The sequence below is a fragment of the Lepisosteus oculatus genome, chromosome 14 (assembly GCF_040954835.1).
Source record: "Lepisosteus oculatus isolate fLepOcu1 chromosome 14, fLepOcu1.hap2, whole genome shotgun sequence".
Lineage (NCBI taxonomy): Eukaryota > Metazoa > Chordata > Actinopteri > Semionotiformes > Lepisosteidae > Lepisosteus > Lepisosteus oculatus.
The window spans coordinates 24,153,101-24,281,323 of NC_090709.1; the positions used below are offsets into that span (position 1 = coordinate 24,153,101).

Sequence of the window (128,223 nt, forward strand, 5' to 3'; positions counted from 1 at the left end):
TTGGTCCACCTGAGCAAATAAGGTCGTAATAATGTTGACACCCCAAAACATAGACACTATGTAACGTGCTGTTCCTGGACAGACAGCCCTCCTGCACATCAAACAGTCTGATGTAGTAACTGTGAATTCAGGGTTAGTGTAGTTATCTGACCATTGACAAAGTACAACTATTTTTTACGGCTCAAGTTAAGTAAGTGAAAGTGTTCAAAAACTTTTTATCCAAAACTGAGGGGGGTGGGACTGTTCATTTGAGGGGGCGATTTTGGCATGCCAGTAACATTTTGACAAAACGTCCAAGAGTTACGAAAACACTTACTTTGTGTATAAAGTACATTGTGTACACACTGTAAGTTCAGAACGCGAGAAATACTGCTCAATATGGGATCCTGTCCAGGAATATCAGGGCTGTAAGGGGGTCAGATCTATTGATGTAGTAAACACATTAGTGGAGACAGTGTGTCTGCTCTCTGTGTGAGAGCCGGACAGGAAAAATAATCTGTGGTCTGGGAAGAAGAGACCCTCGTTGGAAGAGCGGCTCTTCTCACAGGAGAGAATGAAAAAAAAATATTTTTCTCCTTGGGGGAATTAAAAGCACTTATGGGGAGTGGTGTGATGGTAGTGCATCTGATACCACATCAAAAGGTTGTGTGTTCAAATCATGTTGAGATCGGATGATGTATGTTCAGGTTCAGCTGGTGCCGAACCCAGGAATTAGACCATGCAGTTTGGTTTTATCTGTACACCACATAGATAATCTAAATGAAATAACAGAGCAGTACAGGACACGCATTCAGGAAATTACACAGCAAGTCATTTTGAACATGACAAGAGAAAAGGCACACCGCACATCCGTGAAACGTCACGTCCGACTTTAGAGACAGTTACATCACAGAATGGAAGTTTCAGGCCCCTTTTTCATTACAGGTTCAAACTAACCTGAAAGTTACAGAGTTTTAGGTCACTTTTGTATTAAAATGTGTCTGAAGCCTATAAATATAATTTGCCCTTTTTTAAATTGTGGATGAAATCCAATCCCATGTACCAAGACCTTACAGTATATTCATGTTAATTAAAATGACTAATGCTAATTGGACATTAGCTGGTGCTTTTGTAACGATTTGCTATTTCATGCTGGAAAGAAGGAAACCCGACCAACGTTTGCTTTCAGGTGCGGTTCATTCACATAATGGACATCTATTTCTGAGGAGCCTGATTTAAAAACACACGAACCCGGTAGAAGTAGAAGTCGAACCTCCAATCTCATGATGCAAAATCAGACGCGTTATCCATGAAACCACTGGCCAATCATGTAACTGAATTGCACCATGGTGAGTTCAGCACTGCAACTAGTAATTACTAGTAATACTAATAATCCCATCCTAAATTTCTAAGTGAGAAACGTGTTTTCTACATTTTTATCAGTTTTAAAATATCATCTCTTTAATACAGACAAAGGGTTTGTTTTTCACTTTGAAATTCTGATTGATTTAGAATTCAAAGAAAAAGATGTTTTCTTCAACAACGCAGTGCAATTATGACATCTTTCACTCTACTTCTCTCTTGTAGTAAAGCAGACCTTGCAGTGTGAGCATTTACTCTAGTAAATTAGGTCATGTATCATGTTAAATCACTTCTTCAAAACAAAACATTCCTGGTGCACGTTTTCTCCATGAAAAAAATACATTTTTCCCTTACATGATTTCTCTTTTTTTTTCCATCAGAGTACAGAAAGAAGAAAAAAGGGAAAAGCAGTGTCGCAAAAAAACTCCATCGCCCTTGGGAGATGTCAAGCTCATCGGATATGAAAAGTGCCCAATAAAAGCAATTTCTTTTCATTTATCTTAGCGTCAGGGCTGCTATTTAGTGTAGAGGAGGCAACTTGCTCAGCCAGCAGACTCACCGCTTACTGAATACAGGTATGTTTTGAGTGTCATGCTGATCGTCTTATAAATGCAAAAGAAACTTTTAAAGCTGATAAAGTTTTCCATTGTAATTTGCATGTAGCTACAACGTCCCTGGAAGAGAGATTTTATCAGTTGCACGTAATCAGTATTTTTTACTTTTTGTTTAGTACTGGAAATATATATTTTTTTAATTTTTCTAAAGAAGATCTCAAGAAGTATTGCCAGGACCTACCTTTAGCATTCAATAGCGATATTAATGGATCAGAAATGTAAGGTAAATTGATGATCTGAGCCAAAATAGTCCTTACACGCCTCCTGGAACAGTGTTCATATTCATAGCAAGTTATATTCTTTTTCAACCCCAAACGTTGCTATTGCATTAAGCTTTGTGTGACCATTAGAGGTTTCGGTAGCTTCTGGAGAGCGCACTTTTCCAAACTGAAACCTATAAGAACATTATTCAAGACGCACCATGTCCCAGAATCATTCATCAGGACTAGGATTAATATCAATGGAAAGTACTTCAAAATAAAAGATTTTACTGAAATATTAAAAGAGTAGGAAAGCATTTAAAGTAGAAAAAAATCAGTTCAGATGATATTTAATTTTTTGAGAAATGGGCACATACATCAGCTCAGTGAGCAGTGCGAGGTGCTCTTCTGGAGATGATGTTAAATTAGTTAAAATCATGTGATAGTTAAAAAAGCTTAATACTTAGTTAAACAGCCAGCACAAATGGTTGCGTTTGTGATTATGTCACTTCTCTACTACAGCAGCGTCGGTAAAAAACCCTCTGAAAGCAGTAAGGCTCTGCACAACTGAATTCGTTGCTATTTGGAGAAATCCACAAACTCGTGTTTTTCATGTGCTTTAAAAGACAGCCATACTCACCGACAAAATAAAGACACTGCTGCTGATTTTTTCCGAAGCACAGTTGACCTTTCTGAGCCAATTGATGAAGCTCACCCAATGAATACTATAGCAGAAGGTGGAGGAAAGTGCAACTTTGTAACTATCACAACCACAGGAACAACTGCAAGAAGTAGAATCAATTTCCCATCGAATGGTGGTGTTGTCTGAGGTACGCGATGTGAGCGTGTGCAGAGAATCCCACAATCTCTTCAAAACTTGGACAAAGTATTTCTGATGGAGCGCTGTGCGCAAAGATTGAATAAGCTTTGCTCCTGCCGATGATTCTGCGTGAAAAAGCACAGCATTCAAGTTTCACAGACAAATGCACCATGCCTACTGTAGCGGCGAGGCTTATTAATAAGAAAGAATTAAGTGTTCTGAGCCTTCCCAAATGAGGCCCCATTTCTCTGTTCATCTCTGTGGTGCAGCCACAGAGAAACTATTCATGCAGGCTGATTTAAGGTTCCTGATAAGGACAGCTCCCAAAGGGGGATGCACTTAGCTAAGCCTGGCTATCATGATCAATGGTCATCCATTGGTGCCTATCTGTCTAGGGAGTGCCAGTTGGACATCTGGACTGCATTCCTAAGTGTCAGGAGTAAGTGACTCATATCTCACCTTGATCAACCAATCAGGGGCTGGTAGGGCCGAGTAACCCACGTGGGACTCTGATGCCCATGGAACTTTCAGCCAATCAACGAGCTGAAGTTCCTCCAGGTAAAAACAGGCAACACAGAGAGCCTGAGAGATTCAGTAAGATTCAGGGAGATTCAGTAAGATTCTGGAGAGGATTCTGTGGACTGTTCTAAAGGGAATTCAAAGGAGAATTCCAGGGCAGGACGGCCCAGGAGCAGAAGGCTCCCAAGGGCAGGACATTCTCGCAGCGTGCCTCCTGACCATCCTGAGACTCAGCTCGGACAACCACGGAACGGCCAGTGTGTCCGAGTGCCAGAACTTTCCTTTGTTCTAAGAGTCTAGAGTGGAGGTTGCCAGAGAGTAACCAGCAGCAGGCCTCGTGAACAGGTCGGAACTGTGGACAGCTGAATCACTGTTCAGAACTAGCTCTTCATCAGGAACGAACCGGTCCTCTTCCTGACTTTCTGGGACCCACAGTCATCTTTTCTCCTGTGCACAAACTTTGCTAGTTAAAGCCAACAGTGAGGATCAGCAGTGCACCGTCACAAGCCGCACAGCACAGCCTGGCACCGAGCCAGAGAGCGCGGATTGGACAGCAACAGCCTGCAACTGTTTGTTTGTGCCCGCAGGAGATCTGAATCCCCAGAAATTGGATGAGTATTCAACTTCACTGCATTACAGCTCGAGAATTCCATTGTTATCCAAACCAGTTGATATCAATTTAATTCCTAAGAGTTATGTACTTGTTTTGAGTATCTAATGTAGAAGTTGTAACCAAGTTCACTTTACGAAACGGTCTTAATGAATGATATACTGAACGTATGTCCTCTTGATATGTGTAACACTTTGTAACTGATTGAATATATATCTTTTGTATTCTGATAACCCTCTCGATAAGATCTGTTAGGTTTACATGCATATTCTATGTATTAATAAATGTATCCTCGTGTATTAGCACCTGTGTGTGTGCGTTGTTTGAGTTATGTCGCATGGTTGGACTCTAAAGCCATCAAAAGAATCAACTTTGTGATTTACTGCTACAATAAATAATTGTCTCAGTAAATGCCCAAACCCTACAGAACTGGTGCCTTCAGAGAGCCACTACAGTTACATATTTGGCGTCCCTGAACGGCCGGTTTTTCTTACACTACAGAACCAATTTTAAAAACAATTGCGGCACACTACGATTCACACTGACTCAAAAGTGATCACGGCAGATGTTGTTCCCTGCATAATGCTGAAGGGACCAAAGAGCATTGCTGTTGGGAACACAAAATGAGGCTTTTTTATGCTTTGATGTTAAGCTGACAAAGACTATCTTGAAACACCTAGTTCAGTCTCTCGACAGACTGCCAAGCAAAGCTTTTACCCATTGACGTCGCAATAGAAGGAAGGTCTTAACCCACCAACACTTAGCAGTGGCAAGATTCAAACCTAACCCAGCGAAGAAAATGGAGCACAAACCCAGCACTTAGACCACCCAGCCACACTCCTCACACCTTACTCTCTTGAGAACGTCGGGTGGGTTCAGCTCTTGTTGTGCGACGCGTGGAAATGACTGCATCTTCATTTTCCGAGATGTTTCCTATCACATCTTTGTCAGCTCTGAATAAAGTGCTTCTTTGGAGCAGGCTTCAGACCTTTTATTTTATTTATAAAGGAGGGCCATTCAGAAACATGTAATTCCTGTTTTAGAAATGCTTTGGGCGGTGTGTTTTATATAATGCACAAACAGTATTCTGATTGTATACTGTAGACCTGTGTAGCAATCATACTGGACGTGACTGGGATTCTGAAATGTTTCTTGAAAAGGTATTCAGGGCTGCTTGAATCTATAATAAAAAAGTGACCCGAAACTTCCAACCTTCCAATCACTGATGTCGCTCTCCCTAAACCTGTACGGGATGTTTTGCTGATGTGCAGTGTGCCTTTACTCCTGTATTAAAAATGACCTCTGTTGTTGGGCGGAGTTGAAGGAGAACTTACTGCACAGAAAAAGTACGTAACGATAAAATATTTCTGCGCGTGAAACACATCAATCGTTCAGCATTTCTAAAATGTTTAATTGAATTGACAAAGAAATCCTCTCCTTAAACTTCGAAAAGGATTATCTGTTGAGCCAGCAGGCGTAACACTGCAGTTGCCCGTTTCTCACAGGTGGTTGAAGTTGTGGATAACATTTAGCAGGTTTGGCACCATGGCTTAGCTGGTTAAGACGCCTCACTAAAAACCAGGAGACCCTGGGTGTGAATCCCAGCGGTATCTATTCGTAGACAACAGGCCACTCATTGTCAATATTTATGGAGCTTAATTTAAAGACAACGGGAGAAGCATGAGTTACAGCTTTCTGTAGCTGTTTTATATAGCAATGTATCGGTTGGCTCTGTGGCGCAATGGAGAGCGCATTGGACTTCTAGGCTTTGATAGAATGAAGTCATTCAAAGGTTGTGGGTTCGAGTCCTACCAGAGTCATGTATCACTTTGATTCAACCTTTCAAAATCCTCTAGGGATTAGTGTTGATCAAGTCAAATAAAGGACTTCTTAAGAGTCCACAGTTGAAAATGAACCAGCAGCCACAAGAAAGAAATTAGCACTGGACTGTGATCACATTACTCCTGTCCTGGACTCCTTGCACTGGCTTCCTGTCAACTTCAAAATCCTCATGCTCACCTATAAGGCTCTCCATGGCTTGACACCACAGTACCTGTCTGGGTTATCGCCCTACTCCCCACCTCACAACCTTTGCTCTTCTAATTCTGGTCTCCTATCTGTCCCCCAGTCCATCTACACTCTATGGGTGACAGGGCCTTCTCCTGTTTTGTACCAAAGCTCTGGATCTTTATTCCCAAGGATATCAGAGAGTCACCTTCTCTAAACTCCTTCAAATCCAGACTCAAAACCCTCTTCTTTAGAAGAGCCTTTAATGAACTATTCTTTACCCCTCTGTTCCTACTGTATTTAATACCACCATCTATTGTCTCCTCTAACTGTGTATTCTCATCCTGCTTATCTTGTGTATTTTTTAACTTTATTGGTTTCATTCTGTAAAGCACTTTGAAAAGCCACCTTTAAAGGCACTATATAATGTATAGATTATTATTATTAATAATAATAATGAACAGCGCATTTAACACTGAGCACATGCGGTCCTTCTTTGCAAAGGATTGCAAAGGCTGGGAATTAGCCTTTCACTCGTGTTGTTGAAGACCGTATCCTGGCTTTGTTGCAGGAAATGTCTGGATGCCATCACCGGATCAAGGAGAGGATCAGGGTTTTGGGAAGTCTTTTTGATGCCTGACACTGTGTGTTTCCTGGTTGTAACGGGTGTCATTCTGGACCTAAACAACAGAGAACACCGTTGAAATAGCTGAACTGCCTAGCGGACACTTTGTCGCCTTCTTCTGACCTGTATTTAATGCGATTCTCTGAAAACTTGGCACGTTATATCTGTGCTACCTTTATGGAGGGCACACTCATAAGAATCATAGATTCGATCACAAGCATCTAAAAATGAGCCTGAGAAAATGACATCACGCTATGAGGCTGAATGGCACAAATTCTCCTGTTACTTCTGCAGCAAATGTGTGTTTTTTGCTTCTTAACACTGAGATAGTTGGAGATATTTGGCAGCAGTGGGATTCCAACTCACACCCCCAAAGAGACTAGAGCTTTAATCTAGCTCTAAATTAAAAACTAGGTGACTTGTAATGGCTGGTAGGAGAGGAAAGGTATAAATGCTTCTTTTTTGGACAAAGTCTTTATCTTTTTTTTCACCAGTTGTTTTGATCAAATTATTGTAACGCAGTGCCATATTAAGGTATAATATGTACATGAACGTCATGTCTGAGTCGATGATGGCAGCTGAGTATCGCTGGAGGACAGTTCATCATGAGTGGGTAAGCCTGCATAATGAGGGAGAAGAGATCGGCCTCTCTGCTGCAGTGTCCAGTGACACTAACCTTCTGTCCTACTGTTCTCTGCTAATGTAGATGGTGAATGTTTATTTTGGTGAATATAAGGTTTCATTCTTGTAAAATATTTCCGAGCACTTTTTTTGTTGCTGAAAATTAATCCTGAGCATTTGAATGAATTCCGATATTGTCACCTAATTCCATACATTGTTTCATCAAACTAGAACATTTAGAGGAGGTCAATTGCATTTATGAATTGCATAGTGATAGTATTTCTTTCCATTTAAATACTTCAGTCAAAAATGTAGAGAAGGTGCTCCTGTTTTCACCATTATAAGAACTGTGATGCACCAGTAATATTTACTCTCATAAAAGTATTGTAATTGTATTGTTCTGTTCTGTAACAATCTTGAGTGACACAAACCTTCTGTTTTACTGCACTACACTTCTCCAGAGGCCAGTTCAGCACACAAGGATCCTCAGTCAAACAAACACTGCAATCGCTTGATAAACGCTATTTCTCATCCTTTCTCTTAGTGTCGGTGCTACTATTGTATGCAAAGGAGGCGACTTGACAATGAAGAGAGTCTTCATGAAGGTGTGTGTCGGCAAGCTCTCCACTGTCAATTGACTGGGCTTGTGAAGAAATCAATCTCATTCAACAACCACACAAATTGCACAGCTTAAGGCACATGAAGCGAAATCTGTGAGCTGATTGACACAAAACAATGTCACTTCACATTATCTGCAAAGTTGTTTTGCTTGTCTGACCACCTCTTCCTACTTTACAGTGAGCACATATATTTCAGTTCCTTTCTCCCATGTGGAGATGTATCCACTGCCAAAACTGCTGTCTGATTATTTAAATTATCTGTAAAACTGTTACATGACTTCATCTAATTGTAAATTTATAAGACGGTCTGTGAGACATTTGTGAGAGTAGCTGAATCCCAGGGCTGGTATGGAATCACACACAGGCGGGTCTTCTGTGTGATCTGAGTCCCACTGCTCAGAGCTACAGACTGGTCAAATGGTCACTATTGTAGACACGACCATCGGACCATAGGCTACAAATAATCAATATACCGATCATAGTGTCACTACTGGTGTTTATTACATAAATACTGTATATAAATAATAAGATAATTCCACACTCATAAAACATTTATAAACATTTTGGGAGGCTGACATACAGTAAAGAAAGTAATACTGAAGGGTTTGGAAGTCCTGGAAAGCGTTAATAGATCCTTCTTGCTTTCGACCTGGAACAGAGCCCACAACTGCCAGATCAGTGACCCCTGAGCCCAGTTCACAGAGAGGAGAACCAGGAGCTCTTCTATGTCTCTAAGAGGGCTGGGAGGAAAGATAAAAGGGGGAAATGTGACATGAGTCCAGGCTGTTCTGTCTGATATTGTTCATGTAGCAGCACTGATTGTCTGAATATCTTCTGGTTCTGGATTGTGAGGATAGAGAGCAGTACGGAGTTGAGATCCTGTCTGAGTGTGAGTCTGAGCTGTGAATCTGACTGAGAAGAGAATAATGATTTTTTATTCTGCCTGAGAATTTTCCTGAGAATTTTTTTCTTTTCCAAGTGGTGTTACATCCCCTTCAGATACTCTACACAGACTGCCAGAGAGAAGAGGATAGAGAGATGGACAGATAAGAGCACACACAGCAAGAGACACCGACGTCTTGATTTACTTTGAAGCAAGTGTTAATTTCTTTTCTGGAACAAGTTGTTTCTGAACTTCAAGAAATTCATACAACTTCTGAAAGATAAAATACAAATCTTGCTTCTCAGGACAGAAGAAATGCTTCCAAAAAATGCCAGTGATTTTTTCTCCTTTTAACGAAAAGTGGAGAAAAACAACAGCAGTGCAACTCTGTCGGCTTGATTTAGCTTAATACAAGTATTCACTTCCTTTTCTGTAGATTACAGTCTGCGAAAGATGAAATGAACTTCTTGGTTACTCTTGGTCAGTGCAGAAGAAATACTGCCAGCTGGCAGGAAAATGACAGTATTTTATTTTCTTTAACTACAAACATGTGAGTTGTGAAAAGCAACGGGAATGTGTCCCTGTGCAGCTGTTAAACAAAGGGCTGGTGGGTCAAACGTACTCAGGGACGTGCTTCAGATTGTGATGATGTAAACAAAATCTCCGCTAAAAATTGAAGGGATTTCTTCGCAAACCCTCTTGAATGTGGCAGGAAATCTTTGTGTTTTACTCGTGTGCAACTACAACAAGTAAACAAATAAGTACATAAGTCAATGTCCAAGAAAACCATCTTCACGTGTGGAATTTTTCTTTAACTGGCTGTTGGGAGAATTCATTTATACACCCGTTGTATCCTTAGCAAAAATATTTTAAAATTAGAACACAGATTTGTTGGAGAACTTGACAATCCTTGACAATCATTATTAAATGAGCATTATACAAATGTGCGTTGATATTTTTAATATGTACCTTAATTGTAATATATATACATAATTGCTTTGATATGGATGTTCATTTGAAGGAATTGAGGAAACTATGAAGGATCGCAGAACAACCAAAGATACATTTGGGCATCTGCTATTGGTAAAGATGAAAGAGTACCTTAAGTGTGAAGCTTTCATACACACGAGAGAAAAAAACAGTTTTAATGCACTTCATTAAACTGATGGTATGCTTATCAATCGTGCATAAAGTGTACATAGCAGAGGATGGTTTCGATCCATCGACCTCTGGGTTATGGGCCCAGCACGCTTCCGCTGCGCCACTCTGCTGACAGCTGTTATAATGTGATTCAACACAACTGCTCTATCTTTGCTTTCTAAAAGTGCGCCCGAGATGAAAAGTCTAAACGGTAAACGCAGACGTCACTTTGAGCACTTGGTCTTTTATAGCACAAATCATCACCCGCTGCTCTACATGGGCGTGTCTTCAATATCGTTGAGAACCAAACCTTCTGCTTTCCGAGGCAACTGATTCTTTCGTCGTTAATTCCCAAATCTTCAATGAGAATCAGTGAAACGAAAATCAAACACATGTACACACTCGCGTCCTAACCTGAAAGAAAAATCTACACCCACTTTATAATACTGAAAATGATTCAGGAAGTACAGCAAAGTTCTAAAACCAGCGAATGCATCTGCATACAGTACATAAAATGTCAATTTTTCAAAAGTAAAATCTTCAGCTTTGAAAGATTACCATCCATATATTTTCGTTTTTCTCTTTTTTTACATAACACGCTTTCGAGAAACAAACTCTTTTAATTAAGGTTTCATTAGAAAATGTGTATCTTGGTTTGCCAAGTTAAAATCGGCACATCCCAGTGGGCAAAAGATGTAGAATATACGACTATTGAATGCATACCAGACGTGTAACTGTGCTCCGTAACTGGTCTAGAATGAAATTGATTATATGTTTATTATACATAAATGGTTGTAGTTCTATTATACGGATACATTTAGAAGACTACTATACATATATAGTTAAAGGTCTATTATACATCAAAGAAAGATTTTTATAGGTGTAGAAACTAGTAAATAAAGCCAATGATTTATTTTAGAAATTTATTCTTAAAATATACAACTATTCACACCTGAAAAATATGTAGTTCAAATTATACATTATATACAATATTGTAATCAACAAATGTCTAACCATCATAAAAAACACAACTAGTAAACTTCAGTTACAAATTCTAGTAACATGGCAATATATATATATAGTAATGACAAACACAAACTAATTACATGAACACGCTAATATTTAACTCAAAACCACATTTCGAAACTTCTTTATTTCCACGAAAATATTATGAATGTAGCACAAACACTACTTTCTAATAAAGACAGAAAGAAACTATTTGTTTTGTGTCTCATGGTGATCCTCCTCTCGATACTAATGAAATGTTTAATATGATCCCTCGAGAAAAAAAAGGAGTCAATTTCCGCCTGGAATGATTGATGCCCCATCAAACATTTTGTAATATCCCTGGAAGTTTATACAGTAGAATCCTGGTTCGTGGCTTAAATTCAAGGTAAACAAGACTAAGGAAACGAGTTGGAAACTTGATGTCGAAGTGGGATTTAAATCACCCGGAACATTTCACTACATTGGGCAGTATGTGCTAGGGAGCATTGCTTGACATCCCTTCGATAGCTCAGTTGGTAGAGCGGAGGACTGTAGTGGAGTCAGTAGGGAATCCTTAGGTCGCTGGTTCGATTCCGGCTCGAAGGAAGGTGCTTTTTGTGTACTTTAATCAAAGAGTTAAAAAAGCGAATCTGTTTCATTCAGACATTTATCAAAAGTTCAATAAACGACGAAGTAGAGGTTCCTGTTCCGAATTCAGCCCACGTCTGATTGTCTTGTTTTGGCCAAGATCCGATCTTTGAATTAAGGGACTACTCTGTCTGCTTTGTAATTCAAAAATACATACAAATGTCAAGTTTTTTGTAGATATAAAGGTGTTCTCTGTTTTCAAAGGATAGGTACTTAATTGGCATAATGATTTGGTATTGATTTTGTATCGTTGTATTATGAAGTTTGTGCTTTCTGTGTTTTTATCGTATTGTGAACTTATTTTTTAAACAAATGCTTACAAAGGCAAACAGGGCACACATCTGTTTATACCAGTGGTGAATTGTACATTTGTACAAGCTACTGTGCACTTCTGGGAGTATAACAGGTTCGATATAAAGTGGCAAAAATATAAAAGGGGAATATACCCCAGACTGCGTATAAGCTCTCGTTGTGACTGTTGTTTTATTTTTAGATAAAAATGGCGTACTGTGCACGAAATGTTGCAGAAACACAATTTGATATTTTAATAATTATTATTTTAATAATTTGATCAAATTGAGGCCCAGGATCCAAATCTTCAGTTCTGATTTTTTTAAGTGATATCTTTCCTTCCTGTCGTGGAAGTCACACGATGTGAGCAATTGTTTTTTTTTACGTTGCGATCCAAAGATCCTCAGGCGCACTGTAACCAAACCAGGATGGATTCTGCTCGGAGCCGGACTGAGCTCATTCTCACTCCCTGTGCTAAAAACAGAATTAGCTCTTCCCCGAACATCGTCTACAGCTGCTGGATGGTGCTCTGCGTCTTACTGCTCCGGCAATTACTTTGACGAAAGACAGATCACTTGTGCGCTTTTAACCTTCTCGCAGCTACAGCTATAGCCCTGAAAAAAGCATTAGCTTTATCAGTTTTTACATTAATCTATTTTGAATCAAAGTTTGATATTTTTTTATTTTTTATTGCATTTTACATTACAATTATAATAATAATAATAATCATTATTATTATTACGCACACTTATATAGCGCTGTTCTGGATACTCCACTCAATGCGCTTTACAGGTAATGGGGACTCCCCTCCACCACCACCATTCTCCTGAATGATCACAGAGAGTCAGGACCTCGGTTTTACGTCTCAGCCGAAGGACGGCACCTGTTTACAGTTTAGTGTCCCCTTCATTGTACTGGGATATTAGGACCCGCATGGACCGCAGGGTGTGCGTCAAGCGACAGAAACCAGACGTGTGTCGGGCTCGGCTGCGAGCAGGACAATGACATCACAGGGACAAAGTAGAGGAAATCAAAAGGGTTCTATAAAAGACCTGTGTAAGCTGTTGGTTTGCAGTCTGGACTCTAAATCCTCCTATCCGATTTTAAATCTCTCTAATACCTGAGCTGCGGCTTCTTCCGAGTATTTATTCGTATACTTATTATTTGTAAGTGTATAGATGAAACCTTTCATATATTGTTCAGTTTAAATCAAAATGCTTTACTAATACAAGAGAGAAATATAGTATGAAGGATGTGACAAATCTATGATTTCTTGGAACAAAACGGTTTTTATTTGCATTCGAAATGAAGCGGAATTTTAGCGGGACACACAAACCCTTTGTCCTTTTTAGAGTTTTTAGAGTGAACAGACATAAATGTAGAAAACGTGTTTTTTAGCACTACAATAGCAGGGTCAGTGGCATAATGAATAACGCGTCAGGCCTCGCGTCAGAAAATTATAAGTTGGACTGCCGTCTGGCTTGTTGCGTTTATACCACTTACGTTGTTTTATATAAATGAACTCCACCTGAAAGCTATAGAAAACACTTTGGGTAAGTTGTCTGCAGCCTCATGCGAATTTCGACAACTAACCCAAAACACTGTACTGTCTGGAGATCAGCTCCAGCTCTGAACTCAATTGCAATGAAAAACCATGCGTAACAAAACTGGAGAACAGCTGAACTTGTGTTCAGTTCGGTGATGAGGGATCAGAACTGTCCTTGTTGTAATTAGCACGAACTGCACAGGCTCTGAATCAGACCATGTCAATTAGTCTGATCAATGTAGGACACGTTAATGTAGAATTATTAAAAGGTTTATTAGTTAGTTAGTTCAGGTTTACCCACCTGAACTAATGTAGAATTATTACTTGGTCTGTCTCTTGTTTGTATATAAATGAATGTCTCTGACAACTTAATGTTAGTTTTACGATGTAGGTCAGGCGTTGACATATGCACGAGTATACTAAATGTCTCACTCCTGATTCAACTCATGTTCTATAGGAGATTGGCGATTCCTCCTGTTTCTCATACAACCATATCAGAACAGAAGCCCATTTCACCCAGCTCTGATTCAAGATCGACTTGCATCTTTATTCCTTTTTTGTTCGTGATCATTATTTTCTTTAGTTATGATCAATATTGAACTTTTTCTAAATGAAATGACAATAATCAAACATGCAGGCAGATTTTTGAAAAGTATTCGGAATTGACAGGGTGCCCCTTTGGAACAATCGTCAGAAATTGTGAGAAAATGAAAGTTATGTAAGCTCTCACACAAAGCATTGAAGATTGGAATCTGAGTGTAAAAAAGTTACCCGTCTCCCAATGATAGGCAGGGATACACACCATGACTCGAATAGACTCAGCGAACTTTAACACCTATGATATTACGAGTGCTTTGCACGTGTCGAATTTCAAGAAGGAACTACTACAACAGTTGTGGACATAATTCAATACCACCGGCAAAGTCCAATGCCGGCAACTTCTGAGAAAATAATGTTCACTCATGGAATTTGGTCTTTGAATGGCTGGCGGGAAAATTCATTTATACTCCTGTTGCACCCTCAGCTGAAACATGTTAAAATAACAACGCAGATTTTTTGGAGAACCTGACAAGAATTATTGGGTTAGCACTGTATGTATTCTTGTATATTTACTTTAATTTTAATATAAATGTAAACATGCATGCTGTATAATCTATTGTAATTTTAAAATATGTTAGCTGAGGATGCGAGGAGGGCTATTATACCTTGTGAAACATGCAAGGAACTGTAAAAAAGGCTGGTATTTGAATAAAATTGGCGATCACAAGAAAACCACAATTTATGTGGTATTATCATCAATATCCTTCAAAATCGACGTTCAAATGAAGGATTTGAAGAAACTATGAAAAAAGCAATAGTAGTAGCAGAGGATTTTGATTTTTGCTCTTCAAGTCAGTAGATCACCGTAGAGTTGTGCCCCTACAAACAGCACAAAGGATGAAACCCACCTCCTTCGCTATTGCTATGTTTGTGCCGGTGAAAGTAGCGTTTGTGCTATTGAAAGCATCTCGGAAGATGAAGGTGCAGTCACTTCCACATGTCATGATATCATTAGATCCGACGACAAGAGCTGAAGCCCCCCAGTCCAAGCCAGCAATGTGAGGAAGATGGACATGGAGGAAGGTAGCGTGGCCGAGCGGTCTAAGGCACTGGATTTAGGCTCCAGTCTCTCTGGGGGCGTGGGTTCGAATCCCACCACTGCCAAATGTTAATATTTTAAGACCTGTAATACGATCAGTAAAAGTGCTTTTTGTTAGGCTGCAGGAGGTGTTTAGAGATAGACTTTCTAAAAGACAGGCTTAACATCAAGGCAGAAAAAATATTTTGTTTTCTCAACAGAAATTCTCTTTGGCAAGTTCAGCTTTATGTAGGGAACAACATCTGCCAAGATCACTTTTGAGGCAGTGCACATGATAGTGTACCGGCAAGTACAGTACATTTAATATTGGCTGTGGTGGTGAGCTGCTTTTGTCTGTGAAACTTTTAATTCTTCACGCCGAATCGTTGGCAGGGGTAAAGCTTATTAAATCTTTGAACATAGCTCTCCATCAGAAGTACTTTGTTCATGATCAAAAGAGATCAGAGGATTAACTTCATGAATTCACATAGCATACCTTACAGGAAAGATTTAAAAGGGGAATTGATTGTGCTTCCTGATGTTGTTCCTGTGGTTTCTTTGGGTACAAAGGTGAATGTTCTTTGACGTTCTGCTAGAGTATCCACTGGGTGGGCTTTATCAATTAGCTCGGATAGGTCATCAGTGCTCCGTCTCCGGAAAATAATCAGCACTGTCGATCACGAGTTTACAGATTTCTCCAAATAACAACTATACATTTAAACCCAGTGGTTAGCATTCCTTCAATCCAATAGTTTTACTCTGGGTAAAAAGCAGCGCAATCTACAGATAGATGATATTCAAATATTTCAACGTTCTTATTGGATTACCTGTATGGAGATATCGCTCAGAATTCCTAATATGATTTTGAGTTCAGTTTTGCTTTACTACTTTCAGAGTCTTTTATTGACCTTGCTGAAGCAGAGAAGTGACATAATCACAAATGCGACCTACCTGTGCTGCTGTTTCTGGTTAATAATGATTATTGCGAGGAAAAAAAAACAGCTCCTTGCATGAAGAGCAAGAGCAACCAACGCACTCGCTTGTTGAGTTGGGTTTTTTCCGTGGTGCTCTTCCTCAGATGCAAAGTTATTTGGCGAGCAAGGACCTCTGAGAAGGAGCCTGAATCCGTCAAGAACTCAGAAATCACAGATCATCTTGAAAAGATTTGGGGATGCACTGGCTCAGTTATTTGAAGGAACCTATACCACCAACGCACATCTGAGAACCACCTGCACATTTTCGCAATCCTCTCTCTCACCTACAAAGTTATGAAGACACAGACGACCAACAAAAACTAATTTGATTCACTCAAGGCTTCACTCTTCTGTTACGATGTTGTTTTAATTAATGTTAGCTGTGATGAGGTGTTGTTTCTGTCTCTTAAAGTTTAAGAGTCTGCTCCTTTCTTCCTGGTATAGAAATAACATGTTCCATCTTTGTTTACAAACACCACTGTTAATAATTGGTCCATCTCTAAAGCCTGTGGGTATTGACAAGGCAATTCAAAAGCACATATTAAATAAAAACACGATCCTTCTTGTTACCATTCCCATGGTTGGAGCGTTGTTTCGCCCTTTAATGTTCTTCTACAATATTTACAGACAGGGCTTTATTACTGGAGTTGTGTGCATCGGTCCATGAACATCAACTGTACTGCTGTTTTTCTATTCGTAATTTAATCGCAAGCACTTAAAAGATGCAAAAAGGTTTCAAAGAAAACATAATTGAAAGACAGTCGAGTAAGGAGGTAGGAAAACGCACTCCCCCGTTGAAGAATCAACCACCGTCGCCCATGTGACTGGATATAAAAATAAATTATTCATTTCAATTATTCATGAAGGGTGGATTGTGGTCAGTAAACATATGCACATCTTTAAGTCAGTTCCACCATCTGTGCCATAGGGGATGTAGCTCAGTGGTAGAGTGCATGCTTTTCATGTATGAAGTCCTGAGTTCAATCTCTGGTGTCTCCAGATGTCTTATATTATTGTGCTCACATCGCAGTCTTCTGTTGAGTGAGAACTCTTTGCTCGTGTTCATAGAGAGCCAGGTTTACACAATTAAATTCAGTCACACACGAAGTGCTACAGTGTTGCTCTGCTGTTTTAAATGTACCTCCAAAGCATTTTGTTCTGTTAACTACCAAATGATTTGAACTAATTTTACGTCATATTCAGGAAATCCAGAGAAGGTCATCAGACTTTTAGTGGCTGTTGAAGAAAACACCTCTTGAATCTCACCAGAGATCATTCAGCAAGCGAGTTAACAGGGGTTAACATAGAGAGTGGCGGGGGTGGGATGTCAGGGCTTGACGTCACTGCTTTATGCAGAGAGTGGAGGGGAGGGTTTCAGGGCCATAAGACACTGCTTTATGCAGAGAGTGGAGGGATTGATGTCAGGGCCATATGACACTGCTTTACACAGAGAGTGGCGGGGGTGGGATGTCAGGGCCTGACAACACAGCTTAATGCAGAGAGTGGAGGGGTGGGGGTCAGGGCCATACGACAGTGCTTTACACAGAGAGTGGCGGGGGAGGGATGTCAGGGCTTGACAACACTGCTTTATGCAGAGAGTGGAGGGGAGGGTTTCAGGGCCATAAGACACTGCTTTATGCAGAGAGTGGAGGGATTGGTGTCAGGCCATATGACACTGCTTTACACAGAGAGTGGCGGGGGTGGGATGTCAGGGCCTGACAACACAGCTTAACGCAGAGAGTGGAGGGGTGGGTGTCAGGGCCATACGACACTTCTTTATGCAGAGAGTGGCGGGGGTGGGATGTCAGGGCCTGACGATACTGCTTTACGCAGAGAGTGGAGGGGTGGGTGTCAGGGCCATACGACATTTCTTTACGTAGAGAGCGGTGGAGGTGGGATGTCATGGTTAAATGACAGTGCTTTCCATTGAGAGTGGTGGGGGTGGGATGTCATGGCCATAAGACACTGCTTTATGCAGAGAGTTGAGGGATTGATGTCAGGGCCATACGACAGTGCTCCACTCAGGCCTCTGCTTGAATTTGTACTCCTCCTCTCTCTCCCTACCTCTACCTCTCCCTCTCTATACCTCTCTCCCTACCTCTCCCTTTTCCCCTCCCTACCTCTCTCCCTACCTCTACCTCTCCCTCTCTGTGGGGCCAGTAGGGGGCGCTCACCCTGCGGTCTGCGTGGGTCCTAATGCACCAGTATAGTGACGGGGGACACGATCTGGCCCACCAGCGACGAGCAGGTTACCAGATCTAGACACAGGGGGCAACTCTTAGTCGTATGAGCTTAGTCACACATCGCAGCGATTAAAAAACAAAACAAACATATTATGTCTGTTACTAACGACTTTTTTTTCTTACATTGAAAGTCTCTTTCCCGGGTGATTTTCTAGCGCAACTGGGGCTCTTCATTTCTCCTCTGTGTCTCATCGCGGGCGGATTTGAAACAGACCACAGAACCTGCCGCTGCAGTGCTCTCGGTTAGGGGCTCTCATCCTGCATCACCAATCTTCCACAGGAGGGACGGAGCTGGATTTCTGTCTGGAAAATAAACTCCAGAGTGAGAGAGAGAGAGCAGAGAAGGGTAGGGAGAGTTAGAGAGAGGTAGTGCTGTAGAGAGGTAGAGAGAGGGAGAGAGGTGGAGGGCGAGGGAGAGGGAGAGAGGTGGAAAGAGAGGGGGTTAGGGAGAGAGGGAGAGGTAGAGAGAGGGAGAGGTAGAGATAGGGAGGGGAAAAGGGAGAGGTAGAGAGAGGGAAAGGTAGAGGTAGGGAGAGAGAGGGAGGAGGAGTACAAATTCAAGAAGGAGAAAATCCACAACACAACACAGGCGTCGGCATGCGTGGGCTACAAAAGGAACAAGTAAAATGTTTCTTCCGGGCTGAAAAGAGAAGGAAGGAAAACACACCGTTGCGGCGCTACGACACGAAGACGCCGAGCCAGTTGAGCACAGCAAACCCAACCTGTTCTCACAAGTTGCCTGCGCTTCAGGCGAAATAAAAGCTGCTGAGCTAAATCAGGAAAACAGTAACTATCAGGACTGCTCACTGTTCCTCAGGCTGGGACAGGAGGTCACACACTGTATTATTATTATTGAGAGACAGGCTCACTGTCTGTTCCTCAGGCTGGGACAGGAGGTCACACACTGTATTATTATTATTGAGAGACAGGCTCACTGTCTGTTCCTCAGGCTGGGACAGTGGATCACACACTATATTATTATTACTGAGAGACAGGCTCACTTTCTGTTCCCCAGACTGGAACAGGAGATCACACACTGTATTATTATTATTGAGAGACAGGCTCACTGTGTGTTCGTTTGGGCTGGGACAGTAGATCACAATGTATTATTATTATTGAGAGTCTGGCTCACTGTTCCCGAGGCTGGGACAGGAGATCCCACACTGTATCATTAGTATTTATAGACAGACTCACTGTCTTTTCCTCAGTCTGGGACAGGACGTCACACACTGTATTATACTTATTGAGAGACAGACTCACTGTCTTTTCCTCAGTCTGGGACAGGTGGTCACACACTATATTATTATTGAGAGACAGGCTCACTGTCTGTACCTCAGGCTGGGACAGTAGATCACACTGTATTATTATTATTAATATTATTGAGAGTCTGGCTCACTGTTCCCCAGGCTGGGACAGGAGATCCCACATTGTATTATTATTATTTCGAGACAGGCTCACTGTTTGTTCCTCAGACTGGGACAGGAGATCCCACACTGAATTATTATTATTGAGAGACAGGCTTACTCTCTGTTCCTCAAGCTGAGACAGGACATCACATACTGTATTATTATTGATTGACAGGCTCACTGTTCCTCAGGCTGGGTCAGGAGCTCACACAGTATTATTATTATTTAGAGACAGGCTCACTGTCTGTTCCTCAGGCTGGGACAGGAGATCACACACTGTATTTTTATTATTGAGAGACAGGCTCACTGTTCCTCAGGCTGGGACAGGAGTTCAAACTGTATTATTATTATCATTGAGAGACAACCTCACTGTTCCTCAGGCTGGGACAGGAGATGACACACTGTATTATTATTATTGAGAGACAAGCTCACTGTTCCTCAGGCTGGGACAGTAGATCACACTGTATTATTATTATTGAGAGTTTGGCTCACTGTTCCCCAGGCTGGGACAGGAGGACACACTCTGTATTATTATTATTGAGAGACAGGCTCACTGTCTGTTCCTCAGGCTGGGACAGGAGATCACAAACTGTATTATTATTATAGAGAGACCTGCTCTTTCCTGACTGTTCCTTAGGCTGGGACAGCAGATCATAATCTGCTTTATTATTATTGAGAGCCTGGCTCACTCCTGTCTGTTCCTCATGTTGGGAAAGGAGATCACACACTGTATTATTATTATTGAGAGACAGGCTCAATGTCTGTTCCTCTGACTGGGGCAGGAAATGACACACTGTATTATTAGTATTGAAAGTGTAGCGACGAGGCTTATTAATAAGGCAGAATTAAGTGTTTCTGAGCTTTCCCAAATTAGGCCTCATTTCTCTGTTCATCTCTGTGGTGCAGCCACAGAGAAACTATTCATGCAGGATGATTTAAGATGTTTTCTTTTGATAAGGGACAGCTCCCAAATGGGGATGCACTTAGCTAAGCCTGGCTATCATGATCAATGGTCATCCATTGGTGCCTATCTGTCTAGGGAGTGCCAGTTGGACATCTGGACTGCATTCCTAAGTGTCAGGAGTAAGTGACTCATATCTCACCTTGATCAACCAATCAGGGACTGGTAGGGCCGAGTAACCCACGTGGGACTCTGATGCCCATGGAACTTTCAGCCAATCAATGAGCTGAAGTTACTCCAGGTAAAAACAGGCAACACAGAGATTCAGTAAGATTCAGAAGGGATTCAGGAGAATTCTGTGGACTTTTCTAAAGGGAATTCAAAGGAGAATTCCAGGCCAGGACGGCCCAGGAGCAGAAGGCTCCCAAGGGCAGGACATTCTCGCAGCGCGCCTCCTGACCATCCTGAGACTCAGCCCGGACAACCACGGAACGGCCAGTGTGTCCGAGTGCCAGAACTTTCCTTTGTTCTAAGAGTCTAGACTCTAGAGGTTGCCAGAGAGTAAGCAGAGGATCCACCCGACGTTAGCACCAGCAGCAGGCCTCGTGAACAGGTCGGAACTGTGGACAGCTGAATCACTATTCAGAACTAACGCTTCATCAGGAACGAACCGGTCCTCTTCCTGACTTGCTGGGACCCACAGTCATCTTTTCTCCTGTGCACAAACTTTGCTAGTTAAAGCCAACACTAACTAGCCGGTCAGTGAGCATCAGCAGCGCACCGTCGCAAGCCGCACAGCACAGCCTGGCACCGAGCCAGAGAGCGCGGCTTGGACAGCAACAGCCTGCAACTGTTTCTTTGTGCCCGCAGGAGATCTGAATCCCCAGAGATTGGATGAGTATTTAATTTCAATGCATTACAGCGTGAGGATTTAATTGTTATCCCAACCAGTTGATATCAATTTAATTCCTAAGAGTTATGTACTTGTTTTGAGTATCTAATGTAGAAGTTATAACCAAGTTAATTTATGAAACGGTCTTAATGAATGATATACTGAACGTATGTCCTCTTGATATGTGTAACACTTCGTAACTGACTGAATATATATCTTTTGTATTCTGATAACCCTCTCGATAAGATCTGTTAGGTTTACATGCATATTCTATGTATTAATAAATGTATCCTCGTGTATTAGTACCTGTGTGTGTGCGTTGTTTGAGTTATGTCGCATGGTTGGATTCTAAAGCCATCAAAAGAATCAACTTTGTGATTTACTGCTACAATTAATAATTATTCCAGTAAATGCCCAAACCCTACAGAACTGGTGCCTTCAGAGAGCCACTACATTTACATTTTGGCTATGGCAACATTACAAGCTCCTTCAGGAACTTGTAGAAAAACTTTTTGGTTGGGTAGCTGCACTTCGGTAGCTGTATCATGTCTGTCATAGGTTATTGTAACAGGTAACTGTGGTGTGCTGACCAGCCAAATCTTTCCCACCTGCTCAACCTGGAGTTCCTTAACCTCACTTTTGCTCGTCACTGTGGCTTTACACTTTTCAGTGGCAGCCCCCTTTCTGATACCACATAACCTCTGAGTTGTGTCCCTAAGGAATGGCTTACTTGGGCATACCCAGTGGATATCCTTGGTTGATATACACAGTTCAAGTTTTGGAACAAGGTACAAATTCGGATCATCCTCCTGGTAAGCTATGAGCGGTGGGGTGGTCAACTTCACATGCATGTCCCCCCCTCCAGAAGCCAACGTTCAATATAGACTTGAGTCTATAGATATCCTTGCTACTCACGATGGGAAGGTTCAACAAGAAACCTATTTCCTTGGCTTCGGGGTTGACATGTATGGGAATGGCACTGCCTAGACTGTATGCAAGATGTACTTGCACTGGCTGCACCATCTCGGAAGTGTTTGTCCTCAGTACTTCTTCTACTAAGGACAGTGGAACCAAGTAGGTTGGAATCTGTCCCATGGCTAGGCTAGTTACCGTGGCACTAAGCTCCCTAAGCAGATCCTGCATCAGCATTCTGACCTGTTGCACATAAGCATAGTCCCACTGTAACACGTCGACAATCCTGCCCACGGTGTGGAGGGTGTTATTTAACACTGCTGCATGAAGGTTTACTGCTAAAATTGTGCCCTGTAAGGTTTTCCCTAGGCTTTTCAGCCGCTGCTGCTGTTGATACAGCCTGTCATAAATTTCTGGCATTTCCTTACGTAACCCAGACACCTGCCTACTCAGGGTGGTCAGGGTGACAGTGTTAGCAGCAAACAGACCAGCTAAAAATAGTGAACCCACGGCGGAGGCCGCAGCAATCAGACCCCCCAAAGAACCTTTTGGGGAGGCTGAGGCCTGTCATCTCCTCCTGGGTGACTGTTGCCTTCCTCAGCTGGCGGAGCATGTGTATAGTGTCTAGCTGGGCATGCCATATAGTATCCCCACCCCACTACCTACCATGATAGGACACCCTACTGTTCATGTTGATGTGCTTCCGAAACACATCATGTGGGTCCAGCCGTACATACACTCGCTGAGTATATGTTCTGCAATTTGTTAACAACAATCCGGGAGCGTCCTGCAGGACTATGCCGGTAGGAGGACCGGGTTCCACAACTTCAAGGGGCTGTGTCGAGGCAATCCACAGTACTGTCAGGACCAGCCATGGCAGTTTTAGGATTCCCATTCTGGAACACAGATGAGGCACATGGTACAGTTCCACTATAATTTTGAATATATTTTCCTAGCAGGACCTACACTACAGTACCCAACTACCTGCAGCTACAAAGGGGCACCCCCCTCTTTGATCGGGTTTGGACTTTTAACCCTATTCTGTGTCCTCCGGCACCATTTGAGGTGGGCGATACAACCGGAGGTGGTTGCGATGCACCCACTTGTAGACCAGAGATTGCCTTCCCTTTTCAATCCGAATTCGATAAGCTACCGGTGATACCTTATCGACAATCTCCTGGGGTCCTGTCCAACTGGGTAAGAACTTCCGGGCCACCCCTGTGAGTTTGGCAAATTGGAAGTACAGGACCTTGTCTCCTACTTGGAGTTCCTGGTTAACTGCCTTTCGGTCATAGTATGCTTTCCTACCCTCTGCACTCCTTCCCAGATTGTTCTGGGCAAAAGCAAAGGTTGCCTGCAGATGTGCTCGCAGGTCTGACACATACTGATGGGCCGTAGCAGTCCCCGTCGTGCTCAGGTCCTCCACCCCATAAAGACAGTGTAGGGGAAGAGTCATCTTCCGACCTGTCATCATCTCAAAAGGTGGGACCCCCGTAGAGCAATGGGGCGTGGCTCGGATGGCCATCAGAACCAGGGGCAGCTTAATGTCCCAGTCCCTACTGCTGGTGGAGACAAACTTTTTGAGCATACTAACCACCGTTCGGTTTGCCCTTTCTGCCTGGCCCGAGGATTGAGGGTGGTAGGAGATATGCAACTGGGCCTTGACCCCAAGCATATTCCACAGGGTTGCCATTACTGTAGCTGTGAAATGGGTTCCCCGATCCGAGTCCACGGTCAGGGGGAGTCCCCATCTACTGAACACATGGTTCACCAACAGCACTGCAGTTGTCTCTGCCGTGTCGTTGGGTGCTGGGAGGTACTCAATCCATTTTGTGAATGCACACGTAAAAGTGAGGAAATATTTGTTCCCTCTGGATGACCTCACCAGCGGCCCCACCCAATCCATTTGTAGATTGGACCAGGGGAATGTCATGCCCTTTTTCTGGAGTGGTGCCCGGTGCAAGGGCCGTGATGGTTGGAACTGGCTACACGTCAGACACCCCTTTACATACGCGGCGATGTCTTGGCCCATGTGAGGCCAGAATGCCACCTGCTGGATAGTGTCGTATGTGGCCTTGATTCCCCGGTGACCCCCACAGGGCTCGTCATGAGCGTGTTGGATCATGACCCCCCGATGGCAGCGGGGAACTACCCACTTTGGGACACCTTGTGCAACTGGTATACAAACCAACAACCCCTTTATAATTTTTAGATTGTCTTTCACCTCTGCCAGCTCCTTCAGCTCCGGAGACTGGCTCAGCACCTGCTCGGAAAGAGGTTGACTCACTGGGTCAGCGATATGCTGATACATTTGCCCAATTGCTGGGGGGTCCTGTTTCTGCATTTCCGCAAGATCGGTGTTAAAACCCTGTGACCCAAGCACTACAGATTGAGGGTCAGCTCTGACATCCTGTCTAGCCCTGCTTCGGGTGACCGCCTTGACCTCAGCCATGGTTTCTGGGGGTAGCCATTCCTGCTGGAACTGCCAGGGTTCACCCTCTAAGGCGCCATATTTGGCCAGCCGGTCGGCCTCATCATTCCCGTCTTTGTCGGGTCCCTTCACCTGGGAGTGTCCCTTCACCTTCCTCCAGTAAACCATCATTCCAGCCTCGGTCGTGAGCTTGTCACTGGCCAGGAACAACTCTTTGTTCTTTACTTCCTTGCCCCGGGCATTTTTCATGCCGTTACCCTTCCAATACGGAAGATGGGACACGAAGCTATGTCGGGCGTAGTTCGAGTCACTGCAGATGACAAACTGTTTAAGGCCATTTGTCAGGGCCTGCTGGAGGGTGATCAGCACCCCAGCTACTTCCGCATACTGACTAGTCTTTGGTCCTAGCTTATAGCGGGTCGGCCCACAGGGAGTATTGTCTTGCCAGACTACTCCTACCCCTGGTAGCACCTGCTGTTCGTGGCGAAAAGAGCAACCGTCAACATAGGCCATGGGTAAGCCCTGGCCTACGTTCTCATCGTAGTACTGATGATTGTTCGGTAGCTCAGCAGCGGGAATCATTTCTGGAGCTTCCATGTCAGTGTCACAGCCGTGACACACTTGGCCCAAAGCCAGGCCCTGTCCCAGGTACATTTTCTTGCTCTGTGCATAACGTACCTCTATCTCATAGCCTTGTAGGGCCATCATCCATGCCACAATCCTGCTATTTGACACCCTGCCCGCTTTCAGTCTCTGGCTATGCAGGAATGTCACAGGTTGGTGGCAGGTTTCGATGATGATCTTTTGTCCCCCAACATAACTACGGAAGTGTTCTACCGACCAGACCGTAGACAACAGGGCCTTCTCGCAGTCCAAGAACTTTTGCTCCACTGGGCTCAGGGCTCGACTGGCATACGCCACCACCCTTCGCTCTTGGTCATATTCCTGACTCAGAGCAGCCCCAAGGCAGTGCTCTGAGAATCCTGCTTCAAGGGAGAAGACCTTATTTTCTTATCGATTCCAGGTGAACTGCCTGTTTCCAAAGGAAAAGGCCAGTTTGTACTGGTCTGTCGGTTCTATCTTAAGGGTCCAGAACCCATTGGCCACATCCACTGTGGTGAAATATTTCGCTGTTGTCACCTTGGCTAACTCCTGATCTAGGTAGATCATTGGCCATCGTGACAAAGGAACCTGTTTATTCAGCTGCTGGTAGTCAATGGTCAGACGCCACTTACCATTGGGTTTCGGCACCGGCCACAGTGGGGAGTTATAAGTGGAGTTACACTCCCTTATGATCTGACGCTCTAGTAGAGCATCCAACGTCTGCTTTATGGACTCGTATGCCGTGAGGGGAAAGCGATACTGCCTGACATAGGTTGGGCGGGCGCCAGGGGCCGTGGGAATGCGCACTGTGTGCAAATCCGTCACCCCGCAGTCATAGGCGTCCCGTGCAAACACTTCCTGGAAATCCTGGAAGATCTGACGCAGCTGCTGACGCTGGCTTTCCGTTTCCAGGGCATTTGCCTTACCAACCTGTTCCTGTACCTGCTCTAGCAACCCCGCTTTTGACGGCATGGCGGTATCCCGGGTCGCACTCTCGGCTGAGTGGTCCGTCGGAACACTTGCGCGTACTGTGTACACAACCATCTCATCCTTATCGCTAAGGTGCACCCTGCACACCTCCTGGTTGCAGAATCCCTCTATTGGCATAATTGCAATCATCCGCCAGGGGTAGGTGTAGTACACCTGCTCGGTTCCCCCCTCCCTGGCCAAGGGACCAGGGAGCTGCCCCAGTACTGGGATGGCCAGTTTGAAATCATAGAAACCATTGTAAATTACCAGTCCCATGTCAGTGCGAGCAGGGATTTTGACATCTTGTTTTGCTATGTTCTGCACCAACAGGCAGGTGGCTCGGCCATTCCGTTCCAGTCTGGGGGTACCACAGACTGCTAGGTTCAGTCTGATAAACTGAGCTGATGGTTGAAAGAAAACCATCTCAGCGTCCATTCTCTGTCCCCTCTTTAGGACAAGGCGTACCGGAAACCCTACTGATGATGCAGGAACGATCAGGTCCAATTCGTTTACTACCTGGCAGGCCTGAGGAATCGTCTGACCTGACCGAATGTTCTCGGGGTCGCCGCTTAGAGAGTGGGCATCTGGGTTCACCCGTGTCCACAGCACACTGTTTACTGTGTCCAGCTGGGCGCCCAGTCGAACCAACAGGTCTGCTAAATACAGACCGAATGGGTCAGCTGAGGTGCTACCTGGAAGTAGTGAGCAAACTTCCTTTTTCCGATGGAGATGGAAGCTACACAGCTTCCTTTGCTCCAAATGGACCTATGAGGTGGGGGTGCCCCTGAAGCTTTTGAAACTTTGTCAGCTCAGACAAAGACAGTTCCAGCTGTTTGGCTAGATTTAAGGCGAAACTCGATAGGACCTGAACTGCGTTCACAGACCCTCCTGTGTTAAGCTGGTTCGCTACCTTAGCTACTAAATCTACTTGCAGCTTCCCAATATCATCAAAGTTCAACTTTTCGATACCGCTCCAGTAACCAGGATTGTCGTTGCTAGAAATAGTACTTATAAGCGACTCCACTTCAGACATTTTAGCAACCATTGTCATTGCGTCAGAGAAACTTTAAGAGTATTACTTTTTTTTTCCTTTCACCAAAATACAGTATGGAATCTAAACACCCGAGCAGATGGATTTCCAATCAGCACACGTTACACTAAACGCTAGAAAACAGGGGGATTTCTTTACGCAGTTATCAGCACACCTGATATTCGCGTATAGAAGCCGTGGTGCTGTGCTGAACTTGAACTCACAGCAATATCAGTTATTCTGTGCGATTGATTCTCATTTCATTCTAAACTCAGCCCGCACAGGGACGCCATTAAATGTAGTGGTTTGATGGGTTTACTGAGACAATTATTAATTGTAGCAGTAATCACGAGGTTGTTCGTTGGGGCTTTTAGGAAATCAATCGTCAGAACAACTAACAATGCACACACACTGGTTCAATACATGAGATACATTTATTAATATAAACTGTGCACCAAACATATACTAGTCTGCCTGGATACAAGCGGCAGACCTTACTGTGAGGGTTATCAATATACAAGGTATATAATCTTGAAGAGATGCAAACACAAAGAGATACACAACAGAGAATATATGTCAATATATATCGTTCGGTTACCAAATCGCTAATCAGTGTTATTACCCACTATTACTCTAAACTCGGAAGTAAATGCATTACTCATGAATTAAATTGATAACAACTTGTGTTGAGGTACAACTGAATTCTCGAGATGCAATGTAGAACATGGGGTTTACTTATCCACTGTGTATGTATTTGGAATTTCCCGGCATGAACACCAAACCAGCTGACAGGCTCTGTTGCAGCCTCGGTTCCAGCGGTTGTCCAATGGGCGTTGTCCCGGTGTCCTCTAGCTACCGGCCAACCAGTCGAGGTGCAGCTCGGAGTAGGAGAGGCGGAGGAATCTGACTGCGGTGTGCAGGGCAGTCATTGCTCCGAGGGGATCTACCAGCAGTCCGGCTGGCTAGTAGAAAGTCTCTATGCACAGAGTGTGACCGCTAGTCCTCACAAGTCACTCTTTTGCCCAGGAAGAAGCTGGTTTGTTCCCAGTCCAGCGCTGCTTCTGAATAAGCTATTCAGGTTGTCGACGAGGGTCCAACTGTGGGCTGCCGTTGATCAAGCGGAGCGTTCACGTTGGTAGAATTCTGAGTACGTACGGGATCCTCGGCCCCGCGCTTAGAACAAAGTCCAAGTCCCTTTGCAGACAACAGCCTTTGTCACGTGATTGTCTCTGAGGATGCGCGAAAATGGCCAAGGAGAGCCCCGACCTGAGCTTGCCCTCCCTTTTTGACCAAGACACAGACGTGTTCTGATTGGTTGAGAGTTTGGTGGGCATTGGAGACCCACGTGGTGTTACCACGCCCTGCCAGTCTCTGATTGGTTGATCAAGGTGAGATACGAGTCACTTACTCCTGACACTTAGGAATGCAGTCCAGATGTCCATTTGGCACTCATTTGACAGATAGGCGCCAATGGATGACCATTGATCATGATAGCCAGGCTTAGCTAAGTGCATCCCCGTTTGGGAGCTGTCCCTTATCAAAAGAAAACATCTTAAATCAGCCTGCATGAATACTTTCTCTGTGGCTGCACCACAGAGATGGAGAATGAGATGGGGCCTCATTAAGGAAAGCACAGCAACGCTTAATTCTGTCTTATTACCAAGCATTGCTGCTACAACTGCTTAAATTCAAACTAAACAGGACTATGGGAATGAGATTTGATTTCGAACTGGGTTTTAAATAAATAGGACCGCTGCACTACATTGTGCTTTATGTAAGACAAAAGGTGGGCTTCCTGTGTTTTCGATAACTCAGTTGTAAGAGCGGAGGAATATAGTGGAAACAGCTGGGAACTCTTTGTTCTCTGGTTTGAATTTGGCTGGAAGAAAGGTGTTTTTTATGTTCTTTAATCAAAAAGTGAAAATTTGTCGTTCACTTAGTTGTCTTATTTTCTAGGCTTGTAGACTCCTCACTCTTCCTAAAAGAAAGTGCTGCAGATAAAGATACAGTAGTTGTCGGAAGTTTAGTTCAGTGGTAGAGCACATACAGGCTGTATGTGGTTGTTTTCAATCGCCGGGGTCTCCACTCTGGATTTCTCCCTAAGCGTGATATCTTTCCTTACTTGTGTGTGAATTTCAGCGCGACACATAAACCCTTTGTCTGTTTTATAAAGATTATATTTTAAATCAGTTAAAACAAAAAAAGTACCAATTACATACATGTAGAAAACACATGTATCTGATTTGAAAATTTGGGCAATGTATTACTAGTAGTGGAGCTGAGCTCACAGAAGAGCAGTTGATATTGTTAAACCACGTATTAGTTTTAAATGACGCTACTAAGCACTGGCACGGTGTTTGTGCAGTCCTACCCAAGCTTTCTATCGACTGGATGAGTCTCCTGTTCCATCTCCAATTCTTTCCGCACATTTCGCCTGTTTCACCACCGTTATCATTAGACTATAGCCACTAATACGAGAATACTGTTCTGAAAGACTGTCTTAAATAATAATGTTGAAAAGGGTAATGATAAGAGTTTTTTTCATTATGGTAACCATACATTTGCCTGTATAGTACAACTTATTATCTGTATCCGCAAATCCCCAATATTAATGCTGTCTCCTGAGAAACACAAGTGTAGAGTCAAATAATATTACAACAAATCTATTCAATTAACACCCCTATGTGACAGAACACATTTAAGACTTACACCCCTTTTAAATATGTATTTCCTTCATTTCAGCTCTCTCCCCGGGATACCTGAAAATTCATTATAGTATAATAAAGTCTGTGCATGCATTACCTGTAATACAGCTACTAATATAGATAACATTATTAAGATATTACACTTTTATTAATAAAATATGTATTGATAAAATTCCTTGTGAATAATTGTAGTGTCTGGAAAGCAATTGTTCATTACTTAATGACGATATTATTTCCACTACATTCAGGACAGTTCCAATGTAATCTATTGTTCCACTTCGTCTGCTTAGTCTCCTACTTTAGTAACATCTAATGGGGAGCAGCTGTTATTTTAGGTTTGTTGCAATTGAGAACAGGTTTGCTACAGAGCTGCTGACAAATTTCAGCAGCCAGTTTGTTGCAACTGACCTGTTGTAGCTACCAATCAGAAGCAAGGAGAAACAAACATCAGGTTTGCCTTTTTTTTAAAAAAAAAGGAAAACAGAGTAGTAGTTTATGTGGTAATTTCAGGTACAATGTATGAACTAAAGTTAACTAGTCCCACAGTAATGCGTGGGGTCCTATCAATAGAAAAAAAAATTGTTGTAACCCGAAAACACAACAAACACAAAACGAGAAGTCTTACGGGAACCTAGGTAAATCCCTGTAGTTGTCTAGCAACTATAAAAAAACAACCAAATGCAACAACTTCAAAAGAAAAAGAACATTAAAAACAAATCTGGGGAACAACATAAACACAGAATCTAATGCGAGAGCTTTATCAAGTCTTCAGTGCTCCTCTCGTCTCAGTAGACCTCTCTCATATATTTGTGTACAGGTCAACTGGAGGTACACGGCTGATAGTAATTTAAGTAGGGAGCTGCATCACAGCATGCGTGGGCTGCAAATGGAAAAGTTTAGGTTTATTCCATGCTGAAAATAGAAGTAAATACAAAGTTTCAGCTGTGGAGCCTTCTTTGATTGTGACTCGAAATAAATCTTTACTTGTTCATTTGATGTTAATTTATCTCCATCAAATACCTAAGAGTATCTAAACTCGACAGTTGCTCTCAGTAGCTAAAGACACTGCTCCAGGTGAGGCTTGAACTCACAACCTCGGCATTAATTAATAATAATTAATTTATTATATTTACTATATTTATTATACACGTGTAAATTAATTACTGCCAAAATAATTTACTTCATGCACTGTGCAGAGTGCCGTATACTCCTAGTTGCGGCACACACGATACATACAGTAAAAAGCCTCAGGCACTGTGTTAGATGTGTTTTCGACGTTATATATGCGTTCATTCATGTCGTCGATTTTACGGTTGCAATTCGATGTTGATTATACGTCGAGGCGACGTATATATACGTATAGATGTAATTTCGCCGTAAATATACGTATATTCGACGAATCAATGCCCACAGCTTGGCATACAAGGGTTTTGCTGAGGGGGTCTTGCCACCTGCCTGAAAAAAAACAGTAAAATGTTTGAGTGCCTATAGAGTTTCTATTTTTATTTTCTTGACAAAAGTTGATACCATTTCCTGGACACCCCGTCCCCCATCAGTGCGCGGTGCCCGGGGAAAAAGCTGTAGGGGGACGTCTGAAATTCTGAGGGGGGAGTGATATTTCGGTTGAAATGGAGCTGTATGGTGCAGCTACCCAAATGAAATCTCGCAGCTATGCCATTGATTAGTGCTTCATGATAGAAGATAACGACTAGCAATCTGGTATTTGCGATGAAGTTCAGTTTCACATTTTTCGTCACTCTCACGGTTTGTATTGCCTGGAGCGAAAAGTACCAGCATTCATTTTTGCAGCTACATGGATGTTCTGAATCGTTAAGAAAAAAATGTTGTAAAACCAACAGAAAGCACAGACTGCTATAACTAGTCCTAGTTATATAACGATTTTAAGTATAATGATAAACTACTGCAAGGAATCGGTCCACCTGAGCAAACAGGATCGTATTGTTGACACTCAATAACGACACTGATATGTGCAGTTCCTGGACGGATAGCCCTCCTGCCCATCAAACAGACTGAGTGACTGTTCGTGTCATTTAGTGTTGTCCGACCATTGACAAAGTACAACTATTTTTTTAGGGCGCAAATTAAGTTAGGTAAATCTTTTTGCCCAAAACTGAAGGGGCGACATTCCCCCCTCCCCCCGTGTTGCCAGGCCTGTCCCCATCCTATTCCATAATGTCATTATATATAATACCATACAACATTGACCGATCCTTACTAACTGCATGCGTTAAAATTGCACATCAGCTCATAGCAGGGGGCACATAGCCGCGATGTATTATCAATGTTAAATTTCAACCATAATATCGACAACATTAATAAACGCATACGTTGAGAAAATATCGAACCCAGCATTTTTTCCGGTTATATACCACAATGCATTGCTAGTATTCGTTGGTCACCATTTTGGACACGTTTTTCAAACGTAGAAGTATATCTGCAAATATCTCAGCAATCCTCTTTTGACGAGTAAGTATGAACAATAATAATACTATCTGAATACATACAGATCTTTCTTAATATTATTTTGATTAAAATAGTAAGTGAATAAGCAAAAAAATGGCACATAAAATAGTGTGAATGGGGAAGATGACACAAAATCGACACAAGTCACTCTTTTGCCCAGGAAGAAGCTGGTTTGTTCCCAGTCCAGCGCTGCTTCTGAATAAGCTATTCAGGTTGTCGACGAGGGTCCAACTGTGGGCTGCCGTTGATCAAGCGGAGCGTTCACGTTGGTAGAATTCTGAGTACGTACGGGATCCTCGGCCCCGCGCTTAGAACAAAGTCCAAGTCCCTTTGCAGACAACAGCCTTTGTCACGTGATTGTCTCTGAGGATGCGCGAAAATGGCCAAGGAGAGCCCCGACCTGAGCTTGCCCTCCCTTTTTGACCAAGACACAGACGTGTTCTGATTGGTTGAGAGTTTGGTGGGCATTGGAGACCCACGTGGTGTTACCACGCCCTGCCAGTCTCTGATTGGTTGATCAAGGTGAGATACGAGTCACTTACTCCTGACACTTAGGAATGCAGTCCAGATGTCCATTTGGCACTCATTTGACAGATAGGCGCCAATGGATGACCATTGATCATGATAGCCAGGCTTAGCTAAGTGCATCCCCGTTTGGGAGCTGTCCCTTATCAAAAGAAAACATCTTAAATCAGCCTGCATGAATACTTTCTCTGTGGCTGCACCACAGAGATGGAGAATGAGATGGGGCCTCATTAAGGAAAGCACAGCAACGCTTAATTCTGTCTTATTACCAAGCATTGCTGCTACAACTGCTTAAATTCAAACTAAACAGGACTATGGGAATGAGATTTGATTTCGAACTGGGTTTTAAATAAATAGGACCGCTGCACTACATTGTGCTTTATGTAAGACAAAAGGTGGGCTTCCTGTGTTTTCGATAACTCAGTTGTAAGAGCGGAGGAATATAGTGGAAACAGCTGGGAACTCTTTGTTCTCTGGTTTGAATTTGGCTGGAAGAAAGGTGTTTTTTATGTTCTTTAATCAAAAAGTGAAAATTTGTCGTTCACTTAGTTGTCTTATTTTCTAGGCTTGTAGACTCCTCACTCTTCCTAAAAGAAAGTGCTGCAGATAAAGATACAGTAGTTGTCGGAAGTTTAGTTCAGTGGTAGAGCACATACAGGCTGTATGTGGTTGTTTTCAATCGCCGGGGTCTCCACTCTGGATTTCTCCCTAAGCGTGATATCTTTCCTTACTTGTGTGTGAATTTCAGCGCGACACATAAACCCTTTGTCTGTTTTATAAAGATTATATTTTAAATCAGTTAAAACAAAAAAAGTACCAATTACATACATGTAGAAAACACATGTATCTGATTTGAAAATTTGGGCAATGTATTACTAGTAGTGGAGCTGAGCTCACAGAAGAGCAGTTGATATTGTTAAACCACGTATTAGTTTTAAATGACGCTACTAAGCACTGGCACGGTGTTTGTGCAGTCCTACCCAAGCTTTCTATCGACTGGATGAGTCTCCTGTTCCATCTCCAATTCTTTCCGCACATTTCGCCTGTTTCACCACCGTTATCATTAGACTATAGCCACTAATACGAGAATACTGTTCTGAAAGACTGTCTTAAATAATAATGTTGAAAAGGGTAATGATAAGAGTTTTTTTCATTATGGTAACCATACATTTGCCTGTATAGTACAACTTATTATCTGTATCCGCAAATCCCCAATATTAATGCTGTCTCCTGAGAAACACAAGTGTAGAGTCAAATAATATTACAACAAATCTATTCAATTAACACCCCTATGTGACAGAACACATTTAAGACTTACACCCCTTTTAAATATGTATTTCCTTCATTTCAGCTCTCTCCCCGGGATACCTGAAAATTCATTATAGTATAATAAAGTCTGTGCATGCATTACCTGTAATACAGCTACTAATATAGATAACATTATTAAGATATTACACTTTTATTAATAAAATATGTATTGATAAAATTCCTTGTGAATAATTGTAGTGTCTGGAAAGCAATTGTTCATTACTTAATGACGATATTATTTCCACTACATTCAGGACAGTTCCAATGTAATCTATTGTTCCACTTCGTCTGCTTAGTCTCCTACTTTAGTAACATCTAATGGGGAGCAGCTGTTATTTTAGGTTTGTTGCAATTGAGAACAGGTTTGCTACAGAGCTGCTGACAAATTTCAGCAGCCAGTTTGTTGCAACTGACCTGTTGTAGCTACCAATCAGAAGCAAGGAGAAACAAACATCAGGTTTGCCTTTTTTTTAAAAAAAAAGGAAAACAGAGTAGTAGTTTATGTGGTAATTTCAGGTACAATGTATGAACTAAAGTTAACTAGTCCCACAGTAATGCGTGGGGTCCTATCAATAGAAAAAAAAATTGTTGTAACCCGAAAACACAACAAACACAAAACGAGAAGTCTTACGGGAACCTAGGTAAATCCCTGTAGTTGTCTAGCAACTATAAAAAAACAACCAAATGCAACAACTTCAAAAGAAAAAGAACATTAAAAACAAATCTGGGGAACAACATAAACACAGAATCTAATGCGAGAGCTTTATCAAGTCTTCAGTGCTCCTCTCGTCTCAGTAGACCTCTCTCATATATTTGTGTACAGGTCAACTGGAGGTACACGGCTGATAGTAATTTAAGTAGGGAGCTGCATCACAGCATGCGTGGGCTGCAAATGGAAAAGTTTAGGTTTATTCCATGCTGAAAATAGAAGTAAATACAAAGTTTCAGCTGTGGAGCCTTCTTTGATTGTGACTCGAAATAAATCTTTACTTGTTCATTTGATGTTAATTTATCTCCATCAAATACCTAAGAGTATCTAAACTCGACAGTTGCTCTCAGTAGCTAAAGACACTGCTCCAGGTGAGGCTTGAACTCACAACCTCGGCATTAATTAATAATAATTAATTTATTATATTTACTATATTTATTATACACGTGTAAATTAATTACTGCCAAAATAATTTACTTCATGCACTGTGCAGAGTGCCGTATACTCCTAGTTGCGGCACACACGATACATACAGTAAAAAGCCTCAGGCACTGTGTTAGATGTGTTTTCGACGTTATATATGCGTTCATTCATGTCGTCGATTTTACGGTTGCAATTCGATGTTGATTATACGTCGAGGCGACGTATATATACGTATAGATGTAATTTCGCCGTAAATATACGTATATTCGACGAATCAATGCCCACAGCTTGGCATACAAGGGTTTTGCTGAGGGGGTCTTGCCACCTGCCTGAAAAAAAACAGTAAAATGTTTGAGTGCCTATAGAGTTTCTATTTTTATTTTCTTGACAAAAGTTGATACCATTTCCTGGACACCCCGTCCCCCATCAGTGCGCGGTGCCCGGGGAAAAAGCTGTAGGGGGACGTCTGAAATTCTGAGGGGGGAGTGATATTTCGGTTGAAATGGAGCTGTATGGTGCAGCTACCCAAATGAAATCTCGCAGCTATGCCATTGATTAGTGCTTCATGATAGAAGATAACGACTAGCAATCTGGTATTTGCGATGAAGTTCAGTTTCACATTTTTCGTCACTCTCACGGTTTGTATTGCCTGGAGCGAAAAGTACCAGCATTCATTTTTGCAGCTACATGGATGTTCTGAATCGTTAAGAAAAAAATGTTGTAAAACCAACAGAAAGCACAGACTGCTATAACTAGTCCTAGTTATATAACGATTTTAAGTATAATGATAAACTACTGCAAGGAATCGGTCCACCTGAGCAAACAGGATCGTATTGTTGACACTCAATAACGACACTGATATGTGCAGTTCCTGGACGGATAGCCCTCCTGCCCATCAAACAGACTGAGTGACTGTTCGTGTCATTTAGTGTTGTCCGACCATTGACAAAGTACAACTATTTTTTTAGGGCGCAAATTAAGTTAGGTAAATCTTTTTGCCCAAAACTGAAGGGGCGACATTCCCCCCTCCCCCCGTGTTGCCAGGCCTGTCCCCATCCTATTCCATAATGTCATTATATATAATACCATACAACAGTGACCGATCCTTACTAACTGCATGCGTTAAAATTGCACATCAGCTCATAGCAGGGGGCACATAGCCGCGATGTATTATCAATGTTAAATTTCAACCATAATATCGACAACATTAATAAACGCATACGTTGAGAAAATATCGAACCCAGCATTTTTTCCGGTTATATACCACAATGCATTGCTAGTATTCGTTGGTCACCATTTTGGACACGTTTTTCAAACGTAGAAGTATATCTGCAAATATCTCAGCAATCCTCTTTTGACGAGTAAGTATGAACAATAATAATACTATCTGAATACATACAGATCTTTCTTAATATTATTTTGATTAAAATAGTAAGTGAATAAGCAAAAAAATGGCACATAAAATAGTGTGAATGGGGAAGATGACACAAAATCGTTTTGCCGTTTCTCTTATTCTTATTCTATGTTGTCCTTTCAAACTTTGGGTACTCTTTAATTAGGACAGACTTTATTGCTCAACTGCTATGATGCAAGCCAAATTTTATACATTTATTTCAGCTTTGAGCTTAGTAAACCGTTCATTTTTTAGATTATACTAAAGCAGATATTAATCATCATTTATTTGGGAAGTAATATTATATAATTTTCTCCTAGCTGCGGTGCTGAAGTCCCACCCTACATCAACAGAAAAAGAAATAAAGGAGCACGCAATGTGTTACTTGAAGAATGCATATGCAAGGCAGGGGGCCAGGAGATCACAGCCTCCCGAAATAATAGGTTTTTGGTTCTAACTGTTAGGACAATTAGACAGGGTTTGCAAATAGTGGACAAAAATCGTCTTAACTTCCATTGTAATATTTTTTTTTCTTGGAAATATAGAAGTTGTACATTTTAAAATGTATATTTGAATCAAAATGTGGTTTTGAGTTAGTGTGTTAATGTAATTAGTTTTGTGTTTGTCATTACTATACTGTATATTGCCATGTTACCAGAATTTGTAGCTGAAGTTTAAGACTAGTTGTGTTTTGTATGATTATTGCCCATATGTTGATTGTTGATTGATTGTATACAATGTATAATTTGAAATACGTATGTTTCAGGTGTGAATGTGTATTTTCAGAATACATTTCTAAACCTAATCATTGGCTTGGTTTACTTGTTTCTACACCTATAAAATCTATCTTTGATGTATAATAGACCTCTACCCATATATGTATAATAGACCTCTAATGTTATCCGTATAATAGACCTCTAACCATATACGTATAATAGACGTCTAAAGTTATCCGTATAATAGACCTCTAACCATATACGTATAATAGACGTCTAAAGTTATACGTATAATAGACCTCTAACCATATACGTATAATAGACCTCTAAAGTTATACGTATAATAGACCTCTAACCATATACGTATAACAGTCCTCTAAAGTTATCCATATAATAGACCTCTAAAGTTATCCGGAACTCCAACCATATATGTATAATAGTCCTCTAAATTTATCCGTATAATAGAACTCCAACCATTTATGTATAATGAATGTCTAAACATAGACGTATAATTGACGTATAACTTTAGACGTATATTAGAATTTCATTCTAGACGAATTGTAGACCACATTTAGACGTCTAAGGTATGCGTTTAATAGACGTATATTATACGTCTTTTGCCCACTGGGGTAGCACGTCTCACGGCATCCTGAGCTTCTGTAGATCCACTGGCTATTTAACAAAATCTGTAGGACTCCATCCATATCTTGTATTCCGTATACAAATCCGGAGCTCCGAGGTTCAGTGGAAGCGGTGGAAAAAGCTGGGCATAAGCAAAGCTTCTCGGCGCGGCTGCCGTATCTTCCATTGCGCAAGCTAAACGAAAAGTCCGAAAATTCAGAAGTTCGTTTCTACCAGCAAGAGAACTAAAATCTGCACTGCACTCGCTTTGAGTCCGTCAAGCACTCATCTCTCGTCGCCTTCAATGTTGTGTATCTTAATAAAGAGACGTTTTTATATTATTTTAACTATTTTATTAACTACACAGATCACGCCCTTACACCATATATTCCTGCCTTCTACTCTCTCGTTCTGTTGTCTGGCGATGTCTACTCACTATACTACATTTAGCATGACTTCTTGTTGCAGTTGAGCTCAAAGCTGGAGATGATCTCCATATTCTACCGCACTATCTAGTCCGAAACGTAGTACACAGTACATACTTTTTTAAGTGAAGTCAGGTTGTTAAAAAATTAAACCAGCGCCCTGTCACAGAAACGTACCCCAGTCTCCCGCGCAACAAGCGGGGGTACTCAGCACTATGCTAACGAGGGGCGCTTGTCTGCAGCTGAGCGTCAGCTCTGTTTACTGTCAGCAGTCATTGCCTCATTTCCAAAGACTTTTTCACCTGCTCTCAGCTTTTAAAGACAGTCATAAACGCTCAAGAAGTAATTCATGTCAGTTTGAAGTCTGTTTCTGTTGTCTCAGCTCTTGATAAAGAAAAGCCGTGCGTGGGAGACTCCCTCTCTGAAGACGTTTGCTGTTACCCTGCGAGGGAGAAGAGCCATCAATCACCGAGGCAACCACTGAGACAGTTAACATTAAACACGTGAAATGCGAGATGTTGTGATTTTTTTCCGCTTAAGGCTTCTATCGTTTCTACTCTAACGAGAAAGACCTCTTTATTAGAAGCGAGATTTTAACAAACGTCTCCAGGGTTAACTGCGACCTGAACGCAACGCCTTAGACCACCAGCCATCTTGCCTGTGGTATTTAGAGCAGCGCTCAATAAAAATGATCAGAAACCGAAAGCGCTTCTTATGCGGATCAGTATATTCCACTGGTTCTGCAGAAGAAATAAGAAAAGCCGAACTCAAAGCACTGTGTTGCCATTACGGGTACTCTGCAGCTGCTTTAAGATCTACTCACACCGTGTTGCCATTAAGGCTACCTAGTTAAAAAACTCGGACGTGATGTTCTGCAGATGTGCAGTGTGCCTTTCCTCTTGTCGTATTCAAGAGTACTCACTGTGTGAGCTCCTCACTGCGTGTTCTGTACTCTACTGTGATTTAATTTAGATGATTACGTGGAGTAGAGTGACAAGATCTACTTGAACATTTTCGGTTTGTGAAATGAAACACTAAATACACTACTGTAAATACAAGTAATGGACATTTAAAATAATCATAGTACTAGAAGAGTGAAAGATAAAAGACTATTTAGAATGACATTCACAATAGACTTAAGAACAGCACAACCGCCTGAACAGGGACTTGAACCCTGGGCCCTCAGATTAAAAGTCTCATGCTCTACCGACTGAGCTATCCGGGCTCTGAAAGAAAGTCGACACTGTCGGGATCCTCGCAAGTCACGTGTCTCTTGTTCCGAAGAGCAGTCATACCTGACCCGTCTGGAATGACCACTGACAGACTTTATCATGAAGCGACGGCACCACTCCCAGTAGAATGAGTGAGAAATACAGCATGACATTGGTAGTTAAGGGGCTCCCACAATCCATCTTTCCTCACATTACTGATTTTTTTCAATAGCATTTTGACCTTTTTTCACATTCAGATTTTTTTCTCATTTAATAAAATCTTTTAATCAACAACATTAAAAAGAAAACAAATGGAACGTTTTTTGGAACAATAATTAAAAAAAAATATTTCAATGCCTTGGTTGTATACGTGTGCACACCCTTTATAAAGGGAGTTGCAACAGTGCTGAAATTTAAAGAGCATTTCTGTAGAGAAAACAGCCTTGATGTTAAGCTTAGGGAGCCTGTCTTTTCGAAATTCTATTTCTTAACACCTTGCACAGCCTCCCGACAGACTAACAAATATTTGTTGGAGAAATTGGTTCACACACCGGAAGACACTAACGTTTATTTACGTTAGAGTATGTGAATAACAGTTTAACCGAAAAAGTTTGTCATTGTGATTTTGTTAAAATTCAATAAATCGTCTATCAACAGTTAGAATTTATTAAGAAATTGTTTTATTTCATAAACTATAAGACAATTCAGAGAGTTTATAGGTCATATCCGTCGCTTATGTTCTTTTAACTCTAGAGTTCAGGATCCAAACCCAGCTGCGGACGATTGTGTTTCTTGAATCTCTTGTAATCATCAAAAGTCGATGTGTAGTCCTTCAGTACTTTCTCGAGTTGTGTCATGGCTATTTTATACGATCAATACTTCTCATGCTCTTTTGCATTTTCCTTAACAAACGGAAAAAGTTCAAAGTGTGTTTATGGCTGTGCTTCTACACATCTACACGACAGCACTTGTAACAGTACAGGACACGGAGTGAGGAGTTCATGAAGCTTTCAGTTTAGTGCGGAGTTCAGAAGGAGGATTCGCTCGCTGAATGATCTCTCAGGAAATCCCGGGTGAGATTCAACAGGTGTTTTCTGCAACAGCCACGACAAGTGTGAAGCAATCTCTGGATTTCCTGAATTTGAACTAAATTATTAGTTCAAATAATTTAGGATTTAACAGAACTAAATGAGGTACATTTAAAACAGCAGTGCAACTCTGCAGCACGTCGAGTGTGCCTGCATTTAATTTTGTAAACCTGGCTCTCTCTGAACACGAGCAAAGAGTTCTCACTCAACAGAAGATTGCGATGTGAGTACTATAACATAAAGCACCTGGAGATGCCAGGGATCGAACCCAGGACCTCATACATGCAAAGCATGCGCTCTACCACTGAGCTACATGCCCAATGACAAAGTTTATGGAACAGACTTAGAGATGTGCAAATGCTCACTGATCACACCACTCACGAAGAATGCCTGCAGTTTCCCACTTTCGCGTTTCTTCTACTACAGAGTAAATTCATAGGAATGAAGAAATAAGGAAGGAAAAATAATCGCATCGAAGCTTCAAGAGACTGGGCACAAATTAATCTGTTATTTTTGTATCCAGTTACATGGGCGATGGTGGTTGATTCCCAGACGGGGGAGTGCTTTTTTTCTACCTCCTTACTCGACTGTCTTTCAATTCTATTTTATTTGAAAGCTTTTTGCGTCTTTTAAGTGCTCTTGATTAAACTATGCATAGAAAAACAGCAGTACTGATGATTTAACATAAAAGGGTGAAACAACGCCCCAACCACAGGAATGGTAACAGGAAGGATCGTGTTCTTATTTAATATGTCCTTTTGAGATGTCTTGTCAATGCACACAGGCGGTAGAGCTGAATAATTTACTTTTAGTGGTGTTTTTAAACAAAGATGGAACACGTTCTTTCTATACCAGAAAGAAAGGAGCAGACTTTACCTTTAAGAGGCAAAAATGACACCTTATCAAAGCTAATATTAATTAAAATGACATCACAACAAAAGAGTGGAGCCTTGAGTGAATAAAGCCTTCAGTGGAGCCTTGAGCTTTCATTGGACGTCTGTGTCTCCATAACTCTGTAGGTGAGAGAGAGGAGTGTGATAACTTGCAGGTGCTTCTCAGAAGTGCGTTGGTGGTACAGGCGCCTTCCAAATAATTGAGTCAGGTTTGAATCCCAGCCAGTGCAAACCCAAATCTTTTCAAGATAATCTCTGGTCCGCTAACACATCTTTTGAAACACTACAACAGGTAACACCCGTGTGAAACATCATGAGCATCTGTTAAACCTCTCTACCTGCCCGTTCCTCACAGAGACATGACGAGGGTCTAAATGGACATTTTGAGCCATAGAAACATTTTATCATTCCGTACCTTCCTGTGCGGTCAGGCCAGTTCCACTTTAACTGCGCCCGACAACAGAGGTCGTTTTGAAAACAACGAGAGTAAAGGGACACTGCACGTCTGCAGAACATCACGTCCGAGTTTAAGGACAGCAACATCAGAGATTGGAAGCTAGAGAGTTTCAGGTCTGTGTTTTTATTACAGGTTCAAGAAAATCTGAATACCTTTTCAAGAAGTATTTCAGAATCCCAGTCAAAGACAGTACGAATGCCGCATAGATCTGCATTGTACAATTAGTATAATTTGTCCGTTGAATCAAACACGCCTTACGAAACATTTCTAAAACAGGAGAGATCGTTAGGGAATGCGTCTTCCTGTAAAAATAAAATGACTTCAAGGGCACTATAAGCAGAGGTGTGAAAGCCTGCTCTACAGAAGAACAAAAGCCAGAGATGCCAAAGAGGTCGAGGTCGAGATTTCACCATGTGAGAGAAATCATCTCAGAAAACGAAGTTGCGGTCGTTTCCACACGTTATAAAACCACTAGGTCAAACAAGAGCTGAAGAGCCGCTGTTGAAAGTAACACGGCCGAGCGCTCTAAGGAGCTGGCTTAAACCTTGAGCCTCTTCAGGAGCATCTGTTGGAGTCACACTGCTACAGCGTATCTCCTTGTTAAGTATCCCTTTTATTGTTGTTGCTACCTCCAGGCGATGTAAACCAGATTCAGAAAAAAAATAATTTGAACAACATTATTCCTATATTTGCTTGAAGGTGCCATGGCCAAGTGGTCAGGTTGTCTTCAAAAAACTAGCAATGTGGGAGTCTCAATAGTAAGAGAACATAACTGTTGCCAGTGATTAGTGCATATCCTGCCTTGATCTTTAGTCCACAAAGCTTGTCTCTCTTCACACCCATCTTCCGAATGATCGCCTCAGCATTGGGAAGGAACGTGCGCTTGGTACAGCCCCCGACTTCATGGTCTGATCACAAACAGATCTGGTGAGCTGTCAGTCCAGGTTGGAAGTAACTAAAGCACTAAGAATCTGACTTAGGAACGAGAAGACCGTGTTTTTTTAAACGAGTAAATAAAATAATATAAAATAATATACTGCCTGCAAGACTAAGTCAAGTTCAAGTTCAAGTTTATTGTCGTTATACTCATACGCAGGTATATGGTATAACAAAATGCTATTTAGCCAGCTCTCGGACATAAGTAGTACAAAGAAAAGAACACAACAACAATACAATTGTATAACAAAAGAAAGGCAGAGACAACAGCTGATGTGCAAAAAACAACAACAGGCAGTGTGCAAAACAACAAAAAGGTAACAGGTTATGTGCAAAAACATGCATCAAAAGAATGAAATAAAGGGATAGAAATGATGGGGAGTGAGCTTTTGACATGTATGGGAGAGGTAGATTTTCAATGTGTGTTTGGGTTTTTGGTAAGAAAGAAGGCACTGTGAGTTTCAGATCATAGGTGAGAGGTTAGGTGAGAGTAAGAGAGGCTGGGAGTTTAATAGTTTGATAGTGCGGGGGTAAAATTATTTTCGAGTCTGGTAGTCCGGACCCGAATGCTCCGGTACCGTTTTCCATGTCATGCTAAACGCCACAAATTGTGTTCGTCCAGTCGTATCTATCGTCCTAAAGTTACGGAAAATTGCATGCGACTGGTGCAATCAGCACACATTTCTTCAGGATAGTCGAGCAGTTTAAAACAGCAAATTCACAGCTTTTTATAAGCTTTGTGTTTCGCTCTCCAAATAGGGCCATGGGTTCAAATCCCACTCCTGACAATCACGTGTTTTACCCTGTCTTTTTTACCTGCCTTTACACTGTTTCAGTCTTGTTGTGTTCGCTGACAATCACAGTACGAGGAAAACGGAGAAACTGCTTAGCAAAAACATAACGGACAGAAAAAAGCGTCGTAAACACGTGAATGTGATTAGCAGCAGTTAAGGTATGCATTAAAATGTTTAAGGCTGGTTTATAAAAGCAGCAGAAGAAAGGTGCAGCACAATGCAATTTGTGAGAATTTGCGGGTTTTTATGCTGCTTGGACTTCTTTCAAGCCTATGAAGTGACCCCCGTTTCATTTCATTTTCAAACTTCAGAACCGAATAACAAAAAGGTTTCATACTGTATGTGACAGCATTCCGTTGCAAATACCGTTTCCACTATGTATTCAGCGACGGGAATGAAATATTTTAGTGCTGGCTCAAATGCGAGGAATTTCAGAAAAACCCGGAAAAGCAACGCTTGCAGTAAATGACAAATTTAAAGCGTGTAGTCAGCATGAACAGAACAACGCAATGCTCTGTAAAAACGATCTGAAGCCGCAATTACTCTTTTATCTCGGGCAGTTCATTCCGATACGATGTTTCCGCAGAATAAATGAAATGCCGAACTCCAAAGATGTTGTTGCCATTATTGTTACTCCTGCTGCTGTAGTTTTAAGCTTTAATCAGTGGGTATGTAATGTTGTAAAGGGGCTGGACTACTATGTTCAGTCCAAATTCCACTATGTGAATTTATGCTTTTTTAATATAAGCATTAACAATACAATGCGTGCTCAAAAACCGTTACTTATTAGCTTAAGAAGCGGCAGTGTTTTGACAAAGTGTGGTATTCGAACAGAAAATGCTGAAGTGTTTAATACTTGCTTGTAAGCAGATCTCCCTCGATTTAGACAAACTCTTGTTCGGCCGATGATTTCAGATCAAAATCTGAATCAAATGGAAAGAAAGCTGAATTACGCTGGGTACTGGGTATCACTGTTACGCCATCAGGTCATGCTAGGAGGATTGGGGGGGATCAAATTGACACAGAGGGACCCAATGTGGGGGCTGAACCCACAGTTCTGAGATTAAGAGATTCTTGCTCTATGGACTGCGCCTATATAACTCTTTGCTACAGCAGTAATGCTTCTGGGTGTGGATGAACATGACATAATAGACTGACAGCAGGAACACGTGGCCCACAGGCAGTGACAGTATCGCTATATTTGGCTGCAGTATATTGTGTTAAGAGCAGCAATAACTTTCCTGCAGAGATGGGAGTGCCTTTAATACAGCTCTTTCAATCAGACAGAGTAACAGGAACTGACCTAAAGTTTCGGCTGTGGATCCATCTCCACATAGGGGAAAGAGACAGTAAAATAGCGATGAAGAAACAAAGATTTGTGCTCGCTGCAAAGTAGCAAAGAGGTGGTCCGACACATAAAATAGCTTGGTGATAATTTGCAGCGACAGTTTTATGTTATTTAGTACACGGATTTCTCTTCATGTTCCTTAAGATGTGTAATTTGTATGTTGGTTGTATGAGAACATGTTCTTCTAAAGTCCTGTCAATTGACAGTGGAGAGCTTGCTGGTGCAGTCGAACAAATCTGTGTTATATTTTTAAAATAGATTAGCTAATGAGCAACGAGAGTATAATTGAATTCTCCCACCCTCCATTCGAAGATAAAACTCCATGTGCGAGTCTAAGTTTCCTTGAAGCTACTGATGTTCGTCATTATTGGACATTCCCGGTGATATTGATTAAGGAGCTCAATTTTTACTTGTTGTAGTTCAACATGTGCAAAACATTCGTGTCCCCTGCAAATATCGGCAAGGTCAGTGATATTCTCAACAATTTGTGCCATTGCAATTCGTGCAATTCATGCCATACTTTTTCGAAATGTATTCTGACATGCCAGGATCATATTTAAAAAACTGGTGCCTTAAAATTCTTGCACTTCAGGATTTTGATAGTCTGTTACATTGTCTTTCACACGTCGGTGTCAGAACTGTGAGACATTTTCATAATCGGGGGGAAGGCCGTAGTAATAAGCAGAAAGTGCAATCAACTTTTCTCAGTGTAAGTCCGTGTTGTGGTGAGTTTTTAAAATTCGTTTGCCATTTTCTGAAATATATTCCATACAAAAATATAATTTGGACAGTCGCTATTTATTTGGATATTCCCTTTCAGTGAAGATGTCTACAGTATTCCAGCCGGATTAGTATTGATCGAAGAGATCCATCTACAGGCGAAAGGCGACATAACATCACAGCAGCACCATTTAAGGTGGAACGAAAAACACCCATAAGAAGCTGGCGAATAAGAAGCCAATTTAAGCCTCGTAGCAGACCCTGGGAGGCACGCTCAAAATAATCATCTTTCCCAGTACTTCAGAGTCATATTTAGATCGCTTTACTGCATGTTATTTGATTGGTGGGAGATGTGAAGCCATCGAACCTGTACTGCGCTTTCACATTGAAATTGAAGCCATTTCTCATGCTTTCTCTCAGTGTCCGGGCTGCAATTGCGTGTAAAGGAGGCGACTTGAAAATGAAACGTGTAATCACCTTACAGAGGGTCTTCACGACGGGGTGCGTCAGCTAGTTCTCCATTATTGTCAGTTTACTGGACTTCTGAAGAAACCTATCTACAACGAAGATACAAACTGCACGGTTTAAGGCACATGAAGAGAAATCTGTTTGCTGATTGACTCAAAAAATGTCGATACAAACAATCTGCCAGGCTGATTTACTTGTCCGACCACCTCCCTCCGTCCCCCTTTGTTGTTAGCACAATTCTTTCAGTTTCTTTTCTTGTATTCTCCTTGCTATTTTAGTGTTCCCCATGTATAGATGGATCCACAACCGAAACCGTTTTCACCCTGTGTTTTTGCAGCGTCAGTCTGTATGAGGAGCATATCTTGCACAGCTCCTGTGGCGCAATCGGCCAGCGCATGGTACTTATACAGCAGTACACAGCGGAGTTGTGAGTTCGAGCCTCACCTGGATCAGTGTCTTTAGCTACTGAAAGCAACTGTCAAGTTTAGATACTATTAGGTATCTGATGGAGATAAATTAACATCAAACGAAGAAGTAAAGGTTTACTTCGAGTCACAATCAAATAAGGCTCCACAGCTGAAACATTGTGTTTCCTTCTCTTTTCAGCATGGAATAAACCTTGACTTTTTCCTTTGAAGCCCATGCATGCTGACGCAGCTCCCTACTTAAATTACCATCAGCTGTGTACCTCCAGCTGACCTGTACACAAATATGAGAGAGGTCTACTGAGACGAGAGGAGCACTGAAGACTTGAAAAAGCTCTCGCATTAGGCTCTGTGTTTTTGTTGTTCCCCAGATTTGTTTTTAATGTTCTTTTTCTTTTGAAGTTGTTGCGTTTGTTTGTTTTTTTCGTAGTTGTTAGACTACTACAGGGATTTACCTAGGTTCCTGGTAGACTTCTTGTTTTATGTTTGTTGTGTTTTCGGGTTACAACATTTTTTTTTCTATTGATAGGACCCCACGCATTACTATGGGTGTAGTTAACTTTAGTTCTTACATTGTACCTGAAATTACCACATAAACTACTACTCTGTTTCCCTTTTTTTAAAAGGCACAAGTGAAGTTTGTTTTTCCTTGCTGCTGATTGGTAGCTACAATGGGTCAATTGCAATAACTTATATACAGTACAATAACCTCCACTGAAATTTGTTAGCAACTCTGTACTAAATCTGTTCTCAATTGCAACAAACCTAAAATAACAGCTGCTGCCTGTTAGATGTTACTGCATTAGGAGTCTAGCTTAAACCACCTCTTCACAGGTTTTGAGCAACTCAGTAGCGGACTAAGCAGAACAATTGATCACATTAGAACTGTCTTGAATGTAATGGAAAAAATGTACTCATTAAGTAACAAGGTTATGCACCACTTGCTTGAAAATTATTATTATATTTAACTAAAATTGCTTTCCAGACACCACAAATATTCACAATGAATGTTATCATTACACGTATTTACTAATAAAAGTGTTATTTATTAATAATTAAGTTCCATGTATATTTTTATTAGTAGCTGTATTACAAGTAATGCATATAGAGTCTTTATTATACTTAGTTTTCAGTTATCCTGGGGAGGGAAGAGAATGGAAATTAAGGAAATAAAAATTTAAAGGGCTTTTAAGTCTTCAATGTGTTCTGTCATAGCTGTGTGTTGTCATATCTGGGTGTTAATTTAGTATATTTGTTGCATTATTTATTGTGATTTGACACTAAACTTGTGTTTCTCAGGAGAAAGCAGTAAGATTTTTTTTTTTGAGGGTACAGAAAATTGTATTGTACGGCCAAATGTAAGGTTACGTTAAGAAAGCATTATTGTTACCTTTTGCAACGTTATTTATTTAAGACGGTTCTTCGGAATAGTGTCCCTTACGTATCTGTGACTGTGGTCCAACAATAACGGTGCTGAAATAGCCGGAATGTGTGGGAAGAAGATGGAGATGGAACAGGAGGCTTATTCAGTCGATAGAAAGGTTGTGTAGGACTGAACACATTACGGTTATGGTATTGGGTTTAGGAGCATTACGATCCTACAGTCTCCTGATCCATAATCAGATGCGTTATCCAATACACCACTGGCCCTTGTACCGCATTCCTCAAGTGCACCACTGTGAGCTTGCGCCGCTACAATAATACATCGCCCCAGTCCAAATTTTCCCAATTATGTGCACATTTTCTATGTGTATTTAGTTAATAAGTCTTTCATTTTGTCTGTTTTAAAAATTGCATCTCTTTAAAACAGACAAGCGAGTTTATGTGTTGCGCTGAAATTCACACATGAGGGAATTCAAACGAAAGAAATCACAGAAAAGATATTGCGCTTAAAAAGAAATCCAGAGTGGAGACGCTGGTGATAGAAAACAAAGCTTCATATGATGCATGAGATGCTTTACCTCTGAACTAAACTCGGCTCTTTAATCGTGTTAGTAAGAGTGAATAGCCAACAGTGTACATTTTAAAAATCAAAGCAAGACAATGAGACACGAAGAGAATTCGGAACACAAGCCTCTCCTTCATTGTTTAATGAGCTTTTAATGAACGCCTAAGTGAAAGACAAATTCACTATTTTCACTTTGTGATTAAAAAAACACTTTTATCACACGTTAAGCACTCCTGATGGTGTCGAATAGTTCTCTTTTCTACCCTCATCATTTGAGGATCCCCAGCTAAAATATCTTTTTAAACTAAAACAAAATTGCAATATTTTGAATACTATTTAAGTTTACATAGTTACATTCCCGGTGATATTGACTTAAGCGCTCAACTATTAACTTCTTGTAGTTTGACTTTAGCCAAAAGTTTGAAATCTCTGCAACTATCAGGATGCTTAAGGACATCCACAGAAACCCCATTACATTTAGGGGAGACGGTGTTGAGGTCGGATTAATTTGAAATGCGTCTTTGGGGACTTTTGATTTACCAACGTTATGTTTAACTGAAGGATACGCTGACTGACTGTGCCATAGAAACTAACGCACATCACATTTCTTCTACATTCACAGGTTTTTGGTTAAAGACAAAAAAATCGTTTTCGTTTCCTTGCCAGCTGGCAGTAATTCCTCTGCACTGACAAAACAGATGAGTATTTTATCTTTCGCAATTTGTATGGATTTTTTTAAAAACAAGTCGTTCCAAAAATTAAATGAAAACTTCCATTAAATTTAATTTAGAAGGATGTTGCTGTCCATAATGATAAATTGTGTGGCAAGACAGGCACCACTAGGATTCAAACCCATGAACTCCTGTTTACTAGGCAGGTGCTTTAACCAACTAAGCCACAGCATTCTCTTATCCTAGTGTTAATCCCGCATCAGCAGGGTCAGCTTGTCGGCACGCCCGTCTCCATTTGGTGGTTTGAGCTGACGCTGCCATGACGTTATCATTAAATGCGACCGAGAATACTCCAACCGGCGCGCCGCTTCGCCTGCTGTCGGAGAACTAAGCCACGGCACTGGCATCAAATATCCCTTTTACAGCCACTTGGACACATCTCAATTGCTCTGAGACACCTGCATTCAGTGTGCGCTGAGCCTGCTCACTGAGCAAGTGACGAGAAATGGCTGATGTCCAAGGAGCTCAATTTTCTTTTTATGTTCAACGGGGTGTCCACTACAGCCGGCACTGAAGCGCAGCACAGGTTCTGTGGTTTGACATCTCCCAAGGTAAATGTTGAAATTGTAGGTGGAAGAGGAAAATTACCCTCGTGTATGGGGAAAGAAGCCAACTCATGTCCGGAAGGGGCTAAAGTGTGTATGGAGGTGGCCTAGTGGTTAAAGCAATAACTTCTTAATACATTATACTCTACACAAGTAGGTTTGAACCCCATCCTTCTCGAGAAAGGGCGTTGACACATTTTGACCTTTTTAAACTTGGTGTGCTTTCGTTTAGTTTCTTCACTCCTATACTGTAACAGTAATATTTCTAGATGTGCATGAACATGGTAGGCTGACAGCAGGAACATGTGGCCCACAAGCAGTGACAATATCAGAGGTGTCTGCAGTGTGTTGGTTTGTGAGCAACAGTAAAATAACTTGACGTGGAAGCAGGTATGCCTGCATTAACACAGCTCCATCGAGCGGAAAAAGTAACACAAGAACAGACTTAAATTCAACAGCGAGTTTCTGTAGCTGAAAACACAAACTACTCCACGTGATGATTGAATTCACAACCTCGGCATAACTCCGCTTTAAAAGCACCCCAACCTGACCAATTGCGCTACGTTCTGAATCATTAAGAATTCATTGTAATACCAACAGAAAGTACAAACTTCTATAACTACAGTCCTAGTTATATAACAATTGTAAGTATAAGGATAAACTACTGCAAGGCAGTGGTCCACCTGAACAAATAAGGTCGTAATAATGTTGACACCCCAAAACATAGATACTATGTAACGTGCTGTTCCTGGACGGATAGCCCTCCTGCACATCAAACAGTCCGATGTAGTAACTGTGAATTTGGGGTTAGTGTAGTTATCTAACCATTGACAAAGTACAACTATTTTTTATGGCGCAAGTTAAGTGAAAGTGTTCAAAAACTTTTTATCCAAACCTTTTATCCAAAACTGAGGGGGGTGGGACTGTTCAGTTGAGGGTGCGATTTTGGCATGCCAGTAACATTTTCAGAAAATATCCTAGAGTTACAAAAACACTTACTTTGTGTATAAAGTGCATTGTATACACACTGTAAGTTCACAATGTGAGAAATACTGCTCAATATGGGATCCTTTCCAGGAATATCAGGGCTGTAGGGGGTCAGATCTATAGATGTAGCAAACACATTAGTGGAGACGGTGTGTCTGCTCTCTGTGAGAGAGCCGGACAGGAAGAATAATCTGTGGTCTGGGAAGAAGAGACCCTCGTTGGAAGACTGGCATCCTCACAGGAGAGAATGAAAAAAAAACATTTTTCAGGGACGCTGATTTTTCTCCTGGGGGGAATTAAAAGCACTTCTAGGGAGTGGCCTCGTGGCGTAATGGTAGCGCATCTGACACCACATCAGAAAGTTTTGTGTTCAAATCATGTTGAGATTGGCTGATGTATTTTCAGGTTCTGAACCCAGACATTACACCATGCAGTCCAGTTTTATCTGTATACCACATAGATAATCTAAATGAAATAACAGAGCAGTACAGAACACGCATTCAAGAGATTGCACAGCAAGTCATCTTGAACACGACAAGAGAAAAGGCACACTGCACATCTGTGAAACATCACATCCGACTTTAAAGACAGTTACATCACAGAATGGAAGTTTCAGGCCCCTTTTTTATTACAGGTTCAAGCTAACCTGATAGTTACAGAGTTTTAGGTCACTTTTGTATTAAATAAAATAAATATTATTTGCCCTTTTTTAAATTGTGGATGAAATCCACTCCCATGTACCAAGACCTTACAGTATATTCATGTTAATTAAAATGACCAACGCTATTGGACATTAGCTGGTGCTTTTTGTAACGATTTGCTATTTCATGCAGGAAAGAAAGGAAACCCGACCCAACATTTGCTTTCAGGTGCGGTTCATTCACATAATGGACATCTATTTCTGAGGACCCTGATTTAAAATCACACAAATCCAGTAGAAGTCGAACCTACAATCTCATGCTGCAAAATCAGATGCGTTATCCATTAAACCACTGGCCAATCATGTAACTGAATTGCACCATGGTAAGTTCAGCACTGCAACTAGTAATACACCATACCATCTAAAATTTCTAAGTGAGAAACGTGTTTTCTACATTTTTATCAGTTTTAAAATATCATATCTTTAAAACAGACAAAGGGTTTGTGTGTCACTCTGAAATTCTGATTGATTTAGAATTCAAAGAAAAATATGTTTTCTTCAACAACGCAGTGAAATTATGACATCTTCACTCTACTTCTCTCTTGTAGTAAAGCAGACCTTGCAGTGTGAGCATTTGCTACAGTAAATTAGGTCATGTATCATGTTAAATCACTTCTTCAAAACAAAACATTTCCTGGTGCACGTTTTCTCCATGAAAAAATACATTTTTCCCTTACATGCTTTCTCGGTTTTTTTCCATCAGAGTACAGAAAGAAGAAAAAAGGGAAAAGCAGTGTCGCAAAAGAACTCTGTCACCCTTGGGAGATGTCAAGCTCATCGGATATGAAAAGTGCCCAATAAAAGCAATTTCTCTTCATTTATCTTAGCGTCGGGGCTGTTATTGTGTGTGAGTAGGCAACTTGCTCAGCCAGCAGACTCAGCGCTTACTGAATACAGGTATGTTTTGAGTGTCATGCTGATCGTCTTATAAATGCAAAGAAACTTTTAAAGCTGATAAAGTAATTTGCATGTGGCTACAACATCCCTGGAAGAGAGATTTTATCCGTTGCACATAATCGGTATTTCTTACTTTTTGTTCAGCACTGGAAATATATTTTTTTAAGTTTTCTTAAGAAGATCTCATGAAGTATTGACAGGACCTACCTTTAGCACTCAATAGCGATATTAATGGAGTAGAAATGTAAGATAAATTGATGATCTGAGCTAAAATAGTCCTTACGCGCCTCCTGTAACAGTGTTCGTATTCATAGCAAAGAATCGTTCATCGGGACTAGGATTAATATCAATGGAAAGTACTTCAAAATAAAAGATTTAACTGAAATATTAAAAGAGTAGAAAAGCATTTAAAATAGAAAAAATCAGTTCACATGATATTTAATTTTTGAGAAATGGGCACATACATCAGCTCAGTGAGCAGTGCGAGGTGCTCTCCTGGAGATGATGTTAAATTAGTTAAAATCATGTGAAAGTTGAAAAAGCTTAATACTTAGTGAAACAGCCGGCACAAATGGTTGTGTTTGTGATTATGCCACTTCTCTACTATAGCAGTGTCGATAAGAGACCCTCTGAAAGCAGTAAAGCACTGCACAACTGAATTCATTGCTATTTGGAGAAATCCACAAACTCGTGTTTTTCATGTGCTTTAAAAGACAGCCATACTCACCGACAAAATAATGACACTGCTGCTGATTTTTTCCGAAGCACAGTTGACCTTTCTGAGCCAAATGATGAAGCTCACCCAGTGAATACTATAGCAGAAGGTGGAAGAAAGTGCAACTTTGTACCTACTGCAACCACAGGAACAACTGCAAGAAGCAGAATCAATTTCCAATCGAATGGTGTTGTTGTCTGAGGTACGCGATGTGAACGTGTGGAGAGAATCCCACAATCTCTTCAAAACTTGGAAAAGTATTTCTGATGGAGCGCTGTGCGCAAAGATTGAATAAGCTTTGCTCCTGCCGATGGTTCTGCATGAAAAAGCACAGCATTCAAGTTTCACAGACAAATGCACCATGCCTACAAAACCAATTTTAAAAACAATTGCGGCATTTACGATTCACACTGACTCAAAAGTGATCATGGCAGATGTTGTTCCCTGCATAATGCTGAAGGGACCAAAGAGCACAAAAATGGAGCACAAACCCAGCACTTAGACCACCCAGCCACACTCCCAACACCTTACTCTTTTGGAGAACGTCGGGTGTCAACAGAGAACATCGTTGAAATCGCTGAACTGCCTAGCGGACACTTTGTCACCTTCTTCTGACCTGTATTTAATGCGATTCTCTGAAAACTTGGCACGTTATATCTGTGCTACCTTTATGGAGGGCACATTCATAAGAATCATAGATTCGATCACAAGCATCTAAAAATGAGCATGAGAAAATGACATCACGCTATAAGGCTGAGTGGCACAAATTCTCCTGTTACTTCTGCAGCAAATGTGTGTTTTTTGCTTCTTAACACTGAGATAGTTGGAGATATTTGGCAGCAGTGGGGTTCCAACTCACACCCCCAAAGAGACTGGAGCTTTAATCCAGCTCTAAATTAAAAACTGGGTGACTTGTAAGAGCTGGTAGGAGAGGAAAGGAATAAATGCTTCTTTTTTGGATAAAGTCTTTATCTACTAAAAGAAGGAAAGAAATATTTGATTATTGTTTTTTCACCAGTTGTTTTGATCAAATTATTGTAACGCAGTGCCATATTAAGGTATAATATGTACATGAACGTCGTGTCTGAGTCGATGATGGCAGTTGAGTATCACTGGAGGACAGTTCATCATGAGTGGGTAAGCCTGCATAATGAGGGAGAAGAGATCGGCCTCTCTGACGCAGTGTCCAGTGACACTAACCTTCTGTCCTACTGTTCTCTGCTTATGTAGAGGGTGAATGTTTATTTAGGTGAATGTAAGGTTTCATTCTTGTAAAATATTTCCGAGCACTTTTTTTGTTGCTGAAAATTAATCTTGTGCATTTGAATTCATTCCGATATTGTCACCTAATTCTATACATTGTTTCATCAGACTAGAATATTTAGAGGAGCTCAATTGCATTTATGAATTGCATAGTGATATTATTTCTTTCCGTTTAAATACTTCAGTCAAAAATGTAGAGAAGGTGCTCCTGTTTTCACCATTATAAGAACTGTGATGCACCAGTAATATTTACTCTCACAAAAGTATTGTAATTGTATTGTTCTGTAACAATCTTGAGTGACACAAACCTTCTGTTTTACTGCACTACACTTCTCCAGAGGCCAGTTCAGCACACAAGGATCCTCAGTCAAACAAACACTGCAATCGCTTGATAAACGCCATTTCTCATCCTTTCTCTTAGTGTCAGTGATACTATTGTATGCAAAGGAGGTGACTTGACAATGAAATCTTAAAGAGAGTCTTCATGAAGGTGTGCGTCAGCAAGCTGGGCAATTGACTGGGCTTGTGAAGAAACCAATCTCATTCAACAACCATACAAATTGCACAGCTTAAGGCACATGAAGCGAAATCTGTGAGCTGATTGACACAAAACAATGTCACTTCACATTATCTGCAAAGTTGTTTTGCTTGTCTGACCACCTCTTCCTACTTTACAGTGAGCACATATATTTCAGTTTCTTTCCCCCATGTGGAGATGTACCCACTGCCAAAACTGCTGTCTGATTATTTAAATTATCTGTAAAACTGTTACATGACTTCATCTAATTGTAAATTTATAAGATGGTCTATGAGACATTTGTAAGAGTAGCTAAATCCCAGGGCTCGTATGGAATCACACACAGACGGGTCTTCTGTGTGATCTGAGTCCCACTGCCCAGAGCTACAGACTGGTCAAATGGTCACTATTGTAGACACGACCATCGGACCATCGGCTACAAATAATCAATATACTGATCATAGTGTCACTACTGGTGTTTATTACATAAATACTATATATAAATAATAAGATAATTCCACACTCATATGTGTTATAAAACATTTATAAACATTTTGGGAGGCTGACATACAGTAAAGAAAGTAATACTGAAGGGCTGGAAGTCCTGGAAAGCGTTAATAGAACCTTCATGCTTTCAACCTTGAACAGAGCCCACAACTGCCAGATCAGTGACCCCTGAGCCCAGTTCACAGAGAGGAGAACCAGGAGCTCTTTTATGTCTCTAAGAGGGCTGGGAGGAAGGATAAAAGGGGGAAATGTGACATGAGTCCAGGCTGTTCTGTCTGATATTGTTCATGTAGCAGCACTGATTGTCTGAATATCTTCTGGTTCTGGATTGTGAGGATAGAGATCAGTATGGAGTTGAGATCCTGTCTGAGTGAGTCTGAGCTGTGAATGACTGAGAAGAGAATAATTATTTTTTTTTCTGCCTGAGAATTTTCCTGAGAATTTTTCTTCTTTTCCAAGTGGTGTAACATCTCCTTCAGAAACTCTGCACAGACTGCCACAGTGAGAGAAGAGGAGAGAGAGATGGACAGATAAGAGCACACACAGCAAGAGACACATTCGTCTTGATTTACTTTGAAGCAAGTGTTCATTTCTTTTCTGGAACAAGTTGTTTCTGAACTTCAAGAAATTCATACAACTTCTGAAAGATAAAATACAAATCTTGCTTCTCAGGACAGAAGAAATGCTGCAAGAAATGCCAGTGATTTGTGAAAAGCAATGGGAATGTGTCCCTGTGCAGCTGTTATACAAAGGGCTGGTGGGTCAAACGCACTCAGGGACGTGCTTCAGATTGTGATGATGTAAACATAATCTCCGCTAAAAATTGAAGGGATTTCTTCGCAAACCCTCTTGAATGTTGCAGGAAATCTTCGTGTTTTACTCGTGTGCAACTACAACAAGTAAACAATTAAGTACCTAAGTCAATGTCCAAGAAAACCATCTTCACGTGTGGAATTTTTCTTTAACTGGCTGTTGGGAGGATTCATTTATACACCCATTGTATCCTTAGCAAAAATATTTTAAAATTAGAACACAGATTTGTTGGAGAACTTGACAATCCTTGACAATCATTATTAAATGAGCATTATACAAATGTGCGTTGATATTTTTAATATGTACCTTAATTGTAATATATATATATACATAATTGCTTTGATATGGATGTTCATTTGAAGGAATTGAGGAAACTATGAAGGATCGCAGAACAACCAAAGATACATTTGGGCATCTGTTATTGGTAAAGATGAAAGAGTACCTTAAGTATGAAGCTTGCATACACACGAGAGAAAAAAACAGTTTTAATGCACTTCATTAAATTGATGGTGTGCTTATCAATCGTGCATAAAGTGTACATAGCAGAGGATGGTTTCGATCCATCGACCTCTGGGTTATGGGCCCAGCACGCTTCCGCTGCGCCACTCTGCTGACAGCTGCCATATAGCGATTCAACACAACTGCTCTATCTTTGCATTCTAAAAGTGCGCCCGAGATGAAAAGTCTAAACGGTAACCACAGACGTCATTTTGAGCACTTGGTCTTTTATAGTACAAATATCACACGCTGCTCTACATGGGCGTGTCGTCAATATCTTTGAGAACCAAACCTTCTGCTTTCCGAGGCAACTGATTATTTCGTCGTTAATTCCCATATCTTCAATGAGAATCAGTGAAACGAAAATCAAACTCATGTACACACTCGCGTCCTAACCTGAAAGAAAAATCTATACCCACTTTATAATACTGAAAATGATTCAGGAAGTACAGCAAAGTTCTAAAACCAGCGAATGCATCTGCATACATAAAATGTCAATTTTTCAAAAGTAAAATCTTCAGCTTTGAAGGATTGCCATCCATATATTTTCGTTTTTCTCTTTTTTTACATAACACGCTTTCGAGAAACAAACTGTCTTTTAATTAAGGCTTCATTAGAAAATGTGTATCTTGGTTTGCTAAGTTAAAATCGGCACATCCCAGTGGGCAAAAGATGTAGAATATACGACTATTAAACGCATACCTTAGACGTGTAAATGTGCTCCGTAACTGGTCTAGAATGAAATTCTAATATACGTATATCGTTATATGTCAATTAGACATCTATGATTATATGTTTATTATACATAAATGGTTGTAGTTCTATTATACGGATACATTTAGAAGACTATTAAACATATATAGTTAAAGGTCTATTATACATCAAAGAAAGATTTTTATAGGTGTAGAAACTAGTAAATAAAGCCAATGATTTATTTTAGAAATGTATTCTGAAAATATACAATTATTCACACCTGAAAAATATGTTGTTCGAATTATACATTATATACAATATTGTAATCAACAAATGTCTAATCATCATTAAAAAACACAACTAGTAAACTTCAGTTACAAATTCTAGTAACATGGCGATATATATATATAGTAATGACAAACAAACTAATTACATGAACACGCTAATATTTAACTCAAAACCACATTTCGATTCAAATATAAATTTTAAAATTTACAACTCTTTATTTCCACAAAAATATTATTAATGTAGCACAAATGCTACTTTCTAATAAAGACAGAAAGAAACTGTTTGTTTTGTGTCTCATGGTGATCCTCGTCTCGATACTAATGAAATGTTTAATATGATCCCTCGAGAAAAAAAAGGAGGCAATTTCCGCCTGGAATGATTGATGCCCCATCAAACATTTTGTAATATCCCTGGAAGTTTATACAGTAGAATCCTGGTTCGTGGCTTAAATTCAAGGTAAACAAGACTAAGGAAACGAGTAAAAAATACTTTGTTTTGTTTTTTACACTTGTTTTACAGTTGAGAGACTTTCTGTAAGTAAGAATTCCATTGTACAAGTACCAGTTACATATGACAATAAAGTTCAAGTTCAAGTTCGAGTTGGAAACTTGATGTCGAAGTGGGAGTTAAATCACCTGGAACATTTCACTACATTGGGCAATATGTGCCAGAGAGCATACTGACATCTTTTCGATAGCTCAGTTGTTAGAGCGGAGGAGTGTAGTGGAATCAGTAGGGAATCCCTAGGTCGCTGGTTTGATTCCAGCTCGAAGGAAGGTGCTTTTTGTGTACTTTAATCAAAGAGTTAAAAAAGCGAATCTGTTTCATTCAGACATTGATGAAAAGCTCAATAAACGACTAAGTAGAGGTTCCTGTTCCGAATTCAGCGCACGTATGATTGTCTTGTTTTGGCCTAGATCTGATCTTTGAATTAAGGGACGACACTGTCTGCTTTGTAATTCAAAAATACAAATGTCAAGTTTTTTGTAGATATAAAGGTGTTCTCTGTTTTCAAAGGATAGGTACTTAATTGGCATAATGATTTGGTATTGATTTTGTATCGTTGTATTATAAAGTTTGTGCTTTCAGTGTTTTTATCGTATTGTGAACGTATTTTTTAAACAAATGCTTACAAAGGCAAACACGGCACACATCTGTTTATACCAGCGGTGAATTGTACATTTTTATTAAGTACAAGCTACTGTGCACTTCTGGGAGTATAACAGGTTCGATATAAAGTGGCAAAAATATATAAGGGGAAAATACCCCAGACTGCGTGTAAAGCCCTCGTTGTGACTGTTTTAGATAGAAAATGGCGTACTGTGCACGAAATGTTGCAGAAACACAATCTGATATTTTGATAATTATTATTTTAATAATGTTATATAAGTATGAGGCCCCGGATCAAAATCTTCAGTTCTGATTTTTTTTTAAGTGATATCTTTCCTTCCTGTCGTGGAAGTCACACGATGTGAACAATTGTTTTTTTTTACGTTACGATCCAAAGAGCCTCAGACTCACTGTAACCAAACCAGGATGGATTCTGCTGGGAGCCGGACTGAGCTCATTCTCACTCCCTGTGCTAAAAACAGAATTAGCTCTTCCCCGAATATCGTCTACAGCTGCTGGATGGTGCTCTGCGTCTAACTGCTCCGGCAATTACTTTGACAAAAGACAGTTCACTTGTGCGCTTTTCACCTTCTCGCAGCTACAGGCGAGACTGACGCTCGCAATATGAAGGCACCCGCTGGTATACCTTCTTTAACTTTCACAATCGCGACAGACTTCTCTTTTTTTTTTAAAAAAAGTAGATATAGCCCTGAAAAAAGCATTAGCTTTATCAGTTTTATATTAATCTATTTTGAATCAAAGTTTGATTTTTTGATTTTTTATTATAATAATAATAATCATTATTGCTTACACTTATATAGCGCTGTTCTAGATACTCCACTCAATGCGCTTTACAGGTAATGGGGACTCCCCTCCACCACCACCATTCTCCTGAATGATTACAGAGAGTCAGGACCTCGGTTTTACGTCTCAGCCGAAGAACGGCACCTGTTTACAGTTTAGTGTCCCCGTCATTGTACTGGGGTATCAGGACCCGCATGGACCGCAGGGTGTGCGCCCAGCGACAGAAACCAGACGTGTGTCGGGCTCGGCTGCGAGCAGGACAATGACGTCACGGGGACAAAGGAGAGAAAATCAAAACGGTTCTATAAAAGACCTTTGTAAGCTGTTGGTTTGCAGTCTGGACTCTAAATCCTCCGATCCGATTTTGGATCTCTCTAATACCTGAGCTGCGGCTTCTTCCGAGTACTTATTCGTATACTTATTATGTGTAAGTGTATAGATGAAACCTATACACCTATACACTTAGGTGTGTTCAGTTTAAATCAAAATGCTTTACTAATACAAGAGAGAAGTATAGTATGAAGGATGTGACAAATTTATGATTTCTTGGAACAAAACGGTTTTTATTTGCATTCAAAACCCTTTGTCTTTTTTAGAGTGATGACAAAAATGTAGAAAACGTGTTTTTTTAGCACTCTAACAGCAGGGTCAGTGGCGTGATGAATAACGCGTCAGGCCTCGCGTCAGAAAATTATAAGTTGGACTGCCGTCTGGCTTGTTGCGTTTATACCACTTACATTCCTTTATATAAATGAACTGCACCTGAAAGCTATAAAAAAACAATTTGAGTAAGTTGTCTGCAACCTCATGCGAATTTCGACAACTTACCCAAAACACTGTACTGTCTGGAGATCAGCTCTAGCTCTGAACTCAATTGCAATGAAAAACCATGCGTAACAAAACTGGAGAACAGCTGAACTTGTGATGAGGGTTCAGAACTGTCCCTATTGTAATTAGCACGAACTGCACAGGCTCTGAATCAGACCATGTCAATTAGTCTGATCAGTGTAGGACACGTTAATGTAGAATTATTAATAGGTTTATTAGTTAGTTCAGGTTTACCCACCTGAACTAATGTAGAATTATTACTTGGTCTGTCTCTTGTTTGTATATAAATGAATGTCTCTGACAACTTAATGTTAGTTTTACGATGTAGGTCAGGCGTTGACATATGCACGAGTATACGAAATGTCTCACTCCTGATTCAACTCATGTTCTATAGGATATTGGCGATTCCTCCTGTTTCTCGTACAACCGTATCAGAACAGAAGCCCGTGTCACCCAGCTGTGATTCAAGATCGACTCGCATCTTTATCCCTTTTTTGTTCATGATCATTATTTTCTTTAGTTATGATCAATATTGAACTTTTTCTAAATGAAATGACAATAATCAAACATGCAGGCAGATTTTTGAAAAGTATTCGGAATTGACAGGGTGCCCCTTTGGAACAGTTGTCAGAAAATGTGAGAAAATGAAAGTTATGTAAGCTCTCACACAAAGGATTGAAGATTGGAATCTGAGTGTAAAAAAGCTACCCCTCTCCCAATGATAGGCAGGGATACACACCATGACTCGAATAGACTCAGCGAACTTTAACACCTATGATATTACGAGTGCTTTGCACGTGTAGAATTTCAAGAAGGAACTACTACAATAGTTGTGGACATAATTCAATACCACCAGCAAAGTCCAATGCCGGCAACTTCTGAGAAAATAATGTTCACTCATGGAATTTGGTCTTTGAATGGCTGGCGGGAAAATTCATTTATACTCCTGTTGCACCCTCAGCTGAAACATGTTAAAATAACAACGCAGATTTGTTGGAGAACCTGACAAGAATTATTGGGTTAGCACTGTATGTATTCTTGTATATTTACTTTAATTTTAATATAAATGTAAACATGCATGCTGTATAATCTATTGTAATTTTAAAATATGTTAGTTGAGGATGCGAGGGGGGCTATTATACCCTGTGAAACACGCAAGGAACTGTAAAAAAGGCTGGTATTTGAATAAAATTGGCGATCACAAGAAAACCACAAGTTATGTGGTATTATCATCAATATCCTTCAAAATCGACGTTCAAATGAAGGATTTGAAGAAACTATGAAAAAAGCAACAGTAATAGCAGAGGATTTTGATTTTTGCTCTTCAAGTCAGTAGATCGCCATAGAGTTGCACCCCTACAAACAGCACAAGGGATGAATCCCACCTCCTTCGTTATTGCTATATTTGTGCCGGTGAAAGTAGCGTTTGTGCTATTGAAAGCATCTCGGAAGATGAAGGTGCAGTCACTTCCACATGGTCATGATATCATTAGATCCGACGACAAGAGCTGAAGCCCCCGCCATTTTCCAAGCCAGCAATGTGAGGAAGATGAACATGGAGGAAGGTAGTGTGGCCGAGCGGTCTAAGGTGCTGGATTTTAGGCTCCAGTCTCTCTGGGGGTGTGGGTTCGAATCCCACTGCTGCCAAATGTTAATGTTTTAAGACCTGCAATACGATCAGTAAAAGCGCTTTTTGTTAGGCTGCGGGAGGTGTTTAGAGATAGACTTTCTAAAAGACAGGCTGTCAGCTTAACATCAAGGCAGAAAAAATATTTTGTTTTCTCAACAGAAATTCTCTTTGGCACGTTCAGCTTTATAGGGAACAACGTCTGCCGAGATCACTTTTGAGGCAGTGCACATGATAGTGTACCGGCAAGTACATTTACGGTAATATTGGCTGTGGTGGTGAGCTGCTTTTGTCTGTGAAACTTTTAATTCTTCACGCCGAATCGTTGGCAGGGGTAAAGCTTATTAAATCTTTGAACATAGCGCTCCATCAGAAATACTTTGTTCGTGATCAAAAGAGATCAGAGGATTAAATTCATGAATTCACATAGCATACCTTACAGGAAAGATTTAAAAGGGGAATTGATTGTGCTTCCTGATGTTGTTCCTGTGGTTTCTTTGGATACAAAGGTGAATGTTCTTTGACGTTCTGCTAGAGTATCCACTGGGTGGGCTTTATCAATTAGCTCGGATAGGTCATCTGTGCTCCGTCTCGGGAAAATAATCAGCACTGTAGTTTTTTCCTGTGCTGTCTTTTAAAACATATAAGATCACGAGTTTACAGATTTCTTCAAGTAACAACTATACATTTAACCCAGCGGTTAGCATTCCTTCAATCCAATAGTTTTACTCCGGGTAAAAAACAGCGAAATATGTAGAGAGATGATATTCAAATATTTCAACATTCTTATTGGATTACCTGTATGGATATATCGCTCAGAATTCCTAATATGATTTTGAGTTCAGTTTTGCTTTACTACTTTCAGAGTCTTTTATTGACCTTGCTGAAGCAGAGAAGTGACACAATCACAAATGTGACCTACCTGTGCTGCTGTTTTTGGCTAATAATAGTTAAAAAAAACAGCTCCTTGCATTAAGAGCAAGAGCAACCAACATGCTCGCTGGTTGTGTTTGGTATTTTCCGGGGTGCTCTTCCTCAGCTGCAAAGTTATTTGGCGAGCAAAGACCTCTGAGAAGGAGTCTGAATCCGTCAACAACACAGGAATTCTAAGATCGCACTGCCGTCTTGTGTACAGAGATCTGCCTTTTCCTTATAGAGTGTTTTGGTGTTTAAGAACACGTATCCTACCTTGAATGCTAGTTTCAAAAGATACGTTACCGGATCACAGATTTTCTTGAAAGGATTTGGGAATGCACTTACCGGGATTCAAACCCGGTTCAATTATTTAGAAGGCACCTATACCACCAACGCACTTCTGAGAAACACCGGCACATTTCCGCAATCCTCCCTCTCACCTACAAAGTTATGAAGAGACAGACGTCCAATGAAAACTAATTTGATTCACTCAAGGCTTCGCTCTTTTGTTGTGATGTCATTTTAATTAATGTAGCTGTGATAAGGTGTCGTTTCTGTCTCTTAAAGTTTAAGTCTGCTCCTTTCTTCCTGGTTTAGAAATAATGTTCCATGATTGTTTACAAACACCACTATCAATTATTTGTCCAGCTCTAACGCCTGTGTGCGTTGACAAGGCATCTCAAAAGGACATATTAAATAACATGATCCTTCCTGTTACCATTCCTGTGGTTGGAGTGTTGTTTTGCCCTTTTTCGTTCTCCTACAATATTTGCAGACAGGACTTTATCACTCAAGTTGTACAAAACAAGTCGGTCCATGAGAATCATCAGTACTGCTGTTGTTCTATGCGTAGTTTAATCAAGGTAGTCGAGTGAGGAGGTAAAAAAGCACTCCCCATCGATAAATCAATCATCGTCGCCCGTGTGACTGGATATAAAAATAACAGATTCATTTTAACCAATCTCTGGAAGCTTCAATGCGGTTATTTTTCTTTCATTATTTCTTTATTCCAATGAATTTACTCTGTAGTAGAGGAAACACAAAAGTGGGAAACTGCAGGCATCCTTCGTTAGTGGTGGATTGTGTTCAGAGAGCATCAGCACATCTCAGTTCCGTTAATAAGTCTGTTGGGGATATACCTCAGTGGTAGAGCGCATGCTTTGCATGTATGAGATCCCGGCATCTCCACGTGCTTTATATTTCTGTGCTCGCATTGCAATCTTCTGTTGAATGTGAACTCGTTGCTCATGTTCATAGAGAGCCAAGTTCACACAATTAAACTCTGGCAAACTCGAAGTGCTACGGTGTTGCTCTGCTGTTTTAAATGTACCTCTAAAGCATTTAGTTCTGTTAACTACCAAATGATTTGAACTAATTTTATGTCATATTCAGGAAATCCAGAGGTCTTCAGACGTGTCGTGGCTGTTGAAGAAAACACCTTTTGAATCTCACCCGGGATTTCTTGAGAGATCATTCAGTAAGCGAGTCCTCCTTCTGCACTCCGCACTGAGCTGAAAGCTGCACGAATTCCATTGTACAACCGAGAAAAAAACAACGACATTTGATGATTACAAGAAATTCAAGAAACACAACAGTCCGAACACAGGTTTGAACCCCGAACGCTTAATTTAAAAGACAAAGCGAAGGATACGATCTGTAAACTCTCTTCGTGTCTTACAGTTTATGATATAAAAAAATCTTCCTTTCAGAATAATTTCCTGCTGCTGATAGACTATTTATTGAATTTTAACAAAATGTTTTTTTAATTTTTAACAAAAAAGTGTGCACACTTATAGAACCAAGGCATTGAAAGTTTTTTTAATTGTTGTTCCAAAAAATGTTCCATTTGTTTTCATTCTTAATCTTGTTGATTAAAAGATTAAATGCAAAAAAATCTGAATGTGAAAAAAGGTCAAAATGCTATTGAAAAAATCAGTAATGTGAGGAAAGATGGATTGTGGGAGCCCCTTACCTCCCCATGTCATGCTGTATTTCTCACTCATTCTACTGGGAGTGGTGCCGTCGCTTCTGGATAAAGTCTGTCAGTGGTCATTCCAGACGGGTCAGGTACTGTATGACTGCGCTTCGGCACAAGAAGAGTCATGTGACTTGCGAGGATCAGAACAGTGTCATTCACCGTGTAGAGCCCGGGTAGCTCAGTTGGTAGAGCATCAGACTTTTAATCTGAGGGTCCAGGGTTCAAGTCCCTGTTTGGTCGTTTGTGTTTTCCTTAAGTGTATTGTGAATTTAATTATAAATCGTATTTTATCTTCCACTCTTCTAGCTGTACTGTCGATATTTTAAAAGTTAATCACTTGTATTTTCTTTAGTGTTTCCTTTCACAAACCGAAAATGTTCAAGACTATTTTGTCACCACACTCCATGTAGATAATCACAGGAAAAGAAAAGGAAACGCAGTGAGGAGCTCACACAGTGAGTACTCTTGAATACAACAAGAGGAAAGGCACACTGTGGAACATCACGTCCAAGTTTACAGTGACGGCTTCTATTTCCACTGATGAATGAGACAGATTCATGAGGAGATCCTCAGCACAATTAAGCGAACACATCGCTATTTCGGTCTGATGTAGAGGCTCCATGTGTGTCAGCAGTACTATAAATTTTAGGTCTTATACACTTTCAGGGGCTGCATCTGTAGCGCTTCATCTAAGAAGACTGTTTTACTTTACCACACGGTTACATTCACCCACCCAATTTATTCTCAGAATACCCAATGGCTCAATAACCCTGTTTTCCCCTGGGAACCACCAGTGTACAGTCCCATTCCATTCAAAAATATAACAAATATATTCAATTAATATATTCAGTGAACAAATATATTCAATGAACTGTGTAACAGAGAGCTGAAACCGTTTTTAGGGATGGCTGAGTGGTTAAGGTGTTGGACTTAAGCTCAATAAGCAAATGTCTATGTGGGTTCAATCCCTGCTCCTGTAATTTGATTTTGAAGTGACAGAACACTTTGAAGATTTACACTCTATTAAAATATGTATTTACTAAATTTCAGTTCTCTTCACACCCTGGGATAACTGAACTCTCACTATCACATACTTAAGGCTTTACATGCATTAGCTGTGATACAGCTCCTAATAAAGACAGAATGAAACTGTATCAATAATAAATGACGTTTTAAACAAACGTGTATTGATAAACTTCATTATTAATAAAAGTGGTGTGACGGGAAAGCAAATTAAATATTACAATGATATTCCAAGCAACTGATGTGTGCCGGAACCAAATGTCATCCACTGTGGGCTTTGTAAATTGTTTAAAAATTGTAAGTGAAGTTGAGATAATTAACAATTTGTTGAATCCTGCAGTTACAGATTAAAATGTGAGAAGAATTTCTCTGGGGTTATCTCTGTCCGAGTGCCTGATGTGAATATGCTGAACGCAGTGTCTTTGATTTATGTACTCAAACAACCAAAGAATCCCATTCTTGTCATCCTATGGTTTGTCAAACGTGATTTTTTCAAAGTGGGTGCGATTTCGTTTAGTCTTTCGCTCTTGTACTAGAGCAGTAATGTTTCTAGACGTGCATGAGCATGGTATAGCAGGCTGACAGCAGGAACACGTGGTCCACAAGCAGTGACAGTATCAGAGGTGTCTGCAGTATGTTGGTTTGTGAGCAGCGATAAAATAAAATGCAGAGGAAGCAGGTGTGCCTGCATAAATAAAGCTCCATCGAGCGGAAAAAGTAACAGAAGAACCAACCTAAATCCAACAGAAAGTTTCTGCAGCTGAAATCACAGGCAAAACCACAGCAGGCTTGAACTCACAACCTCAACATGACTTCACTAAGTACTGCGATATAAGTACAATGCACTGACCAACTGTGCCACTGGAGCTGCACAATGGGTTTGTTACATGTCTTAGATGTATTTATTGGAAGGTTGCGGAAATCATAAATCACTGATTTCATTATCTGCATGTTTAATATCCAGGAGAGAGAACTCCTTCAGGTTCTACAGCTCATAAGTGCACTTTAAGAAATCTGCTTTTGTGAGATGGATCTCCGAGGTGCAGCTTTTTTCTTATTACTAAAGATACCTCTACATTGTAAACTATTTGAAGACCTAGAAAAAGGAACATGGCATTAGTTGAAATAAGCACTGAATGGGTTAAAACCCACGCTCTTTGAATTGCTAAAGCGATGCCTTGAGGAGAATAAATCAACATACTGTATTCACACAGGTCACTCGGCCACGGACAAGAACGATCAGCTACCACCACTATTATTATCATTATTATTATTATTCAACCATTTGGGGAACAATACAGTTGAACAATCCCACTGTTCTTATGGCAAGAAAAATAACATGAGACCACTTTAAGAGGACGAGTGTTGTAATTGTTTGAACAATTGATTTCTATTTTTCCCTCTTATGGGTGACCCTGTGGTATTTCTTTTTCTCTTCGTTGTTGTGCACGGGCTAGTTCTGCAGCGATATTTGCCACAAAAATGTCTGCGCAGCTCCGTATTAAATCTGTTCTCAACTGCAACGGACAGAAGACGACTCCAGTAGATAGCTGTGTAGTTCTGTAGGACCACACATGACACAGGCAAGCAAAACGCTTTTAAAATTCCAAAGGCTCACTTGTCAGAGGAACAGCAATGAACTGAAAAGATCTGTTACAGACGTCTATGTCAACCTCTTTAGAACTATAAATGCCATTTGTTTAATTTATCTGTAGATTAACACTCCCAAGTAACAGCACTTTACAGTATATTAATGTTAATTCTGCTGGTGGACATTAGCTGGTGTTTTATGTAACAATTTGTTTGCTCTGCTGTAAGGAATAATAATAATAACATCACTTTATTAACCCTTTACAATTTATTGCATTAGGAATGATCTTTTTGCATACCCCAGCTTGCTCTCCATGAGACACACAGATAAGGAGAGAGCCTGGGGTCAGAGCACAGGATCTGCCATTGTATGGTGCCCTAGAGCAGGTTAAGGGCCTTGCTCAGGAGCCCAGTGGAGTAGGATTCCTCTGCTGGCAGAGGGATTTGAACGAGCAACCTTCCAACCACAGGCGCAGATCCTTAGCCACAGAGCCACTGCTCCACCCCAAGTATATAAAGTAAAGTATAGTAAAGAATATACAGTATATATAGCACGCAAACTTAAATGTTCAAAGTTTTCAGGCTCTTTAGCATTTTCCTTCACATATGGAAAAAGTTCGATGTGTTCTTGTCACATTTCTCCAAGTAGATAATCTACACAAGAGCGCATGTAGCAGTACAGGACATACAGTGAGGAATTCGCACAGCTTTCGGCTCAGTGCAGAGTCCAGAGGGAGGAATCGCTCGCTGAATGATTTCTCAGGAAATCTTGGTTGAGATTCAACAGGTGCTTCTTCAACAGCTACGACAAGTTGGAAGACTCATCGAAGTCTGAAGAGATCAGCCTCTGTGACAGAGTGTCCAGTGACACTAACTAACTGTTCTCTGCTAATGTAGAGGGTGAATGTTGATTTAGGTGAATGTAAGGTTTCTTTCTTGTAAAATATTTTCGAGCATATTTTTGCTGCTGAAAATTAATCTTGTGCATTTGAATAAATTCTGATATTGTCACCTAATTCTATACATTGTTTCATCAGACTAGAACATTTAGAGGAGCTCAATTGCATTAATTAATTGCATAGTGATATTATTTCTTGCCGTTTAAATACTTCAGTCAAAACTGTAGAGAAGTTGCTCCTGTTTTCACCATTATAAGAACTGTGATGCACCAGTATTATTTACTCTCATAAGAGTATTGTAATTGTATTGTTCTGTTCCGTTACAGCCTTGAGTGACACAAATTTTCTCCTTTACTGCACTACACTTCTCCAGAGGCCAGTTCAGCACACAAGGATCCTCAGTCAAACAAACACTGCAATCATTTGATAAATGCCATTTCTCATCCTTTCTCTTAGTGTTGGTGCTACTATTGTATGCAAAGGAGGCGACTTGACAATGAAAGGTGTAATCATCTTAAAGAGAGTCTTCATGAAGGTGTGTGTCGGCAAGCTCTCCTCTGGAAATTGACCGGGCTTGTGAAGAAACCAATCTCATTCAACAACCATACAAATTGCACAGCTTAAGGCACATGAAGCACAATTCGTGGGCTAATTGACACAAAACAATGTCACTTCACATTATCCACAAAGCTGTTTTGCTTGTTGACCACCTCTTCCTACATTACAGTGAGCACATACTGTATATTTCAGTATCTTTTATTTACCTTACTATTTTACTGTCCCTTTCACCCAAGTGGAGATGTATCCACAGCCAAAACCCAGTGTTTTGCCCTACGTTTGTGCCAGTTTTACAATCGGTGTAGGAGCCTGCCTTACAGAGGTCCAGTGGCACAGTTGGTCAGTGTGTGGTATGCATGTAGCTGTGCACAGTGGAGTTATAATGAGGTTGTGTGTTCAAACCTTCCCTGGAACATTAAGTCTTTTGAACGTTTTCCACCCATAAAACGTTCATTCGCCGTAGTAGTTTCACTGTGACTTTGCAGGTAAAATATTCTTAATGAGAATAATATTTCATATGCGATTAATAACTGAACTAGAAAATATTGGAGAGAAATGGCTAGTCACACTATTTGCAGCAGGCACTCAGACAGAGAAATGTCCTGTCATTAAAGAAAATTCATGAAGAAGAGGAGTGACATCATTGCAAAGGCGATATTTTCTGATGTCTGTCTTGGTTAATAATCATTTGCGTGGGAATGACTTCTGTCATTATTACTAATACTGATAAAAACAGAGAACTCACAGCTCTCTGGAAGTTGGCCTGGACTCTAGAAAGTGTTTTTATTTGCAAGCGGCTCTGGAACTCAACACCTGTTGATTGGTCACTTCTGTCAGACACATCAGTGGAACCCAAGCCCACCTACACACACATTCACACACACTGACAGATATACTGTACACCTAAACTCTCAGGAAAACCGGCTCTCTGAAGGCACCAGTTCTGTAGGGTTTGGGCATTTACTGAGACAATTATTAATTGTAGCAGTAAATCACAAAGTTGATTCTTTTGATGGCTTTAGAATCCAACCATGCGACATAACTCAAACAACGCACACACACAGGTACTAATACACGAGGATACATTTATTAATACATAGAATATGCATGTAAACCTAACAGATCTTATCGAGAGGGTTATCAGAATACAAAAGGTATATATTCAATCAGTTACAAAGAGTTACACATATCAAGAGGACATACGTTCAGTATATCATTCATTAAGATCGTTTCATAAATGAACTTGGTTATAACTTCTACATTAGATACTCAAAACAAGTACATAACTCTTAGGAATTAAATTGATATCAACTGGTTTGGATAACAATTGAATTCTCGAGCTGTAATGCAGTGAAGTTGAATATTCATCCAATCTTTGGGGATTCAGATCTCCTGCGGGCACAAAGAAATAGTTGCAGGCTGTTGCTGTCCAATCCGCGCTCTCTGGCTGCGTGCCAGGCTGTGCTGTGCGGCTTGCGACGGTGCGCTGCTGATGCTCACTGTTGGCTTTAACTAGCAAACTTTGTGCACAGGAGAAAAGATGACTGTGGGTCCCAGCAAGTCAGGAAGAGGACCGGTTTGTTCCTGATGAAGAGCTAGTTCTGAATAGTGATTCAGCTGTCCACAGTTCCGACCTGTTCACGAGGCCTGCTGCTGGTTACTCTCTGGCAACCTCCACTCTAGACTCTTAGAACAAAGAAAAGTTCTGGCACTCGGACACACTGGCCGTTCCGTGGTTGTCCGGGCTGAGTCTCAGGATGGTCAGGAGGTGCGCTGCGAGAATGTCCTGCCCTTGGGAGCCTTCTGCTCCTGGGCCGTCCTGCCCTGGAATTCTCTTTTGAATTCCCTTTAGAACAGTCCACAGAATCCTCTCCAGAATCTTACTGAATCTTACTGAATCTGAATCTCACAGGCTTTCTGTGTTGCCTGTTTTTACCTGGAGGAACTTCAGCTCATTGATTGGCTGAAAGTTCCATGGGCATCAGAGTCCCACATGGGTTACTCGGCCCTACCAGTCCCTGATTGGTTGATCAAGGTGAGATATGAGTCACTTACTCCTGACACTTAGGAATGCAGTCCAGATGTCCAACTGGCACTCCCTAGACAGATAGGCACCAATGGATGACCATTGATCATGATAGCCAGGCTTAGCTAAGTGCATCCCCCTTTGGGAGCTGTCCTAAGAAACCTTAAATCAGCCTGCATGAATAGTTTCTCTGTGGCTGCACCACAGAGATGAACAGAGAAATGGGGCCTCATTTAGGAAGCTCAGAAACACTTAATTCTGCCTCATTAATAAGCCTCGCCGCTACAACTCTCACACACATTTACACTCACAGACACATCACACATTTATACACACAATCAGACACTCACACACTCACATATATACACTCACAGACTCACAGATACACAAATAGACACTATATACGCACATAGACACCTACATACACTCTTAGGTACAGACACACTATAACTAACACTAATGCAGATACTGCTAATATTACAACAGTAACACAATCACCAAAACTTACACTATCATTGTTACTAACACTGACAAAAACTACTACTAGACTAATAATACTTATAATAACAGTAATATTCTCATGAAAACTAACATGATGATGATGAGTGTTAATACTCTGACACTAACACTATAAGTATCACTAATATTACATAAATACTAGCATTAAAACTAAAACTATTAGTAATGCTATCAGCTTTAATACTCACATAGACACTACACACACTGACAGACATGCCCACACATACACTTACAAATATAAAACTACACACTGACAGACACCACACACTCACGGACACAAACCATACACACACATTCTCAGGCATGCATTCACAGAAACAAATAGACACTATGCATACTCATAGACACACACTTATAGACACCAAACACTCAGAGACCCCACACACTCACACACTAACAGACACAACAAGCTCACAGACACATACCTACACACTCACAGACACACAGCCCACACACACAGACACCACACACTTCCAGAAACGCACCCACACATGCACAGATACCACAAACTCACTTACCTACAGATACACTATAACACAAATATAAATACTACTAATACTACAACAGTAACACTATAATTAGAATTAATATTAATATGAATATGAACATTAAAACTAAAACAATCAGTAGTGCCACTGTCATTAATAGTCACATGAACACTAGCATTAAAACTTCCAGTTGTAATCTCACTAATATTAACATGAAGACACTGATATTAGTATTAGTTGCTACCCGTGACGTCACACCGCTCTCTGTGACAAATTCGAGACACTTAGACGCGTGCAGTGACGAGGCGCCTGTCACCGTGGTTACCATTCTTATGATTTATAAACACTGGAAAAATGCATTTAAACTGTTACTTACATACATTTATGAACTTGAAATATCATTTTCTAGCTCTAGGATACAGTTACCTAAATAATAATATGAATAATCATTGTGTAATTTCGGATTGAATATTATTAACCCTAAACGCACTATGGTAATTGGTCGATACAGTCTTTATTAACTGTTTTCTAGATACTTAAACAGGGTCAAGAAAAGAATCAGTACTCACCAATCGTGAAGTTAATCGATTTTTCTACGGTTCTTCAGTTGAAATAATTGGTTGTCGATAGATAAGTGATCAATAACTCTTCTCCGTGCGCTCCGTGCGCCTCCCCCGGTCTCTCTCTCTGATCCCGGCGCTCTGGCTGGTGTCTGTGACGTCACAGCGCTTATTCTGACAGAGCAGAGCGAGTCTCTGCTGCTTTTGTGTCTTTTTCATGAATGCCAGAGGTACTCGAAATGTTGCAAAAAGAAAAGCGGTTTTTTTTGTGTTTTGTAAAAAAGTGAGTGCTGATTTTTATTTTATACAGGAAACGCATGCATGTTGAAACACTATTTAAATTCTATAAATAACTGAGAAATAATAAATCAAGGAAAACATGATATATGTAAAAATACAATTTGATCACATAATTTACTTCATTACCTCTGGTGGTTATATGTTTTTTTTTCTGTTTTATGTTATATGTTTTTATCTCTTATACATGTTTCTTAATCTTCTGGTTGTAGTTAAATTTGTAAATTCTATACATTTAATAAAAAAAGTTTTAAAAAATAGTGCATCTCTGCTGGAGGAGACTCCTGGTTTTCATACAAATATAACATCTCCAAAAAACTAAACCGGGCTGTGAAGAGAGGCGATTTATAACAGTTGGAGAAGGAGAGCGACAAACCGAGGAATGAAAATCATTAAACAGAAAAAAAATAGTTTACTTCACAGATTAATGTGTTACAAAGCGTACCCGTGTGGAGCAGTAGAGAACGAGCACAAGTCCCTGAAATAAGCCCTTTTAAGGGTTTTACACGAATCTTCAGAGTAAAAGAGCCAGGAGGATCAGACTCCTGATCCTGGAGGTGTATACTGGTTTTATTTCCACCAAGCTCTCACTTCTATAGGTAGTCTGATGATTTCACTTAACTTTATAACTGTAACAAGACTTCATCTAATTGTACATTTATAAGACTGTCTGTGAGACACTTGTGAGAGCAGCTGAATCCCAGGGCTGGTGTGGAATCACACACAGACAGATCTTCTTCTGTGTGATCTGAGTCCCACTGCTCAGAGCTACAGACTGGTCAACTGGTCACTATTTTAGTCACGACCATCGGCCTTTGGCTACTAATAATCAATATACTGATCAGAGTGTCAATACTGGTGTTTATTACATAAATACAAAAATAATTCCACACTCACTTGTGTTATAAAACACTTAAAAAACATGTTTGGAGGCTGATATACATTAAAAAAAGTAATACTGAAGGGCTGGAAGTCCTGGAAAGGGTTTATTGAAGTTTCTTGCTTCTGCCCTGGAACAGAGCCCACAGCTGCCAGATCAGTGACCCCTGAGCCCAGTTCACAGAGAGGAGAACCAGGAGCTCTTTTATGTCTCTAAGAGGGCTGGGAGAAAGGAGAAAAGGGGGAAATGTGACTTGAGTCCAGGCTGTTCTGTCTGATATTGTTCATGTAGCAGTACTGATTGTCTGAATATCTTCTGGTTCTGGATTGTGAGGATAGAGAGCAGTACAGCATTGAGCTTCTGTCTGAGTGTGAGTCTGAGCTGTGAATCTGACTGAGAAGAGAATAATGATTTTTTATTCTGCCTCTGAGAATTTTTCTTCTTTGCCAAGTGGTGTTACATCCCCTTCAGATACTCTGCACAGACTGCCAGAGTGAGAGAAGAGGAGAGAGAGATGGACAGATACAGATGCAGCCATTCAAAGTGCCGGTACAGACACCGCAGTACACATACCGCAGGTATGATGACACGCGATACCGCGGTGCGTGATTGGTTGACCGACAGGGGCACTCGTGGTCCGTTGGTCTGTCGTAGAAAGACTTACTGTAAACGTCTTTACTGTGCCCGTTTTAGATATTGAACTTTACCACTGAAGGGAAATCTTAGTAGCTGAGCATAAAAAGAATAGGAACATACTGTAACGCGTGTGAAGGCCATAAACGATATTAATTTTGGAACGTAAACATACAGTATATGGCTGGTCTTGGTACTTTAAAGAAAAAAATACACACCAGTATTCCATTTCTCCCTAAACATTGTAAGCTTCGAAGTCTTTAACTAACGTGATACCGGAGTCAACAAGCATACTTTTAGAATTTGATTAAAAGGGAATATAATATGGAATCGCGTAAACATTTATATTGATTTAAATCGTGTTCTGATTTAAATCGCAAACGCGTGTTTAATTATGTGTTTTTTAATCATGATCAGGCTAATGCATTTCTACATTTTCTGTATGAACCAGCTTAGAGGTTCATACAGAAAGACAGCTTGTGTTTAAATTGAGTGTAAGGTAATTTATGCTTCTAAAGTCATGGTCAGCATTTCTTATTGTACTGTGCAGTAAACCTTTTCTGTGCCTAGTCACATTATTTTATAGCGTTTTTATTGCGTTATTAAATCCGGTGGCACTGTGTGTTAGTTTCCTGACTCCCATGTCACATGGTCTATGATTGAATCCCATGGAACTATGACTTTATTTTTTAACAAACATTTCTTTGAAAAAATAAAACGTTTCCTTTGGTAAACGCGTGTTTAAATATATGTGTTTAAAGGCGATATACTGTAGAAAAGCACTGATTCCTATGGAGTGTGTTCCGCCAGGGATTCAAAAAAAATATTTTAAATAGGCTGATAAAGCTTAGACTACTGTAACTGTATTCTAGCCTGTATTACAACAGGCTCTGAACTGTTGACATTGGCTGTGATCTTCTTTTCTCAGGTTTCATGAAATTCTTCACATATTTGAAATATTTCATTCGGGTTCGCCTAATACACGGTGCAACCCGTACCTGCAGCAGAATGCTGTGGCACATTAAGCCGTTTTGTTTATCGGTTGTAAGGATTGAGGAGCGTACTACAAATCGAGCAAGTGAAAAGAAAATTAAACAGGAGTCACTTTTTGGATTGCTAATCCATTGTGCTCTGCTCGTCTAGGTTCAAATCCCATCCTTGTCATGGTTAAGGCCTGAGACATGTGTTTTTTCTAAACGGTGTTTGCATTTGTTTCCTCTTCTACTCCTGTACTGGAGCAGTAATATTTCTAGCGGTGGACGTACATGGTATCACAGGCTGACAGCAGGAACACGTGGCCACAAGCTGCAGTACATTGGTTTGGGAACAGCAATAACTTTCCTGTGGAGACAGGTGCGCCGGTATTAATACAGCTCTTTCGAGCGGAAAGAGTAACAAGAATTGACTTAAACTTACCAGTTATGTTTAATAGCTAAAAACACAAAACCAACCTCTTCAGTGGTTGAATCTAAATTACAGAAGGCAATGCTGCCATCAAGGAAAAAAAAATCTTGAGTTATGTAGTTTTGAGACTAAACATATGACTTTCAGTTTGAAGCGGTACAATGGATTCCAGGTCACATTCGTTTTTAATTCATATATATGAGTGTGATAATGGTTAAAACTGAGTTTACATGAGGTACAAACGGTAACCTTTCATTCTGAGAAGAAAGTCAGTCTGTATGCATTTCTCAGCGTGTACATTATCAGGAACACTAAACCCACAGTGCCAGCATACCTTTCGATAGTCTGTAGGTACTGCCATTGCAAATGATAACATGATATCGTTGCTATTTCGCAATTAGGAGATAATTTTGTATTTCTTAATTAGGAGAATTCTGGATTTTTTTTCCTTGGTGGCAACAATGCACTTCCGCCATAAATCATAGACTCTGCTTTCAAAATAGCTGCACCAGGCACTTGGACACAGATAAACATAGGGATTTAAGATTCAGGAATATGAATGGTCAATTGCTTACAGTTGGGTTTTTTACATTTCGTATTTAGCGATTTGTATATCAATCTTTTAACAATTCATTAAAATGCTAACAATATATAAATATGTAAAATAAAAACAACAGCACCGTTAAATGCTGGGGAGACGGGTAGTTTTTTTTTACAATCAGATGCCAATCTCTAATGCTGTGTGTGAGAGCTTACGTAACTTTCCTTTTCTCACATTTTCTAACGACTATTCCTAAAGTGCACCCTGTCAACTCCTAATACTTTTTAAAAATCTGCCTGCATGTTTGATTATTGTCGTTTTATTTAGAAAAAGTTCAATATTCATCATAACTAAAGAAAATTATGATTAAGAATAAAAATGATTGTATGAGAAGCAGGAGGAATCGCTTCTCTCCTATGGAGCATGAGCTGAATCAGGAGTGAGACATTTCGTATACTCGTGCATATGTCAACGCATGACCTACATCGGAAAACTAAAACTAAATTAAAAACTAACATTAAGTTGTCAGAGACATTCATTTATATACAAACAAGAGACAGACAAAGTAATAATTCTACATTTACTTATCCTACACTGATCAGACTAATTGAAATGTAGGAAAGCCTGTTTCCGCGCTATGGTATCTCAGAATTCCGACAGCTGGCAAGGCCTGGGTTCGAGCCAATGCAGTGAACTAGGGTGGGAGCGGCGAAGGCACAAGCCCTCGAACCCGAATCCGTTACAATAACAAAAGGACAGACAATGAAATATGGGCTATTTCGAAGTCGCAAATGTGAGATATAAAGTCAGAATTCTGAGTTTTTAAGTCGCAATTCTGAGATACCATAGCGCGTTTTTTTTACTCCCTGGCGGAAACGGGCTTCCATAGGTTCTCAGTGCTGCGAAGCAATACCAATCTCCGAAAAATCAGACAATTATTATCAGATCATGTCAAAAGCTGATCAGTATTTCTTTACTGGGAAGCAAAGAAATGCTTGTATTACACATTTTAATGTGACATGCAATTACACGTGAAAAATAGTAAAATTATTTTCATTGCGGTACATGTTGATAGAACACCCCCCTCGATAAAGGGAAGTGTGGAGGGACGTGTCGCATGTTCCGTACTCCGTCTGGCAGCGAGTTTAACACACTGTACTCGGAAATTAGAAACTAATTGAACAATAAATTCATCTGAGCCAAATCTACACGTGTGGGTGATTTAATTCTGTCTAAATTGCGTGGAACTCCTCCGCTGAAGTCGGATACACACGGGAAAGTGTTCAGGCGGCTTCAAGGAGTCCCGCCTTAGACGCAGGTTCTAATTAGACGCTGAGAACAATCCGGGTCTCTGTGTGTAATTGATTGTGTTGATTGAGCGGTAATGTGACCAGGTGTGTGGTAGCAGGTCCTGCCAGTATAAAAACCTAGTCACCGCGATCACACTTTATGCTCTCTTGCTTCAACACAGTTTGGTGGTTTACTTGTCTTACTCCTGTAGCAGTTTAGCGGGACGTCAATTTGGCGATGCGCTCGTTTCTCTTTGTGCTGTGCCTGTGCGCAGGGGCCGGGCTCCCCGCACTGATCTCCGCCGGGCCGGCTGGCTGGGACTCTCGGGAATTAGCGGTCCAGGCCGACTTCCCTGCTCTCGAAGACGCAGCCCAGTCCTTAGTTAGTCATGGAAGAAAACAGAGAAGAGGTCGGAGTGGCCTCTGTAGTTCATCAACGATCCAGTCAGGCAGTACTCCTCTGTTAAGCGCCGTTTGTTCAAATCGATTGCTTTTTTTGCCTTCATTCGTGCAAATAGTAAAAGCAGACGCCCCTATTCGGCCGTGACCCGGATTCGAACCGGGGTTGTTGCGGCCACAACGCAAAGTACTGACCACTATACGATCACGGCGAGTTACAGAGACACACACAACTCTGACCTTTTCCGCCCCTGAACAGGATTGGTGAATTGAATAGCATTCAATAGCATTCAATTCACATCGAATGTCACTGGCGAAGCTCAGCGCTAGGCCACTGGGCATGGTTTCCGTAGTCTACTGGTTATCACGTTCGCCACACACGTGAAAGGTCCCCCATTCGAAACAGATCGGCTTCTTTTGTCGCCACGCACACTGTTTGGGGATTCGCCTAGCGCTGTGATCGAACAGACCCACTCACCTCTTAGTGTGGCGGGATCTGCACAGTGCATGTCGCAGCGCTTCCTGCTTTCACTTTAATGCGCATCCTTATGTCGAGTCGTGTGCCGTGCAGATGCTCTGAAAGCGAGAGCAATGAAAAGGTGTATGGCGCTGTGAAAGGAAAAACAGAGAAGTGAAAGCCAGTCCTTTCTCTGAGGAGATAGAAGAAGAGCGACTCCCCGTCAGGGAATCGAAACCCGGATACTCACCACTATACTAACGAGGAAGACATCACTTTTTTCGACCACCGGCATCGTGTCCCGACCCACCGTGCTGGAAGCCGACGCGTGCTGTGATTCCTTTACAGAGCAGAGATGACAACCGAGGAGCCGAGAGATCATTTCAGCATTTCGCAGCAATACAGCATTTCGAAAACACAAACGACCAACTCGGAATGACTTGCCTTTAACGCTTTTCAAAGCTATCTTTGTGCAAGACGACTGCACCGCCTAGCGAGTGCGTTCTGCTATTAACTGTAAGGTTGGTGGTTCATATCCACCCACGGATGCTTTCCTTAATGTTGTCAATGTGAACACTGTCTCCGCTAAAGCCGAAACCTTAACTCTCTTTATATTTGCAGAAAATGCGAGTGTTTTGCTCGTGTCCAACAACAACACTTGAGACCGGGGAAATCCAATAGTGATCAACACCGCAACTCCCCAGAAAACCATATTCACCCAAGGAAAAGTATCTTTGAATGGCTGGCGGGAGATATCATTTATACTCCTGTTGCGTCCTCTGCTAAAATCGTTTAGAAATACAATGCGGAATTGTTTGAGGACTTGACAAGCATTGTTACGTCAGCACTGTGAAGTTGGATGTTGATATTTTGATATATTTACCTTAATTTTAACATAAATATAAACATAAATGCTGTACAATCTATGCTGTACAATCAAACACAGTTATATTTTGAGTCTCATGCTGGTGGTTGTATGGATACAAAAGAAAATTTTAAAGCTGATACATTTTCGATTGGAATTTGCATCTAGCTGCAATCGGTATCTTTTACTTTATGTATGGTAGTGGAAATACATTTTTTAAATGTTTTCTAAAGAAGATCTCATGAAGTATTGCCAGGACCTGCCTTTAGCGCTCACTAGCGATAACACTGTTGATATAGACGGAGAAGAAGTGTAAGATGAATTGATGATCTAAACTAAAATAGCCCTAACACCCCTCCTGTAACAGTGTTTGTATTCATAGCAAGTAATATTCTTTTTCAAACCCGAACGTTGCTTTTGCATTAAGTGTTATGTAACCATTAGCGGTTTCGGTAGCTTCTGAAGAGCGCACTTTTCCAAACTGAAGCCTATAAGAACATTATTCAAGACGCACCATGGCCCAGAATCGTTCATCGGGACTAGGATTAACATCAATTGAAAGTACTCCAAAATAAAAGATTTGACCGAAAAATTAAAAGTGTAGGCAAGTATTAAAACAACACCATAACTTCTTGACTTCCAATCTCTTTCTTGGTTCAGGCCATGTAAAATGACATAATCAGTGGAGTCATGCCGAGGTTGTGAGTTTAAGCCTCACCTGGAGCAGCCTGGTTTTCTGTCTTGACAGGTAAACTGTGGTTTGTGTTATTTGCTAAATAGAGAGAGGATTCTGTGATAATTGTTCTCCTCCTGGGAGAGGTCAAGATGAGAAGTTGACGAGGCTGGTGGTAAATATCCTGTCCAGGAATATCGGGGCTGTAGGGGGTCAAATCTATAGATGTAGTGAAGACATAAGTGGAGATGGTGTGTTTGCTATCTGTGTGAGAGCTGGGCAGGAAGAATAATCTGTGGTCTGGGAAGAGAGACCCTCGTTGGAAGAGTGGCGCTCCTCACAGGAGAGAATGAAAACTAAATCTTTTTCAGGGACGCTGATTTTTCTCTTTGGGGGAATTAAAAGCACGTTTAGCTTGTGACCTTGTGGCGCAACGGTAGTGCGTCTGACTCCAGATTAGAAGCTTGCACGTTCAAATCACGTCGAGGTCAGCCCATTTGTCTGCAGGTTCTGCTGGTACCAAACCTGGAAATTACACCACGCAGTTGAGTTTTATCTGTACACCACATAGGTAATCTGAACGAAGTAACACCCAGTCAGGAGCTTATGCAGCGAATCATCTTGAACACGACAAGAGAAAAGGCACACTGCACATCCGCGTAACATCACGTCCGGCTTTAGAGACAGTAACATCATAGAACGGAAGCTTCAGACCTCGTTTTTATTACAGGTTCAAGCAAACCTGAAAGTTAGGGAGTGTTTGGTCACTCTTGTTTAAAAAAGTGTCTGAAGCCTGTAATTATAATTTGTCATTTTTTAATTGTGGTAGAAATCCACTCCCATGTACCAAGACCTACGGTATATTCATGTTTGTTTAAATGACTAACGCTATTGGACATTAGCTGGTGTTTTTGATTTGCTATTTCATGCAGGAAAGAAAGGAAACCAGACCCAACGTTTGCTTTCAGGTGCGGTCTATTTACATAACAGACATCTATTTCTGAGGAGCCTGATTTAAATCACACAACCCCGGTAGAAGTCGAATCGACAATCTTATAAACCGAAATCAGACGCGTTATCCATTAAACAACTTAGCCCATCACGTAACTGAATTGCACTTTGGTGAGTTCAGCGCCGCTACTAGTACACCACCCCATCTACAATTTCTAAGTTAGAAACGTGTTTTCTACATTTTTATCAGTTTTAAAAAATCATCACTTTTAAACAGACAAAGCGTTTATGTGTCGCTCTGAATTTCTAATTGATTTAGAATTCAAAGAAAATAGCGTTTTGTTCCACAACGGCGTTAAATTATCACATCTTTCATTCTACGTTTCTCTTGTAGGAAAGCAGACCTTGCTAGGTGAGCATTTGCTCCGGTAAATTAGGTCACTTTTCACGTTAACTCTCTTCTTCTAAACACAACATTTCCTGGTGCACGTTTTCTCCATGTAAAAAAGACATTTTCTCTACATGATTTCTCTTTTTTTTTCATCAAAGTGTACAGAAAGAAGAAAGAAAGGAAAAGTGTCATAAATGAACTTTGTCGCCCGTGGGAGATGTCAAGCGCATTGGACATGAAAAGTGCCCGATAAAAGCCATGGCTGTACGTTTCTCTTAGTGTCGGGGCTCCTATTTAATGTAAAGGAGGCAACGTGCTCAGCCAGCAGACTCAGCGCTTACTGAACGCAGGTGTCTCAGAGCGGTGTGTCCAAGCGGCAGTAAAAGAGGAGAATTCTGCCGGCGCCGTGGCTTAGTTGGTTAAAGTACCTAGTTAACGGAAATCCTGGCTCCAAATCCCAGCAGCCCATCGCCTGTGTTGCACTGGACACCCTGTAAATCATCAAAAGCACATCGAGCTCCTTGGTAATGAATTTGCTGGATAAAAGCCACTTCACATCCTTTCTCAACTTGCTCAGCGGGCAGGCTTCGCTGGTGCCGTGGCTTAGTTGGTTAAAGCGCCTGTTTAGTAAACAGGAGATTCTGGGTTCAAATCCCAGCGGTGTTTGTCTTCGCGCACCGTTTATTGTTATAGACAACATGCTTCTGCATTATGTTTAAAGGAAGTGTTAATTTCGTTTTTGGCACAAATTGTTTTTTAAGAAATCCACACATTGCGAAAGATAAAATGCTTATCTTTGTTATCAGTGCAAAAGAATTACTGCCAGCTGGCAAGAAAATGACAACGATTTTTTTTACTTTAGCCAAACATCTGTGAATGTAGAAAAAATACGACATGTCAGTTTCTATGGCACACTCAATCAGGGTGTCCTTCAGTTAATCAAAACGTTGGTATATCAAACGCACCCAGAGACACACTTCGAATTAATCCGATCTAAACATTACCTTCTCTAAATGTGATTGAGTTTCTTTCCACGTCCTTAGCCATCTTGATGTTTGCAGAGATTTTCAACTTTTGACACGAGTCAAACTACAAATAAATAGTTGAGTTCCTAAGTCAATATCACCGGGAATGTGAATATAAATGTAAAAATCAATATTTCTGCTGTCTCCCGAGAAACACAAGTATAGAGTCAAAACACAATAAATAATGCTAAAAAATTATTCAGTTAACACCCAGATGTGACAAAACACATTTAAGACTTACATCCCCTTTAAATATGTATTTCTTTAATATCAGTTCTCTTCCCTCCCCAGGATACCTGCAAATTCACTATCGCATATTAAAGGCTGTGTGTAAGTCTTACATGTGTTCTATCACATCTGGGTGTTAAATTAATAGATGTGTTGTGTTATTTAATATGATTTGACTCCACGCTTGTGTTTCTCGGGAGACAGCAGAAATATTGGGGTTTTGCGGCTACAGAAAATAATGTGAACTTTACAGGCAAAAGTAAGGTTACGTTAAAAAAACAAAAAACATATTGTCACCCTTTTCAACGTGATTTTTTAAGACATTTGTTCGGAATAATATATCTCCTCGTGTCTGTGCCTGTTATCCTACAATAACGGTGGTGAAATAGCAGGAATGTGCGGAAAGAATCGGAGATAGAACAGAAGACTCATCTAGTCGATAGTAAGGTTGTGTAGGACCGCACATACTACGATGTCAGTGTTGAGCAGTGTGGTTTAAAAGCTTCTTCACGAACCACGAAGGAGTAGAAACCTAAAGTCTTCTGATCCGTAATCAGACACGTTATCCATTGTGCCATTGGGGTTTGTATTGCGTTCCTATACACCACCACAATGAGTTCAGAGCCACTACTAGTAATTCATCGCCCCGGTCAAAATTTTCTCAATTAGATTCATGTGTTTTGTACGTGTGTCTAATTACTACGTCTTTCATTATGTCTGGTTTAAAATAATGTATCTTTAAAACAGACAAAGGGTTTATGAGTCTCCCTGAAATTCACACACGAAGAATACAATATATCGCGTTTAAAAAGAATACAGAGATGCCGGCGATAGAAAACGGAGCGTCTTAAGTGCGCGATATCACTGAACTAAACTCCCGATCGGTAAGTTTGTCGGAGGCTTTTTAATTGTGTTAGGAAGAGCAAACAGTCCACAGTGTACATTTTAAAGGTCTAAGCAAAACAATCAGACGTGAGGATTATTCAGAACAGGAGCCTGTACTTCTTTGTATACTGAGCTTTCAGGTGAACGTCAAAGTGAAAGACAAAATCGCAATTTTCACTTTTTGATTAAGGAACAAGAAAACACCATCCTTCGAGCTGGATTCAAACCAGGGACATAAGAAATGCCCACTGTTTTTGTCTACAGTCTTAAGATCTAGAAACTGAGCTATCCAGAGGTCGGAAAATGAACACTCAAAACATACTAATCTTTGCTTCTTTCGAGGACGAACGGATTATTGAGCTGCGAACATCGGTTCAAATCAAATCTCTCCAACTGCAGTTGCTTCTTTGTGAGTTTCTTCAAATCTTTCAACTGAACGTCAATATCGAGGTTATATTGATGGTAAAATCTTACGGATTTTGGTTTTCATTTTGATCGAAATTGTATTAAAATTCAAGCCTCTTTCACAGTTGTATAATACTTTCCCCTGCATCCTCAGATAAAAATTCTAAATACCACAAAGTTACAATATATGGAATAGCATTTATTTCTAAATGTTTTTTTTTTAAATTTGCATTGATGGGATATAAATGTACGATGAATTTATTAGCTAAAAGGTGTACGCAGATGCCTTTTGCGTAATTTAATCAAAGACAATAAATAACTTTCACTCAGACGTTGATCAGAAGCTCAAAAAACGACGAAGCAGAGGCTCCTGTTCCAAATTCCCCTCACGTCTGATGGTCGTGTTCTGATCAAGATCAATTGAAGTGGAAATCTAATAAGTAAATTGATTCTTAAAAATGTAGAGAGCTTTGAAAAAATATATTGGTGCTTTTAGATAATATATTTCAAGGATGTAACTGCTGTGCTACAGTGCGTGCAGAATTTTAGAAAACAGTTCGTCAACAAAGTACACTGTTTAGGTTAGTTTAGAAGACAATGTACCAAAACAATATATGCTGTCTGGGTCATTAGAATTAGCTGAAAGTAACTGATAAGCTTTGAATAACAAATCTAGTTTTTCTTCTCTCGCTCTATGATGTAATCTGTTTTCTCTTAGAGAAAGGAGAAGTTTTAGAAGGGACCAAGTGCTGAACTTTTTTACAGCGCAACCTCTTATAAAAACCCTGTACTGCTTGTAACAAATTGAGTCTCTGGTTGCACTTTGCAAAGTGGTAGCAGGGCTCCCAATATTGCAATATTGAAATAAAGACCTTACTCAGGTGAGAACTCTCTCTTGTGGCTTCCTTGATAATTATATTTCCAGGACACAATCTAAATTGGTACAAGGGATTTAAACAAATCTGGTCTTTCTGGTCTTTCAGGGACTGCTCTGTCTGCTTTGTAATTCAAAAATAGATACAAATGTCAAGTTTTTTGTAGATAAAGTGTTGTCTGTTTTCAAAAGTTAGGTACTTAATTGACTTTATGATTTGGTTTTGATTTTGAATCGTTATATTATTAAGTTTGTGCTTTCTCTGTTTTTATCGAATGGTGAACTTATTTTTTAAACAAATGCTTACAAAGGCAAACAGGGCACACAGTACAAGCTACTGTGCACTTTTGGGAGTATACCAGGTTCGATATAAAATCGCAAAAATGTAAAACAAGAAAATACCCCATACTGCATGTAAAGTCCTTCTTGAGGTATGCTTTCAAAATAGCTGCACCAGGCACTTAGACACAGATAAACACAGGGATTTAAAATTCAGGAATATGAATGGTCAGTTGCTTACAGTTGGGTTTTTTATGTTTTGTATTTAGCGATTTGTGTATAAATCTTTTAACAATTCATTAAAATGCTAACAATATGTAAAATAAAATCAACAGCATCGTTAAATGCCAGGGAGACGGGCAGTTTTTTTTTTTACAATCAGATTCCAATCTCTAATGCTGTGTTTGAGAGCTGTGTGTGAGAGCTTACTGTACATAACTTTCCTTTTCTCACATTTTCTGACAACTATTCCAAAGGGGCACCCTGTCAAGATGTGAGTCGCTCTTGAATCAGAGCTGGGTGACACGGGCTTCTGTTCTGATATGGTTGTACGAGAAGCAGGAGGAATCACTTCACTCGTATGAAGCATGAGCTGAATCAGGAGTGAGACATTTCGTGTGTTTGTGCATATGTCAACGCCTGACCTACATCGTAAAACTAAAACTAAATTAAAAACTAACATTAAGTTGTCAGAGACATTCATTTATATACAAACAAGGGACAGACAAAGTAATAATTCTTCATTAACTTGTCCTACACTGATCAGACTATTTGAAATTGTCTGATTCAGCCTGTGCAGTTCGTGCTAATTAGAACAACGCCAGTACTGAACCCTCATCACCGAACTGACTACTTAGCACAAGTTCAGCTGCTCGCCAGCTTTGTTACCACAGTTTTGCATTGCTATTGAGCTCAGAGCAGGAGCTGATCTTCAGACAGTACTGTGTTAAGTAGTCTGCAGCTTCGTGCAAAACAGTTCGGCAGTTCATTGCAATTTACCCAACGTGTTTTCTATAGCTTTCAGCTGCAGTTAATTTACATAAAGAAAATCTACTTCTGAGGACTCTGATTGGTTTAAAAGCAACATGAGCCAGACAAGAGTCAAACCTACAATCTTCTGATCTAAAGTCGGATGCGTTAAACATTACGCCACCGGCCCTAATCTTATGGTGCTCAACTGCACCATAGTGACCTCAGTGCCACTACTAGTAATACATCGCCCCCGTCCATAATTTCTAAGTAAAAAAAAAACATTTTCTATACTTGTCTGTTTAAAAATATTATATCTTTAAAAAAGACAAAGGGTTTGTGTGTCGCGCTAAAGTTTCAATTCATTTCAAATGCAAAGAAAAACCATTTTCTTCCAAGAAATCATAAATTTGTCTCATCCTCCGTACTATAATCCTCTCTTGTAGTAGTAAAGCATTTTGAGTTCAACCGAACAATATATTAAAGGAACAAGTAATAGGTTTATTCCATGCTGAAAAGAGAAGAGAGAAAACACAACGTTTCAGCAATGAAAACTTCAGGTTTGTTTTCTCTCTTCTCTTTTCAGCATGGAATAAACCTACAGTATTACTTGTTTCTTTGCAGATATGCATGCTGAAGTAGCTACCCACCTGAATATATTAAACGTTTCATCTATACAATTAACATAATGTTCTCCTGAATAACTACTCGAAAGAAGCCGCAGCTCAGGTTTTAGAGAGATTTGAAATCAGATCGATGGATTTAGAGTCCAGACTGCGAACCGACAGCTGACACATGTCTTTTACAGAATCTTTTTGATTTTTTCTACTTTGTCCCCGTGAAGTCATTGTCCTGCTCGCAACCGAGCCCATCACACGGTACCATCTGGTTTCTGTCGCTGGGCACTCACCCTGCGGTCCATATGGGTCCAAATGCCCCAGTATAATGACGGGGACACTAAACTGTAAACAGGTGCCGTCCGTCAGCTGAGAAGTAAAACTGAGGTCCTGACTCTCTCTCGCCTTTAAAAATCCCAGGTCGTCTCTTGAAAGAGTAGGGGTGTAACCCCAGCATCCTGGCCCAATATTCCAATGGCCCTTACCAGTCATGGCCTCCTAATAATCCCCATCTATGAACTGGCTTCATTACTCTGCTCTCCTCCCCACTGATTGTTGATGTGTGGTGAGCATTTTGGCACAGTATGGCTGCCGTTGCATCATCCAGGTGGGGCTGCACATTGGTGGCGGTAGTGGGATTCCCCATTACCTGTAAAGTGCTTTGAGTAGAGAGTCCAGAAAAGCGCTATATAAATGTAAGCGATTATAATAATAATAATAATTATTATTATTATTATGTAAATTGCAATAAAAATAAAATATTTGATTCAAAATCGATTAATGTAAAAACTGATAAAGCTAATGCTTTTTTCAGGGCTATATCTACTTTAAAAAAAAAGAGAAGTCTGTCTCGATTGTGAAATTTGTAGAAGGTGCACCAGCGGGTGCCTTCACATCTCCAGCTTCAGTCTCGCCTGTAGCTGCGAGAAGGTTAAAAGCACACAAGTGATCTGTAGACGATGTTCGGGGAAGAGATAATTCTGTTTTCAGCACAGGGAGTGAGAATGAGCTCAGTCCGGCTCCCAGCAGAACCCATTCTGGTTTGGTTACTGTTAGACTGTGCGTCTGAGGCTCTTTGGATCGCAACGTGAAAAAAAAACAATTGCTCACATCGAGAGGAAGGGAAGATCAAAAGTTTAAAAAATCAGAACCAAAGATTTGGATCTGGGGCCTCATACTTATCAAATTATTAAAATAATAGTTATTAAAATATCAGATTGTGTTTCTGCAACATTTCGTGCACAGTACGCCATTTTTATCTAAAAATAAAACAACAGCCACAACAAGGGCTTTACACGCAGTCTGGGGTATTTTCCCCTTTTATATTTTTGCCACTTTATATCGAACCTGTTATACTCCCAAAAGTGCACAGTAGATTGTACTTGATAAAAATGTACAATTCACCGCTGGTATAAACAGCGTGCCGTGTCTGCCATTATAAGCATTTGTTTAAAAAATAAGTCCACAATACGATAAAAAAACAGAAAGCCCAAAGTTAATAATTCAACTATACAAAATCAATACCAAATCATAAAGCCAATTAAGTAGCTATCCTTTGAAAACAGAGAACACCTTTATATCTACAAAAAACTTGACATTTGCATTACAAAATGTATTTTTGAATTACAAAGCAGACAGAGTAGTCCCTTAATTCATAGATCAGATCTTGGCCAAAACAAGACAATCAGACGGGAGCTGAATTCGGAACAGGAGCCTCTGCTTCGTCGTTTATTGAGCTTTTGATCAATGACTGAATTAAACAGATTCACTATTTTAACTCTTTGATTGAAATACACAAAAAGCACCTTCCTTCAAACCAGAGTTGAACCAACAACCTAAGGATTCCCAAGTGTTTTTATTATAGTTCCCCACTCTACCAACTGAGCTATCGAAGGGATATCAGGAGCTGCTCTCTGGCACATACTGCCCAATGTAGTGAAATGTTCCGGCTGAGTAAAATCCCAGATCGACATTGTTTCCAACTCGTTTCCTTAGTCTTTTTACCTTGAATTTAAGCCACAAACCAGGATTCTACTGTATAAACTTCTGTGGATATTTAAACATGTTTGATGGGGCATCAATCATTCCAGGCAGAAATTGACTCCTTTTTTTTTCTTAGGGGAAATGAGGAACAAAACTAAATGTCATTCTGTGTTTCTTAGAAGCATTATCACAGCTAATGCATGTAATGCCTTTAGTATGTGAAGGTGAGAGTTCAGTTATGCCAGGGAGTAAAGAGAACTGAAATTTAGAAAATTCATATTTAAATAGATTGCAAATTTTCAAAATGTTCTCACTGCAAAATTATTACAGGGGTCTACCAGCTGCGATACATGCTTGTTTTGGGACTATTTCCAATAAGTATCGCATTCCAAGTAATTGTGTGTCCTTACTGGTATCTTTTAAACTGTGAGGGACATTCGGTTATATAGTCATAATCGGATTTTAACGTGTCCTGCATTTTAATTTACTGAACAGATAAATTGAAACGTTCTGATTCAGAGCCCCTGCAGTTCGTGCTAATTAGAACCACAACAATGCTCCCGTGTCCTGAGCACCACACTGAGCATACGTTCAGCTGGGCTCTGACTTTGTTCAGCACGACTTCTTGTTGCAGTTGAGCTCAGAGCTAGAGATGATCTCCATATTCTACCGCACTAAGTAGTTCGAAAGTTAGTACACAGTACACACTTTTAAGTAGAGTCAGGTTTTTAAAAAATTAAACCAGCGCCCTGTCACAGAAAAGTACCCCGGTCTCCTGCGCAACAAGCGGGGGTACTCAGCACTGTACTAACGAGGAGCGCTTATTCGCAGCTGAGCGTGAGCTCTGTTTACTGTCAGCAGACATTTCCTCATTTCCAATGACGTTTTCGCCTGCTCTCAGCTTTTAAAGATGGTCATAAACGCTCATGAAGTAATTCATGTCAGTTTGATGTGTTTCTGTTGTCTCGGCTCTTGACGAAGAAAAGCCGTACCTGGGAGACTCCCTCTCTGAAGAAGTTTGCCGTCACCCTGCAAGGGAGAAGAGCCATCAATCACTGAGACAATTAACATTAAACACGTGAAATGCGAGATGTTGTGATTTTTTTCCCACTTAAGGCTTCTATCGTTTGTACTCTAACGAGAAAAGCTTTTCATCAGAAGTGGGATTTGAACAAACGTCTCCAGGAGAAACTGCTAACTGAACGCAACGCCTTAGACAACGAGCCTTCCTGCCTGAGGTTATTGTATTGAATTATATGTTTTATTTATTTGATAAGAAAAAAGTGAAATCAAGTAATGAGAGAAACGTATATTTTTTTCATGGAGGAAACTAGTACGAGCAAATGTAAAGTTTAGAGCAGCGTTCAATAAAAACGATCGGAAACCGAAAGCGCTTCTTTTGCGGATCAGTATATTCTGATACCGGTGGTTCTGCAGAAGAAATAAGCCGAACTCCGAACACTGTTGCCATTACGGCTACTCTGGCTGCAGCTGCTTTAAGATCTACTCAGCGGGCACAGGTTGTAGGAGGTCAGACTGTGTTGGCGCTGTCTAAATAACAGTGTGCGAATTTAAACTTATTTAAATAAGACTATTTACAATGTAATACATGCTCCAAAAGCGTTTATACTGCACTGGCTGCTATTTGAAACGCCTTCATAAATGACGTGTAATAGAGATTGATGTAGCTGGCTTTTATGCTTCACAATACATTGCGTAGCGTTTGCAGGTTGTTTTCAGAACTAAAGAACAGTGGAGACACGATTAACCAACCAAACACTAGCTTTATTTAACAACCACACAAAAACCAAACACAAGATCTACACACACATGAGGAGACTGACGGAACACGTACACATATTTAGGGTGGTAATTACCTAACAACACACTATACTTTTACAGGACTACACAGGGCACTAGAATTACTAGGACATTATTTACACAGGTAGGGTCAGCCGCTGGTCATCGTGCTGACCCTCAGACTCTCCCCGGCTACCACTCCCAGCATGCCCAGCGGTACTACGAGCGCCTAGGGGCGCTTCCTCCTCACCACCAGGCGAGGGCGTTACAATATGGACTCCCAGGAGGCTCCCATACTTTGGATTCTTGCGTTCTTATCAGAACATACTGATGCGCAAACATATTCATTACCATATTTCAAAGCATTGGAATAATATATGTCGTACAGCAACACAAAAACAGGAAGACAAGTATCACAGCTACTATAATCGGTGTTAGTAACTTAAAGAAAAACATTCCCCCTGGCCCAAACAGTGATTCTAACCAGGAGAGAAATGGGTGAGGCTGTAGAATGAGGCATTAAAGCACATACATAACAAGATGCATTTCTTTAACTTTACAGTATGATTTATAAGTTTATACCACAAATTACTCATATCCCCCTCATTATCAGTTTCATTCAGCCAGTTTTTATACAAAGAGGCTTCGCATTTAGATTCTTCCTCTTTCTGGGTGGTGACAGGCTTCCACATAAAAAGGAAAAAGGCTGGGCACATCAGTCCCAAGCATGTGATCCCCATCTATCCCTGTGGACACATCACTCCTGCGCTTTGCTCAGTTCATTTGTGACCTTTTTACAGTGGAAAGCATGAATTCAGGGCACCCTTTCCGTGACTTTCACAGCAGTCGCAGTGGTCAGCAGCCTTGGTACGGCCCCCTCCACCTGAGTGAACACCACTTCTTTTTCCTGAAGTCTTTCACCAGAAGAGTAATAACTCTTAGAAAAATCTACACATTGTTCCACTGCCTCAGCTGTGCCATTTTGCAGAATAATTCTAGCTGAAGTTGTAAAATTTCTCATTGGCCCGTTCCTGCAAAACATCTTATTGTGAACAAACAAATCATAATAATAATGTGCATCTAGGGGAATCACTCCCAAGGGTAACCCCCCCTTAAAACTATATTGTTCTACCCATCAGGTTCTGCCACTAGATAAGAGAACCTTTCCCATGAAATCATTTTTTGACCTTCATGATCCCTTCAGGGGGTACAATTAGCACAGAAGCAGCAGCTTTAGTCCACATGTTTTTCAAGCAGGATATTAACAGTATGATTATAACGAATAATACCAGACACACAAATATGTATTGAACCAGAGACCCTCTCCAGGTTCCTAGCACATACTGTAGCCATGCACCAATGCCCCAATCATCTGGATTATAATTATGATATATATTTTTCTTGATCATAGATGTGCTTTGCTAAGTCATTAATTTGCTAATAATTGTCTAGAATACAAGTACTGTTTAGTCTTTGCTCACCTAAACAGCTGTCTATCACCCTAATAGAGAATGGCCTAAAACTGTGATTATAGCGAGGAGCATACAGTTATTTCCATTCTAATACATCTGAGTTACACTCAGACTAAAAGCAGGGCTATTTACCCATGCCAATAAACCTAAATAACCACCTCTATCAAAGGGGATTACTCCCATGAGCATCTTTTATAGCAATACAATCCCAACAGGAGCTCTGATTATTATTTGTGGCTGACTGATAAAGTATTGATTCCATATCCCCATTTATAAAAGTAAAACTCCTTACACTTAACAGGTACACTGTCACCCCCCCTCAGGAAGCTCAACAAACACAGAAACAGTGACAATATAATAATGTTCACTCAGTCTCTGGTGCAGTGGTTCGGTGTCAGCGCAATGCGTAGATCCAGCGATCTCATCCTGTCACTCAGATGGTAGAGTCGGTAGTCAGTTGCACTTCATATGGTCCTTCCCAGCAGGGTTGCAACATCTGGCAGGGTATATCTTCCTCACCCACACCCACTCGCCAGGTATCAGGTCCTGTCTTCCCTCTACTGGAGGTCTCCAAGCGTCCAGCACCTGTTCACCAGCCCCGTGCACCACTTCAATTAACAACCTACAATACTACAATAGAGAATTAGCAAATTCAACAATCCATTAGCCAAATTCATCCCTCCAGGAAGTTTCGTTGATTGGCCTGTGATGATATCAAACAGGCTCTATTACACAGTTCTGTTTGATCCAGCCCGCATCCCATGGTGTTCCTTCAGTCTGATGTCTAGTCAATCTTTTCTGTTCCTTCATTCCACTGTTCCAGCAGACTGAGGGTGATCTCAGTCCATCTCACCCCGAATAATCCAGCCACAGCCTGTCCCTTGATCGTACATGCGGTAGGGCAGTGCCCACCAAGGGCTTATCTCCATCATCAAGTGTTTGGTAGACACAGAGGCAGTGACAGCAACCTACTGGGAAAACAGATTATAAGAGCCAAAGTTGTAAACATTTGCTACTGCATGAAAGGTTTCTCAGGAGCAGGCCTTTTGAGCTGTAGCACCTGCACCTGAACTGTAGTTGAGTTCCTTTGATAAGCATCACATTGAGATACCACATAAGTGGCTACTGCTTCAAACACAGTCCCCACCCAGATTTGGGTAACCGGCACACCATTTGACTCACACCCAGGTGTCCGACAGAGTGCATTAGTCGAGCTACAAAGGGCATTAGGCTGTGAGGGCATGCAGAGCGTCCAGTGTGCTGGCAGCACCACACTCTTTTCTAACCATGTCCTTTTCTCTGCTTTAGAGGCCTCAGCCTGAATATCCTGTAGCTGTCCCCTTTTCACCAACAGAGGTCTCACAGGGGTCTCAGACTCCAGTTCTACCAGGACTGTGCACCTGACAGCTACATCTGCAAAGTTGTTCCCTCGAGTTACTGGAAACATTTCTTTATTATGTGATTTATACTTTACCACAGCTACTTCAGTCAGTAGCTGCAAAGCTTCTAACAGTTCAGAGACAAACCCAGCATTCTTGACTGGAGTCCCTTCCATGTTGGGGAAATCCCTATTCCTTCACTGCCATCCAAAATTGTGGCATACACCAAATGTATATATACAGTCTATATAAATTGCTACAATTTTCCATTTAGCATATTTACAAGTTTCAATTAAATATTTTCATTCGGTCTGCTAGTTCTACACCAGATTATTCACAGTTTATACAGCCAGGCAGGTAGCCTGCACAACACATAAACACGGCCCCTTGGCCACCGCATCAAGGGGTCCTGAATAATAATAACCCACCAGACGATGCCGATCTCCATGCTCCTGCACCAGCACAATGGCTCACAACCCATTTCTTTCACTTACAGACAGATTACATACAGATGATCCATCTGAGGGAATACAGTCCAGGGCCAGTGTCTGCAAGAAAGCTTGTTTCAAAACATCAAAAACGGTTTCTGCTGCAGGGGTCAAGGCAATTTTGTCTTTTGACTGCACTACCCCCCTTAAACCAATACGTCACTGGACAAGCTCGTTCTGAGAAGGCATTCACCCTGGCTTTATCATGTAGTTGGTTTTATACTCCTTTTTTTCCTCTCAAGATCCAATACTTGGAGTAGCCCGGCCTTATGGATTCCCTAATTAGGTAAAACAATCACAATATCACATAACTCTATTGAGTTAGTTTACATAAATGCTATTTCATGCAGTAATTCCTTATAAAATGCTGCACTGGGCCTAAAATAGGTCTGGGGTGTCCCCCACCCACATCAGTAGTTGAAACTGTACATCTTTTCCCAAGCAGACTGTGACAGCTTATATTTGCTTTAAACACAACCCTTGCACCCCTTCTCCTGTAGCCTCCTGTTACCTGTTAGAAAACTTTATATCACATCTTTATGCTGTTTTAGTCTAAAAACAGGACAGATGTGCTCCTGTGTCCCCCAGTTACTGCACACTGTAAGATTATTTAACTTTTATTTAAATCCTGAGATAAATTTAGGAAGGCTACAGAGGGGTTTACTAGATTAAAACTGTTAGTTCACGCACGGCTCTCGTTTCAGCTTCTGACATGTTCTTTAATTGTGAAATCAAGCCTCTTTCTTACAATTTCTCCAAAAAACACCTTTTTTTTAGTTACTGCACACCAGCTTATTAGTAGTTTTGTCTTTGGGGTTTTATATCTCGGTATAACATTAAAGTCGCACAATAATTTCGACAAACTGGCGGCTCCCTTTTCTCCTCCTTGGGAGTCTTTTTACCTCCCATTTGCAGCGCTCGCACTTCTGCATACATGCTTCGCAAATTATTAAATCAAATCTGTCTCCGCTGTCCGTAATATCAGGAAAGCATAGTTGTACATTCTTGGCAACATCAGGTTTTAACCCACTCAAGTAAATTTGTTTTATTACTGTGGAAGTATCTTCATTCACTTCCTTCTCATCGGCTAACCCCGAGTATACTATCCATAAAGCTATAAACCTTTCTGTAAAATCTGAAACATCCTCACTTCCTTCTGCTGACATGCTGTTACTTTTCTCTAATCAGATTTCGGTGGGTAATGCTCTTTCAAAAATCTCCACACTAATTCCCACCCTTCTCCTAGATTCTCTCTTCTATTTCTTCTTTTGCTGTTTCTTTTCTGCATATATAACTTCGTTTCGTTCAGCCATTGCTTTTAGCTTTTCCATCAGAGATTTTTGCATCTCATCTATGATATTCTGTTGAATTCTCAAATATTCCTCTAAATATTGTTTATTTTTATCCAAATGTTCATACACTTTTCTACATTCCTGTTCAGCCTAAATTCCGTCTGACATATTTCTTTTAAGTTTCACTTTGGATTAATCAAACTTTTTTTTTCTTCACACTAAACCATTTTCACCTCTCCCACGTGCCCCGCGGAGCCCCCCAGTCGAGACAAACTGACGAACTATCAAAATTCGGGAACACGGACCAGGTTCCAAATCCTGGCTTTAAACACACAGTTGAATCGAGTTACCATTTTCGGCTCTTCTGCGAGTACAGTTCTAGTTACTACCTTCAGTCGTACTGCAGTCGTGTACCAGGATGCAACACCTGGATTGTTTCGCACGGGCAGGGCGAGACGCTATTCCTTCAGCAATCCCTTTTTTTCTACCCCACCTTCACAAAACAGGCATCTAAAAACACATACACCATTAACTCATTTTTCTGTTGTACTTGCTTCAGCACCACAGCAACATGGAGAGGACAAGGGACTTTTTAGAAAAGAGGAGTCCTTACCTCTTTTTAGAAGCGGCCGCCTAACTTTTCCTCTCCATGTCCGTGTGGTTTAATTTAGATGGATACTTCTTCATCATTTGGGTCACGTATCCGCCAATCTGCCTCCTCCTTTTTAGAGGACGTTGTAAACCTTTAGGAACAATATAATCTAGCAACAAGGTTATGTAACTGTAATTAGGCTTAAGACAATCAAGAACAAGGCTTGCCTTTCTTCGAAATTCTTTACGGTCATCAGGCAATTTAGGAAAAGTCTTAACTAATGCAAATAATTCACTAGGAGACCAATGTCAATGTTCCTTCTGGACCTGTAAAAGTGCACATTGGCATTTCATGAACAAGTGAAAAGGCTTTGGCTCCTGACCGCTTTCTAGTTTCGGTGGAGACTTTTTCTTTTTAGAAGGCATGGCCATGACTTTAGCTGCAGCTTGCTGTTCTTTAGTTTCAAGACTAGTCTTTTTGGAAGCTTCCCATTATTTCTGTGATTCTTCTTTCCATTACATAAGTTTTCCAATTCACTTTCTTTCCTTTCTTCTCCTTCTCTTCTAAGTTTCCCCTTCTTCAGGAAACTTCTTTTTCCTAATTCTACTTTCCTCTCTCCATTCTGATTCACTTACAAAGATCCTTCATAGTTATGGGCCCCTAATTATCATATATAAATTATGTGCAAGTTCCCTTACACCTATTACCCTAGCTTTACAGTTCATGAACATAATTTTTTTTTTTACTCTAACACAGGCTATAATTGTTTCTCTGAATTTGTCGTACATGTACTTTTGCTGGACTGCTCGGTCCCATTTTCGTCTTTGAATTTTAATTTCCCATTTTTACCGATCGGTGCCTTACTTAGAACCTTATCACATTAACTACTCCGCAGAGCAAAAACCACACGTCTGTGTTAAGATAAGTTCTTTATATGAGTCCCAGACTCATCAAACCCGCGTGAGCACACCACTGTGGCTCGCTTCTCAAACTATTAATTTTTAAGGATCACTTACTGACATCAGACAGCTGCCAATTCTCCAGACGCGTCTCTGGAAGGATAAACAGTTTATCCTCCAAGGTTCGTCCAATTTGCTAAGATTGTCCGGGTCCGGATGGAGTTTCAGCAGCCTTTCGCGTTCAGCTTTGTGATCCCGGATGAGCCCCCAAATTGTCATGGAAATATAACTATCAAGGAAGCCACAAGAGAGAGTTCTCACCTGAGTAAGGTCTTAATTTCAATATTGCAATATTGGGAGCCCTGTTGCCACTCTGCAAAGTGCAACCAGAGACTCAATTTGTTACAAGCAGTACAGGGTTTTTATAAGACGTTGCGCTGTAAAAAAGCTCAGTGCTTTGTCCCTTCAAAAACTTCCCCATTCCCTGAGACAAAACAGATTACATCATAGAGCGAGAGAAGAAGCAATAGATTTGTTATTCAAACCTAATCAGTTACTTTCAGCTAATTCTAACGACCCAGACAGCATATATTGTTTTGGTACTTTGTCTTCTAAAGTAACCTAAACAGTGTACTTTGTTGACGCACTGTTTTCTAAAATTCTGCACGTACTGTAGCACAGCAATTACATCCTTGAAATATATTTTCTAAAAGCACCAATATATTTTTTTCTAAACTCTCTACATTTTAAGAATCAATTTACTTATTAGATTTCCACTTCAAACGCTTGCAGAAAATGCCAGCAATTCAAAGCGTGTAGGCAGCATGAACAGACCAATTCTGCAATTTCTTTTATCGCGGGCGGTGCTTTCCGAGTCGATGGCTCTGCATTAGAAATGAGAAGTGCTGAACTCTAAACACGTTCTTGCCATTACTGCTACTCCTGCTGCTACTCCTTCGTCCTCGAAAAAAGAAAAGACAGGCATGTTTTGAGTCTCAAAATGATCTTCTGGACCCACAAGGAACATGTACATTTGATTGATTCCGCAGTATTTTGGATGTACTGTACTTATAACTTCCATCGAAGAGAGATTTCATCAGTTGCATGAAATTGAAACTTTCGACTTTTGGTCTGGTATTGAAAATATGTTTAAAAAAAACCATAAACAATTTTCTAACAAACAACTCATGAATTATTGCCAGGATCTATATTTAGCGTTCGGTAGTGATAACACTGCTGATATTGATTGAGTAGAAATCTATGATGTATTGACAGCTTTATCTGAAGCGAGAAGTCCTAGAACGCCATCTATGAAGTTTAAGGATTCATACCAAGAAATGCCTTTTGTTTCCCACCCCAACTGCTGCTTTTGCATTACACATTATGTGAACATTACCAGTTTTGGTAGCTTCTGGGCACAATTTTCCTAAACTGAAACTTATTACAAAATTCTTTAAGATGAACCATGTCCAAAATTGTAAATCAGGACTAATTTTAATATCAAATGAAATTACTACAGAGGAAAAGGCTTAACTGAAATATGAATAAGACTATGCAAGCCTGAAAAATAGAACAATTCAATTTATAGAACTTATTTTTTTATTTTTTGAGAGATGGGCTCACACACCGGAAGACACTAACGTTTCTCTTCGTTAGAGTATGTGAATAACAGTTTAACCCCATTTGTTTGTAATTGTGATTCTGTTAAAATTAAAAAAAGCATCTATCAATAGTAAGAAATTATCAAGAAAGTAAGAAATTGTCTTATTTCATAAACTGTAAGACATGAAGACATTTACAGGTTATATCCTTTGCTTTGTCTTTTAACGCAAGTGGTCAGGATCCAAGCCCATGTTTGACGGTTGTGTTTCTCTTGTAATCATCAAATGTCATTGTTTTGTCCTTCAGTTCTTTCTCGAGTTGTACCATGGATATTTTATACCATCAATACTTTTCATGCTCTTTTGCATTTTCCTTTACATACGGAAAAAAACTCAAGGCGTTGTTATCACTGTGCTATACAGTACAGGACACGCAGTGAGTAATTCGCGCAGCTTTCAGAGGAATCCAGAGGGAGGACTCTTAATGCAAGGAGCTGGTTTTTTTTTTCCGCATTTAATCATTATTAACCAGAAACAGCTGCACAACTGGTTGCATTTGTGATTATGTCACTTCTCTGCTTCAGCAAGGTCAATAAAAGACTCTGAAAGTAGTAGAGAAAAACTGAATTAAAATCATATTAGCAATTCTGAGCGATATCTGCATACAGGCAATCCAATAAGAACGTTGAAATCTTTGAATGTCATCTCTCTATATATTGCGCTGCTTTTTACTTGGAGTAAAACTATTGGATTGAAGGGTTAAGATGTATTGTTGTTATTTGGAGAAATCAATGAACTCGTGATTTGATATGTTTTAAAAGACGGTCATGCACACAGAAAAAAGACAGTGCTGATTATTTTTCTGGAGACGGAGCACTGATGACCTATCCGAGCCAATTGATAAAGCCCACCCAGTGGATACTCTAGCAGAACGTGGAAGAACGTTCACCATTGTAACCAAGGCAACCACAGGAACAACATCAAGAAGCACAATTAATTCCCCATTTAAATCTTTCGTGTAAGGTATGCCATGTGAAAGCATGAAGTAAATCCCCTGATCTCTTTTGAACATGAACAAGGTATTTCTGATGGAGCGCAATGAGCAAAGATTTAATAAGCTACTCCTGCCGATGATTCAGCTTAAAGAAGTAAAAGCTTCACGAACAAAAGCAGCTTGCTACCACAGCCAATATTAAATGTACTTGGTGGCACATTACCATTTGCACTGGCTCAAAAGTGGTCTCGGCAGACGTTGTTCCCTACGTAAAGCTGAAAGCGCCAAAGAGCATTGCCATTGAGAAAAAAATCTTTCTTGATGTTAAACATAGAGAGCCTGCCTTTTAGAAGTTCTCCCTCTAAACACCTTGTGCAGCCTCCCGACAGACTAACAAAAAGCGCCTTTTCACCAACTCAATTTATAATACGCCCCTCAAAACTCACAACCGAATAACAATCCATCCGTATATTTGATTTCCAAGATCCATTCAAGGCAACTTGGGTCTTTGCAAGCAAATAATTTCAGGGAAGAAACTCAGTTTAGTCAACTATTGGTGCATTCAGCACACCGCTTGCTTTTGCTTGTCAGGGTGGCCGAGTGGTCTAAGGCGCCAGACTCAAGGACATGTGTCTTTCCAGCTGGCTTGGGTGTTCTGGTCTCCAAATGGAGGTGTGGGTTCAAATCCCACTCCTGACAGCTTCCGTTTTTACCTCTCTTGAATTGTTCCAGTGCTAGCTGACAGTGAATGACTGAAATATAAAAGCAGCAGAAGAAAGCAAGCAACTCAGTGCAATTTGTGAGTATTCTGCACTGATAAAATGCACAGGTTTTCATACTTTTTGGAATTCGTAGCTCAAGAAGTGACTCCTGTTTCATTTTCTATTCACCAACTCGATTTGCATTCCGCCCCTCACACCTCACAACAGAATAACAAACGGCTTCATGTGCCACAGCATTCCCCTGTAGATTCGGTTTGCACTATGAATTAGGCGACCCCGAATGAAATATTTTAGTGTTGGCTCAAATGTGAGGAATTTCATGAACCCCCAAAAAGGAACGCTTGCAGAAAATGCCAGCAATTCAAAGCGTGTAGGCAGCATGAACAGACCAATTCTGCAATTTCTTTTATCGCGGGCGGTGCTTTCCGAGTCGATGGCTCTGCATTAGAAATGAGAAGTGCTGAACTCTAAACACGTTCTTGCCATTACTGCTACTCCTGCTGCTACTCCTTCGTCCTCGAAAAAAGAAAAGACAGGCATGTTTTGAGTCTCAAAATGATCTTCTGGATCCACAAGAAACATGTACATTTGATTGATTCCGCAGTATTTTGGATGTACTGTACTTATAACTTCCATCGAAGAGAGATTTCATCAGTTGCACGAAATTGAAAGTTTCCACTTTTTGTCTGGTATTGAAAATATGTTTAAAAAAAACCATAAACAATTTTCTAACAAACAGCTCATGAATTATTGCCAGGATCTATATTTAGCGTTCGGTAGTGATAACACTGCTGATATTGATTGAGTAGAAATCTATGATGTATTGACAGCTTTATCTGAAGCGAGAAGTCCTAGAACGCCATCTATGAAGTTTAAGGATTCATACCAAGAAATGCCTTTTGTTTCCCACCCCAACTGCTGCTTTGGCATTACACTTTATGTGAACATTACCAGTTTTGGTAGCTTCTGGGCACGATTTTCCTAAATTGAAACTTATTACAAAATTCTTGTAAATCAGGACTAATTTTAATATCAAATGAAATTACTACAGAAGAAAAGGTTTAACTGAAATATGAATAAGACTATGCAAGCCTAAAAAGTAGAACAATTCAATTTATATAACTTATTTTTTCATTTTTTGAGAGATGGGCTCACACACCGGAAGACACTAACGTTTCTCTTTGTTAGAGTATGTGAATAACAGTTTAACCCAAAATGTTTGCAATTGTGATTCTGTTAAAATTCAATAAATCGTCTATCAATAATAGGAAATTATTAAGAAAGTAAGAAATTGTTTTATTTCATAAACTATTAGACAATGAAGAGAGTTTACTTCACTTTTGTTCTTTTGACTTAAGCGTTCAGCATCCGAACCCATCTGCGGACGGTTGTGTTTCTTGAATCTCTTGTAATCATCAAAAGTCGTTGTTTTGTGCTTCAGTTTTTTCTCGAGTTGTACCATGGATATTTTATGTGATCAATACTTTACATGTTCTTTTGCATTTTCCTTCACATACAGAAAAAGTTCAAGGTGTTCATTTCACTGTGCTGCACATTTACGCTGGACCACCTGTAACAGTACAGGACACGCAGTGAGGAATTCGTGCAGCTTTCAGCTCAATGCCGTGTCCAGAGGGAGGACTCGCTCGCTGAATGATCTCTCAGGAAATCCCGGGTGAGATTCAAAAGGTAAACCTGGCTCTCTATGAACACGAGCAAGGAGTTCTCACTCAACAGAAGATTGCGATGTGAGTACAGTAATATAAAACAACTGAAGATGCCAGGGATTGAACCCCGGATCTGTGGAGCAGTAAGTGACTTGTAGCGCTGACATAAGAGATACTTACATAAAGTGCTTTTACTGACCATATTACAAATCTCAGGAAGTAAGGTCTTAAAACATTGGGCAGTAGTGGGATTTAAACCCACGCCCCTGAGAGAGTGGAGCCTAAAATCCAGCATATTAGACCATTCAGGCACATTACCTCTGGCCCCTTCTCCTTTCCTCTCGTTGCTGAGTATAGGTGCCTCCATGAAATTGAGCCAGGTTTGAATCCCAGCCAATGCATCTCCAAATCATTTCAATTGAATCTGTGATCCTGTAGCACATCCTCTGAAACCAGCAATCGAAATTGGAAACGTCTTCTTCAACACTGAAAAGCTCAATTAGGACAAAGCAGTTGTACACAGGACAGCAGTACCATATGTGTTCTTGATTGATTCAGACTCGTTCTCAGTGGTTCTTGCTCACCAAATATCTTAAAAGCTGAGGAAGAACGCTACGAAAAATACTAATCAAAATACAAAATAATAATCATTATTCACCAGAAACAGCAGAAAAACTGGTCACAATTGTGATTATGTTGCTTCTCTGCTTCAGCAAGGTAATAAAGGACTCTCTGAAAGTAGTAAAGCACTAAAGCACTGCAAAACTGAATTCAAAATCATATTAGGAATTCTGAGTGGTGCCTGCTTACATGCAATCCAATACAGATGTTGTCTTTAAATAAGAATTCACTATGTTTCCCTGCCTTTTCCCTGGAGTGAAACTATTGGATTGAAGGAATTCTTATCACAGGTTTACAAGGTGCTGTTGATATTTGGATAAATCTATGAACTCGTGATTTTTATATACTTTAAAGAACGGCCATACGCACAGAATAAAATTACTGATGATTTTTCCTGAGACGAAGCACAGCTTATCTTTCCAAGACAGCTGATAAAGGCAAGCCAGTGGATACTCTAGCAGAACATGGAAAAATGTTCAGCTTTGTAACCAACCAGGTATGCTTTGTGATTGCTTGAAGTGAAACCCACAATCTCTTTTGAACTTAGACAAGTTATTTCTGATGGAGTGCTATGCGGAAAGACTTAATCAGCTCTACCCCTGAGGATGACTCGACTTGAAAATGCAGAACATTAACGTTTCACAGATAAAAGGAGCACAACCGACATTAAAATTGAGGGCGCACTGTGATTTGCACTGACTCAAAAGTGATCTTGGTAGACAAACTTCCCTGCTGAAGGTGGAAAAAAGAATTTGTGTTGAGAAGAAGAAACACTTTTTTCTCCCTGCTTTGATGTTAAGCTGATAAAGTAGCTTTTAACACATTGCTCCACTTGGTGGTTGTAACACAAAAACTCTTAGCAGCAGTGGGATTCAAACACACACCTCCAACAAGACTGGAGCCTTAACCCAGCACCTTAGACCACTCAGCCACACTAACCACTGTGTCCTGTCTCTTTGTCTCATTACTTGCCCGGAGGAAGCCGGGTGGCTTTCGCTCTTGTCCGACAGTGGCGTTATGACTATGGAACCGACTGCACCTGCTTTTTCTGAGATGCTTCCCCTCTCATGGTAAGATCTCGAATTCTTAAACACCTCTGGATAAAGTTCTTCTGTGGAGCAGGCTACAGACCTCTGCGTACAGCACCCTTGATGTTGTTTTATTTCTATAGCAGCACCCATCCGGAATTTGTTTTTGTTTTACTTTTTATTTGAACAACAAAATAGATTCAATATAAACAAGAGCACATATAACATATTAATAGACTCGTGAGGGGGACATAAATAATACAATCAGACTTTATGGAAAAAAAGGTTAAACAAAGTAAATAAAAACAAGGTCCACACAGCTTTCATGTTCCTACATTTCGAAAGAGTCTGTAAATATCCATTTACGTCTATTTAGAACTATTCAAACGTAGAACTCTTTGCTGATTTAGGTGGTATATTTCCTCAATTACAGGACAGCACAAACAGTTCTTAATGCAGAAATGGAAGCCTGTCTAAATTTTCCTTTCTGTTAAAGACATTTCAGGAAGCACTTTTTTTGGGACACTGATTTTTCTCCTTTGGGGAGCTAAAGAAGACTATAGGGTGTGGCACAGTGGTAGTGTAGTTGATTCTAGCTCAGAAAGTTGCGCGTTCAAATTAGGTTGGGGTCAGCTAAGAGTTTTTCACCATCTGCTGGTGCTGAACCCAGAATTCTCACCATGTAGTTGAGTTCTTCTCAATATCTCAGCATCTCCAAAACATCATGTCCAACTTTAGAGACAGCTACATCAGACAATGAAAGTTTGAGACCACTTTATTATTACAGGTTCTAGCAAACCTGAAAGCTAAGGCGTTTCAGGTCACTTTTTTAATTAAAAAAGTGTCTGAAGCCTCTAAATAAAATTAGCCTTTTTTAATTGTGTATGAAATTCACTCCCATGGGCTCTGAAAGGGGAAATATACTGTTGGGATCCTCGCAAGTGAGGTGTCTCTTCTTGTGGTGAAGCACAGTCATACCTGACTTGTCCGGAATGACCCACGACAGACTTTATCCAGAAGCGACGGCACCACTCCAAGTAGAATGAGAGAGAAACACAGCACGACACGGGGAGTCAAGAGGCTCCCACAATTCACCTTTCCTCACATGACTGATTTCTTCACTAACATTTTGACCGTTTTACAATTACAATGCCTGTTTCACATTAAATAAGTTTTTAAACCATCAATATTTAAGAAAAAAAATAGTACATTTTTTTCCAATTATTAAAAAAAACATTAAATGCCTTGATTGCATAAAGTTTCACAGACAGAAGCAGCACGCTAACACAACCAACATTAAAATGGAGGGCACACTACGATTTGCATTGACTCAAAAGTGATCTCGGCAGTTGTCATTCCCTGCATAACGCAAAAGGTGGCAAACCGCATTTGGTTTGAGTGGACGCAAGAAAGTTTTTGTTTTCTGCCTTGATGTCAAGCTGACAAAGTATCTTTAAACACTTTGCTTAGTTTCTCGAGAGACTGCCAAAAAGCAGCTCCCTCCCTTTCGTTTGAAGTCAGGTGGAAGGGTCTCAACAGAAGCACCTAACAAGGTGAGATTCAAACCCAAGCCCCTGAAGGGGCTAGAGCCTTAATCCAGCACTTCCCACTGTTTAGCCACAGTTACCACTGTACTGTGTCTCTTTGTCACATTACTTGCTCAGAGAAAGCCAGGTGGCTTTCGCTCTTCTGGTCCGACTTAGTAGCATTACGACTGTGTAACGAACTGCACCTGCTTTTTTTGAGATGCTGCCATTCTCGTAGTGAGATCTTGAGTTCTTTAACACCTCTGGATATAGTTCTTCTATGAAACAGGCTTCACACCTCTGCGTACAGCGCCCTTGATGTCATTTTATTTTTACAGCAGCCGCATCCGGAAAGTTGTGTCTTTTACGTTTTATTTGAACAACAAAACTACATACAATACAAACAAGACCACATATAACGTATCAAGAAAATCATCAGTGGCACATGCTATAATACAATTACACTTTATGAAAAACGATTACACAAGGTAAATAAAGATAAGGTCCGCACAGCTTGTTCTTACATTTCGAATGAGTCCGTAAATACCCCTTTACGTCTATTTTGAACTGTTCAAACGTAGGACTCTTCCCAGACCATTTCACTTTATACCACATTCCTAAACGAGGATGCATCTCCTGTTTTAGAACTATTTTGGGTGGTATGGCTTATACAACACACCCACAGTATTCTAATGGTGTACTGCAGATCTGTGCTATAGTTCAGTCGAATTCGAAGGATCCAGCAATCGTACTGGATTGGACTGGGATTCTGAAATGTCTCTTGCAAAAGTATTCGGGTTTGCTTCAACCTTTATAAAAAAAGTGATCTGATCTGAAACTACCCAGCTTACAATCTCTGAGGTAGTTGTCACTAAACTCAGACGTGATGTGGCACACATGTGCCGTGTGCCTTTACTTTTGTAAAAAACTGGTATTGGGAAAAGTTTCTTAATATTTCTTTTGATTAGCATGCAAGAAAATGTGATCATTACCTATGGAATTTCCCGCCAGCGTGGAGCTTGAATTCACAATCTTGAGATTCAGTGTTCAAGAGTCACAGAAGAGGTCGGCCTGGTCTTCAGTTTGCCAACCATAAGCTCCGGCAGTGCTCCTCTGTAAAGCAGATTGTTCGGATCGATTATGTGGGATGGCACTTCGATACTAAGATCGTTTGCAGCACACACATGGTTTCCCCCTTCACGCAAAAAACATAGACGAAGGAAGCTCTCTTGTCTTGGGCTGCTGACTCCCGGATTTAAACCGCTCTGGGTGCCAGCTAAGTCTCTAACAAGCACACTATAAAGACAGGAATTACACTCACATCACGCATGGAATGGCGAGGCCACTTGTTCCAATTGTAGTGTGCTCTCTGAAGGCACCAGTTCTGTTGGGTTTGGGCATTTACTGGGACAATTATTAAATGTAGCAGTAAATCACAAAATGATTCTTTTGATGGCCTTAGAATCCAACCATGCGATATAACTCAAACAACGCACACACACAGGAACTAATACATGAGGATACATTTATTAATACATAGAATATGCGTAAATGAACTTGGTTATAACTTCTACATTAGATACTCAAAACAAGTACATAACTCTTAGGAATTAAATTGATATCAACTGGTTGGGATAACAATTGAATTTTCGAGCAGTAATGCAGTGAAGTTGAATACTCATCCAATCTCTGGGGATTCAGATCTCCTGCGGGCACAAAGAAACAGTTGCAGGCTGTTGCTGTCCAATCCGAGTTCTCTGGCTCAGTGACAGGCTTGATGTGCGGCTTGCGACGGTGCGCTGCTGATGCTCACTGACCGGCTAGTTAGTGTTGGCTTTAACTAGCAAAGTTTGTGCACAGGAGAAAAGATGACTTTGGGTCCCAGCAAGTCAGGAAGAGGACCGGTTCGTTCCTGATGAAGAGCTAGTTCTGAATAGTGATTCAGCTGTCCACAGTTCTGACCTGGTCACGAGGCCTGCTGCTATGCTAACCTCGGGTGGATCCTCTGGTTACTCTCTGGCAACCTCCACTCTAGACTCTTAGAACAAAGGAAAGTTCTGGCACTCGGACACACTGGTCGTTCCGTGGTTGTCCGGGCTGAGTCTCAGGATGGTCAGGAGGCGCGCTGCGAGAATGTCCTGCCTTTGGGAGCCTTCTGCTCCTGGGCCGTCCTGCCCTGGAATTCTCCTTTGAATTCCCTTTAGAAAAGTCCACAGAATTCTCCACTACAGGCTCTCTGTGTTGCTTGTTTTTACCTGGAGGAACTTCAGCTCGTTGATTGGCTGAAAGTTCCATGGGCATCAGAGTCCCACGTGGGTTACTCGGCCCTACCAGTCCCTGATTGGTTGATCAAGGTGAGATATGAGTCACTTACTCCTGACACTTAGGAATGCAGTCCAGATGTCCATCTGGCACTCCCTAGACAGATAGGCACCAATGGATGACCATTGATCATGATAGCCAGGCTTAGCTAAGTGCATCCCCCTTTTTGGGAGCTGTCCTTATCAAAAGAAAACATCGTTAAATCAGCCTGCATGAATAGTTTCTCTGTGGCTGCACCACAGAGATGAACAGAGAGATGAGGCCTCATTTGGGAAAGCACAGAAACACTTAATTCTGTCTTATTAACAAGCATTGCCGCTACATATCCCCCCTTTTTGAAGGTCACGAGGTCCTGAGGCGTTGTTGCCTTCAAAACAAAACAGAGTTAAGTGATGTCTCTTGCCATTAGAACATTAACCTTAAATGTCCACATTACTCCTCGAGAATTCATACCGGAACCAGCATTGGATACAAACAGGATGAATAACATCTGGAGTATGTATAAACACGGTAGGACACATCGTCTCAGTCTAGGCATTACACATCAGGAAGTTCACTGTCAATATCTGATACCTCTGTAGTAGATATTTGGGGAGAAGTCACTTCCTTTCTTTTGATATGCTACCTTTGACTCATTCGTGCTACCCGGAGTACATCTTGATTTGAGTGTACAGCATTCAGAGTACATCCAGTCATGATCCAGCTACCCGGCAGTAGTGTTACAATAACAACAGTTCCTGTTCCCAGCCCCCCGATAAACCACAACACCTGTGTTAGGTATCTGCTAGGGTGGTTTGGAGGTTTGTTCCATTAAAGGAACCATCCAATTTCCATTAAATTTCCATCCAATTCAATAGTGTGGCACCTGAAGGCATCCACGACCTCAAGTTTGGTCTTATATTGTCTGGTTCTAGACCGTACAGTGTTAAGTTCAAGCTGTACTATGGCCTTCTCGGGAACTTGCAGGAAAACTGTTTGATTAGGTAGCTGCATTGCGGTAGCTGTATCATGCCTGTCACAAGTCATAGTGACAGTTAAATGTGGTGTGCTGACCAGCCATTTACTTCCCACCTGCTCTTCATGGGGTCCATTAACCTCCCTCTGCCCATTAGTAGCTTTACACCCTTCATTGGTGAATTGTTTAAACACAGCCAATGGATAGCCATACCCATCTCAAGATTTGGAACCGAATTCAATCTTGGTTTGCCTTCTGATGATGGGGTGAATGTCACATATTCCTCTACTGAGAAGAGTGGAATCAAGTGGGTTGGGATTTGTGCCGTGGTTAGATTGGCTACAGTGGCACTAAGCTCCCTTAACAGGTCTTGTGTCAACATTCTGGCCTGTTGCACACAAGCATAAACCCTCTGTATAACACCAACAATCATGTCCACTGGTTGGGGAATAAGGTTTAACCCTGTTGCATAGGAAGTTGCCTGTAGGATTTTTCCTAAGCTTTCCAACTTTTGCTGCTGTCGATACAGTCTGTCACTACCCTCTGGCATCTCTGACCCCTGCCTTCTTGGGGCAGTCAGGGGGAGAGTGCCAGTAGCACACAAACCTACCAGAAAAAGCAAACGTACAACAGTGGCGGCAGCAATCAGTCCTCCCAAAAGTCTTTTTCGGGTGGCTGATCCCAGTCATCTCCTTCTGAGTGACTGTTGCCTTTCTAAGCTGGCGCAGCGTGTACATGGTGTCTTTCTCAGTATGCCTTGTGGCATCTTGGGCACCACCATCCTGGAAATCTGGGGAGATCTGACGCAGCGGCTGATGCTGCTCCTCCGTTTCCAGCGCATCTGCTTTTTCGATTTGTTCATGCCTGTGCTCTAGGAACCCTGCAGGGGGCGGTGCAGTGATGGAGCATGCCTGACCCTCGGCTGAGTGGTCATCTGGAGCACCTGAGTGATCTGGGATTGTTACCCCATTCTCACTGTTCCGGTCCACCCTGCACACCTCCTGATTGAGGAATCCCTCTATCGGCATGTTTACAGTCGTTCGCTGGGGGTAGGTGTAGGACACCTGTTTACTCCCCCCCTTCCCTCGCTAGGGGTTCAGGGAGCTGCCCCAGCACTGGGATAGCTAGTTCACTGTCTTTGAACTCACTATCACTCACCAGGCCCATGTCAGTGCGGGCGGGGATTCTGACACCCCTCTTTGCGATGTCCTGCACTGGCAGGCGGGTGGCTTGACCATCCAGCTCCAGTCTGGGTGAACCACTGTTGGTCAGACTCAGACTGACAGACTGAGCTGGTGGCTGTGAGAAAACCGGCTCGGCTTTCATTCCCTGTCCCTTCCTGGGGACTGGGTGTGTTGGCAACCCTGCCATTGAGGCAGGAACAATCAGGTCAGTCTCACTCACTACCTGGTAGTTGTGAGAAATAATGTTACCTGACTGCAGGTTCCCTGGGTCACAGCAGAGGGAATCGGCATCTGGGATCAGGTGTGTCCACAGCGCAGTAGTCTCAGCGTCCAGCTGGACCTCCTGTCTAACCTGTGAATGTTGCACCAGGGACACCTGGCGGTGGCCCTGCGACAGCTGATCAAGCAGATCGTTACTAATAGAGGACCTCTCAGGGCTAAGGGTGAGGGCTACATCACCAACCTGCTCTCCTGCCATCTGGATCCCTTCCACCACTGCAGGGTGGTGGTCCTGACCCCTCTTGGGTGCCAGGATGCACAGGGAAAGCTCCTTCTCATCGCCAGGTGGGGAGATCTGCTCCTCTTTAGGGATGTAAAAGGGGTGTGCTTTACCTGGTGGATCAGGCGGCTGCTTGGAGCACCGCTCCTGTGGCATGGAGGCTGTTGTGACCTCAGCCGGGACACGACTTCCCTGTATATCCGGGGAACAAGAAAATATTTTTATTTCTTGTCCAGAGGGAACAGAAAGAATCTCCACATAGGCTTCTGTGTTCGGTGGGCACTGTGTGAGCACAGTCTGCCTCTTGGCCCCCCTTTCCTTCTGTACAGAAGGCTTAGGAGCCTTGACCTGTTTCCACACTTTGCCTTTCTGGTGATCCACCAAAGGTTCCTCTCTGAGTTGCATGCCCTTTTCTTTTTCAACCCGTTTGAGCTTGCTGTGTGACATCAAACACCTTTCAACCTCAGTGTCAATCAGTGTCTCACTGGGTAAGACATCTCCCATGGCAGCCTTGAGGTAAAAGCTTCTTGTTTTTCCTCTGTGTTTTACTGCCTGCTCTGTGACTTCAGGGGTGGAGTCAGCACTCGCTTGGGAGTGGCTGACCTCATCCAGGCAGGAACCCTTCTGCTCAATCAGATAGACTGAGGGAGGGCGAGGGGGCGGGTCTCCACCTCCTCCAGTGGAGAGTATCAGCTCATTCACGCTTCCGGCAGCCTTGAGGAGTGGTTGTCCCTGTCCTAATAAAGTTTGTTCAAGCCTGGCCAGGCGGGCAGCTATCAGCTTTATCTACCCCTTTCCCTCCCCTGGTGTTCTCATGGCACTTAGAACGCTGGGTGCGGTCCTGTGTGCCTGCTTTGGAACTTGTCCCACACTGGAGGAGGACAAACAAACTGCACGGAGGAGCACAAGGCAAGTCTTCACAAGACAAAAACCTCTAGTGTGTTTTCAGAGTGCTGTGTACTGGAGGTTTTTGTCTTGTGAAGACTTGCCTTGTGCTCCTCCAGTGCAGGACAAGCCAACACAAGGGGGCACATTCGCCATCATCCAGGCACGCAATGCGATTTGGAAAGAGGCTCGTTTCCAATGAGTTGCACACGAACAATCCATCAGTCCCGCTCAGGGGACACGGAGCCCCAGCCACACACAGCTTCAAGTAGTGAGTGTCGTGGAAATTTAACTATCAAGGAAGCCACAAGAGAGAGTTCTCACCTGAGTAAGGTCTTTATTTCAATATTGCAATATTGGGAGCCCTGCTGCCACTTCGCAAAGTGCATCAGAGACTCAATTAGTTACAAGCAGTACAGGGTTTTTATAAGACGTTGCGCTGTAAAAAAGTTCAGCACTTGGTCCCTTTTAAAACTTCCCCTTTCTCTAAGAGAAAACAGATTACATCATAGAGCGAGAGAAGAAAACTAGATTTGTTATTCAAAGCTTATCAGTTACTTTCAGCTAATTCTAATGACCCAGACAGCATATATTGTTTTGGTACATTGTCTTCTAAACTAACCTAAACAGTGTACTTTGTTGACGAACTGTTTTCTAAAATTCTGCACGTACTGTAGCATAGCAGTTATATCCTTGAAATATTATCTAAAAGCACCAATATATTTTTTTTTGCAAAGCTCTCTACATTTTTAAGAATCAATTAACTCATTAGATTTCCACTACAATTCCCTCCTTTTTATTCTTGAAAATGATTAAAAGTTAGATTCTTCATATGGACTCCCAGGAGGCTCCCATACCTTCAGATTCTTCCGTTTTTATCAGAACATACTGATGCGCAAACATATTCATTATCATATTTCGAAGCATTGGAATAATACAAGTCGAACAGCAACACAAAAACAGGAAGACAAGTATCACAGCTACTATAATCGGTGTTAGTAACTTGAAAAAAAACATTCCCCCCAGCCCAAACAGTGATTCTAACCAAGAGAGAAAAGCAGGTGTATCTTTAATGCCTCTTTCTTTGTCCACCTTATCTCTCAGTTCTTTCAAATGTTGAATAGCAAGCGTAAGATTTCCGTAATCATTGTCATTTGCTGGAATAAATGTGCAACAGGAGTCTCCTATTAAAGCACAGACTCCTCCAGATGCTGCATTTTGTAGATCCAGCACGAACCTGTTCTGAAGTGCCATTAATCTAACTCCCCTTAATTCTTGTTTGATAGCGTCTAAGCCTTCTAACGTGATGTTAATAAACGAGTACATTTCATAGCGAGTAATTTGTAACCAGCGGGCATTAGCTACTGCCTGAATACTCAGTCCTGAGGAAAAAATCATTTCAGCTGCAGTAAATAGTCTATGGTCTTCTGGTACTTTAGAAATATCTGGACCATATCTGTCAGCCCAACTGAGAGCGCGTTTAACCCTTGACTCCCTCTGAAGGGGCTTCATTGAATTTAACAAGTAAGAGTTTACTGGGACAATGAGAATGGAGTGGTGTAGCGTGACTAGAGCACACACTCCTCTCCACTGGGGAGGAAGGCTATCATAAACTTTCGCACCACATTGCCAATACCAATCCATCAAAACCATAGTTCCATCAGATAAAGTATGGTTAGTAACCGTGGTGCTACAGCCTCCTGTTCTTCCTACTGAGGGGCCACGACCTTTATTCTCATAGCAATAAGAGTGATTAACCTTAGAAGGCAGGTAAACTGCTACTTTAACAGGAGAATCAGTCCAGGTAATGTGATTTTTTAGGTAATCCCACAAAGGAGGACATTCTGCTTTTTTACTGGTAACATTGAAGTGAATAGCAAAATGTACTGCTGGATCACTGGGAGAAACAAAGCCTAATGCTACTGTAGTAGACTTATTTATCTTCAAGCCGGCTGCATATGGATGCCCCTTTGAGTAGGTCAAATACGTTATGGTGAAGGTGGGAAAAGATCTAGGATCTGGCTTTGGAAATCCTGCCACTAGACTTATGCATTCAGAAATGTGACTATCAACTGGTCGGGGGAAAAGTTGCATGGGTGAGGCTGTAGAATGAGGCATCAAAGCACATACATAACAAGATGCATTCAATTTCTTTAACTGTACAGTATGATTTATAAATTTGTACCACAAATTACTCATATCCCCCTCATTATCAGTTTCATTCAGCCAGTTTGTATACAAAGAGGCTTCGCGTTTAGACTCCTCTTCTTTCTCGGTGGTGACAGGCCACATAAGAAGAAAAAAGGCTGTGCACATCAGTCCCAAGCAGGTCCCCATCTGTCCTTGTGGAGACATCACTCCTGCACTTTGCTCAGTTCGTTTGTGACCTTTTTGCAGTGGGAAGCATGAATCCAGGGAACCCTTTCCGCGACTTTCACAGCAGTGGCAGTGGTCAGCAGCACCTGGTACGGTCCCCTCCACCTGAGTGAACACCACTTCTTTCTCCTGAAGTCTTTCACCAGAATCCAGTCTCCTGGCTGGAGGGTGTGGCAGAGGTCCTGGTCTGGTGCGGGCAGCGCAGCTTTAACCTGTTTATGAATAGCACTAACAAGTTTAGACATTTTCCGGCAATATGCTACCAAACACTCATCTAAGTGGGTGAGGTCTGTGGCCTCCCCCTTTACCACTGGAAGCCCTATTCTCATGTGGCGTCCAGTAAGAATCTCGTGTGGCGAGAGTCCTATGGTGGAATGTGGCCTGGCCCTTAAATACATCAAGACCAATGGGAGGCACGTTAACCAATTCATTCCTGTCTCAGCCATCATTTTTGTTAGTTTATTCTTTATGGTCCCATTTATACGTTCCACTGCTCCACTACTCTGAGGGTGGTACGAACAATGCTGTTTTAAATCAATGCCTAGGCGATTGGCGAGAAAGGCAATGACATTGTTCACAAAGTGGGTACCGTTATCTGAACTAAGTTTTCCTGGAATTCCCCATCTGGGAATGACATCTTGGAGCAAGTGCTTAGCCACACTTTTAGCATCAGCGTGTTTACAGGGAAAAACTTCTACCCATCTAGAAAACATGTCCACGATTACCAGGCAGTACTTATATCCGTTACATGGTGTTAATTCAATAAAATCCATCATAAGGTGATCAAACGGATCATCTGGGACGAGGTGCGCTGAGGCCTGAGTTTTAGTGCCTCGTCCTACATTGTTTTGGGCACAAATGAGACATTTATTACAAAATTTCTCTGCAAAAGTTGTGAATCCCCTCGTGTCCCATTGCATACTTACCATACTTACCATCCCTCCTTTCGACACATGGTCTCGCCCATGTGTAATTTTAGCAATGTAGGGGAAGAAATGACGGGGAAGACATGGTTTCCCCGTTGGGCCTAGCCAGACCCCATCAGAAAACAAGCCAGACTTTTTCCAGACTGCCTTTTCAGCCGGAGTGGCCAGGGCCTGCATGTCAGATAGTGAAGCCATTGCGGGCTCAGGGCTGAGAAGGGGAAGTAGAAGTGCAGAAGAAAAAGGGGATACTGCAGCCGCCTTTGCTGCAGCATCGGCCCTGGAGTTGCCTCTTGAAATCTCATCCGGCAAGTGGGTGTGTGCTGCACACTTGCACACAGCAATAGAGCTGGGCAACAAAATAGCCTCGAGCAAATTGCTTACCAGGAGGGAGTGTTGGATCGGCGTGCCCTGTGATGTGAGAAACCCCCTATTCTTCCAGAGAGTACCGAAGTCATGTACAACCCCAAAAGCGTATCTACTATCAGTGTAAATAGTAACTGACTTTCCGGTTGCCAGGACACAGGCCCTTGTTAAAGCCAAAAGTTCGGCTGCCTGGGCAGATAAATGCGAAGGGAGGCGAGCAGCTTCGACAGTGGAGTGGTCAGAGACCACTGCATACCCCACATGACTCAATCCGGTGGTCGGGTCCTTACGAGCTGACCCATCAACATAGAAAAGCAACTCAGAGTTAGGAAGGGGAGAAGAAGAGAGATCCTGCCTGGGCGTTACCTGAGAGGTGATGGCCGCCAGGCAATCATGTGGCTCCCCCTCGTCCTGAGTGGGCAACAAGGTTGCAGGGTTTAACACTGTGCATCGCTCGATAGTAACATGTGGCAGAGATAAAAGGACATGATGGTAGTGAAGAGTAGACGCGGAAGAGAAATGTGAAGTTTTACTCTGAAGGAGGATAGAAGCCACAGCATGTGGAACCAAAAGCTTCAGCGGACGATAACAAACCAAAGAGGCAGAGGCCATGACAGCTGCAGCTGCTGCTGCTACAGCTCGTAGACAGGCTGGGAGGCCTCTGGTTACAGAGGTCAGTCGCTGAGAATAATAAGCAACTGGTTTAAGACGGTCTCCGTGCTCCTGTAAAAGGACAGCACTGTAGAAACCAGCCTTCTCGTCAACACATAAAGTGAACCCCTTTGTCATATCAGGAATGCCCAATGCAGGGGCAGACATCAGTGCAGTCTTGAGTTCAACAAAAGCGTTTTCCGCTTCTTCAGTCCAAGTCAGTCTGTCAGTCATATTCAGGCCTGAGGTGTGCACCATGTCAGACAATGGCTGTGCTAGTTTTGCATACCCGGGTATCCACGCCCTACAGTAACCTGTGCAGCCTAAGAAGGACATCATCTCCTTCTTGGTGCGGGGTTTTGGAATTTTTTGGATCGCAGTTATTCGCTCTGTGCCAATGGAGCGTGAATTTTCAGAAATGTCATGACCTAAATATCATACATTCTTTTTTACAAGCTGCAGCTTTGATAGTGAAACTTTATTTCCAGTACTGGCAAGATAATTTAAAAGATCTTTAGTGTCCTGAACGCAAGCGCTTTCACTTGGAGAGCAAATCAACAAATCATCAACATATTGCACTAGTGTACTACCGTTTTTAAACCCAAACCCTGAGAGACAGTCCTGCAATGCAGAGGAAAATATAGTAGGAGCCTCGGCATACCCCTGAGGCATACGAGTCCAAGTATACTTTTTCCCTTGAAACGTGAAAGCAAACCAGAACTGGGACTCAGAGTGTACTGGGATACTAAAAAATGCATTTGCCAAATCTATTACAGAAAAAACCTTTGAGTCCCCGGGGATAGATGACAAAATAGTGGTTGGATTTGGAACAACAGGAGCTCGAGCATATATGGCATCATTTACTGCTCTTAAATCTTGTACAGGGCGCCAGGATTCCCCATCAGCCTTTTTCACGGGGAACAGCGGAGTGTTACAGGGAGATGTTGGGCAGGGAATCAAAATTCCTGTGGCGACCAGCTGTTCGATCACAGGTTTAAGCCCAACCTCAGCGTCTGGCCTGAGCGGATACTGGGGCTTACTCGGCCTATAGGTGGACTTGGGTTTTACTTCGAGCGGGGAAGCCCCCTCCATTAATCCCACATCATATTTGTGAGCCGCCCAGAGGGAGCTGGGCACCCCCTCTAGTGCGGGATGGGAAGTGTCAACACAAACAATGCACCCATCTGATCATCTGGAGCCGTGAGATGCACTGTCCTCCAGGTCTGAAGGATTGCTGAGTATGGGCACCAACTGGCCTGGAGGGTGGCATTATATTTAACTCCCCTCAGTCTGGAGCTGACCACGAACAGCTCTCAACACACCGTTGGACAAAACTGCCCACGTCCTGCCAGCGAAAACCTGATGCTTTAGCAAGGGAAACATGAGGGTGCGTTCCCGCTCGATAAAGTGTCTTCTGCTCCTCTGTTAAGGTAATAGCTAACGCTGCAAAGTCTGTCGAAATTAAATACCCATTGCTTTTTATCCTATCACTACACTGTCCATTCCCGGACCACGCTGCCTCAAATTCTTCATCTGGACCTGCAAAACTAACCCTTGCTGTACAATGCAAATTGTTCACGTCTTGAAAATCACCTTGGCCTGACCACAGTCTTTTTATTTCTTGTAAAAGAAGTTGTGGTGTTTGTTCCTCATCCTGCACTAAGTCCCAGCTGTAGTAGTAATCAGGGACCGTGGGTGAGTGTTGCATTAACATGGTGCGTGGCAAGCAATTTTCATTGCGGGTTAGCTCAAGCCCTTTTTCTGAACAGACAATGGACCCATTTTGCAGAGCAAATCTCTGCCACACAGATTAACAGGGCACTCTTTAGAAAGGAGGAAGGAGTGGTTACCAGGCCCAAACCCATGCTGCTGGCATTCCACTGTCAGGGGTGCAGTAAAATAAGACTTTGTGGGATTACCCGTTACCCCTATTGTTAAAATGGATTTTGAGGAGGGGTCGAATCTATAGATAATGTCTCTGAGTAACGAATGCGTGGCTCCAGTATCCACTAAAAACTCATAAGGATCTCCATTTATGTATAAAGTGATCTTGGGTAGCTGGGAAGGGGAAGAGAGGGCAGGTAGGATAAAAGTCTCGGTGCCCTCAGGCCCTACCTCAGCTTGCGATGAACGTCAATCCCTTTTTTCCACCTGCCAGGGTGAGCTCACGGTTACCTCAGGTGGAGGTGGTGGTGGTAGGTCCCAGTTGTCGCCGCCGCTTCTCCGTTTCTCTGTGTTGTGTTCAGGGCAGTCACGAGCCCAGTGTCCCGTCTGTCCACACTTGAAGCAAGTCTGGAAGTCCCCTCTCGGGCTTTTGCTTCTTCCTCTTCGGCCACGCCGGGCACGCTGTCCTCTCCCTCTGTTCTGGTCACCCTGGTAAAATTGTAACTGAGCCATTTGCAGCTGGTGAAGCTGATAATAATCCTTTCGGGCTTTTCGCTCTCTCTTGTCTGTGAGCTGTCTTTCAGCATGATAAGCATGGCGACATACTTCTGCTAATCGGGCAGTGTCCCAGCCTATACAGGTAGTTTTTACCATGCCACTTATTTCTGGAAGCAGTCCCTCTACAAAAAGGTTAGTGAGTTGGGTTTCATAAACTGATCCTGCCTCTCCTGCTGAGGGTTCAGACAGGCCACTTAGATTACTGAAGAGAGGAGTCAATCTCTCCAAGTAGTCATTACAGGTTTCCTCAGGTTTCTGGTTACATTGTCTTAGCACTACCCAATCCACTTTCCCCGTATATTTAGCCTCTATTCTGCGACATATGGCATTAAGCTGGGTCTGATAGATACTGCCAGCGTCGCTGCTGTATGGGTGGTCAGGGCTAAACTCATCTTGACCCTCTCCCTTTACATCACTATACTCAAGCTTCAAAGTTTTTATAAAAACAGTCTCTAGCTCTCCACTCGTGGGTCTGCTTTGTGCTACTAGCCGTCTCAGGGCTGTTGTGTACTTACGCCCATTGGTTTTGGGGTTTGGCAGCTCCCCTATAACTGCCGCCAACTCACTTAATTTCCATGGGCGATAAACGAGGACAGTAGGTTCCTCATTCTCACCGGTGCGGGGATTAGGACATTCAATCATTGGCATGTGGAGCACCCCCTCTCCCTCCTCCATAGACTGGGGACGCGGAACGGCAGAAGTATCTGCAGAGCGACCCCCTCCATACCGCACTCCTCTCCTTGTGCGGGAAGGCGAGAGCATCCCCTCCGCGTCACCCTTTTTCTCATCCCGTCGCCTATTATACGGAGAAGCCGGCCGGCCCTCCCCATATGGTGGAGGCGACGGAGGGGTAGTCTCAGGAGCAATAGCTACTGCAAGACAATCTAATTCGGGATACACTTTAGTAGTGCTCAACATCATCTGTTCAGGTTTTTTACCCCATCCTGATCCATGCTTCCTAGCACACTCCTCCCACACACATACACATCTGCACATATATTTAAAATCCCACCCGGGATCTCCCTCTGGGTTAGGTGAATCTGTCATTTCGTGTAATAATTGTATGGCCCATGGCTGAAAACTACCTACACGGGGCCATCTCTCATTTGTCCATACTGACATATTGTCGGAAAAAGGTTGACAGTATATTAACCCATATTCTCTTCCCACTATATTCATGGGCGTTTCAGTTTTCTTTCCACTATTGCCTGACGTACTTTGTCTTTCTCTAACTTGCGCCTCAATTTTCCACAACTCAAAACACTTCCAATCGACTTTCTTATTTCCCTTCTTCTCCTTTTTCTTTTAACTGTTCTTCTAGTTGTTGTATCTGCTTGGTACTAAAACTACCATTTTCTGAAAAACCTAACTTACTCCACAACGGAAGACACTTTATTCCCCTTTCTCCAAATTCCCTGTACATGTACTTCGCTGGACCGCTCGGTCCTGTTTTCGTCTTCGAATTTTCATTTCCCATTTTTACCGATCGGTGCCTTACTTTAGAACCTTATCACATTAACTACTCCGCAGAGCAAAAACCACACGTCTGTATTAAGATAAGTTCTTTATGAGTCCCGGACTCATCAAACCGCCCGCGTGAGAACACCCTCACCGGCCTCCTCTTTCTCTGCTATAAAACCGCAGAAAATAATCTTATAAATCGTTTCAAAACAAAAATTCGTTAAAAGGATCACTTACTGACGTCAGACAGCCGTGAATTCTCCAGACGCGTCTCAGGAAGGACAAACAGTTTATCCTCCGAGGTTCGTCCAATTTTCTAAAATTGTCCGGGCCCGGATGGAGTTTCAGCAGCCGTCCGTGTTCAGGTTTGTGATCCCGGACGAGCCCCCAAACTGTCGTGGAAATTTAACTATCAAGGAAGCCACAAGAGAGAGTTCTCACCTGAGTAAGGTCTTTATTTCAATATTGCAATATTGGGAGCCCTGCTGCCACTTCGCAAAGTGCATCAGAGACTCAATTAGTTACAAGCAGTACAGGGTTTTTATAAGACTTTGCGCTGTAAAAAAAGTTCAGCACTTGGTCCCTTCTAAAACTTCCCCTTTCTCTAACAGAAAACAAATTACCTCATAGAGCGAGAGAAAAACACTAGATTTGTTATTCAAAGTTTATCAGTTACTTTCAGCTAATTCTAATGACCCAGACAGCATATATTGTTTTGGTACATTGTCTTCTAAACTAACCTAAACAGTGTACTTTGTTGACGAACTGTTTTCTAAAATTCTGCACGTACTGTAGCATAGCAGTTATATCCTTGAAATATTATCTAAAAGCACCAATATATTTTTTTGCAAAGCTCTCTACATTTTTAAGAATCAATTAACTCATTAGATTTCCACTACAACAGTACAGGACACGCAGTGAGGAATTCGCGCAGCTTTCAGCTCAGTGCGGAATCCAGAGGGAGGACTCGCTCGGTGAATGATCTCTCAGGAAATCCCGGGTGAGGTTTTTCTGCAACAGCCACGACAAGTGTGAAGACGTTCTCTGGATTTCCTGAATGTGACTTTAAATTAGTTCACATTCTTTGGTAGTTAACAGAACTAAATGCTTTGGAGGTACATCTAAAACTGCAGAGAACACTGTAGCACTTCGAGTTTAATTGTGTAAACCTGGCTCTCTATGAACACGAGCAAAGAGTTCTCACTCGACAGAAGACTGCGATGTGAGCACAGTAACATAAAGCACTTGAAGATGCTAGGGATTGAACCTGGGACCTCATACATGTAGGTCAAGCACCGGGGTAAAGTTAGCTCGAAGTTCGAAAACGATTTTGGCACGCCTGTAGCGCTTTCACGAAACCTCTTAGAGTTGCGAGAATGCTTGTTTTGTGTATAAAATACATTGTGGATGCTTTCTCAGCCTTTACTTTGTCGTTTTTATCACATTTTTTTGACCAAGCACGAATATTCTTTTGTCCATATCTTCGCGATGGAAGCACAGAACGCCGTCAAACCAAATGCATTTTAAAGACCACGACTTGTGGATATTTCCACACCCTTTACATCAAACTATCAGTGAGCTAATTATCTTTTTTTAAACCTCCGGTTTTTCATCGATGCGTAATTACGCACGAACTGGAACCCGGGGGACCGCTGTGTGCACATGTTCACAACATGAGAAATACTGTTCAATACGGCTTCATGCGAAAAACCCATATATGACCATAGGAAGCAGAACAGCGCAGTTTCCCATTACCCAGACTGTAAGCACGGGAATAAAGCTTTGTTTGATTTCTGAAACCCTTCCTTTACGCCCTGTTTTCATTCAGGTAAGGGTCAACTATATTGAAAATACTACTGACAGCAGGAAGATTAAAATATTCTTTACTCAGCAGCTTATTACAAACAGCTCCCATGATGTTCAAACCGATTTTTTACACAGAACACTGACACAGCTTTGTGTTCTGAATCTCTTTTTCTCTTGCTTTTATTTAATGTGGCACAATGCACTGGGATAGGGGTATTCTGTTCACAAACCAATAGCATTTAAACCACAGCACCCACAATGCTGCAGGTAAGTGTTTTGCACACTAAGCAGGTCATCTGACTATTCCCAGCTTTGTTTTGGGTTATGGAACCTTTATTTTTTTATGATTTTCTGAAGATAACACTACAGGTGGGATGGGTGGGTTGTCTTCATGGCTCAATAGCATTTCAAATACAGCACCCACACTGCTGAAACCAAGTGTTTTACACACCAGACAGGCCCCCGAACCTCATACAACCTTACTGTGGCTGTGGCCCCTTTCTTTATTTTGTAATGAGTTTCTGAAGATAACACTACAGCTAATACACTGGGACGGGTGGGTCGTCTTCATGGCTCAATAGCATTTCAAATACAGCACCCACTCTGCTGAAACCAAGTGTTTTACACACCAGACAGGCCCCCAAACCTCATACAACCTTACTGTGGCTGTGGCCCCTTTCTTTATTTTGTAATGATTTTCTGAAGATAACACTACAGGTAATACACTGGGACAGGTGGGTCGTCTTCATGGCTCAATAGCATTTCAAATACAGCACCCACTCTGCTGAAACCAAGTGTTTTACACACCAGACAGGCCCCCGGACCTCGTACAACCTTGCTGTGGCTGTGGCCCCTTTCTTTAATTTTTTATGATTTTCTGAAGATAACACTACAGGTAACACAGTGCGATAGGTGGGTAGTCTTCATGGCTCAATAGCATTTCAAATACAACACCCACACTGCTGAAACCAAGTGTTTTACACACCAGACAGGCCCCCTAACTTTATATAACCTTGCTGTGGCTGTGGCCCCTTTCTTTATTTTTTTATGATTTTCTGAAGATAACACTACATGTAATACACTGGGACAGGTGGGTCATCTTCATGGCTCAATAGCATTTCAAATACAACAGCCACACTGCTGAAACCAGGTGTTTTACACACCAGACAGCCCCCAGAACCTTATACAACCTTGCTGTGGTTGTGGCCCCTTTCTTTATTTTTTTATGAGTTTTTCAATATGGCACCATTAGACAGGCGGTACATGGGGATAGTACATCGTGCTCTTCACGAGTCAATAGCTCTTCAAGCACAACAGCCACAGTGCTGCAACCAGGTGTTTTACACACCAGACAGCTCCCCTAACCTTATACAACCTCGCTTTGAGTTGTTTAACATTTCTTTCAAATCACTTGGTTTCATCAATCATTTGATCATTTTTCAGCGTGGAATAAACCTATTACTTGTTCCTTGGAGATTACCATCTGCTGATAAGATATGATCGCTTTATTGACCATATACAATTTCTTGCATAAGGAATTCATATTTTGCATACACCGATCCCCCCGGAGTCCCAAGTGATTCTGGTTTTGGAAAGCTAAAGGACAATGAGCTTCACGATACCAGGGGGACAGTGGGTGGTCAAGTCTCCCCTAAACAATGGATCTTGTCAGATTATGATGTCAGTGCATTTAATAAATGTTGTTGAACTCTCTTTAGCCCAAATACAGAGGAGCCCAGACCCAGAATGTTACACATACTGACAGAGAGTGATCTCATTATGTGTGTTTGGATTTTAACAACTATTTTTATTGTTTGCTAGAACCAAAACAATCTATGTTAGACATTTTCATCTTCAGCCAAAAATACAAACCTGTGTACGTAGTGTGGTGCAGGTTCTTGTCCCATCCTGCTCTTGGTCCAGGTTGGAGGGTTGCACCGATTCTGAATCTTGTAAGCTGGTATGGATGGGTTTGGGGGTGTTGATACCAGAGTGGTCCAGGAGGGGGATTCAGGTGTCTTGGGGGCATTCTTGTTTTTCTATGAGTTCAGGTTGATTCTGTTGGTTCTGTCATGAATCTCCCTCACGCAGGCAAGCGCTCCCGCATTCCCTCGAGCTCTCCCCATACCAAACGTGCACATGTCAATCAGTCCTCTACTTAAACCCTCATCTGTCCCCCGGTCATTGCTCACGATTGAGATTCTCTCCCGGAGCTTACCTACTAACTACGCCTTTGCCTTACTATGACTTCTCCCCTGGACCTCGACCCCGCTTTTCCGACAACTGCTTTAGCCACTCGATTTTGTACCTTCGCCTGTTTTACGCTTTCTCGGATCCTGACCCCAGCCTGTCTCTTCATTTACGCCTCTGCCTACCGACGCAACTTCTACGCCTTCCCGGACTCCGACCCCTGCCAGTCCCTCGACTACGCCTTCGCCTGTCGATTCTGTGCCTACGCCTGTACTACGCCTTCCCGGACTCGGGCCCCTGCCTGTTTACTCCGACTACGCCTGCGTCTCGCGCCAACCCTACCAAGGGCACCGCATTGGATCCCTATCCTCAGCAGTCAGCCCCTGCGTGACAGGTTCTGAGTGTCTTGGTTACATCCGTTTGTGTGTATAGATGAAAAAGCTATTGAAGAGCACCCCCACACCCCCCACCCGTCTCGGTGGAAGTTGCCATGTTCAAAAAATCCTAAAAAGATAATTAAAGTTGCACACAACAAAGCATGACTGTGAAAGGTCAGGAGGCCTGCCTAGTGAGCACAACACTTGATTACAGTAAAAAAAAACATTAAAAAATAAAGAAATGTTCCACAACTCAAAGCAAGGTTGTATAAGGTTAGGGGAAATGTCTGGTGTAAAACACCTGGTTGCAGCACTGTGGCTGTTGTGCTTGAAGAGCTATTGACTCATGAATAGCACCCCCCAATCCCCATGTACCGCCTGTCTAATGGTGCCATATTGAAAAACTAAAATTCTTATTAAAAAAATAAATAAAGGGGCCACAACCACAGAAAGGTTGTATAAGGTTAGGGGACCTGTCTGGTGTGTAAAACACTTGGTTTCAGCAGTGTGGGTGCTGTATTTGAAATGCTATTGAGCCATGAAGACGACCCACCCGTCCCAGTGTATTACCTGTAGTGTTATCTTCAGAAACTCATTACAAAATAAAGAAAGGGGCCACAGCCACAGTAAGGTTGTATGAGGTTCGGGGGCCTGTCTGGTGTGTAAAACACTTGGTTTCAGCAGTGTGGGTGCTGTATTTGAAATGCTATTGAGCCATGAAGACAACCCACCCATCCCACCTGTAGTGTTATCTTCAGAAAATCATAAAAAAATAAAGGTTCCATAACCCAAAACAAAGCTGGGAATAGTCAGATGACCTGCTTAGTGTGCAAAACACTTACCTGCAGCATTGTGGGTGCTGTGGTTTAAATGCTATTGGTTTGTGAACAGAATACCCCTATCCCAGTGCATTGTGCCACATTAAATAAAAGCAAGAGAAAAAGAGATTCAGAACACAAAGCTGTGTCAGTGTTCTGTGTAAAAAATCGGTTTGAACATCATGGGAGCTGTTTTTAATAAGCTGCTGAGTAAAGAATATTTTAATCTTCCTGCTGTCAGTAGTATTTTCAATATAGTTGACCCTTACCTGAATGAAAACAGGACGTAAAGGAAGGGTTTCAGAAATCAAACAAAGCTTTATTCCCGTGCTTACAGTCTGGGTAATTGGAGACCGCGCTGTTCTGCTTCCTATGGTCATATACGGGTTTTTCGCATGAAGCCGTATTGAACAGTATTTCTCGCTTTGTGAACGTGTGCACACAGTGGTCCCCTGGGTTCCAGTTCGTGCGTAATTACGCATCGATGAAAAACCGGAGGTTTAAAAAAAGATAATTAGCTCACCGATAGATTGATGTAAAGGCTGTGGAAATATCCACAAGTCGTGGTCTTTAAAATGCTTTTGGTTTGAAGGCGTTCTGTGCTTCCGTTGCGGAGATATGGACAAAAGCATATTCGTGCTTGGTCAAAAAAATGTCATAAAAACGAAAAAGTAAAGGCTGAGAAATCATCCACAATGTATTTTATACACAAAGCAAGTGTTTTTGTAACTCTAAGAGATTTCGTGAAAGCGCTACAGGCGTGCCAAAATCGTTTTCGAACTTCAAGCTAACTTTACCCCGGTATCTTTTTCTAGATCTCTTCGTCATACCTTCTCTTCCTCCCTGGGCCACTTGCCCGCTTCTCTCACTAAACCAGCATTCCGTCTCTTTACAGCTATCTGTTCCAAGACCAGGCTTTCTAACCACCTTCTATTCCTTTACAGATGTCGTCGACATAATATCATCCCTAAAGGATTTCGCCTTAAATTTAATACCTTTTCTTTTGACTCTGATACCACCCAGAGTAACACTCAGAGACTTCTAAAACAATTTTCTAGGAAACTAATGCTCTCTACCATTTTCTCCCTCAAAAAACAGATTATCCTTTCCGACAACAACATCAAAGAGGCTAAGGAATTTCTACGGCTGACAGCTCCACATCATCTTCCCTTCATAACTAACCTCATTAGATCTCTCAACTCTAAACTCTACCAGTTTCTCACTACAGAGAAGGACAAAAAACTCAGTCATCTTCTACAGAAGAAAACCATCAACACCCCGAACACCCTCACCAACCCTAACCTTGTTGTCACCATACCTTCTGACCTTTCCCTTTCACAGGATGAGCGATCCCTCCTCAGCAAAGGGCTCAGTTTTGTACCAGTTCCCAGGAAACTGGACATCCCCCAGACCAATGTCGACCTTAACCGCTTTTACCGCAGGATCCGTCTCAGAGCACATTTTGCCGACAATTTCTCTTCACAGGCAGCTGATAACAACCCGGTTATTGATGTCATTAACAACATTAATCCCAAACAGAGCTGTTGGACTCCCTCCTCTGGCCGTTTTCCACCAGTTGATTATTTCATCAACCAATGCACTAATCAAGCTCCCAAGGCACTCCCTATACCCAGTAAACATAGGTCTAACCTCACCCAAGGAGAAAATCAGGCGCTCCAGTCTCTCCGCAACAGGGATGATATTGTCATCAAACCAGCGGACAAAGGAGGTGCTGTTGTGGTGTGGCGTAAGGATCTATATATCTTTGAAGCCTCTAGACAACTAACTGACACTTCTGCCTACCTCCCTCTCCAACAGGACCCTACCACTGACTACCAAAAGGAAGTGGTATCCACCATTTCCCTTTTTATCAGCAGTAACGAGCTCCCCCAGGAGGCGAACCGGCTCATCATGGAACATCCACAGGTATCTCAATTTTACCTCCTCCCCAAAATCCACAAACCGGACACCCCTGGACGCCCCATCGTATCAGCATGTAACTGTCCAACTACTTACATCTCAGCCTTTCTCGACAGCCTCGTGAGACCGCTGGTTGAAGATCTTCCCTCATACATCAAAGACACCAACCACGCGCTCCAACTTTTTAATGATTTCCAATTTCAGGGTACCGAATGCTACATTTTTACCATGGACATCACATCTCTGTACACCGTCATTCCCCATAATGACGGCCTTACAGCCCTCAAGCACACACTGGACAAACGCACAGTGCTTGATCCACCCACCCACACCCTGGTACGCCGTGCAGAATTGGTCCTCACACTGAACGCATTCTCTTTCAATAATCTTTTTTACCAACAGGTCAGTGGAGTTGCCATGGGCACCAGGATGGGACCCAGCTATGCCAACATTTTTGTCAGCTGGGTAGAAGAACGCTTCTTCGCTTCCTACACTGGCTATGTCCCTGACCTCTACAAGCGATATATTGATGACTGCGTCGGTGCCGCCACATGCTCCAACGATCAGCTTGAGTTCTTCCTGCACCATTTCACCAACTTCCACCCGTCCCTCAAATATACGGTTAACATATCTTCCACCACTCTTCCGTTTCTAGACATCCACTTGTCTATCAACTACCCCCGACTGTCCACTTCAGTTTATTACAAACCCACGGATTCACACAGCTACCTCCTGTACAGCTAATTTCACCCCAACCACACTAAAAACTCTCTTCCTTTTTCACAATTCCTTTGGTTACGACGATTATGCAGCGACGACATCGACTTCGAGAACCAAGCCCTCGAAATGTACTCATTTTTCATCAACAGAGGATACCCCAGCAGTGTGATTGACAAGGCCCTTGCCCGAGCCAAAAACACCCCCCGGACCATCAACCCGATCAGGAACTCCCGCCGTAAAAACTGCATTCCTTTGGTGCTTCCTTACCACCCTAACACACTTCCTATCCCCAGGACCATTAACCAGAACTTTTCCATCGTACAGGATGATCCCTCCATTGGGGCCCTCTTTTCTGATCGCCCTATCATCTCATATCGCCGACCACCTAATCTGCGTAACCTCCTTGTTCACAGCTCCCTTGACCGCCCTCAACAACCATCCACACCAGGCACTTTCCCTTGCAACAGAGCTCGCTGTATCACCTGCAAGTACACAGCCACCACCACACTCATTCAAGGCCCCTCAGGACAATTTCCGGATCACCCAGACAGCATCTTGTACCTCCAGCAACCTTATTTACTGTATCTCTTGCAGTAAATGCCCAGCCATCTACATTGGAGAAACAGGAAGGAGACTCGAAGACCGCTTCAGAGAACACGTCAGGGCTGTGAAGATTAAAGATCTCTCCAAGCCCATTGTTTCTCATTTCACCTCTGACGGCCACAACCACTCTAATCTCTCTGTATGTGTTCTCAAAGACAGTTTGCAGAAACTCATACATCAGAAAGACCACCGAAACTAAAATTATTCTGCAGCTAGGATCACACATTCTCCCTTCCCTTAATGACAGACTACTGTTCTTTTAAATTTTCTCCATTCATTGGAAGTTTCATTTCACACCTCTCTGCACCCAATCTGACTTCACACCTCTTGATTGGCCTCTCTTTCTGTCCCTTGCTCCCACCTCTCACTCCTCCTCCCTCTCAACCTTTGTTCTCCCGCTACTTTACCTTTGCCTACTGCCCTGTCTCTCTCACACCTGAAGAAGGCTCCACGGCCGAAACGTTGTGTTCTC

General features: G+C 41.5%; 9 non-coding genes across 9 annotated transcripts; 6 read left to right on the forward strand and 3 right to left on the reverse strand.

Moving 5' to 3' along the window:
• Positions 1-5,831: 5,831 nt before the first annotated feature.
• trnar-ucu (transfer RNA arginine (anticodon UCU)) lies at positions 5,832-5,924 on the forward strand. The gene is made up of 2 exons: positions 5,832-5,868; positions 5,889-5,924. It is a non-coding gene; the product is annotated as a tRNA-Arg (tRNA).
• A 5,581-nt stretch (positions 5,925-11,505) lies between these two features.
• On the forward strand, positions 11,506-11,593 carry trnay-gua (transfer RNA tyrosine (anticodon GUA)). Its single transcript is given in 2 exon segments — positions 11,506-11,542; positions 11,558-11,593. It is a non-coding gene; the product is annotated as a tRNA-Tyr (tRNA).
• A 3,501-nt stretch (positions 11,594-15,094) lies between these two features.
• trnal-uag (transfer RNA leucine (anticodon UAG)) lies at positions 15,095-15,176 on the forward strand. The gene has a single exon. It is a non-coding gene; the product is annotated as a tRNA-Leu (tRNA).
• Positions 15,177-39,912: 24,736 nt separating this feature from the next.
• Positions 39,913-39,985, reverse strand: trnak-uuu (transfer RNA lysine (anticodon UUU)). Its single transcript has one exon. It is a non-coding gene; the product is annotated as a tRNA-Lys (tRNA).
• A 1,321-nt stretch (positions 39,986-41,306) lies between these two features.
• On the reverse strand, positions 41,307-41,378 carry trnaa-ugc (transfer RNA alanine (anticodon UGC)). Its single transcript has one exon. It is a non-coding gene; the product is annotated as a tRNA-Ala (tRNA).
• Positions 41,379-65,631: 24,253 nt separating this feature from the next.
• On the forward strand, positions 65,632-65,704 carry trnak-uuu (transfer RNA lysine (anticodon UUU)). Its single transcript has one exon. It is a non-coding gene; the product is annotated as a tRNA-Lys (tRNA).
• A 13,006-nt stretch (positions 65,705-78,710) lies between these two features.
• On the reverse strand, positions 78,711-78,782 carry trnah-gug (transfer RNA histidin (anticodon GUG)). Its single transcript has one exon. It is a non-coding gene; the product is annotated as a tRNA-His (tRNA).
• Positions 78,783-82,499: 3,717 nt separating this feature from the next.
• On the forward strand, positions 82,500-82,573 carry trnat-agu (transfer RNA threonine (anticodon AGU)). Its single transcript has one exon. It is a non-coding gene; the product is annotated as a tRNA-Thr (tRNA).
• Positions 82,574-100,275: 17,702 nt separating this feature from the next.
• On the forward strand, positions 100,276-100,388 carry trnal-caa (transfer RNA leucine (anticodon CAA)). The gene is made up of 2 exons: positions 100,276-100,313; positions 100,343-100,388. It is a non-coding gene; the product is annotated as a tRNA-Leu (tRNA).
• Positions 100,389-128,223: the final 27,835 nt, after the last annotated feature.